We start from the raw sequence: 144,179 nt of genomic DNA on the forward strand, positions 1-144,179 counted from the left end.
AAACTGTTATGATAAAAGAGTAAAGAAATAATGAAAAGCAATTTCATTGGAAATTTAAATAAATATCTAAACTTAGCAAATCCCAATTTTCATTCTGTATTTTCTTGGTTTGAAGATATATTCAACATGGGAAGTGCTTTCTAAATGCAACCAGAGCCCTAGTTGGTTTGGCTCAGTGGATAGAGCGCTGGCCTGTAGATTAGACTGAAGGGTCCCGGGTTCAATTCCGGTCAAGGGTACATGCCCATGTTGCGGGCTTGATCCCCAGTAGGGAATGTTCAGGAGGCAGCTGATCAAGAATTCTCTCTCATCATTGATGTTTTTATCTATCTCTCCCTCTTCCTTTCTTTCTGAAATCAATAAAAATATACAATAAATAAATAAATAAGTGCAACTAGACCTGCTCATTACTTGTGATGCATGAATTTGAAACATACCCATCTTATTAACAGTGATTGCAGAATTCAAATACATCACTACTATATCCTAGCTCATTGTTTCTTCTGGTTTTTCTTGCACTTGCATCATCAAAACACAGGACTTGAAGAAATTTTTTAAAGCCTTTAGATTTATAATTTTGTTGAAGAGAAGACAGCCATCTTCTTTGCTCCCTAATTGAAAAATATTTGTATTTTTAGTTTTATAAATAATCAATCCAAATAAAAATAATTTCTGATTTTTTATAAGGGATAGGTATTTTTTTTAAATGTATTTTTATTGATTTTCTTTAGAGAGAGGAATGGACAGGGAAAGAGTGATAGAAACATCAATGATTCTCCCTAATCATTGACTGGCTGCCTCCTGCATGTCCCACACTAGGAATTAAACCTGCAACCTGGGCATGTACCTTGACCAGGAATTGAACTGTGACCTCCTGGTTCACAGGTCGACCCTCAATTGCTGAGCCACACCTGCCAGGCCCAAACACATTTTGATTTCTAGATTATCTATTTACTTCCTATCATCTCTGTATAGACCATTAGCATTTGTCTACTTAAGAATCAGATCAAGTAAAACTATAAACATCATAAAGGATTAAAGAATACTATAATATGTGTGTTAGCAAAATGAGATTGTTCAGATTCTTTGGCAAAATATTGTGTAATGAAATTATTCTCTTTGGATGACTGGCTGGATGAGAATACCATATTTTCTTTTCATAATTATATTTATTGTTAACTCATTGATTTAAAAAATTTTAAAGTATTTTTGTTTTTAATATATTTTTTATGTTAGAGTATTAAATTTGACAGCAAAATAGTAGTCAAGTTTTCAGTCTAATTTAAATTGGCTAATTGAAATAAGCGAATATTCTAGAAAAATTAATTGTACTGGACAAAAAGCAGTTCCTAAAGTGTTAACTAAAATTTTTATTGTTAGTTCATCTCATGATAAAATTGCATAATATGTAATGAACCTAAAGCAGTCATATTATAGTGCAAAAAATTAAAATTTAAAAGCTATCGAGACTACTTTATAAAAATTTCAAAAGCCTCCTAATATTTAAATAAAAAAAGGGGGGATAGTAGAAGAATAACATGAAAGGTAAAATATCCTGTAAGTAAATTACATCTAGAAAATTTGTACTTTAGAAAATTAATTGTAATGCTAACAGCAAGACACCCATGAAAAACACACATGGTGTGAAAACAAGCCAGAGGAAAATCACATGGCCAAAAAATGAAAAAGGATCCCAAGTCAAATTTATAGAAAATATTCCTTTATTAACTTTTGGTCGAGAACATGTTTGTATATTTTCAGAAAACAACTCCAAGACCATGTGGATTCCTGCAACAGAGAGGAATTGACAGGACTACTCCAGCCATGAAGACAGAAGAGAAGCAGTCCAGAGATGGAAGACGCTGACATCGCCTTGCCATACTAGCAGTCAGCAGCTGTGCATCCCTGCAGGTTGTCTAGGACCAAACCAGAAAGGGTCGGACCTGCAATACCACCATTTGTCCACCATCTAGAACTGTAATATCATTGCTGACATGTACACATAAGGAACTGTTTGACATTTAAATTGGGTCTCAAAAGAACTGTTGGCCCAGAAAAAAACTCACTACAGACTGATTCATTTGCCTTTCAGCATAACCATTATTGCTTGTCTCATTTTCGGTTCTTATAAGTGTATTTCTAGTAGTACATGATCTCACTCATCTAGGGGAAATGATGAACAACATAGACTGATGAACAAGAACAGACCCAGAGACAAGGAGGCATGGATCAGACTGTTGGGCCTCAGAGGGAGGGTAGGAGAGTGTGGGGATAAAGGGGAGAGATGTACCAAAGGACTTGTGTGCATGCATATGAGCCTAACCAGTGGTTAAGGACAACAGGGGGGTGGGAGCATGCGTGGGGAGGGATGTGGGATGGGAATGGGGGGATGAGGACAAATATGTGATACCTTAACCAATAAAGCAATTTAAACAATATATTTTTTTAAATTGATTTCAGAGAGGCCAGGAGAGGGAGAGAGAGAGAGAGATAGAAACATCGATGAGAGAAACATCAACATGGATCAGCTGCTTTCCGCATACCCCCACTGGGGATTGATCCCCGCAATTCCGGCATATGCCCTGACCATGAATTGAACCAGTGACCTCCTGTTCCATAGGTCGACACTTAACCACTGAGCAGCCACACTGCCAGGCAACTCATTAATTCTAGAGTTTGAGAAATTCATCTAGGAGATGGTCAATTAAAGATTCATAGTTTAAGATTTTGCTATCATTATTAGGATCTAGAGTGCTGTTCTCTGTCTCTGCATCCATCTTCTGAATTCTGAATTCTTAGCTATAGTTAGTGAAAGCTCAATGCCCTATGTTCATAGCAGCATATTTTATAATAGCTAAGATCTGGAAATAGCCCAAGTGCCCATCAGTAGATCAGTGAATAAAAAAGCTGTGTTACATTATTCCATGAAATACTATGCAGCAGTAAAAGAGAAGAATCTCTTACCCTTTCAGACAGAATGGAGGGGCCTGGAGAGTATCATGCTAAGCAAAATAAACCAGTCAGTGAAAAACAAGTACCACATAATCTCACTCATGTGAAATCTAATGAACAAAATAGATCCAGAGACATAGAGGCATGGAACAGATTGTGGAATCTCAGAGGGAAAGTGGAGTGGGTGCGTGGGAAGAGATCAACCAAAGAACCTGTATGCATATATGCATAACCCATGGACAAGACAATAGGATGGTGGAGGCCTGGGGTGGGGGACAAGGGCTGGCTATAAAGGGTCAATGGGAGAAAAAAGGGGACATATATAATACTATCCTATCTAATAAAAGAGTAATATGCAAATTAACTATCACTCCGCTACACCCACAAACCATGCCCACCAGCCAATCAGTGTGAGTATGCAAATTAACCCCAGCCAAGATGGCTGCCATCACAGAGAGCAGGAGGGAGACTTGGGTTTCTCCAGCAATAGAGGAAGCCAAGCTTTCCACACACCCTGGCGGGCCCAGGCCTCCACTCAAGAATACAAAGTTTCAATTATAGAAGATAAATCCCAGGAAAAATGGCAGCAGCCACAGAGCTGGGGAGAGCAGGCTAGGGTTGCCCCCAGCGACCAAGGAAGCCAAGCTTTCAACCTTCCCTGGCCGACCCAGGCCTCCGCTTAATGCTACAAAGTTTCAATTATAGAAGGTAAACAAATCCAAACAGAAATGGCGGCAGCCACATGCGGGGGCCTGAAGCGGCGGGGGCCAAACATGGCGGGGATCTCCCTTTTCCGCGTCCCGCACAGAAAGAGAGATGAACGAACCGGTTCTAAGTGGAGGCGGCCAGGGATTGAGAAATAATAGAAATAAAGAAAACAAGACGCAAAAATAGATTCATGAAGCTGGGGCTGGGTGGGACGCCATCTTTCCTCTCTGATGGAGAGGCTGCATGACGACGACGACGACCCTGAGCCACTCAGCAGGTTTATTTTATATCCCCCAAATCCAGGAAGTAACACCAAAACTTAGGATCAAAGGAGCTTATTTGCATTCTTAACTAGGCCCCAGCATTACTGGATTTACATATCTAGACCCGCCCCTGCTGACACCTGGGCTGCTATGAAGTCAGAACTGATTAACATGTCCAGCCTCATTGGGGAAGCATGTTCCCAGGGCGTGACTCGGCCTAAGCCCTGAGTTTGGCTGACGATAATTAAGGAAATGCTCAGGTGCCTCCCAGGCAGCCCTCTACAGCCACAGAGTGAGCAGAAGGCTTGGCTTTGCTCCAGGCTACAAAGTTTCAGTTGTAGAAGATAAATATACCCCAGATACCAGGACCTCTGCTTGGGTTGCCGGGGGGCATGGCTGGCCTGCAAACCACCACAGGCCCCTCGCCCAGGCTGCCCCATGCCCCAAGGGAACCCCCACCCTGATCTGGGACACCCTTCAGTACAAACAAGCTGGCCCCCACCCATGCACCAGGCCTCTATCCTATCTAATAAAAGAGTAATATGCATATTGACCATCACTTCAACACATAAGATCAAGATAGCTGCCCCCATGTGGACACAAGATGGCCACCACAAGATGGCCAGCAGGGGAGGGCATTTGGGAGGGACCAGGCCTGCAAGGGAAGGCAGTTGGGGGCAATCAATCCTGCAGGGGAGGGCAGTTAGGGGTGACCAGGTAGGCAGAGGAGGGAAGTTGGGGGCAAACAGGCTGGCAGGGGAGCAGTTAGACATAAATCAGGCTGGCAGGGCAGTGGTTAGGGGGTGATCAGGTTGGCAGGCAAAAGTGGTTAGGGGTAATCAGGAAGGCAGGCAGGCGAGCAGTTGGGAGCCAGCAGTCCTGATTGTGAGAAGGCAGTGGGACATCCCTGGAGGGGACCCAGATTGGAGAGGGTGCAGGCTGGGCTGAGGGACACCCCCCCATGCACGAATTTCGTGCACCGGGTCTCTAGTCTGTAATAATAAAAGCATAATATGGTAATGAGACTGAACAGCCAAACAGCAGAATGACCATCTGGATAATCTTCTGGACCAGTGGTGAGCAAACTCATTAGTCAACAGAGCCAAATATCAACAGTACAACAATTGAAATTTCTTTTGAGAGCCAAATTTTTTAAACTTATACTTCTTCTAATGCCACTTCTTCAAAACAGACTCACCCAGGCCGTGGTATTTTGTGGAAGAGCCACACACAAGGGGCCAAAGAGCTGCATGTGGCTCGCGAGCCACAGTTTGCCGACCACGGTTCTGGATGAAGCCCGGGCTGCGAGAGCCTAGGCAGTCACCATGGCTACCAGGGCAGAGCCCCTTGCACGAATTTTGTGCATCGGGCCTCTAGTCAATAATAAAGATTTAATGAAAATATATAAGAAATAAATGGTTAATACAAAGATCTTGAAAGATGGTACTGTACTATGAGCACTGCAAAAAGAAAACAGAAAAATAATGCAGTAGTGATGATTTCACTATTTTATCATCTTTGATAACTCCATCATTCTTCCATTTTCTTATTCTTTTAGTTTTTTTAAAGCATAGTTTGGAATAACTTTGGTGAGTAATGATGAAATAATGCCAATGATAAAGAAGTAGCAGAATGTTTCCAGATATAGGAAAAATATCACTAAAGTTTCATGATGAATCCTAGACTTACCAGAAAGAATCCAATGGACCCATATGGTAATTGCAAGTAGAACAAGCTGAATTCTATTTTTTAAATAAATTTTCTCTTTGTTCTTAGAAGACATTTAAGAAAAAAATAACTCTGAAATATCAGTTCTTACAAGAAGACCAAAACGCTTTCTCTGTGGTCAACAGATCCGAGGCTTTGTTCCAAATATTATTTGGTGCTGGTCAGACACTCATTGCCCTGAGTGCTTAATGCTTAAGGTATGGCCTGCAGGGGAGGAGGCAAGTGAGGCAGGGTGCTGGATAAGGCCAGTTTGAATCCACTCTCAGTTTCCCCATTCCACTTACCAAGGAATTTTCCCAGTTTCTTACTATCCTGCCTCCAAAGAACAACTTCTCACTTTGTTTAAGGGGAAATGTTTGCGGTCTAGGAATCAACCAGGGCCTTAGAGGGCAGGATGCCCTAGAGGAGGGTTTCCATTTCTCTTCAGGACCAGAGGAGTGTGAGTGGCAACGGAAGTTCCCGCCTTCCTTGCAGCCCCAGGGGAGGGGGAAAAGGCGCTCCCCTGGGCAGCGCACTCGCAGTTCCGGCTCCATCCGGTGAGGGCCCCACCCACGCGCCTCCGGTTGGTTAGTTTCCGTCGCTCCGCCCCTCCGGCTCCGTCCCTGCCCCTTCCTCAACGCTCCTTCTAGTCCCGCCCACTCCGCAGAGGATCCCGACCCCGTCCAGGATCTCCCCTCGAGGCTTCCGGCCTGTGGCCCCGCCCCTAGGATCAAGTCCCGCCCCTTTCCTCACGCACGCCCCGCCCCCTCCCCTTGACGTGGCAGAGGCGGCACCAGCCATGTTGGCCCTGCAGAGTTCTGCGCGGCGGCCGGGGGCGGGGCGGCGCGGGTCCTGATCGCACTGCCACGGCTGCTTCTGCCCGGCGCAGAGGACTGATTTTCGTCAGGCGGAGGCTGCGGCCGGCGCGGATCTCGTAGAGAGGACACTGTGGTGAGGAGTCACTCGAGGGCTGCCTCCGGGGACTGGCTCTCTGTGGGAAGCGGGGGAGGGGCGGCGGGGAGGGCGCCTCGCGGGCGGGCGGGCCGGGGTCTCTCGGGTGGTGCCCGCTCTGCCCTCTCAGTGCCTGGGGAAGGGCGAGGCACGCCAGTCCGGCGGGGCAGCCTTGAACCCTGAACCTGTCACCCTCTCCCCCACCACCTTCTGCTTCGTTCTTTCCGGGTTTGGGGGCCCGGCTCCCTCACCCAGCTCCCCTGGATCAGGTGTCGGGAGTCGAGTGAGAAAAGGCTCCTGGCCCCGCACCCCAGCCCCGCCTCCCCAGCTACCTGCCTTCCCCACCGCAGGCCATCACCGCTTCTGGGCACTTGGACTTCTTGGTTCATTTCTTGCCAGGTCTGAAGTGCCCTAGACTTTGAACCGAGGTGACTTCGTCACCCGTAGTTTGGCCTTGTGAGTTAAAGGGGGAAAAGGAGAAAAGTCAGATCAAACTGATGCCTTAGGGCTTGATTACAAATAGAGTTCACTTTCCAGAATGGACCTGTCTTACTGCCCTAGTGTTTTCCCTTTTTGATGGGAAAGGAAAAGTCATAGGAAACTTACATGTAACCACTGGAGTGTGTTTGTCGAATTAATGTATCCAGGTGAGCTTCCTCGACCTACACCCTCAAAGACAAATTAACTTGGTTAAAAAAAGTTTTATATTTAAATATCGATATAAATATAAATAAATGTTAAGTTTCCTCCTTGTCCTTCCAACTATTTTTAATTGACTGAAAATTTAAAGTTGGAAAGGGCCTTGTAGTTGTAGCCCAAATCGCTTATCTTATTGATGAAAAATTGAGGATCCAAGAGGTTAAGCTATTTGTCCAATTTAAAGCTAGTCATCGGAAGTAGCTGAGAATACTTCATTGAGGATCTTACAACTGAAAAGTAGGAGGCACATTAAATTTTCAGTTAAATACATCTGATATTGGGAGGAATTCAATTTTGCTTGCAAGTTAGGATGTTTGTCACTTAGTTATCTATAAAATGGTTAATATGGGAATATTGAAAAACTATCATACGTGAAGCCTTAAAAAGTACTGTGGATACATGTTTGATATGCTAGGTTAAAGTCATATACTACTTTGTTTCTTTGCTTTAGTTATACCATGAGAAATTATTTAACTAAAGTAATTCCCACTGATTATACATTGTGCTGAAAAATGAGACATTTGTTTAGAATGGTCTTTTGTGTTTTGAACCATTTAATAAACGTATAGTGACTAATATGTTAAGTCTGCATGCTAATATAGTGTCTGAGTCATATTCATTTGGTTTTATGCTTTTATGCAAACATTAGGGGAGAGAGTGCTTATCAAATCATGCCATTTTATAAATGGTAAGCCTCAGAGCCTTTCTCTACTAGGCTCCCTGATTGAATTAATGTCCTAATGGCAGTGGTTCTCAGGACCCTTTATTCTTAAACACTAGAGGTCCAGTGCACGAAATTCGTGCACTGGGTGTGTGTGTGTGTGTGTGTGTGTGTGGGTGGGGGGGTGTCCCTCAGCCCAGCCTGCACCCTTTCCAATCTGGGACCCCTCAAGGGATGTCCGACTGCCCGTTTAGGCCTGATCCAGGTTTGATTGGATCTAAACGGGCAGTTGGACATCCCTCTCACAATCCAGGACTGCTGGCTCCCATCTGCTCGCCTGCCTGCCTTCCTGATTGTCCCTAACCATTTCTGCCTGCCAGCCTGATCACCCCCTAACCACTCCCCTTCCAGCCTGATTGATGCCTAACTGCTCCCCTGCTGGCCTGATTTCCCCTAACTGCCCTCCCCTGCAGGCCTGGTCCCCCCTAACTGCTCTCCCTTGCAGGCCTGGTCCCCCCTAACTGCCCTCCTCTGCAGGCCTGGTCCCCCCCAACTGCTCTCCCCTGCAGGCCTGGGTCCCCCCACAACTGCCCTTCCCTGCAGGCCCAGTCACCCCCAACTTCCCTCCTCTGCCGGCCTGGTCACCCCTAACTGCCCTCCCCTGCAGGTTTGATCGCCCCCCAGCTGCCATCCTTTGCAGGCCTAGTCCCTCCCAACTGCCTCTCCTGCCGTCCATCTTGTGTCCACATGGGGGAAGGATCTTTGACCACATTGGGGCAGCCATCTTGTGTGTTGGAGTGATGGTCAATCTGCATATTACTCTTTTATTAGGTAGTATAGAGCAGTGGTCAGCAAACTGCAGCTCACGAGCCATATGCATCTCTTTGGCCCCTTGAGTTTGTGGCTCGCGAGCCGCAGTTTGCCGACCACTGCTTTAGGGCAATGATTTGGGTAATACCATAGAGCAGTGGTCGTCAAACCATGGCTCGTGAGCCACAAACTCAAGGGGCCAAAGAGACGCATGTGGCTCGCGAGCCGCAGTTTGCCGACCACTGGGATAGAGGCCTGGTGCATGGGTGGGGGCCAGCTGGTTTGCCCTGAAGGGTGTCCCGGATCAGGGTGGGGGTTCCCTTGGGGCGTGGGGCGTCCTGAGTGAGGGGCCTGTGGTAGTTTGCAGGCCAGCCACACCCCCCGGCGACACAAGCGGAGGCCCTGGTATCTGGGATTTATATATCTTCTACAATTGAAACTTTGTAGCCTTGAGCGGAGCCAAGTCTTCTGCTCGCTCCGTGGCGACAGCCATTTCTGTTGGGATTTATTTATCTTCTATAATTGAAACTTTGTAGCATTGAGTGGAGGCCTAGGCCGGCAAGGTTAGGCGGAAAGCTTGGCTTCCTCCATTGCCGGGGAAACCCAAGCCTCCCTCCTGCTCTCTGTGGCCACAGCCATCTTGGTTGGGTTTATTTGCATATTCGCTCCTGATTGGCTTGTGGGCGTGGCTTGTGCATGTAGTGGAGGTACGGTCAATTTGGATGTTACTCTTTTATTAGATAGGATTGTTGAGAATCCCATACAGAAACAAAAATCCACCTGGCTTAATAAAAGACATATCTACTTCTGTATTGAGTCTATTGTGATATATTGCTTTGGTTGAATTACATGAAGGAAATCTGGCTCATAAGTATATAGCTGGAGAAAGGCGGGTTATTTTCATATTTTTTTTCAGATAATTTTGCATACTTACCAAAACTGAACAGTTTTTAAAAAAATACATATTTTTATTGATTTCAGAGAGGAAGGGAGAGGGAGAGAGAGATAGAAACATCAATGATGACAGAGAATCACTGATTGGCTGCCTCCTGCATGCCCCCCACTGGGGATCAAACCCACAACCTGGGAATGTTCCCTTGACTGGAATCAATCCCTGTACCCTTTAGTCTGCAGGTCCATGCTGTATCCACTGAGCCAAACCAGCTAGGGGGAAAAAAGTGAACAGTTTTAATTAAGACATCAATGGTTAATTGCAGTGTGGAGTCTGAAACCTTAGAAGTAAACGTTTTGTACTCTTTTGCATTAAAGCCCTTGGTCTATCCTGCACTTTGAATGGATCATTTACTCATGCACAATTTTATATCATGACTTCATCATTTTGTTATCACCCTTTGGGGTTCTTGGGTTTCCCAAGATGAAAACAGGAAACTCCAGAGAATTTCCAGATAGATTTAAGGTTATACTCTAGCACAATGGAGGCAGCACAGAGGAAAGAAAGGTCCTCTGAACTGGCTGGGGGATGGCACTGCTTGGCTGCTTTTATAAGCTGGGGATAAAGGGAGCTTGAGTGAAAAATCGGGCTTATGAAGGTTCCAGAGAGTAGAAATTTCTTTGTTGGGTTCCTTGGCAACAGTCTCCCCCAAATGCACTATGAGGGCAAGATTATAGTGTTATTCATTATTGTCACCCCAGAAAGGTCCTATAGCAGCCAAACCTTGATCAACTGCATATGTGGAACAGTGGTTTAGACATTTTCTGGCCATCTGGTATATTTCCATTCCCGGGGCCCATCTCCCTATACTATCTCAACTTGGAGATACTGCTTCATGAAGAATGTATATCTTCCAAATGTTGACATTTTGTTATATTATCCTATACTAGAGACCCGGTGCACGAAATTTGTGCATGGGGCAGGGAGGGGGTGTCGCTCAGCCCAGCTTGCATCCTCTCCAATCCGGGTGGGATGGGGCCTAAACCGGCAGTCGGACATCCTTCTCGCAATCTGGGACCACTGGCTCTTAACTGCTTGCCTACCTGCCTCTCTGATCACCCCTAACCTCTCTACCTGCTTGCCTGGTTGCCTCCTAACTGCCCTTCTGCTGGCCTGGTCGCCCCTAACTGCCCCCCCTTGCTGGCCTGGTTGCCCCCTATGTGCCCCCCTGCCGGCCTGGTTGCCCCCTAACTGCTCCCCTGCCAGCCTGCCTGGTCACCCCTAACCAGTCTACCTGCCTGCCTGATCACTCCTAACTGCCCTCCCCTGCTGGCCTGGTTGCCCCCAACTGCCCTTTCCTGCAGACCTGGTTCCCCCCCAACTACCCTCCCTTGCAGGCCTTGTCCCCCCCCCCAACTGCCCTCCCCTGCAGGCCTGATCGCCCCCAACTGCCCTCCCTTGCAGGCCTGGTCCCCCCCAACTGCTCTCCCATGCTGGCCTGGTTACCCCTAACTGCCCTCTCCTGCTGGCCTGATTGCCCACAACTCCCCTCCCCTGCTGGCCATCTTGTGACAGCCATCTTGTGTCCACATGGGTCGGCCATCTTTGACCGAATGGGGGCAGCCATCTTGTATGTTAGAGTGACAGTCAATTTGCATATTAAGCTTTTGTTATATAGGATAGTATAAAAATATATATTAAAACTTTAATCCTCACTTGAGGAGTTAGGATATTTTTTCCATTGATTTTTAGAGAGAGTGAAAGGGAGGGGGTGGGGGAAAGAGAGAAAGAGAGAGCGAGAGAGAGCGAGCGAGCAAGAGATTGATTGGTTGTCTTCCTATCCCACCCCAACCAGTGCTGGGGCTTGAACTTGCAACCGAGGTACATGGAGGTACCATGTCTGGCTTGACTGGGAATTGAGCCCGAGACCCTTTATTCCACAGGCTGACACTCTAACCAGTGAGCAAAACTGGCCAGGGCTATACAACATATTTTAAAAATCACATTGATATCACCAGAAAAATCTTTATATATTAGGAAACTGTGAAGCTGATGGTAGGGGATACAAGTTTTCCAATATTTTAATATTTGCTCGAAAGCTCATATTTTATCACTGGCAATAAATACTGTCAATTGTTTTCTAGGTGACAGGCTTATTTCATCCGTTTTGAGAAAATGTATGACAAATACCTAAGTACTAATAATGTACCATTCTTGGAAAATTGAGGAAGAAGTCACTTAAAACATTTTTTTGTGTGTGTGTTTTGTGTTTCAGATGAACAACCCTGATTGGTCTGGTATATTTTAGTGGATATTTTAATGCTTTTTGGTGATGCATTTTAGATACACTTAGGTTATAGATTTAATTAAGTAATGAACAGAAAACTACATTTGCTTTACTTTCTGTAGATATAATAGGAGGGATTGCATAGTCCTAGAATTTATGTTTACATCTGTAGCATGGAAACTGTTGCTAAACACTGGATTTCTCTCCCAGAGGAGATTGTTTCTCCTACTGTGGCCTGTGTTAGAAAGGTTGGCACCTTCTAACTCCCCTTTGACTATCTCAGGCCTTTGTTTTACCATTATCTTTCAACAACTGCTTTTTCTTGAGAGTTCATATCATCCTTCTCAAAGCTATCTCCTATATAAAATGTACCTTCAAAATAATTTTTTTCTAAATATATTTAGTTATCTTAGACTTTCTCTTTATTCTTTATCATCCTTTGTAAAACCCATGGTTGCTCTTGTTTAACAGAAGATTCTGTTCTTGTCTGTCAGATTCTGATAGGAGGAAATACTGTTTAATTTAATTTAGTTATTTTTATTTTTATTTTTTTCATTTTTTTAATTAAGGTATATGTGTTAATTTTATTATTAATTGAGGTATAATTGGCATCTTATTTATTTTAAAGTAGAGGAAGCTCTTAGCTGCTTAAGATACTTATATTTGTTAAGCTTCACTTTCTGTAATTGGTATTATCAAAATTTATTTGAAAATGTTTCTAAAATTAAAATTATATAATAGTTTTATAAATATATTTTATTGATTTTTTTACAGTGAGGAAGGGAGAAGGTTAGAGAGTTAGAAACATTGATGAGAGAGAGAAACATCGATCAGCTGCCTCCTGCACACCCCTCACTGGGGATGTGCCTGCAATCAAAGTACATGCCCTTGACTGGAATCAAACCTGGGGCCATCCAGTCCGAAGGCTGATGCTCTATCCACTGAGGCAAACCAGTTAGGGCTATAATATACTTTTATTGAGTTATATTTTTTCTCCCCTCACTTATATTTGAGAATCAGTTCCTCATTGTTCTTAGTAACTTCAATATCCATGTTGGCTCTTTTTCTTTTTTAATATTTTTTTAATTGATTTCTTTCTATCACTAACCACTGTTGCAGTTTGAGAACATGAGATAGAATTGTTGCCTAGTTAGGAAAGCTGACATCTTAGATAAGCAGTTAGAGAGTAACAAGGTGGAGATATAGCTTGATTTTGTCCCCTAATCAGGACAAAATCAAGCCAGTTAGGGCTATATTATACTTTTTGTCCCCTAATCAGGACAATTAAGCCAGTTAGGGCTATAATATACTTTTATTGAATTATATTTTTTCTCCCCTCACTTATATTTGAGAATCAGTTCCTCATTGTTCTTAGCAATTTCAATATCCATGTTGGCTCTTTTTCTTATCTGTGAAGCTCTTTATTTGACCTTCAATTCTGAATGATAGCTTTGCTGGGTAGAGTAATCTTGGTTGTAGGTTCTTGCTATTCATCACTTTGAATATTTCTTGCCACTCCTATCTGGCCTGCATAGTTTCTGTTGAGAAATCAGCTGACAATTGTATGGGTGCTCCCTTGTAGGTAACTAACTGTTTTTCTCTTGCTGCTTTCAAGATTCTCTCTTTGTCTTTTGCTCTTGGCATTTTAATTATGATGTGTCTTGGTGTGGTCCTCTTTGGATTCCTTTTGTTTGGGGTTCTGTGTGCTTCCTGGACTTGTAAGTCTATTTCTTTCACCAGGTGGGGGACGTTTTCTGTCATTATTTCTTCAAATAGGTTTTCAGTATCTTGCTCTCTCTCTTCTTCTGGCACCCCTATAATTCAGATGTTGGTACTCTTGAAGTTGTTCCAGAGGCTCCTTACACTATCTTCATATTTTTGGATTGTTTTTTTCTTTTTGCTTTTCTGGTTGGGTGTGTTTTGCTTCTTTGTATTTCAAATCTTTGACTTGATTCTTGGGATCCTCTAGTCTGCTTTTGGGTCTCTGTATATTATGCTTTATTTCAGTCAGTGCATGGTTAATTTCTAGTTGGTCCTTTTTCATATCCTCGAGGGTCTCACTAATTTATCGGCCTTTTCTAGGAAATTTTTGAAAAACCTTATAACTGTGCTTTTGAACTCTATATCCAGTAGTTTGCTTTCCTCCATTTCTGTCATTTGTGACCTGTTTCTTTGTCTCCACATTTTGGCTGCTTCCCTGTGTTGATAGAGTGGCTTTGTGTGCTAGGTGTCCTATAGGGCCCACTGGCTCAGCTTCCCTAATTACCTGAGGTGGACACTCTTGGTGCACCTCTTTGTGGGCTGTGTGCACAGTCTTGTAGTTAAGCCTTGATAGTTGTTGGTGTCACTGGGAGGAATTGAGCTCCAGGCCAATTGGCTGTGAGGATCAGTTGTGTCTACGCTGGGAGAACTTCTGTGCTGGAGACACCCTTATGAGACAAGACTTGCTTCAGAGGGGCTTTGGTGCTCATTGAGTCTGCCCCCTGAGTGTGTCCCTTATGGATCTGAGGAGTTGTAATCTGGCTGATCCCACTCTGACCCCTGGGTACACTGGCTCTTGGCTCTCCAAGGAGGTGCTAATTTAGCCTCTGCCTGAGGCCACCCAGCAGGAGCTATGGAGAGATCTGCAGATTCCTCTTGTTTGTTTGGGTTTTGGAGGTGCCCAGATGAGGCCCAGCTGTGAAGTAACGTAAGCTGCTCGTGGCCTTGGCCTTCTTTTGGATGTTCTGAGGCCCAGCTGTGAAGCAATGCAAGCTGCTGCAGGGCCTTGGGACTTCTTTTGGATGTTCTGGGTCTTACTGACTCAGCTACAGTTTGTTAGGTAAGTTTAGAATTCAAAAGGACCAGGCCATTCATATGCAAAAGCCTCTGCGCTCAGCTTGGATGGGATGGAGTCTCAGGGCGGAGCAAACTGCATTGGCTTCGTGGGGCAGGATCTCAGGGCGGAGCAAACAGCAGTGGCTTCCAGTCAGCCCTGCCCTAAGAGGCCCCTGGCTCTCTGTGTACTGCGGTAATCACTGCAACCACCTTTGAGAGAAATCCGCCCTGGAGTTTCGCCTGCTGCCAGACAGTCCAGTTTCTCCCCGTATGAGTCTGGGTCCCTAGAGTCTCGTCCGGAACTGGAGTTCAGAGCAGTCGGGAGCTCTTGTCTCCCTCCCAATTGAGAAAGCCAGCCGCGTACTCAGTTGCCAGCCCTCTCTGCACGCACGCCCTCGTACCTCTGCACTTCCGCAGCTCCTGTGAGTCTGTGTGCTTTTCTCTTTCCTTCTAGTTGTAGAATTTTCACTCAGCCAGCCTTCCTGTGGTTCTGGATGATGTACGTTTTGTCTTTTAGTTGTAGTTTTGAAATTGTTGTGTGGGGCAGCAGTTCAGGTGTTTACCAATGCCGCCATCTTGGTTTCTTTCGTAGGAAAGTCTCTGAGAGTATCTTTTAATTCTTTTACAGAAATAAGACTCAAGCTCCACAATGACAACCTATTTGGAATTCATACAACAAAATGAAGAACGAGATGGAGTACGATTTAGTTGGAATGTTTGGCCATCGAGTCGGCTGGAAGCTACAAGAATGGTTGTTCCAGTAGCAGCCCTATTTACACCACTAAAGGAGAGACCTGATTTACCACCTATTCAATATGAACCTGTTTTGTGTAGTAGGACCACTTGCCGTGCAGTTTTGAATCCTTTATGGTAATTAATATATATGGAAAAAACATATATGGCAGTATGATTTAGAAATGTAGTTTCTTTCTCACTCATTTATATGAAATAGTCTTTGTTTATAGTTATTTTTTTTCAAATGATGATAGTCAAATCCAAAGAGCTATAAGATTTTATTTTATTTTTAAATATATTTTTATTTATTTCAGAGAGGAAGAACAGGGAGAGTGAGATAGAAACATCAATGATGGGAGAGAATCATTGATCAGCTGCCTCCTGCATGCCCCACACTTGGGATCGAGCCCACAACCCAGGAATGTGCCCTGACCAGGACTCAAACTGTGACCTCCTGGCTTATAGGTCAATGCTCAACCACTGAGGAACACTGGCTGGGCTCATCTACTTTATACCTTACCCCCTTTCTGACTTAAAATAAAAAAAAGTAGGTATGTATGTATTTTAGAGATGAGGATAGGAAGAGGGGGAGAGAGAGAAAGAGAGAGATGGATTTGTTCTTCCACTTATTTATGCATTCATTGGTTGATTCTTGTATGTGCCCTGATCAGGACTGAACCCCCAACCTTGGTGTATCAGACGATACTCTAACCAACTGAACTACCTGGCCAGGGCCCCTCTTTCTGATTTTTGAATATACCAAACTTATTTCTACCTTGGAACTTGTGTAATAGTTATGTAGTCTGCTTGGATTGCTCTACCCCTAGATTTTCCTGTGACAGGTTCCTTTTCACTTAGGTTATATTTCAGTTGTTTAAGAAGGCCTTCCTTTAAGGTAGTACTCACAAACACATTCTCACATCCTGCTTTGTTTTCATTAATTTTTATTATTACTATCTAAAAGTATCGTCTGTTTAGCCCTAGCCAGTGTGGCACAGTTGGTTGGGTGTTATTCTGTGCACTAAAAGGTTGTCCACTCAATTTTCAATCTGGGCACATGCCTGGGTTGCAGGCTCAATCCCCAGCAGGAGGTGTGGCAGAAGCCTAGATGTTTCTCACATTTATCTTTCTCTTTCTCTTCTCTTTTTCCCTTCCTCTTTCTCTCAAAAATCAATTAAAATATATACTTTTTAAAAAGTGCTCTGACAGCCCTAATTGGTTTGGATCAGTGGATAGAACGTTGGCCTGCAGACTCAAGGTTCGATTCCAATCAAGGGCATGTAATTTGGTTGCGGGCACATCCCCAGTAGGGGGTGTGCAGGAGACAGCTGATTGATGTTTCTCTCATTGATGTTTCTAATTCTCTATCCCTCGCCCTTCCTCTCTGTAAAAAAATCAATAAAATATATTTTAAAAAATTGATCTTCTTTTTTTTAAAAAAAAAGTGCCCTTACAGTGTGGCTTAGTAATTGAGCATTGACCTATGAAGCAGGAGGTGGGGCATATGCCAGGTTTCGGCTCCATCCCCAGTGTGGGGCATGCAGGAGGCAGAAGATCAGTGATTCTCTTTCATCATTGGTGTTTCTGTCTCTCCCTCTTCCTTTCTGTCCTTCCTCTCTAAAAATAAACAAACAAACAAAAAATATCTTCTGTGCTTATGTATCTACTTGTCTATTGTCTGTCTTTTTAGAATATAAACTCAGTGAGACCAGGGACCTTGACTGTCTTGGTCACTATCACTATCACTTAGAAAAATAGCTGGTACATGTTAAGCATTCAATAAATACATTTTTAATTTTTCTACATCTGAGTAGTCATCTTAATTTCATTAATATTTACTATACACTAAAAGTTATAGTATATTTATTTATAAGTAAACTTGTATATGTTAAAAGTATGAATTAGATATTGGTAGCATTTAAAAATAGATGGCTTTTGAAGATCACTGACTATATTTGAATGCATTCATATTTTAGAAAGAAATTAATTTTATTGATATTATGATTCTTGTAAAATAGAACTGAAATATGAGCTGTTGTATCTTTTCTTAAAACAGTCAAGTGGATTATCGAGCAAAACTCTGGGCTTGCAACTTTTGTTATCAAAGAAATCAGGTAAGAAAATCCCCATTACAGATGTTAATGCTGTGATACTGGTCTAAATATGTATACTTAAAAAGAAAGATGAAATTGTCATATGATGAAAATACTGATTTTTTCATTATTAAATGATCAGGAAATATTTATCTTTAGTTTAAAATTTCATTACTCTTTCTGACAAATAATTTGTTAAATATTTTTGTTTCTTTTGTATCTGTAGTTTCCACCTACTTATGCTGGTATATCTGAACTGAATCAGCCTGCTGAACTTTTACCTCAGTTTTCTAGCATTGAATATGTAGTTCTGGTAAGAACATAAGAGTAAATCTTTAATGAAGTTTTAAATATATAATAATTTATACCAAAATAGTTGTTAAATGGAGATGACTTAAAAGGCGGCATTCTTGATTTTCACATTGAATTGATGGAGCATTTCAAAGATAAGACTTCTTAGTCATTTTAAGCAAGGTAATAATTCTCTTTTGTAGTTATTTGATGGGTGGCCAGGATATTGGATGGAATGGTGTACTTTGCTATACTGAGCAAATCATTAAACACTAAAGTATCACTCTTGCTTAGTTTACAAATATTTAGTTAATCTGATGCTGGAGCCTGATGATATATCCCCAAGGCTAGTTAATGAAATTATTCTTGTATTGGTTCTTCCTAGGAAAATTAGTTTTTCTTCCCTCTCTGAATAGCTTTACTTAGTTGTTTCTGTATTTAAGAGTGAAAATGATAATAGCTTTTATGAATATTGTAGAGAAAGCAGAATATGGTTCACTTGAGCCAGTCAGTAATGTGTTCAACCTGGCTAGTGTCCAGTTCTCTCACAATCTAATTCAGGTTTAGGCAATTATTTTATAAATTCACTACATGTTTTTAAGCTTTAGAGTTACTATTTTTTTTATTTTAATAGGAGTAAATACTTGTTATAAGATATTAAACCTCATGCAGTTAAATAAAATTGAGAATGAGAGTAAATGTTTCCTCTATGTAACTGTAAATAATTTTTTTTACAGTGAATAATTTTTCTTTTTTTTTTTTTTATTTATTTATTTATTTTTTATTTTTTCATCTTTTTTTTTTATTGAGGTATTATATGTGTACATATCTTACTATTACCCCCCCACCCCACACCCACACATGCCCTCCCCCCCAGAGTTTTGCATCCATTGTTTATGCTTATATGCATGCATACAAGTCCTTCGTTTGATTTCATAACTCCCCCACCTTTCCCAAACTTTCCCCCTGTAATTTGAAAGTCTGTTTGATGCTTTACTGTCTCTGTATCTATCTTTTTGTTCACCACCTTATAATGTTCTTTACTATCCCTAAATGAGTGAGATCATGTGGTATTTTTCTTTCATTGACTGGCTTATTTCACTTAGCATAATGTTCTCCAATTCCATCCAGGTTGCTGCAAATGATGAGAAACAGTGAATAATTTTTCACTTGATGATATGTCTTGGATGTCTCTCCATGCATATATAACCTGTTTCATTTTTGAAATGGCTTTATTAGGGCTCCATTGTATGAATGTACTGTTGATTATTCTTATATATTGCACTGAAGTGTTAATACTTTTAAAACAACTTTTTTTTTCTGATGGCAATGTGTTTTAACAGCGTGGCCCTCAGATGCCTTTGATATTCCTCTATGTGGTTGATACTTGCATGGAAGATGAAGATTTACAAGCTCTGAAGGAATCTATGCAGATGTCATTAAGTCTTTTGCCACCTACAGCCTTGGTTGGACTTATTACTTTTGGGAGAATGGTGCAGGTTCATGAACTTGGATGTGAGGGCATTTCAAAAAGTTATGTCTTCAGAGGAACAAAAGATCTGTCTGCCAAACAACTGCAGGTAAACAGCAGCCTATCTGTGAGCATCATTCTAGATATGTCTGAAAAAGCTTCTGGATGTAAGTTTCTAGAAATATTTTTATTGTAATTGACTAATATAATTGTATTGTAACAAAGGCTTTACATTTAGTGTTGGCATCAGTTTTCTTTTATTTGCCTTACATTTTTATCATACAGATCAAAGATCTTTCACTTTTAATGGCATCTTTAACATTTAGAGTAAAACCAAGTATTTTACTAGATATTTGAAGGCCTTATAGAAGTGTCATACTGAAGACAAGCAAAAGCAACTGCAGAATATTAGCTTTTGTTTCTTGACATCTATCACTTAGGAACTAAACACTTTTACTATGTTTGGCAAAAGGAGACAATTTAAGGTGTTAGAATTTTTAATATAAGAACTATAGGTATATGTATTTCTTTTATGCTAGGACGACATTTTTATCTTCTGGGCAAAATGAAGCTTTCAAGGCCAGGGAGTTATGTGTAGCATACTAGGATCATCTGGGATATTTTTCAAAAGATTTTTTTTTTTTTTGCCCAGAGATTTTGATAGACCATGAGAAAGTGAGTGAATATGTGCTTGTATTGGGAAGTGGTTGGAAGGGTAGATTGCTCATGTAAGTATTCAAAAACTTTCTAAGAGGTTCTAATACAACCCCCAGTTGAGAATAGTTACCCTAAAAGATAAGCCTGGCCTAAAGCAGACAGACCTGAAATCAGACTTTGGAGGCATCCAGGTAGCCCACAATGAAAAAGGAAAGATTTTGAGGATGACTCTTATTTGGAGCTCAGCAGACTGGGGTAGTGGTGCTATAGTTAATTGAGATAGAAAATCCTGGAGGAATTTAATTTGCAGGTTTGGATGGGGAGGATAGTGAATAGTGAATAAGGTAGTGCATAAAATTTGAGGACATGGAGAAAATTAGAGTATGTGTTCTTTCCTGAGGTTTGTTGTTGAAGGTAAGGAAGGTGATAGTGTGGAGGTTTGAGAGAGAGAGAGAGAGAACTGAGTTAAAGTGGTTTTGTTTAGGAGGGACAAAGGTTTTGTTTAGGAGAGATATTTGAATGTGCTTATACACAGAAGGGAAAGAGACTAAAGCGGGTGAGTGAAAGCAGGGCGAGATGAGGAGAGAGAGGTTTCAGAAGACATGGTAGGGATTCTTTCAGGAGCACAGGAAGTAGAGTACCTTACATGAGACAAGAGAGAAAGTGGGCAAGTTATAACCTTTCTGTGCCTTATTTTTTTCAGTTGTAAAAGAGAAATAAGAACAGTTATTACCTTACGGGGTGGTCATGAGAATGAAATGGATTGTGCCTTTATGTATTTGTTGTTATTTTTAAATTGTTAATTTAAAGTGACTTAATGTTAGTTCTGAGTATAGAGTATATTTTACTTAAGTTATATAATACGTAACACACAATTGCCTTTTTGCAACAGGCTATAAATTCTTATAATTTTTTTTCTCCTCCATTAAAATGTTCTTATCTTTTATCATTAACCATCAAGTTGAAAAGAGTCTGGTCTTAGCCCTAGCCATATAGCTCGGTTGGTAGAGCACCCCATACACCAAGGATGTGGGTTCGATCCCCAGTCAGGGCACACACAAGAATCAACCAATGAATGCATAAATAAGTGGGAACAACAAATCCATGTTTCTCTCTCTCTTCCCCTTTCTCCACCCTTCTTCTCTGTGTCCAGCCCCACTGTTTCTCCTGGGCACACTTACCAACTCCACCATTGTAATGATGGAATGGCACACTGCTTCTTTAAGGTGACATCCTTCAGATACTTGGTGGCTTTTCGAATATGCATGTCCTGATCGCCTGGGCAGTTTCACAAGTGTTCTTAAAGTGAACACGGAGATTTGAGCCTCTTGATTTTTATGATTTCGTGGGGTTTTCTGGGTCTAGTGAATAGCAAACCATTTTCAGAGGTCACCTATGGCCGCTTTGGGCTAAACATTTTGCTTTCTGAGGAAAGAGACTTGTTCTTTATTTTTGGGTTCCCAATACCTAACATAGAACCTTGCACATGGTAAATTGTTGAGACATCTTTTAGGAGTAATGATATGGATATCACAGAAATAATCTCTTTACAGGAAATGCTGGGGCTCTCTAAAGTACCCGTTACTCAAGCAACACGTGGTCCTCAGGTACAGCAGCCACCTCCTTCTAATAGGTAATAATTAAATATGACAAAGAGAATTTGACAATTCATCCAGCTATTTTAAGCATCCCTTACCCTTAACTTGAACATAGACATTCAATGATACTATTAAATATTTTTTGGAATAAAAGTAGATTGCATTATATTCCATATATAATTATAGAATATACTAACTGCATTAGTATATTTTTAAAAGATGATAATCACTTTGATCACTCATTAAGGTTGTATCTCCTAGGTTTCTCCACTATAAAATTATTTGAGATTAAGTTGAATTATTTGAGATTAAGTTGCTGATAAGAGTTGAGACAGAATTCCATCATTACTAGTAAAATGGCTGGTTTCTTATCATTATAATGTAAGGATTTACTATTGTTTTGATATATTCCTGAGTTTCTGTTTTTCAGTTTGGAAAAACGGAATTTTGTGGTTGAGGGCGGGCAAAAAAAACTATAGCCTCAAAAGCTTTTCATTTTGCCTTCTTAGCTTTAGAGGTAGCTTTTCCCCCTAAACTCTCAAATCAGAGGAGGTATTACTAAAATTGAGTTGACATCTCTTCTCATAACTATTTCAATAATCTTAATATTTACTAGATTGGTAAATGAAAGATATAGTCCTGAAGTAATATTTGGCTTGACTGTTTCATTTATAGCAGTTGTACTCAAAAGTGTGGTTCCTGGACCAGTAGTGTCAGCATCAACTGGGAACTTGTTTGAAATGCAGATTCCTGGGCCCACCCCAGATTTTCTGAAACAACTCTGTGTGTGTGTGTGTGTGTGTGTGTGTGTGTGTGTGTGTTTAATTAAATATATTTTATTGATTTTTTTACAGAGAGGAAGGGAGAGGGAGAGAGAAACATCAATCAGCTGCCTCCTGCACACCCCTTACTGGGGATGTGTCCGCAACCAAGGTACATGCCCTTGACTGGAATCGAACCTGGGACCCTTGAGTCCACAGGCCGACGCTCTGTACACTAAGCCAAACCGGTTAGGGCACAACTCTGTGTGTTAAAACAGCAATGTGTGTTAAAACAAGCCCTCCTACCGCTTCTGATGTACATAATAGTTTTGAGAACCATTGGTGTATCCTGTATTCAAATTCTTTTTCTGTGTTTTTAAGAAAATGGATGGCCCTGGATGGTGTGGCTCAGTTGGTTGGAGCATTATCCCATATACCAAAAGGTCTCTGGTTTGATTCCCTAGGGCACATGCCTAGGTTGTGAGTTCAGTCCCCGTTTGGGGCACAGAGACAACCAATAGACGTTTCTCTCTCTCCCTCTTTCTCTCTAAAATAAAAAATAAAAAATGGATAGTTTGTTTCTTAAACACTCACCCACAAATAAATGGCTTTTTAAAAATTTTATTTTGCAGGTTCTTGCAGCCAGTACAGAAAATAGACATGAATCTCACAGATCTTCTGGGGGAATTGCAGCGAGACCCTTGGCCTGTACCACAGGGAAAGAGACCTTTGCGTTCTTCTGGGGTGGCACTTTCCATAGCTGTAGGACTACTTGAGGTAGTGACAATAGCTTCATTTTGCAATGTAAATGTATTTGTGTATGGAATGATATGTACAAGATAATGTTGAGTGAAATAAATGAGGTCATAGTTGAGCGAGTATATGATTTTATTTAAAGTTTGATCTGCACTGTATCCTTTTGTGTATAAAGAGGCTTCTGGAAGGATGGTCACTAAATGTTAACAGTGGTAGGATAAGGGCCATTTTACTTTTAAGTAGAGTTTGAAATTTTTACACTACATCGCTTAGGGAAGAGTTATTTTAAAATGTTTTTTAAAAATTTGAAATGCTATCAAATTTACAGAAAAGTTGCGAAGAATTTCCCCCTTGAATTATTTGAGATTAAGTTGCTGATATGATGTTCCCTATCCGTTGAATACTTTGGTTGTGTTTCCTGTAAACCAGGATATTATCCTATATAAATAACAACAGTACAACTATTAAAATCAGAATATTAACACTGATAAATTACTATCATGTAATTCTCAGACCTCATTCAAGTTTTGCTGATTATTCCAGTAATTGCTTTCATTAAAAGGATTTAGTTCAGAGGCATACATTTAGTAGTTAAGTCTGTTTTGTGTCCTTCAGTCTGGAACAGTTCTTTAGCTTTTCCTTGTCTTTCATGACTTTGACATTTTGGAAGATTCAGACCAGTTATTCTATGAATGTCTCTCAACTTAGGTTTGTTTTGATGTATCCTCACAATTGGATTCAGGTCTTATATATATCACAGAAGTAATGCTTTATTCTTGTTGCATTCTATCAGGTGGCACATGATTTTTATTTGTCCCATCACTGATGATAATCACTTTGATCACTCATTAAGGTTGTATCTCCTAGGTTTCTCCACTATAAAATTATTATTTCCCCTCTCTTTGTAATTAGTCAATATTAGATGGTGAGGAGCTTTGAAACCATGCAAATATTCCCTTACTCATCAGACTTTCAATTTATTCATTTGTTTATTAATGTCACTACGTAGTCATGGTTTCCTATTTTATATAGTGAATTATATTCTGTTACTATCATTATTCTTTTAACTTTCTACTTTGAGATAATTCTAAACATATGGAAAAGTTATGAGAAAGATTCAAAGATTAGTTGAACTTTTATCAAATTCATCAAATGGTAATATTTTATTACATTTGTTTTACCTTTCTCTCTTGATAGTTATATGTCTCTCTCTGTATGTGTCTATTTATATGTCACACACATGTAAATTTTAGAAAGCTATTTGGAAGTCAGTTACAAACATGATGCCCCTTTACTTTTAAATACTTCAGTGTGTATTTCTTAATTACAGAAATAATTTTTTTAACTGCAGTTCAGTTAACAAAATCAGGAAATTAACATTGATATAACATAATTTTTTTAATTTATAAACTCAATTCACATTTCACTAGTTACTCCAATAATACCCTTTATAGCAAAAGAAAATTATGGAACATGCATTACATTCAGTTGATATGTCTCTTTATTGTCCTTTATTCTGTAATAGTTCTTCAGTTTTTCTTGTGTTTCATGACATTGGTATTTTTTAAGAGTATAGACTTATTCTATAGAATAAGTCTAAATTTGGGTTTATCTTATCTTTCCTCATGAGTAGATTTAGGTTATACCCTTTTCCAGGAATGTTACAGAACTGATTTGTGTTCTTAGTACAGCACATCAGGAGGCTCATAATACTGACTTGTTTTACTACTGCTGATGGTAGTTAGCTTTGATCACTTGGTTAAGGTGGTTTCTGCCAGGTTTTATTTTAAAATTAGGAAGGCACTATTATTTAGAAGAAGGTTTTAAAAGGAAGGTATTCAAACAAACATCTTGTTTTTAAATTTCATTTTAAACATTTGATTATTTTATTTATTGAAAAATGTATGATAGCCTGTTTTCTAGAAAGACTATCACAGTTTATTATCAGAAATGTACATTCATATATTTTCCTTTAAACTCTTTTAATGAGTTACTTTTATCTGATAGTGTACTTTTCCCAACACTGGTGCCCGTATCATGATGTTCATTGGTGGTCCAGCCACTCAGGGGCCAGGAATGGTGGTCGGAGATGAATTGAAGACACCTATAAGATCATGGCATGACATTGAAAAAGACAATGCCAAATATGTTAAAAAGGGAACTAAGGTAATTTTGTTTTTTATTCTTTTTGCCTTATTAGAAAAATTTATTTGATAAAAGAGGAAGAGTATGTGTGCGGGGGATGGGGAAAGGCCACCTATGTAATACCTTAATAAAAAGAAACAACTAAAAAAAAGAGGAAGAGTACAAATATTTTATGATAAATCTGATATTGTGAAATTTGATACTGTAATTACTGTTCAGAATTGAGAAATAGTCTCTTTCTTGATAACTTATGTTATAATAATTCTAGTTTTAAATGTTTAAAAATTTAATAGTATGCACCAATAGGTATCTCTTCAAAGATTACTCCTGAGAGAAACTCTGCATGTGTGGCTTTCTTTTTGTTTTGAGAGAGAGAAACATCAGTGTGAAAGCAAGACATTGATAGGCTGCTTCCTGCATGCCTCCTACCAGGTATCCAGCTTGCTACCTGGGCATGTGTCCTGACCAAGAATCGAACCAGCAACCTTTTGGTGCACAGGACAACACCCAGTCAACTGAGCTACATCTATGTGCCTTTTTTAATATTCATGTTAAGGAATGTCTCTTTCTTCAGGAAAAATTTCATGCATTTAAAAATTTTTTATTTCCAAGAGGCTGTACTTTAGATATGTATATTTTTCGTGGCTTGAACAGTCTATCATTTTTGTGTGATTTATTTTCTGTTCATGTAACTTTAGTTTTACTTGAATATGTGCCAGTACATTTTTCACTAATGTTGATTTTTTGACTCCCTTGTAATGGTTTTGCTTGTTAATGTTTTCTTTTTATTATTTACTAGAAGCCCAGTGCATGAAATTTGTGCACTCTGTAGGGTAATCCCTCAGCCCAGCCTGCACCCTCTCACAGTCTGGGAGTCCTCAGAGGATGTCCGACTGCCACAGAGGTGGAAGAGGCTCCTGCCACTGCTGCTGCTCTTGCCAGCTGTGAGCCTGGCTTCTGGCTGAGCTGTGTTCCTCCTGTGGGAGCGCACTGATCACCAGGGGGCAGCTCTTGCGTTGAGCGTCTGCCCCCTGGTGGTCAGTGCATGTCATAGTGACTGGTCGACTGTCTGTCCCCTGGTGGTCAATGCTCGTCATAGCAAGTGGTTGAGTGCCCTTAGCATATCACGTTTTGATTGGTTGAACGGACAACTGGACGACCGGACACATAGCATATTAGGCTTTTATTATATAGGATTTATTTATTTATTTATTTATTCACCTAAGGATATATATTTTTCATTAATTTGTAGAGAGTATGGAACAGGGACAGGAAGGAAGAGAGAGAGAGAGAAACATTGATGTGAAAGAGACACATCAGTTGGTTGTCTCCTGACAGGGGCTAGGGATCAAACCTGCAGGTATGTGTCCTTAATCAGAATCGATCCCTTGACTCTTCTGTGCATGGGCTGACACTCTAACTACTTAGTAACTGGCCAGGGCTAATGTCTTCCCTTTAAAAAAAATTCTCTAGAGTTTATAATTTTAATTTAAGTTGTACTATATTATATCATACTAGAGGCCTGGTGCACAAAATTCATGCACGGGGGGGGGGGTGTCCCTCAGCCCAGCCTGCACCTTCTCCAATCTGGGACCCCTCGAGGATGTCTGACTGCCTGTTTAGGCCTGATCCTAAATGGGCAGTTGGACATCCCTTTCACAATCCAGGACTGCTTGCTCCCAACTGCTTGCCTGCCTGCCTTCCTGATTGCCCCTAACTGCTTCTGCCTGCCAGCCTGATCACCCCCTAACCACTCCCCTGCAGGCCTGGTCACCCCTAACTGCTCTCCCCTACAGGCCTTGTCCCCCCAACTGCTCTCCCCTGAAGCCTGGGTCCCTCCCAACTGCCCTTCCCTGTAGGCCTGGTCACCCCCAACTTCCCTCCTCTGCCAGCTTGGTCACCCCTAACTGCCCTCCCCTGCAGGCTTGATCGCCCCCAACTGCCCTCCTTTGTAGGCCTGGTCCCTTCCAACTGCCCTCCCCTGCTGGCCTGATCGCCCACAACTGCCCTCCCTTGCGGACCTGGTCCCTCCAAACTGCCCTCCCCTGCTGGCCATCTAGTGTCCACATGGGGGCAGCCATCTTGTGTGTTGGAGTGATGGTCAATCTGCATATTACTCTTTTATTAGATAAGATAGAGGCCTGGTGCACGGTGGGGGCCGGCTGGTTTGCCCTGAAGGGTGTCCCGGATCAGGGTGGGGGTTCCCTTGGGGTGTGGGGTGGCCTAGGTGAGGAGCCTGTGGTGGTTTGCAGGTCGGCCACACACCCTGGCGACCCAAGCGGAGGCCCTGGTATCTGGGGTTTATTTATCTTCTATAATTGAAACTGTGTAGCCTGGAGCGGAGCCAAGCCTCCTGCTTGCTCCGTGGCGGCTGCCATTTTTGTTTCGATTTATGTATCTTCTATCATTGAAACTTTGTAGCCTTGAGTGGAGGCCTAGGCCGGCAAGGGCAGGTGGAAAGCTTGGCTTCCTCCATTGCCGGGGAAACCCAAGCCTCCCTCCTGCTCTCTGTGGCTGTAGCCATCTTGGTTGGGTTTATTTGCATATTTACTCCTGATTGGCTGGTGGGCATGGCTGTGGGTGTAGTGGAATGATGGTTAATTTGCATATTACTCTTTTGTTAGATAGGATGTCCTTTTGGTAGTCATTATTTACTATATATATTTTTTATATTTTTAATGTTTTTATTGATTTTAGAATTAGAGGAAGAGAGAGGATAGAGAGATAGAAACATCGAGGAGAGAGAAACCTCATCAATTGGCTGCCTCCTGCACACCCCCCACTGGGGATCAAGCCCAAAACCTGGGCATGTGCCCTGACTTGGAATTGAACCAGTGACCTCTTGGTTCATGGGTAGATGCTCAACCACTGACCCACACTGGTCAGGGTATTTATCATGTAATTTTAAGTGTATTTAATAACAAATAATTTTTGTCACTATAAATGCTTTTCCCCCCTGCCATTTAATTTTTCTTTTGTGCTTGGAATTTTTCTTAGAACTTCAAAAAATGTTTTATGTTTGTTTATCTTACTGCTTTTTTATTGTCTATTTTGATGTTTTTGTTACTTGGGTGTGGATTTAACCAGGAAAAAGAGTTCTGTGCTGTTCTACAGTTTTTATGTATAAAGAGTAAATTGGCTGAAACCGGTTTGGCTCAGTGGATAGAGCATCAGCCTGTGGACTGAAAAGTCCCAGGTTCGATTCCGGTCAAGGGCATGTACCTTGGTTGTGGGCACATCCCCATTAGGGAGTGTGCAGGAGGCAGCTGATTGATGTTTCTCTCTCATCAATGTTTCTAACTCTCTCCCTTCCTCTCTGTAAAAAAAAAAAAAAAAAAAAAAAGAGTGAATTGTTCAGTGTGCCTTTCTTTAAGTTTAGCCTAATTTAGGAGTTTACAATAGTCCTCCCTTATTTGTGGTTTCACATTCTGCAATTTCAGTTACCTATGGACAGCTACAGTCCGAAAATATTAAATGGAAAATTCCAGAATAAAGAATTCATAAATTTTACATTGCTTACTTCTGTTGGGACAGAATAATCTCTGAACATGATTAATCCCTTTTCCCAGTGTATTCCACACGGTCAATGTTACCTGCCCAGTAGTCACTTAGTAACCATTTCTGTCATGGTATCCTAGTTCTTGTGTTCAAATCTGTCACTATGCTAGTACTTGTGTTCAACTTTTACTTAATAATGGCCTCAAAGTGAAAGAGTAGTGATGGCAATTTGAATATGCCGAAGAGAAGCAATAAAATGCTTCCTTTAATTGAAAAGGAATGTTTGTATAGGAAAAAACATAGCACATATAAGGTTCAGCAATATCCAGGGTTTCAGGCATCCACTGGAGGTCTTGGAACATGGATAAGCAGAGACCACTGTATTTAGAAAGAATGGCTTTAAAAAATATATTTTTATTGATAGTAGAGAGAGAGGAAAAGTTAGGCAGGGAGAGAGAGCGTGTGTGTGTGTGTGTGTGAAAGAGAGAAACATCAATGTGAGAGAAAACATTGATCAGTTGCTTCCTGTACATACCCTGACCAGGGATGGAATTCCCAACCTGGGTATATGCCCTGACCAGGGAATTGAACCAGCAACCTTCTGCCCTGACTGGGAATTGAACAGGTGACCTTCTGGAGCATGGGACAACATTCAACCAACTGAATCAACTGAGCCAACTGGGCAGAATGGCTTTTAAAGAAGAATGTGAAAGTAGCATATTTATAGAAGTTATTATATTATTTTATAACACATTAAAACTAAGTTAAAACACATTGCATTAAAATTATTGTGGATTTTTCTTGTAGTATTTCTTAGATTATTTTTATTAATGGGGAAAAGAATTATAGGATGATTAGCTTATATATTAATGTTATGTGATTAAAAAATCTTTTGTAGCATTTTGAAGCATTGGCTAATCGAGCTGCCACGACTGGTCACGTTATTGATATTTATGCATGCGCATTAGATCAGACAGGTCTCCTGGAGATGAAATGCTGTCCCAACCTTACTGGGTATGTATTTAAATTTTTATAATTTTTGTAGTTATCTATACTAATAATAGAGAAATATGCAAATTATCCATTACAGCATCACGTCACTACCGGATCAGCAGGCTGTGTCCCTGCCCTCTGCTCAAGTAGCTGCAAGCCCCCCTGGAGTAGGATATGATACTATAGGAGGGGATAAGAAAGGAGAGGGAGAGGAAGGCAGGCCTGCATGCAGACAGGCCGAGAGGAGAAACAGAAATACCGAAAGGGAACAAGAAAAGTATGCAGGAATGGAAAAAGGAAGGAAACACGGGGCTGCACGCGGGAGGGGGTGGCAACCACGGTGGGGGGGGCGGAGCAGGTGCGCCTGGCGAGGGGCGGGGTGCAGGCAGCGCAAAGTGGGGAGCCCCACCCAGAGGCGAGAGGAGGGTGGTGGCAGCCGTTGGCAGGGAGGCGCCCACAGTCCGAGACGGAGTGGATGTCAGTTCAAGGCCTTCTCGGTGGAGGTGCTCCTGCTTCGCGGCAGCAGCGCCCAGGCTGCATGGGCCTTGGCCACCCTTGCTGGGCCAGGCATCCCAGGCAGGGAATGGGAGCAGGACAGTGGCGGGGAGGCCAGAGAAGGGGGGCGGCAAACACCTGGCCTGGGGCTGAGCCCAGGCCTGGAGGTTAACGTGCCCCTCTCCCCCCAACAGAAGCTTTAAGAAGGGAAGGAAGGAGGGAAGAACTTTATAAAGGAGTCAGTAGAGAGCAAAGTTAAAGAAGGAAAGAGGATGTATGAGTGAACTGTAGGAGCTATAATGAAAATCAAGTATAGTGTACTGGGGACAGATTTTATTTTATTTATTTATTTTTTAAAAATATATTTTGTTGATTTTTTACAGAGAGGAAGGGAGAGGGACAGAGAGCTAGAAACATCGATGAGAGAGAAACATCGACCAGCTGCCTCCTGCACACCCCCTACTGGGGATGTGCCCGCAAACAAGGCACATGCCCTTGACCGGAATCGAACCTGGGACCCTTGAGTCCGCAGGCTGATGCTCTGCCCACTGAGCTAAACCGGTTAGGGCTGTATCCCCCTTTTTATATAAATAGAAAATCTACACATCTTCCTCCCACTTTTCACTTCTGTATTAGAAATTGTTCTATAGCAGTGTATGACTCCATTGTGTGGATGTGCCATATTTTATTCAGCTTGTCTCTTAATAAATGGAAATCTGGATTGTTTCCAATATTCTATTATTACAAAAAGTGCTTCAGTGAATAGCCTTATGTATATACTTTGCTTTTTTATTTTTTCCAGAATATTTGTGGGATAGATTTCTAATAGTGGGATGGCTGGATTAAAGAGAAACTACACATCACATGTAATTTTGTTAGATATTGTCAAGTTCTTCTGCATTGGGTTTGCACACTTTTTATTCCATCAGCAATGTATGAGACTGTCTATTTTTCCATAGCATTTTCAACAGAATATGTTGTCAAACTGTGATTTTTGCTGATTATCGAAGAATCTTGGAATAGTTTTTGACAGTTATTGTTTCTTAAAACTTTAAAAAGTTAAAATAGGTACATGCTTACTGAAAAAAAGGATTAACAATACATACTATCTAATAAAGAGGGAATGTGCTAATTGACCATCACACCCTCACAAAGATGGCAGCACCCACAGCCAATGAGGGAATATGCTAATTGACTGCCACGTCCTCAAGATGGCGTTGTCCACTCCCCTTAGCCCCGCTGGGGCGGCAGGTATGCAGCATGGCCGGGACTGCCCCCAGGCGGGTCAAGCCTCTCCATGTGCCTGCCTCCAGAGTCCCCCAGTCCCCTCAGCCTCCAGCCACCCAGGGCCGGCCCAAGGCGCAGGCAAGCCTTGGATGGCAGCTGCCAAGCTTCCCAGGGCCACCCAAGGCTCAGGTTACCAGGGCTGGCCGAGGCTTGTGCTGCTGGCAGTGGCAGCAGCAGAGGTGTGATGGGGGCATCTCCTTCCCCTGATCGCCAGGTCACCTCCCGCCTCTGAGGGCTCCCGTACTGTGAGAGGGGGCAGGCCAGGCTGAGGGACCCCCTCTCCAGTGCATGAATTTTCACGCACCGGGCCTTTAGTTAGTACATAAAATGAAAATGGTTCCTCAATGTCCTACTCTCATTCATCGGGTATAACACAAACTTTTATATGACACACAGAGGGACAATTTTGCATATATAGACATACACATATATATCTATTTATTATTAATAATGAGAATGCAGACTGTAAATAGTCAGGTATCTTCACCAATATGGAGAATAGGGTGGGTTGGGTGGGAGGACCACGTTTGTTTCTGTGTACTCTTTTGCATGTTTTGAATGTTATTATGTGTGGATGTGTTACCTCTTTAAAAAAGACTTTTTAAAAATTACCTAGGACAAATGCAGTTACCCCCAGGGTTTAGATTATTTGCGCAGTGAGTACATTATCAAATGTTTGTTTTAAAAATTAATGGTAATGTAGCACATTTTAGGAAGTATTTTAAAATTTGTTAGTAGTACTAAGATGTAATTTATATTTTTGGTTTTAACACATATTTAGACACTTGTGTCACCTACATTGTTTTTTGTTTTTTCTTTCCATGCAGAGGATACATGGTAATGGGCGATTCTTTTAATACTTCCTTATTCAAGCAAACTTTTCAAAGAGTCTTCACCAAAGATATGCATGGGCAGTTTAAAATGGGTTTTGGTGGTACATTAGAAATAAAGGTAAGAAGCAAAACTTGACACGTGTGGTATGTTATCAAGATAAATTTGTAGGCTTGATCATAATTTTACCATTAATCACATACAACATATGCTTTAAAAATAGTGGTTATATTATATTGAAACTCAGTGTTAGATGTTTTGTTCATTAGAAAGATGTGTCATTATGAAATTTACAATGAAAGTTTACTTGAGCATTTCTGCATAATTGCTAGAAAAGAAGATATTATATAGGTAAAATTTGCTTTAACTTTATTTTATTTTTTATGTAGGGTTTAACATTTTTAGTGCATTTGATCTTTTTTAGGGCTGAATTTGCTTATGCTAGTGCTAGATTTTTTAAAATTGCAGTAATTTTTATCTAATTTAAGAGAAACCTGTTCTGATGTACTTGAATAATCAGCAATTGTTTTATAGTTGTTAGGTTGTTGATATTATTTTTTATCATTCATTTCAAATTTTAATTTTAAAAACCCAAAGGTTTAGTGCTAGTATCAAGTGCATTGAAAGCACATTGATACTGAATTTTCATTAAATATTTCTTGCTATTTTATTGAATGCTTGCTAAATGTCCAGTATTAAGCTAAGAAATTGTAGAGATCATAAGGGATATCTAAAGCACAGGTCTTCTTATAAACAGATTTAGTTTTGATAGAAAGAAAAGTTTAATATGGAATAAATTTTAATAATAGTAGATTATGAAAGTGATATAAAGGTTTAGGAATGAAAGGTAAATGCATCTGGGATACAGTTTATCCTAGAAAATAAACAATTTTATGTGACTTACACTGGATTTTGAAAATGGCAGAATTTAAGTTGGTTGAAGAGAATGCATTTTAGTCAGGACCCCAGTGTGAGGAGAGACACAGAGGTGAGAATCAGCACAGTGTATATGGGGAAACTGCTCAGTGAGAGTGGATGGTTTGTATTGGAATGTAAGGGAAGTAGTTTAATTCTGTGTGTTGATTGCAGTTTGCAGATGCATGTGTAGGCTGAAGCAGCTATTGAAGGTTAAGGAAAAATAGAAGCTGGTGTCTAAGGTTTTGAGTTAGGACATATTTTGGGTATGGTATGATATTTAATTGAGGGTGAGTTATCAAATGGAGACCTCCTCTGTGCAACTGAAATAGAGGATTAATGTTAGGTCAAGGCTAGATTTTATTTATTTATTTATTTATTTATTATTATTTTTAAAAAATATATTTTATTGATTTTTTACAGAGAGGAAGAGAGAGGGATAGAGAGTTAGAAACATCGATGAGAGAGAAACATTGATCAGCTGCCTCCTGCACACCCCCTACTGGGGATGTGCTCGCAACCAAGGTACATGCCCTTGACCGGAATTGAACCTGGGACCTTTCAGTCCGCAGGCCGACGCTCTATCCACTGAGCCAAACCGGTTTCGGCAAGGCTAGATTTTAAATTTGGAAGTTAACATAGAAGTGCTCACTGATTAATTATTTTAACATTAGTATATTTTCATTGAACTTTAAATGTGGAAAAAAATATTTATTCCTATATACTTATATTTGAATGTTTGAGCTTATCTTTGAGCACACCAAAGTGTACTATGTTTTTATTTGCAGACCTCAAGGGAAATAAAAGTTTCAGGAGCTATTGGACCCTGTGTGTCTCTCAATTCTAAAGGACCCTGTGTGTCTGAAAATGTAAGTCGCCTTTATTCTAAAAATAAAGTACAGTTTAATTCTCAGGACAGAACCAACAGAGACCTGGGTGGCAGCTTATTGCATTGCTTTAAAAATATTGTGTGGACTCAGTTTTTTAGTAGAATGTGGTCAGCTTCTATCGGCATACCTCTGTTTGTAATTGCTATGTCTGAATACTCCTTTTCCTACCCAGTCCTAAATTAAAACTTCTGTACTGTCACCAGTCTTCTGTTTATTACGCCTAAGTTATTCCTTATCCTAGTGTGCCTAAAAAAACAGCAACTATGATTTAGAAATTTGGAGACTTCTGAAAATCAAAATTAATTCTAAATCTTTTTGACATTTTTTAAAATTTAATAAATCTTTGTTGTTCAGATTATTACAATTATTTCTCCTTTTTCCCCCCATAGCTCCCCTCCACCCGGTTCCCACCCCACCCTCTGCCCTTACCTCCCCCGCACTGTCCTCATCCATAGGTGTACCATTTTTGTCCAGTCTCTTCCCTTTCCCCTGAGAATTATCAGTCCACTCCCTTTCTACGCCCCTGATTCTATTATATTCACCAGTTTATTCTGTTCATCAGATTTTTAATTCATTTGATTTTTAGATTCACTTGTTGATAGATATGTATTTGTTGTTCATAATTTTTATCTTTACTTTTTTCTTTTTCTTCCTCTTCTTAAAGAATACTTTCAGCATTTCATATAATACTGGTTTGGTGGTGATAAACTCCTTTAGCTTTTTCTTATCTGTGAAGCTCTTTATCTGACCTTCAATTCTGAATGATAACTGCTGGGTAGAGTAATCTTGGTTGTAGGTTCTTGCTATTCATCACTTTGAATATTTCTTGCCATTCCCGTCTGGTCTGCATAGTTTCTGTTGAGAAATCAGCTGACAATCGTTTGGGTGCTCCCTTGTAGGTAACTAACTGTTTTTCTCTTGCTGTTTTTAATATTCTCTCTTTGTCTTTTGTTCTTGGCATTTTCATTATGATGTGTCTTGGTGTGGTCCTCTTTGGATTCCTTATGATTGGGGTTCTTTGCACTTCCTGAACTTGTAAATCTATTTCTTTCACCAGGTGGGGAAAGTTTTCTGTCATTATTTCTTCAATTAGGTTTTCAGTATCTTGCTCTCTCTCTTCTTTGTACCCCCATAATTCTGATGATGGTACGCTTGAAGTTATCCCAGAGGCTTCTTACACTAACTTCAAATTTTTGGATTCTTTTTTCTTTTTGCTTTTCGGGTTGAGTGTTTTTTGCTTCTTTGTATTTCAAATCTTTGACTTGATTCTTGCGGTCCGCTAGTCTGCTGTTCGGTCTCTGTATAATATTTTTTATTTCAGTCAGTGTATGTTTAATTTCTAGTTGGTCCTTTTTTATATCCTCTAGGGTCTCGCTAAATTTATCGGCCTTTTCTAGAAAATTCTTGAAAAACCTTATAACCGTGGTTTTGAACTCTATATCCAGTCGTTTGTTTTCCTCCATTTCTTTCGTTTGTGATCTGTTTTTATGTCTCTGCATTTTCGCTGCTTCCCTGAGTTGGTAGGGTAGCCTTGTGTGCTAGATGTCCTACATGGCCCAGTCGGTCGGTCTCCCCAGTTACCTGAGGTGGACTCTCTTGGTACACTCCTTTGTGGACTGTGTGTACAGCCTTGTTGTAGTTAAGTCTTGATTGTTGTTGGTATCACTGGGAGGAATTGAGCTCCAGGCCAATTGGCTGTGAGGATCAGCTGTGTCTACGCCAGGAGAACTTCTCTGCTGGAGACAGCCTTATGGGACCAGACTTGCAAAATTGCAAAAGCCTCTGTGCTTAGCTTGGATGGGGCGGAGTTTCAGTGCTGAGCAGGCAGTCTTGGCTTCCCGTCAGCCCTGCCTATGAGGCCCCTGGGTCTCAATGTCCCTCAGTAATCGCTGCAAGCACCTCTTTGAGAAAGCTGCCCTCGACTTTTGCCCGCTGCCAGATAGTCCAGTTTCTCCCCCAATGAATCTGGATTTCCAGTTCCTTGCCTGGAACTGGAGTTCAGTGCAGTCGGGAGCTTCTGGTTCCCTCCAGCTAGAGAGAGCCAGCGGCACACTCAGCAGTCAGTCCTCTGCGTGCACTCACTTTCGCGCCTCCAGACCTCTGCCTTTCGCGGCTCCCCTGAGTTTCCGCCTGACAGTCCAGATTCCCTCCATAAGAGCCTGGGTCCCTAGGGGTTCGCCCAGAACTGTGGTTCAGTGCAGTTGGAACTGGGGTTCAGTGCAGTCAGGAGCTTCTGACTCCCTCCCGCTAGGGAAAGCCAGCGGCAACCTCAGCAGTCATTCCTCTCTGTGTGCACTCACGCATGTGCGCCTCTAGACCCCTGCCCGCTGTGGCTCCTACAAATCTCCAAGTCTCCGTGTGCCTTTCTCTCTACCTGACAGTCCAGACTCCCCCGTATGAGTCTGGATCCACAGGGTTTCCCCTGGATCTGGGGTTCAGTGCAGTTGGAACTGGGATTCAGTGCAGTCAGGAGCTTCCTTCTCCCTCCCGCCAGAGAAAGCCAGCCAGGCACTCAGCCGCCCTTCCTCTCTGCGTGCGTGTCTCCTTACCTCAGCCCTTTGCAACTCCTCTGATTCTCCGTGAGCTTTTCTCTTTCCTTCTAGTTGTAGAATTTCCACTCAGCCAGCTTTCCTGTGGTTCTGGATGATGTCCATTCTATCTTTTAGTTGTAGTTTTGAAATTGTTGTGCGAAGCAGCAGTTTAGGTGCTTATCTATGCCGTCATCTTGGTTTCTCCGAATTTTTTGTTAGTAGAATCTACAACAAAGTAAACAAATTAGACAGACTTACATTTCAATTCCATACTTATTATTCCATTTAGTAGATGTATAATGCACTTAAAAATGGTAGAATTATGTACTGTTACTGTAGAGAGGATGATGGAATAAATAACACAAAGTGGGTAAACATCTTTAAAATGACTGAGTTGAAAATTAATTTTAAGTAGTTTACATGATGAAGATTTATTTCTTAAATTTTTTCTTGGAAATAAGCCTGCTTAGCAGTTCTGATCCAGAGAACTTGTATTCTTTTCTTTCTTTCTTTTTTTTTTTTGAGAACCTGTATTCTTATGTGCATATATTATGTGTTAAATCAATATTTCTTTACACATATCAAATAGTTCGGTAGAAGGATGTTAGTTGTAATTACTTCATTCACTGGTATATACTTTTTAAAAGTCTACAATATGGAGAACTTATATCAACACTTTTGTATTTACTTAGCAAAAATGTGAATTCTTTTATAATATTATTGTGTAAAAGTTGCTTAATTTTATTTGATGTATGTTTTATATGATTTAAAATTTTTAAGTTTTTTTTTTTAAATATATTTTTATTGATTTTTCACAGAGAGGAAGAGAGAGGGATAGAGAGTTAGAAACATCGATGAGAGAGAAACATCGATCAGCCGCCTCCTGCACACCCCCCACTGGGGATGTGCCCGCAACCAAGGCACATGCCCCTGACCGGAATCGAACCTGGGACCCTTCAGTCCGCAGGCTGACGCTCTATCCACTGAGCCAAACCGATTTCGGCAAAATTTTTAAGTTTTTAATATTCAATGAATTTGTTAGAAACCTGAAATGGATTTTTTCTTACTGGAGGTTTTATTCCCCCTCTTTTCACCTTGGTATATATTATAGTAATAAATTATGTTGTCTAGTTTTCAAACGTATTATATTTTATTTCTACAGGAGATAGGAACAGGTGGCACTTGTCAATGGAAGATATGCGGACTTAGTCCCACTACAACCTTAGCCATATATTTTGAGGTTGTCAATCAGGTATGACTCTTTATATTGGAATATTGAAACGTATATTTAAACAAATACTTAATTTAGGCCATGATTTTTTCGTATTTTTTCTTCCAATAGTAAATATAACCCAAAGCTTATTCTATTTTGGAGTTTTTCTTATTTTCTATTTTTCAAAGCTAAACTTGTGAGAGGACATACTGTAACAGAAAGAGATGTTAGGGAAACTGGCAAATGCCCAACCTTGGGCACCCCAATTTAGCTTCCGTTTTTGTTTTTAAATATAAAATTGAAGCGTAAGTAAAATCTTAAATTTTGTTCTAGTTATGCGTTTTTGTAATTTGATATCTAGCTCCTAATTGTGACAAGGTACATATATGTAATGACATATGAGTCCGACAAGAAGGTTCCCCCCTTATATATTTTTTAAAATATGGAATTCTTAACAAATTTGTGTGTCATTATTGCACTGGGGCCATGCTAATCTTCTGTGTATTATTCCATTTTAGTATGTGTGCTGCTGAAGCGAGCACAAGGAAGTTTAGTATGTGAAAACACAGAAAAAAATTACTAGGTAAAGATGCCAATCAATATTTGGCCCGGCTGGTGTTGCTCAGTGGTTGAGCATCAACTATGAACCAGGAGGTCACAGTTTGATTCTTGGTCAGGGCACATGCCCAGGTTGCGGGCTTTATTCCTCGTAGGGGGTGTACAGGAGGCAGCCAATCAATGATTCTCTTTCATCGTTGAGGTTTCTATCTCTCCCTCTTCCTTCCTCTCTAAAAATCAAGAAAGTAAAAATTTTAAAAAGATTCCAATAATTGGAAAGATTTTTTTTGCTGCAGGATGAAGTTATATTAAATCATATATATACATTAAATCATTTAATGTATAAATTACTGATTTATATACCAGTAGTTATTAGGCATAAAATGAACCACAGACTTTTAACAGTCAGCCTTTCTAAGATAGGTACAAGATTTTTTTTTCTAACAGTTAAAATTTGGGAAAAATATAATGGCTGTTATTGACCAAAACAAACAAACAAAATCAAAGCAAGAATATCTATTGTCAAAGGGCATGAAGTTTTCCTTTTAACTACTTGCTATTTCTTTCTGAGGATCATTACTATAATCATTACTTTCTTCTCATTAATAGTTTTCTATTGGTCATCTGTTCATCATGTGATTATCTTCCTAAAAGTTCTGTTTTCATTTTACACTCACAGGGGAGTATGACTTAGTTCAGCCTTTTCCTTATCCATTAATTTCTTTACACTTCTCCCTTAATTTCTTCTTTCATATCCTTCTGAATTATGTATTACATGAAATTGATATCCTAGTTGGACTCACTCCTATCCTTCATCATTTTCCCCCTTTGCCAAATCCAGTTCTCTTTTATGGGACATATTACAACTGTTTTGTATGTACTGTAAAAAATCCTTCTAATCGATATTAGAATTTATTTTATTAGTGCTAGGATATGCAGTCAATGACTACATGACAACAACATAATAGATTTTGCCTATTTTCACTCTTACTTTTAAACAGCATAATGCTCCAATTCCTCAAGGAGGGCGTGGTGCAATTCAGTTTGTGACTCAGTATCAGCATTCAAGTGGGCAGAGACGCATTCGAGTGACCACCATTGCAAGAAAGTAAGTTGTATTTGTTAGAGATTTAATTTACATATCAATACTATTCTGAATTGTGCTCCCAAACTGGGTTCCTATTTTGAGTGATATCCATGACTAGAAAATGAACATTTATGATTAATAGCACTTTATTTCTTTCTAGCTGAACTTATTTGCTAAAATACTCATTGTTAAGAATTGTAAAGCAATTAAAAAATCTATTCCTAAGACATATTCTATAAAATATTCTTCTATTTATCTTACTCTCCTGAGGGTAGGAGAAAAGCTAACATTATCCTATTATTAATAATAATAATAATAATAATATATATGATGTATTATACCTATATAATAACCATATAATAATCAATAGGATTACTTTTCAATTGATAATAAAGTTCTTAGCTACTTTTATCATATTTATTTTCAAGTGTTAGTCATTTAATTCACTTATGAAACCTTTATTTAGCATCTGCTTTATAGACTGGGTACTTTTGGGAGAGGGTGTAGAATGCAAATGATGTGAACGTATTTTGTCTGCTATACGATGATGGGGAATAGACTAGTCCTCAAAATATTTATGGTGAAGAGCCAGTTTTAAAAAATTTTTTCCTTCAATCCTTTGTAGACTAATACTTTTATTAAACATAAGAAAATGAATTACTAGGAAAATGAAATCATAAAAAATAATTCAAAATACAAGTCGCTATTTTTTGTCAGATTCATAAGACATAAAATTATTTTGTTAAATTGCTCAGAAGTTTATAAACATATACTCTCATTTTCAATTTTTAGCTCATGATGAGCTAGCACTGGGTTCAAATACCACACTTTGACTAGCACTGGTCGAGACCACAAAGCAAAGTCTCCTAATAGTTAATATTATAGGGTAGTGTTTTGTGTAGCAAAGTTATATCCTATATTTGTTGAGATAGTTAACAGTTTCCAAAAGACAGTAATTAGGCATAGACTGACATAACACAGTTGGCAATTATTTGGAAAATATTTAAAAAATTATTTGTCTATTTGAAGAAAATTAAAGCCCTGGCCAGGTAGCTCAGTTGGTTAGAGTGTTTTCTTGATATACTAAGATTGCAGGTTTGATGAACAACAGATCTGTGTTTCTCTCTCTTTCTCCCTTCCTCTCTTTCTCAAATCAATGAATTAAATAAAGAGAAAAATATTAAAAATAGAGGAAGAAGAATTTTGAACATCTTACTGCCTGAATTACCTTGGGATCTCTTTTTACATATTTGAGTCATGTAAAAGTGATTCAGCTTTTCAAGAAGTCTATCAGTATTGCCAGTCTTGCTCAAAGTTAAGTACATTAGAACTGGGTTCAGCTGAAGTATTACAAAATGATGTCAGTGAAATATTAAAACAAACAAACAAATAAATAAAAACTGTTACTGGGTCTGCCCAGGTTTAGATTGGATTTATAGAGCATGTTAATTTAATAAATTACTATTGTATACATGATATTAAATTAATCCCTTAGACTAAAATTTTCACTTTTAAATGGTTTTAGTCAGTGTATTCACATGGAGAAAAAAAATACATAGTAATTTTAATTAGGTAATTTTTACCAGTGATAATTGAATTAAAAATCAATGATGTTAAATAACATGCTACTAAACTATGAATGGGTAAAGAATGAGATCAAGCAAGAAATCAAAAGATACCTTGAAACAAATGAAAATGAGGACATAAAAAACCAAAATCTATGGGACACAGGGAAAGCATTCTTAAGAGGGGAATTTATGGCATTGCAGTCCTATCTCAAGAAACAAGAAAAATCTCAAATAAACAATCTAACTTTAACCTAAATGTAAGATGTGAAACTATAAAAGTTTTAGAAGAAACTATAGCAGTAAAATCTCAGCCATCTCTTATAGCAGTATGTTTACTCATACATCTACTAGGACAAAGGAAAACTAAGGAGAAAATAAACAGATAGGACTATCGATACATATAAAATGCCAGCGACCAGAATGACCAGTGGCTATAACACCCACTGTGGCCAGTGAACCAGTCAATCGGGGGGGGCTGGGTGGCCTGCCAACCCCCCTGTAGCTCCTCTTCCTGTCCGGCCCTGCTCCTGATCACCCCTCCACCCCAATAGTGGCGGGGACAGCTGGCCAACCTCCTGCAGCTCCTCTCCCTGGCCAATCCCGCCCCCGATTGGCCCCCACCACCCCATTGGTCTGCAGCCTCTCCCCCAGGCTGGCCCCGCCCTTAATCACACCCTTTACCCCAATATGGGGCGGGGTCAGCAGCCAACTTCCTGCAGCCCCTCCTCTCACCTGGCCCCACCCCATATCAGTCCCCCCACCTTAATCAGGGGCAGGGCCACCAGCCAACTGCCTGCAGCCCCTCCCCCAGCCAGCTCCACCCCCTGGTTGCCCCCCCCCACACCAATTGGGGGTGGGGATGGCCTGCCAACCTCCCACGGCCCCTCCCCTAGCTGCTGACCCCCGATTGCCCCAACCCTACCCCATTTGGGGGCGGGGCAGGCCGGCCCACTGCCCACAGCCCCTCCCCACAGCCGTCCCCAACCCCAGTCACCCCCCCCCCCCCAATCAGGGGTAGAGCCCACCGGCCAATCACCTGCGGCCCCACCCCCCCAACCAGCCAGGCCCTGATTAGCCAATGAGTGCGGACTGGCTGGCCAACCTCCTGCCGTCTCCTCATCCCGACAGGCTGGACCCCACCTGTGCATGAATTCGTGCACTGGGCCTCTAGTATTAAAATAAAAAGCTTTGCACTGCAAAAGATGCCATGAACAAAATAACGAGAGCCCACTGTATTGGAGAACATATTTGCCAATGATACATCTGATGAGGGTTTACTCTCCAAAATATATAGGGAACTCATACAACTTAACAAAAGGAAGACAAACAATCCAATTTAAAAATGGGCAAAGGACCTAAGTAGACACTTCACCAAAGTGGACATACAGAAAGCTAAGAGACATGAAAAAATGCTCAAAGTCACTGATCATCCAAGAGATGCAAATCAAAATGACAATGAGATATCACCTCACACCTGTCAGAATGACTATTGTCAACAAACAACAAGTGTTGAAGAGGTTGTGGAGAAAAGGGAACCCCAGTACATTGCTGGTGGGAATATAGGCTGATGCAGCCATTATGGTAAACAGTATGGAGTTTCCTCAAAAAATTAAAAATGGAGCCTGCATTTGACTAAGTGATCTCACTTCTAGTAGTATAGCCTAGGAAACCCGAAACATTCATCAGAAAGGATATATGTACCCCTATGTTCATAGCAGTGCAAGTTATAATAGCTACGATTAAAATCAGCCTAAGTGCCCATCAACAGATGAGTGGATAAAAAACTATGGTATATTTACACAGTGGAATACTAGGTGGCAATAAAAAAGAAAGAACTCTTACCATTTGCAACAGAATGGATGGACCTGGTGAGTATTATGCTAAGCGAAATAAGCCAGTCAGTAAGAGAAGTATCTCATGATCTCACTCATGTGGAATCTAATGAACCAAATAAACGTATGAACAAAAATAGACCCAGAGACATAGAAGCATGAACAGGCTGTCAAACTCAGAGGGAAAGCAGGGGAGGGTGGATGGGAAGAGATCAACCAATGAACTTGTATGCATATATGTGTAACTTGTGGACACAGACAGTGGGGTGATGATGGCCTGGCTGGGATGAATGGGAGTGGGCTGGAAGAGGTTAATGGGAGAAAAAGGAGGACCTATATAATAGTTTCAACAATAAAGATTAAAAAATATATAATAATAAAGTCATGCTTGTATATAAAAAAACAAGAACAATCTAACTCTACACTTAAAGGAACTAGAAAGAGAACATACAAAGCCCAAAGTGAGTAGAATAAAGGAAATAATAAAGATCAGAGTAGAAATAAATAAAGTCTAAAAAGCAATGAAACAATCAATGAAACCAAGAGCTGCTTCTTTGAAAAAATAAATAAGATTGACAAACCTTTAACTAGACTTAACAAGAAAAAAAGAGAGAGGCTCAAATAAATAAAATCAGGAATGAAAGAGAAGTAACAACTGACACTAAAGAAACTCAAAGGACTGTAAGAAAATATTATGAACAACTATATGCCAACAAAATTGGACAACCTGTGTGAAATGGGTAAATTCCTAGAAACATATAGTCTTCCAAAACTGAATCTGGAAGAATCAGATAACCTGAATAGACGGAGCATAACTAGTGAAATTGAAGCAGTAATAAAATCCAACAAACAAAAATCCTGGACCTGATGGCTTCAAAGGTAAATTTTACCAAATATTCAAAGAACTAACCCATCCTTCTCAAACTATTCCAGAAAATTCAAGAGGAGGAAACACTTCCAAGGTCTTTTTATGAAGCCAACATGATGCTAATTCCAAAATCAGATATAGACATTACAAAGAAAGAAAATTATTGGCCAATATCCCTGATGAACATAGATGCTAAAGTCCTCAAAAAAAAAAAAATTAGTAAACCAGATCCAGCAATATATTAAAAAGATCATACACCATGCTCAAGTGGGATTTATTCCAGGTATGCAAGGTTGGTACAATATCCACAAATCAATAAACTTGATATACCACATAAACAGAATGAAGGTTAAAAACCACATGATCATATCAATAGATGCAGAAAAATTATTTTATAAGATCTAACACCCATTCATGATATAAACTCTCAGCGAAGTAGGAAAAGAGGGAACATACCTCAACATAATAAAGGCTATCCACAAACCAACAGCCAACATCATACTCAGTGGGTAGAAACTACAAGCGTTTGTCTTAAGATCCAGAACAAGACAGGGATGTCTACTTTCACCAATCTTATTCAACACTAGAGGACCAGTGCACGAGATTCGTGCACTGAGGGGGCGGGGGGCAGTCCCTCAGCCCGGCCTGTACTCTCTTGCAGTCTCTGGGGCTCTTGCAGTCCAGGGCCCCTTGCTCCTGTGTTGAGCATCTGCCCCCTGTTGGTCAGTGCATATCATAGTGACCAGTCGTTCCGCTGTTTGGTCAATTTGCATATTACACTTTTATTATATAGGATAGTACTGGAAGTCCTAGCCACAGCCGTTAGACAAGAAATAAAAGGCATCCAAATTGAAAAGGTAGAAAACTCATTATTTGGAAATGACATGATACTGTATAAAGAAAGTCCTAAAGATTCCACTGAAAAACTACTAAAACTGCTAAATGAACTCAGTAAAGTAGCAGGATGCAAAATAATTATCCAGAAATCGGTTGCATTTATATACACCAAAGGGAAACTAACAAAACAAAACAAAACAAAACACCTATTTACAAGTGCATTAAAAAAAAAAAATCCCTAGGAATAAATTTAACCAAGGATGTAAAAGACCTGTCCTTGGAAATTAAGACACAGAACAAAGAAATTGAATAATATAGAAATAGTTAAAACATATAACATGTTTATGGATAGGAAGAATTAACATCATTAAAATGCCCATACTACCCAAAGCAATCTATAGATTCAATGCAATTCATATCAAGATATCAATGGCATATTTCACAGAACTAGAACAAATATTCCAAAAATTTGGACCCAGAATAGCCACAGCAATCTTGAGAAAAAAGAACAAAGTTGGAGGAATCATGCTACCTAATATCAAACTATATTACAAGGCTATAGTTATCAAAACAGCATGATACTGGCATTAAAACAGACGTATAAATCAGTGGAACAGAATAGAGAGCCCAGAAATAAACCCATGCCTTTATGGTCAATTAATGTTTGACAAAGTAGGAAAGAACATATAATGGAGTAACTATAGTCTCAATAAATGGTGTTTGGAAAATTGGACATAAACATGCAAAAACATGAAACTAGACCATCTTCTCACACCATACACAAGAATAACCTCAAAATGGATTAAAGACTTAAATGTTAGACTCAAAACCATAAAAATCCTAGAAAAAAAATTGGCAGTGAAATCTTGGACATTTCTTGTAGCGATATATATATATTTTTGATGTATTGCTACCAGCAATGGAAACAAAGGGAAAAAAGTAAACAAATTCGACTGGATCAAACTAAAAAGTTTGCACAGGAAAGGAAATCATCAACAAAATGAAAAAACACCCCACTGATTGTGAGAACATATTCACCAATGATACATCTGATGAGTGTCCATAGCCAAAATTTATAACAAACTAATAGAACTCAGCGCCAAAAAAACACACCTATAATTAAATACCAAATGGGCAAAGGACCTGAATAGTTACTTTTCCAAAGAGCACGTACAGGCTGATAGGCAAATGAAAAGATGCTCAATGTCACTAGTCATCAGAGAAATGCAAATTAAAGTACAATGAGATATCACCTCACAACTGTCAGAATGGCTGTCATCAATAAATCAATAAACAACTGTTCATGAGGATATGAGACTCCTTGTGCACTGTTGGTAGGAATGCAGATTGGTGCAGCTATTGTAGAAAGCAGTAAGGAGTTACCTCAAAAAATTAAAAATGAAACTAACTGCCATATGATCCAGCAATTCCACTTCTGGGAATATATCTGAAGACTTCTGAAACATGGATTCAAAAGAATATATGCACTACTATATTTATTGCAGTGTTATTTACAATTGCCAAGATTTAGAAGCAGCCCAAGTTCCCATCAGTAGATGAGTAGTGGTACATCTACACAATGGAATACTACGTGGCTGTAAAAAAGAAGGAAATCTTCCCTTTTGCAACAGCATGGATGGACCTGGATAGTATTATGCTAAGTGAAATAAGCCAGTCAGAGAAAGACAAATACCATGTGATTTCTTTTATATATGAAATCTAATGAACAAAATAAATTGACAAAGAAAATAGAAAGAGACTCATAGATACAGAGAACAGACTGTGGCTGTCAGAGGGGAGGGGGTTTGGGTGCTGGATGAAAAAGGTGAAAGGATCAAACAAACAAACAAACAAACACACCACTTTTTAGCCTGGCCGGTGTGGCTAAGTTTGTTGGAGCGTCCTCCCATATACCAAAAAGTGGTGGGTTTGATTCCCGGTCTGGGGACATCTAGATAATATTGGAATTTTAAAATATTGGAGTAATTTTATGTACCTTTTAAATTAACCTTTTGCACTTGGATGTCGAGATTAAAATTACTCTTTGAATGTATCAATAATTTGAAATAGAAAAAAATCCAAATAAATAAGTTTGTATGAAAAGAAACTCCAGTTTTTTATTCTACTGCCACACTTTGTAAAACCTGGGGTATTTAAAAAATTAAATCCCGAGTAGAATAAAGGAATCGAGAAAAAAGCGAGTGCAAAGAGTTAAAATATGTGTGATAGCCCAACTACAATATTGTGAATATAATAATTTAGAAGCATTTCTGTGCTTTCTTCTTGTCTTTAGCTGGGCAGATGCTCAAACTCAAATCCAGAACATTGCTGCATCTTTTGACCAGGAGGCTGCTGCCATTCTAATGGCCAGGCTGGCAATATATAGAGCAGAAACAGAGGAAGGGCCAGATGTGCTTAGATGGCTAGACAGACAGCTCATTCGACTGGTATGTAGTGAACATTGTGCTTTTCTAAGTCTGTGTATGCCTTTATCTGTAGTAAATATTTGTTGCTGATAATCTTTTTTTTTTAAAGCTCACATATTTATTTATTTATGTTTTATGCTTTATGTTTAATAAGTCCTCTTTTTTTCCCCCATAGCTCCCCTCCACCCAGTTCCCACCCCACCCTCTGCCCAAACCGCCACCCCCCCCCACTGTCCTCATCCATGGATGTACCATTTCTGTCCAGTCTATTCCCATACCCCCACACCCCCAACACCCACTTCCCCCATAAGAATTGTCAGTCCACTCCCTTTCTATGCCCCTGATTCTATTATATTCACCAGTTTATTCTGTTCATCAGATTTTTTATTCACTTGATTTTTAGGATCACTTGTTGATAGATATGTATTTGTTGTTCATAATTTTTATCTTTACCTTTTTCTTCTTCTTCCTCTTCTTAAAGAATACCCTTCAGCATTTCATATAATACTGGTTTGGCGGTGATGAACTCCTTTAGCTTTTTCTTGTCTGTGAATCTCTTTATCTGACCTTCAATTCTGAATGATAGCTTTGCTGGTTAGAGTAATCTTGGTTGTAGGTTCTTGCTGTTCATCACATTGAATATTTCTTGCCACTCCCTTATAGCCTGCATAATTTCTGTTGAGAAATCAGCTGACAATCGTATGGGTGCTCCCTTGTAGGTAACTAACTGTTTTTCTCTTGCTGCTTTTAATATTCTCTCTTTGTCTTTTGCTCTTGGCATTTTAATTATGATGTGTTTTGATGTGGTCCTCTTTGGATTCCTTTTGTTTGGCGTTCTGTGCACTTCCTGGACTTGTAAGTCTCTTTCTTTCACCAGGTGGGGGAAGTTTTCTGTCATTATTTCTTCAAATAGGTTTTCAGCATCTTGCTCTCTCTCTTCTTCTGGCACCCCCATAATTCAGATGTTGGTACGCTTGAAGTTGTCCCAGAGGCTCCTTACACTATCTTCATATTTTTGGATTCTTTTTTCTTTTCTGGTTGGGTGTTTTTTTGCTTCTTAGTATTTCAAATCTTTGACTTGATTTTTGGGATCCTCTAGTCTGCTGTTGGATCTCTGTATATTATTCTTTATTTCAGTCAGTGTATGCTTAATTACTAGTTGGTCCTTTTTCATATCCTTAAGGGTCTCACTAAATTTATCGACTGTTTCTAGAAGATTCTTGAGTAGCCTTATAAACGTGGTTTTGAACTCTGTATCCAGTAGTTTGTTTTCCTCCATTTGTGTCATTTATGACCTGTTTCTTTGTCTCTGCATTTTGGCTGCTTCCCTGTGTTGATAGAGTGGCTTTGTGTGCTAGGTGTCCTATAGGGCCCAGTGGCTCAGCCTCCCTAATTACCTGAGGTGGACACTCTTGGTGCACCCCTTTGTGGGCTGTGTGCACAGTCTTGTTGTAGTTAAGCCTTGATTGTTGTTGGTATCACTGGGAGGAATTGAGCTCCAGGCCAATTGGCTGTGAGGATCAGTTGTGTCTACGTTGGGAGAACTTCTGTGCTGGACATACCCTTATGAGGCAAGACTTGCTTCAGTGGGGCTTTGGTGCTCACTGAGTCTGCCCCTGGGTGTATTCCTTATAGATCTGAGAAGTTGTAATCTGGATGGTCCCACTCTAACCACTGTCGGTACACTGACTCTTGGCTCTCCAAGGAGGTGCTAATTTAGCCTCTGCCTGAGGCCACCCAGCAGGAGCTATGGAGAGATCTGCAGATTCCTCTTCGTTGTTTGGGGTTTGGAGGTGCCCAGATGAGGCCCAGCTGTGAAGCAATGTAGGCTGCTGTGGAGCTTTGGGGCTTTTTTTGAAGTTTTGGGGCTCTCTGACCCAGCTGCAGTTTGTTAGATTGCAAAAGGCCAGGCCATTCATATGCAAAATCCTCTGTGCACAGCTGGGGTGGGGTTGTAAATTGGGTGGGGCGGGGTCTCAGGGAATCAACAGGGCAGAGAAAACAGCAATGGCTGACCTTCAGCCCTGCCCTAAGTGGCCCCCGGGTCTCAGTGTCCCTTGGTAATCACTGCAAGCACCTCTGAGAGAAAGCCACCTTTGTGTTCCGGCCCGATGCCAGACAGTCCAGGTTCCCCCCCCCCCCCCCCCCCCCCCGTATGCGTCTGGGTCCCCAGAGTCTCACCCAGAACTGGAGTTCAGAGCCATCGGGAGCTTGTGTCTCCCTCCCGATTGAAAAAGACAATCTCGTCCTCAGTTGCCAGCCCTTTTTGCGCACATGCCTCTGTACTCTGTACTTTACTTCCACACCTCCTCTGAGTCTCAGTGTGCTTTTATCTTCCCTTCTAGCTGTAGAATTTCCACTCAGCCAGCCTTCCTGTGGTTCTGGATGATGTCCATTTTGTCTTTTAGTTGTAGTTTTGAAGTGGTTGTGCAAGGCAGCAAGTTCAGATGTTTACCTATGCCACCATCTTGATTTCTCTCCCTAATGTTTTATTTTAATAGAATCCTACGTACAATAGAAAATATGTATATTTAATATAATTTGATTTGTTGTTCTGAATAATGCCTGACATATTGGCTTTTTCACATCTTTTCAAGGTATTAGATATTCTAGGTCAGCACTATCCAAGAGAACTTTCTGCAGTGGTGAAAATACCTATAGTTTGCATTGTTTATATGGAACTATTACCCACATGTTGCTATAGAGCTCTTCCAATACAGAGGTGGGCAAAAGTGGGTTTATAGTTGTGAGTATGCGAAACAATATATCCTTGTGTTACTTATTAATTACTGTGTTATTTATTTTTATTACAACTATAAACCTATTTTTGCCCACCCCTGTATGGCTAGTGCAACTGAGGAACTGAATTTTTTAAAAATTTTAATTACTTTAAGTTACCACATGTAGCTAGTGACTATCATATTGGACAGTAAAGATTATTATCTTAATCTATAAGTTTCACCAGTGAAGTATAATTAGGAAACATTGGAGTCTGCCATACTCTTATTTCCAGATAGCAAGATTTGTTTTCTAAGGATTGGCTTTACAACTATAGCATTTCTATCCTTTGGATAACAGTGGGTCTGAAGTGATTTTCCTGGAAGCCAAAAATGTGATCAAATCAATTATGCCTTTTTATATGCCCTATAAGGCATAGATAAACACATGAATGATATAGTACTTCTGAAATTCAAATACATTCCTTTGGTTGTAATAAGTCTTTTAGTAAGTCTATAAGCAATATTCCAAATTTAGCCTATATCAAATGTCTGCCTCCTAAAGGATAATAGCTTTTTAAAATAGAATATATATAGGCTACAGTTTTAATTCTAGGCCAGGAATTATGTTACTAACATGTTTTATTTGATTTAGTGTCAGAAATTTGGAGAGTATCACAAAGATGATCCAAGTTCCTTCAGATTTTCAGAAACTTTCTCCCTTTATCCACAGGTGAGTAAATAAAAGGTCTGTGTTTTTTGTGTTGATAATAGTGTTGGGTCTCACTTTCCTTATTGACTTTTATTACTCAACTTACAAAGCCTATTGTATTGGGTTATTCTTTTGGTTAGGTAAGTTTTGGGATAGCTAAGAAATGTGCTGTGACTAGTCAGTGAAAAAAAGTATATAGTATTTTTATGTTTCCCTTGGAAATAGTCATTTATTTGTGGTGAATAGAAATCTACACAAGAACCCTATTATGGAATAGAATTAGAGGTAGATATAAGGAGTCTAATTACAGAGGTACCAAAAGAACTTCACCTGAAGTGGTTCAACCAATCAACTAGTCTTACAGCATGGTATTAGCACCCAAGAACAGTTTTATGGAGATATACCAGATAAATAGAAAAGAAGCTAATTTGATTTATCTTACAGAAGCTTTTCATTTGGGCAGTGGAATCTATCCCTCTATCTATTGTGTTGATAGATATTTTTAAAAGTCTAGGTTATTTATATGAGTAACATAACATTTCTTCAACTAAGTACTATGTGCACGGAACTTTAGGAAAATAAAGATGACTGATTTGGGTCCCATTTTTTTTATACTTCTAAAATAATTATTTTTCATTGACATGACAATCAACGTTGATACTAACATTTTAATAATTAAAGTAGGAGTATAACAGTTTGCAGCCAGGAAGGGCATAGGATCCCTTGAAAAAAGTAAAATTAAGGATCTGGGCACGTGAGTCTGCCAGACCTCTGAGCTGAGAGGGTCAGAGGGAACCCGCACAGCACCAAGCCGCGTCCCTGGGGACAGGCACAGTGTCTGACTGTGGAAAGAAGGGCCACAGGACTGCTGGTGGCACAGGATTCTAGAACTGGGTCCTTAGTCACAAAAGGCTGAACCCAGAGGGTGAAGCCTAAAGGGCTGGCCAGACAGCACAGCACTGGCAGGAGAGGAGCATGCAGAGACCCAGTCTTTCCCCTCTCTGTGGCCTGAGCCTTTCTTCACTGAACCTAGTTCATAGGACCTTTCGGATACAGACACTTACCCATGGCTGAGGTGAGGGAGAAGGTGCGGACTCTTGGAGTCTGGGGAGAGTGGAGGGTCCCAGGAGAAGTGGCAGCGAGTCTGGCGCTGAGTCATACCTGAGCCCAGGATCTGGGCAGCCATTTTGTCCTAAAGAGATAGCCCCTCCCTCCAGTTTCCAGGCAACCAATACAGCCACACCCAGATCCTACCCTGAATGGCACAAAGGATTAAAAAAAAATCTAAATTGTCCCTGAGTGTCCAAAAGGACTGGCCTAAAGACAGTACAGAAGAGTGGGATCTTAAGCCAGCCACTTAAGGAACGACACTTTTTCATTTTTATTATTATTTTACCTCTTTTTTTTCTTCTTTTTCCTTTCTTTCCCTGTTTTTATTTGTTGCTTTATTTTCTATTTCTTTTTGCATTATTTTTCCATCACTCTATTTTATTTTATTTTTATTTGCTATGTTTTATTTTTTATACCATTTTTGAAATCAAATTTTTTTGTAAATTTATTATTATTACCGGAGACCCAGTGCACGAAATTCATGCACCGGAGGAGTGTGTGTCCCGCAGCCCAGCCTGCACTCTCTCCAATCTGGGACCCCTTGAGGGATGTCTGACTGCCCGTTTAGGCCTGATCGGGCCTAACTGCCTTCCCCTGTAGGCCTGCTCCCACCCCAAACTGCCCTCCCCTGCAGGCCTGGTTCCCCCCAGCTGCCCTCCTCTGCAGGCCTGGTCCCCTCCAACTGCTCTCCCCTGCAGGCCTGGATCCCCCCCAACTGCCCTTTCCTGCAGGCCCAGTCGCCCCCAACTTCCCTCCTCTGCCGGTTTGGTCACCGCTAACTGCCCTCCCCTGCTGGTCATCTTGTGGCGGCATCTTGTGTCCACATGGGGGCAGCCATTTTTGACCATATTGGGGTAGCCATCTTTTGTGTTGGAGTGACGCTCAATTTGCATATTACTCTTTTATTAGATAGGATTATTACTAGAGGCCTGTTGCATGAAGATTTGTGCAATAGGTGTTCCTTCCCTTGGCTAACGGCACTGGTTTTCCTCCGGCACCCGGGACCCGGGCCACAGCAGTGCCAAGCCTGCAGCCTTCAGGCTTGTCTCTGGCCCTGGGAGGAGCCTTTAGTCTTCGCTCCATGCCTGCATATGCAAATCAACCACCATCTTTGGTGGGTTAATTTGCATACTCACTCCTGATTGGTTGGTGGGCGTAGCGGAGGTACGGTCAATTTACATGTTTGTCTATTATTAGGTAAGATTATTTTCTTCTCATTCTCTTTCTCCTTATCCACCCATCTCCTTTCTACTTCCTCTACACTGAACTGAGGACCTCCCCATATTCATCCAATTCTATTTTTTTAAATATCATTTTATTGATTTCAGAGAGGAAGGGAGAAGCAAAGACAGGTAGAAACATCAATGATGAGAGAGAATCATTGATCGGCTGCCTCCTGTACGTCCCCCACTGGGGATCAAGCCCGCAACCCATGCATGTGCCCTTGATCGGAATCGAACCTGGGTCCCTTCAGTCCACAGGAAGATGCTCTATCCACTGAGCCAAACTGGCTAGGGCTATTCATCCAATTCTTAACTTTATTTTCTGTATATAAGCTCAGCCTCTACAGATTCTGCCCCCACCCTCTTTGCTGGGTGTTTGGTGTTTGTATTTTCTTTGGTTTATCTATTGGTTCTGTGGTGTTTTCCATATATATATATGACCCCACTATAAGTAACCACCTGAGAAAAGAGAATTAGGGGAGAGAAAAGAGAGCACAAATGATATCAAAGAGAGAGAAAAAGATAAGAGAGAAAAGAAAAAGAATATATATATATATATATATATGTGTGTATGTATGTATATATGTATATGTATATATGTGTATGTATATATTTCCATATATATACATATATACATATATATATATGTGTGTGTATATATATATATATATATATATATATTCTTTTTCTTTTCTCTCTTATCTTTTTCTCTCTCTTTGATATCATTTGTGCTCTCTTTTCTCTCCCCTAATTCTCTTTTCTCAGGTGGTTACTTATAGTGGGGTCATAGGTGTCATAAGTATATTTGTGCTTTGTTCCCTTTCTGTTGTGTCTTGTCGAGGTGAATTTTATCCTGTCTGGCCAGGAGCTAGAGAGCGAGCCACATTAACCAGACACCTGGAGAGGGAACTCCATCCACAAACGGGTCAATAACACCACAGACGCAACTACAGAGGCAGGAAGAAGGCAGCAGTGAGGGAGAGAGCGTGAGTGAGTGAGGGAGCAAAAGAGGAGTGTGTGGTCATGTAGGGTGTGTGTGTGTGTGTATGTGAGTAAGGCACAATTAGATCCCACAGGACCTTTAGGGGCAGGGTAACCAGGCTCACCTAACTAGGCAGCCTCTGCTACCATTGCAAACAGTACTGGGAGGCCAGCACTTCCTCAGAGGCCCGCCTTTTTGAAGGGAAGAGCTGCTGTAACTGGGAGCCCAGCCTCACCTCCACCCAGGGTGCCCTCAGAGAACACCTGGGATGCTACAGCCACCCCTGCCAGGGACCTGCTACCTCAGCTGTGGTCCCACAGTCAACGAGTCTCCAGCCACACTGGGCGCAGGCTCCTGTGAATTCTGAAGCAGGGTTCACTCTGACCAGCCTGCTTTAGCCCAGGCTGCAACCACACAAGCAGCAGACAGGTGAGCAGCCTGCTCCCGCAAGCAGCCCGCCCCAGGCCTAAGAGCAGCCACCTTACATGGCCTGTCCCTGTCCAAGGAGCAGCAGCTGTGTAAGTGGTCCCCCGTCCGAGGAGCAGCAACGCCCCATCCGAGGAGCAGCAGCCACAAGACCAGGCACAAAAAATAAAAATGGCTACAAACAATTACCTTTAAATAATAACTTTAGACATAAATGGACTAAATGCTCCAATCAAAAGACATCAAGTGGCTGAATGGTTAAAAAAAAAAAAATGACCCATATATATGCTGTCTACAAGAGACCGACCTCAGAACAAGGAACTCACACAGACTGAAAGTGAAGGGATGGAAAAATATCTTTCAGGCAAATAAAAATGAAAAAGAAGCTGGGGTAGCAATACTTATATCTGACAAAATAGACCTCCAAGTGAAGGCCATAACAAGAGATATAGGAGGCCATTTCATAATATTAAAGGATTGATACAACAACAGGATATAACCCTGATGAACTTATATGCATCCAATGCAGGAGCACCTAAATACATTTAAAAAATCATGGAAGATATCAAGGGAGAGATCGACAAAAATACAATCATAGTAGGGGACTTTAATACACCACTGACATCACTGGATGAATCCTCTAGACAAAAAAAATCATAAAAGAAACAGCAATCCTAAATGACTCACTAGATCAGATGGACTTAATTGGCAACTTCAGATCATTTCACCCCAAAGCCATGGAATATACGTTCTTAAGTGCACACGGGACATTTTTAAAAATAGACCACATATTGGGTCAAAAGCAAAGTCTCCTCAAATTCAGGAAGATTGAAATCACATCAATCATTCTCTCATACCACAATAGCCTAATATTAGAAATAAACTACAATAAAAACAGCCCAAAAAATTCAAATACTTGCAAGTTGAATAGCATGCTATTAAACAGTGATTGGGTTACCAAAGAGATCAAAGAAGAAATTAAAAACATCCTGGAAACTAATGACAATGAAAACATAATCCAAAATCTATGGGACACAATGAAAGCAGTCCTGAGTGGGAAGTTTATAGTGCTACAGGGCTACCTCAAAAAACAAGAAAAAATGGTAATAAAATATCTAACTTCACAACTCAAAAATTAGAAGGAGAGCAACAAGAAAAGTCCAGTATGAGCAGAAGGAAGGAGATAATAAAGATCACAGCAGAAATAAATGCCATAGAGACAAAAAAAAAATACAAAAGATCAATGAAACCAAGAGCTGGTTCTTTGAAATGATAAACAAGATTGATGAACCTCTAGCCAGGCTCACCAAGAAGCAAACAGCGAGGACCCAAATAAACAAAATCAGAAATGAAAGGTGAAATAACAACAGACTCCACAGAAATAGAAAGGATTGTTAAAAAATACTACGAACAACTCTATTCTAACAAACTGGACAATCTGGAGGAAATGGACATATTCCTAGAAAAATACAACGTTCCAAAACTCAATCAGGATGATTCTAAAAATCTCAATAGGCCTTTAACTTTGGAAGAAATTGAAGCAGTCATCAAAAAGCTTCAGCAAACAAAAGCCCGGGGCCAGACGGCTTCATAGGGGAGTTTTATCAATCATTCAAGGAAGAACTAAAACGTATCCTCTTCAGACTATTTAAAAAAATTCAAGAGGAAGGAACCCTTCCAAGCTCATTCTATGAAGCCAGCATCACCCTAATACCAAAACCAGATAAAGACAACACAATGAAAGAGAATTACAGGCCAATATCCCTCATTAACATAGATGCCAAAATCCTCAACAAAATTCTAGTAAATCGGATCCAGCAATACATCAGAAAGATCATACACCATGACCAAGTAGGATTTATCCCAGGGATACAAGGATGTTACAATATCTGCAAATCAATAAACGTGATACATCACATAAATACATTGAGAGATAAAAATCACAGTCATATGAATTGGTGCAGAAAAAGCATTTGACAAAATCCAACACCCTTTCTTGATAAAAACTCAGCAAGGTGGGAGTAGAAGGACCATGCTTCAACATAATAAGCCATATATGACAAACCCAGAGCCAACATCATACTCAATGGGCAAAAACTAAAACCATGTCCCCTAAGAACAGGAAGAAGAAAGGGATGCCTACTCTCACCACTCTTGTTCAACATAGAACTGGCAGTACTAGCCATTGCGATCAGAAAAGAAGAAGAAATAAAAGGCATCCAAATCAGAAAACAAGAAATAAAACTGTCCTTATTCACAGATGACATGATACTGTACAAAGAAAACCCTAAAGACTCCTTCAAAAATTATTAGATTTAATAAATGAATTTGGCAATGTAGCAGGAACAATGCCAAGAAATCTATGGCATTTCTATACACGAATAATGAACTTACAGAAAGAGAGACTAAAAAAGCAATCCCATTTACCATCGCACCAAAAAATTAAGATACCTAGGAATAAACTTAACTAAGGAGGTAAAAGTCCTATACATGGAAAAGTATAGGACACTGAAGAAAAAAAAAATAGAGGAATATATAAACAGATGGAAGAACATACCATGTTTATGGATTGGTAGAATCAACATAATTAAAATGTGCATACTACCCAATGCAATCTGTAGATTCAATGCACTCCCCATTAAAATACCAATGGCGTATTTCACAGACCTAGAAAGAACTTTCCAAAAATTCATCTGGAATAATAAAAGACCCCGAATTACTGCAGCAATCCTGAGAAAGAAGAACAAAGTAGGTGGGATCTCAATACCAGATATAAAGCTCTATTACAAAGCCACTGTTCTCAGAACAGCCTGGTACTGGCACAAGAACAGAAATATAGACCAATGGAATAGAATAGAGAACCCAGAAATCGACCAATGCCACTATGCTCAATTAATATTTGACAAAGGAGGCTTGAACATACATTGGAGTCAATTCAGTCTCTTCAATAAATGGTGTTGGGAAAATTGGACAGATACATGCAAAAAAAAAAAAAAAAAAAGAAACTAGACCACCAACTTATGCCATACACAAAAATAAACTCAAAATGGATAAAGGACTGCCCTCACTGGTTTGGCTCAGTGGATAGAGCGTCAGTCTTCGGACTGAAAGGTCCCAGGTTTGATTCCGGTCAAGGGCATGTACCGTGGTTGCGGGCACATCCTCAGTAGGAGGTGTGCAGGAGGTAGCTGATCAATGTTTCTCTCTCATTGATGTTTCTAACTCTCTATCCCCCTCCCTTCCTCTCTGTAAAAAGTCAATAAAATATATATTTTTAAAAATGGATAAAGGACTTAAACATAAGACGGGAAACCATAAAAATACTAGAGGAATCCACAGGCAGCAAAATCCCAGACATATGCCGAAACATTTTCTTCACTGATACTTCTAGGGCAGTGGTCGGCAAACTCATTATTCAACAGAGCCAAATATCAACAGTACAACAATTGAAATTTCTTTTGATATCCAAATTATTTAAACTTAAACTTCTTCTAATGCCACTTCTTCAAAATAGACTCTCCTAGGCCATTGTATTTTGTGGAAGAGCCACACTCAAGGGGCCAAAGAGCCGCATGTGGATTGCTAGCTGCAGTTTGCCGACCATGGTCCTAGGGCAATGGAAACTAAAGAGAAAATAAACAAATGGGACTAGATCAAAATAAAAAGCTTTTGCACACCAAAAGAAACCATCAATAAAACAACAAGAAAGCCCACTGCATGGGAGAACATATTTACCAATGTTATCACCAATAAGGGCTTAATCTCCAACATTTACAGGGAACTCATACAACTTAACAAAAGGAAGATAACAACCCAATCAAAAAATGGCAATGGACCTAAATATATACTTTTCGAAAGAAGATAAAAGGAAGGCCAAGAGGCATATGAAAACATGCTCAGTCACTAATCATCCGAGAGATGCAAATAAAAATGACAATGAGATACCATCTCACACTTGTCAGAATGGCTATCATCAACAAATCAACAAAAGATATGTGCTGGTGAGGATGCAGAGAAAATTGAACCCTTGTGCACTGCTGGTGGGAATGCAGACTGGTGCAGCCACTGTGGAAGACAGTATGGAGTTTCCTCAAAAAACTAAAAACGGAACTCCCATTTGACCCAGTGATCCCACTTCTAGGAATATATTTTAAGAAACCAGAAACACCCATTAGAAAGGATATATGCAACCCTATGTTCATAGCAGCACTATTCACCATTGCTAAGATTTGGAAACAGCCTAAGTGCTTATCAGCAGATGAGTGGATTAGAAAACTGTGGTACATCTACACAATGGAATACTACGCTGCAGTAATAAAAAAGGAGTTCTTACTATTTGCAACAGCATGGAATGAAAATGAAAAGCATTATGCTAAATGAAATAAGCCAGTCAGAGAAAGATAAATATCACATGATCTCACTCATTTATGGAATATAATGAACAATATAAACTGATGAAGAAAAATAGATCCAGACACAGAGAAACATCGATCAGACCATCAAACCTCAGAGGGAAGGTAGGGGTGGGTGGGAGTAAGGGGGGGAAGATCAACCAAAGGACTTGTATGCATGCATATAAATAAGCCTAACCAATGGACACAGACAACAGCGGGGTGAGGGCATGAATGGGGGCGATGTGGGGATAATGGGGGAATAAGGACACATATGTAACACCTTGATCAATAAAGAAATTTTTAAAAAACAAAGTAGGAGTATAAAAAGAGCCCTAATCTATAAGGAATGCTCACATCCCTGAAGAAGGGACAGGTCAGTAAGGGCCCAAATTTTCCCGTCTTTAAGTGGAAAGGAATAACATCACACCTTCAAAAGAGGCTTTTCCCAGACAAAGTTAGTAAGACCTCTGTAAGCCTATTGATCTGAAGCTGTTCCTGGAAGAAAAAAAAACACGCTTGTCCAGGTGAGATATTCAGCAGCAGTCAGAGTTGGACTCTATGTCACCAGAGTTCCACTGGGAGGCGATGGGTGCCACTGATGTTGAAATACACTGTTGAGGACCAATCTTGATGCCATTTGCCTCTCATTTTGGACATCAAATAAACCCTGCTGGATCTTCCTATATGTTTCTTTGGCTGTGTTAATGAAGGCCTCTTCAACATTGCAGGCTGTTTTGGCTGAAGTTTCCATGAATATATGTTTATGCTCTCGAGCAAAGGTCTCCTCTTCTTCTTGCTTCCCATCCCTGTGGGACTCTCAGTCACTCTTATTCCCAACATGATAACCATGTTGGAATTAGAGTGCTGCCGGGCATCCTCTAACCATGAGGTCAGTAGGTTGAAGGTTTCACGTCTTGTAATGTCGTACACCAGCAATGCTCCAGCTACTCCCCTGTAGTAGGAATGGGTGATAGAATGGAAGGATTCTTGCCCAGCCGTATTCCAGATTTGCAGTTTGATTTGTTTTCCATCAATGTTGACCATACGGCCCCCAAACTCCACACCTATGGTGAGGTTGTGGACAGGCTGGAACTGCTTGTCTGTAAACTGCAAGAGGAGACATGACTTCCCCACACCTAAAAGAGGCAGACACACATTCTAGCCTTCATGTGGCCTGGGAGCAGTCGTGGATCTCATTTTTAAGGAGCTCTCAATCTGAAGGGTGAGATCGCAGAACTGAAAACGAGAAATGGTATGAGAGATATATAGAATTTAAAGGAAACTGGAAAGAATCTTTCCAAATGGGCGGTTAGTTACATATTTATGTTTTTTTTTAATTTATTATTTTTTAAATAAATCTTTATTGTTCAGATTATTACAATTGTTTCTCCTTTTTCCCCCCATATCTCCCCACCACCTGGTTCCCACCCCCCCTCCCCTTATCTCCCCGCCCCCCCCCCGTTGTCCTTATCCATAGGTGTATGATTTTTGTCCAGTCTCTTCCCGTACCCCCCCACACAGACACCCCTTTCCCCCTGAGAATTATCAATCCACTCCTATTCTATGCCCCTGATTCTATTATGTTCACCAGTTTATTCTGTTCCTCAGATTTTTAATTCACTTGATTTTTAGGATCACTTGTTGATAGATATGTATTTGTTGCTCATAATTTTTATCTTTACTTTTTTCTTCTTCTTCCTCTTTTTAAAGAATACCTTTCAGCATTTCATATAATACTGGTTTGGTGGTGATGAACTCCTTTAGCTTTTTCTTATCTGTGAAGCTCTTTATCTGCCCTTCAATTCTGAATGATAACTTTTCTGGGTAGAGTAGTCTTGGTTGTAGGTTCTTGCTATTCATCACTTTGAATATTTCTTGCCATTCCTATCTGGCCTGCATAGTTTCTGTTGAGAAATCAGCTGACAGTCGTATGGGTGCTCCCTTGTAGGTAACTAACTGTTTTTCTCTTGCTGCTTGTAAGATTCTCTCTTTGTCTTTTGCCCTTGGCATTTTAATTATGATGTGTCTTGGTGTGGTCCTCTTTCGATTCCTCTTGTTTGGGGTTCTTGGATTCTTCTTTCTTTCCGCCTCTCTGGTTGGGTGTTTTTTTTCTTCCTCATATTCCAGATCTTTGGTTTGACTCTTTGGGTACGGTGGTCTACAGTTGAGTGTCTGTATATTCTTTATTTCAGACTGTGTATGCATAATTTCTGACTGGTCCTTTTCCATTTTTTTGGTATTCTCATTAAGGTCCTTGAAGGTCTCTTCAAGTTTCTCAGCGGTTTTTAGAAGATTCTTGAGTAACCTTATAAATGTGGTTCTGAACACTGTGTCGTCCATTAGTTTGCTTTCCTCCATCTCTCCTACTCGTGACCTACTTCGGTGTATCCGCATTTTGGCTGCCTCCCTGTGTTGATAGAGTGGCTTTGTGTGGTCAGTGACCTATAGGGGCCGGTAGCTCAGCTTCTCCAATCACTCTAGGTGGTCGCTCTTGGTACACCCCTTTGTGGGCTGAGTGGAAAGTCTTGGTGTAGTTAAAAGCCTTGATTGCTGTTGGTACACTGGGAGGAATTGACCTCCAGGCCAATTGGCTGTGAGGACCTGCTGTGTCTATAACGGAAGAATTGCTGTGCTGGAGACACAGTAGGGCTTTGGTGCTCACTGAGTCTGCCTCTTGAATGTGTCCCTTATGAGAGTGGTTGAAGTTATGTTTTTTGTGTTTTTTTTAAATCCTCACCCGAGTATATTTTTCCATTGATTTTCAGAGAGAGTGGAAGAGAGAGGGAAAGACAGAGAGAAGTAAAGATGTGAAACACATTGATTGGTTGCCTCCTGCAGGTGCCCTGACCAGGGTGTAGGCCGGGGAGGAACCTGCAACTAAGGTATGTGCCCCTGACTGGAATGGAACCCAGGACTCTTTGGTGTGCAGGCTGATGCTCTATCCACTGAACCAAACCTGCTAGGGCAGTTAGTTACATATTTATAGAAGAGGTGGCTTTTTTGCTCAGCCTGGAACGATGATTAATAGTAATAAGTAGAAATTCAAAATTTTGCTTATGAAAACTTTGTTTAAAGCCTCAACTTTTCAGAGCTCCTCTTACATTTTTTGAAAAATTTTTATTGATCTGTAACATAGAAACTCCATGTTTACAGAGAGAGACTTCTCTAAATTTCTGGTGAAGTTTTAAAGAACTGGGAAAAGGCAGAGTCCTCTTGTCTTAAGGCAGGCAAAAACCCTTGCTTGTGTTGGGAATTCTCAGGCCTCATCTCCATAGCAGACACTAATGGAAAAGGAAATGAGAGTATTAGCTTAAGCATTTGACTAAATTCACCCTTTCTTTTATCTCCCTACTTTACATCTTCTCTTTAGGCTTTTAGATTCTGAGAAATCTGGGCATCCCATCTTTTCCCCTCTTGTGGGAAACATAGACCAGAAGACCCAGAAAGACTTTCTGCTTTGGATTTTCAAAGCTGATGATCTAAAAGGTGACATAGACTAAATTTAATGGAGGTCTTTTTATCATTTACTCATTCCTATGAATAAACAGGAGTGGGTGAAATGGTAAGGGATGAGAGAACGGCTCAGTACATTAGGAAAAGGAATGAGAATTTCAGTGAGTGGCCTGTGTTGGGAGAAAGAAATGTGGAGTGAGTTTTTTTCAGGAGCAACATGTAGACACTTGAGGGCCGAAGGAAGGTAAGAGAAGTAACTGAAAGATAAATGGGTGGGAGTACTTTGGAACCGATCCTATTGATTGTATCAAAGACCCTTTGATTGTGTCAGAGGACAGTGGAGCTGTCCTTCATTCAGGTTTAACTCTCCCCCTTTCTGATATCTTTCATATGAAGAGTGAGTGGAAGGGGAAAGAATAAATGAAACGCTGTAGGGAATGTTACCTAGAGATAAGGAAGACCTTCAATATTAAGAAACAAGTGGGTGTATGTAAGTCTTTTTAAAAACCAGTGCAGACTCTTCCAGTGCAATTTGTGGGAGTTTCACAAAAAGCAGAAAATTTGTTAAGCTATTTTTATGTTCTCTTAGAGTATTGTGATGGTGTTAATAAATAATAATAGTAAAAAGCCCAGAGATGTGGTCAGAGAAATGAGGGATAAAAACAAAGAACGCTGATGTGCATCACCTGGCATCAGCCTCTGAAAAACTTAAATCTGAGCTAGAGGTTTTTGTCTCTAATTTTGTTTTTCTTTTGCGTCACCTCTTTTACTTTAATCTTTTAAATGTTGAATTACATTTTCAAGTAACTGATAAATATGAATAAGATTCTTAGGAATATAATTCTCAATGCTGTTATAATTTGTTTTATTGTGGTTTTAGTAGTTTAATCAAATGCTTTTTGTAACAGTAAATTCCTATTGCAATATTAAAATCATTAAAAAACTGTCTCACATGTTTTATCTTGTAGTTTATGTTTCACTTAAGAAGGTCTCCTTTCTTGCAAGTTTTTAACAATAGCCCTGATGAGAGTTCATACTATCGTCACCATTTTATGCGTCAAGACCTGACCCAGTCTCTAATCATGATTCAACCTATTCTGTATGCATATTCTTTTAGTGGACCACCAGAGGTAAGAGGGGCATAAAAATTCGTTTTGTTTTGGTGATGTGTGCCATTAGAAAGTAAAAACAACAAACGTTTTCTTGAAACACAGTACTAAACATAAGAATTTAATTCAAGAATAATTTTCAAGTTATTAATTTATTTAAAATATTAATATTGAAAAAATAAAAAAATATTTATGAATGCTTACCATGTGCTAGAGTCCATGCTAGGTCATATTAGGAAATCATTAAACAAATAATGAGACAGTGAGATAGAAGAGACTTTTAAGATCATTTTGTCCAGTCATTTAGTTGATCAAATTCTTTAGGGCTTATGATTTTTATATTTTTAACAATGTCTAGCAGTGATAATGATTCTAGAGTCTAGTTTATTCCAGAGTGTAGTGTCTTAACAAAACCTCTTGCTTTAATATCTCATTTTCCTCTAGTCTTTTTTGAATATAAGCTACAGTTGATTATATAGACATGTACTTAGAAAAGGGATAAAGCCATCCATTTAGTTTCCTTAACAAACTGTCCCACTTATTTTAACTTATCAAGTAAACAGTTTTTTCATCTTGTAGTTAAAATTGTCTGTTTTATCACGTAAACGTATGTTATGACCATATTTGAAAATAATACTTTAGGAAAGGTCAGTATAAAGAGGATACTTAAAATACTGATTGATTAATGATCCCTCATGAGGCCTTTATTTACTATTTTGTAAAAAAAAAAGTGGATAAAATGTTTTATTTTTTTACTATAATTGTTTTAGTATTTATCTCATAGTTCCTACTTTTTTTATGAAAATATGTTTTTAATGTTTACCTAACTATGTATTTGCTCTTGTAGTTCTTTGAATCAAGAGAGAAAGTTTAGAAATAACTTAAAAATTTCAGAGTAATATATGTAAATTGTAGACATTGGAAAAAGTAGAATAGTGTTTAGAAGAAAATCGGAACCCTATCATCTCTAGTACCTGCTTCTGTCAAGTTCCAGCCTTTCCATTTAGTCCATCAGTTCTATTAGCTTCATTTTCTTAGGCTTTGCTTTTGAGTTTTTCTCTTTTCTATCCTGCATTATCATATTTTCTCTCCATCTGGATTATTATTAACATAAACCTTAAAAGCACTCATAGTTGTTGACCAATGTCACTCCAATAAATTTAATTTAAAAATATGTTTTTATTGATTTCAGAGAGGAAGGGAGAGGGAGAGAGAGATGGAAACATCAATGATGAGAGAGAATCATTGATTAGCTGCCTCCTATACGCCCCTTTCCCCTCTACCCCCTTGAGGGTCAAGCCAGCAACCAGGTGGGAATGGAAGTATGACCTCCTGGTTCATAGGTTGAGGTTCAACTACTGACCCATGCCGGTCAGGCATAAATTTAATTTTTAAAAAAAGGCATTCATGTTAAAACAAACAAAAACCCCCGACTTGTTATTTTTTTCTAATTGACACCCCATCTCCTTGGTTCTGGTCACAGCCAAATTCACAATTTACTTGTTGTCTATATTTTCTCACCTCATATTCTCTTCTCTTCCTGTATTAGTCAGACTCTTATCCCTAACATCATACTGAAACAACTCACAACATTACCCTACATCTTGCCAGAATTCTCCTAGTGAGGACTCCTTGCAAACCTTTTGCTCTAGGCTTCTCTGACACCTATAGTTACCTGCCAGGTTTCCTCCTACTTATGCCTGTTCCTTCTCAGGTTCCTTATGTTGTTGGCTTCTCCCTTTCAGACCTCTAAGTTCTGCTCCAGGACTCTGGCTTCTTCTCTGTCTTCCCTCTCTCTGTGATGCAGTCTAATCTCATAGGTTTAATTAGCATCTTCATGCATGTGATATCTAAATTTATGTCATTAGTACAGGCCACTCCCTTTCATTTCATAACCCCTACTTATAGTCTCCTCCAAATTTTCTCTATCCCAAGCTTTTCCCCTCTTACTCAGTGGTGCCATCATCAAGCTTGAGTCATCCTCGATTTCTTGTTCTTTTTTTAAAATTTTTTTATTGATTAAGGTATCACATATTTGTCCTCATCCCCCCATTCCCATCCCACACCCCTCCCCTGTTGTCCTTAACCACTGGTTAGGCTCATATGCATGCACACAAGTCCTTTGGTTGATCTCTCCCCAATATCCCCACCCTCCCCTACCTTCCCTCTGAGGCCCGACAGTCTGATCCATTCCTCCTTGTTTCTGGGTCTGTTCTTGTTCATCAGTCTATGTTGTTCATCATTTCCCCTAGATGAGTGAGATCATGTGCTACTAGAAATACACTAATAAGAACTGAAAGTGAGACAAGCAGTAATGGTTATGCTGAAAGGCAAATGAATCAGTCTGTAGTGAGTTTCTTTCTGGGCCAACAGTTCTTTTGAGACCCAATTTCAATGTCAAACAGTTCCTTATGTGCACATGTCAGCAATGATATTTCAGTTCTGGATGGTGGACAAATGGTGGTAATGCAGGTTCGACCCTCTCTGGTTTGGTCCTGGGCAACCTGCAGTGATGCACAGCTGCTGACTGCTAGTATGGCAAGGCCACGTCAGCGTCTTCCATCTCTGGACTGCTTCTTTCCTGTCTTCATGGCTGGAGTAGTTCTGTCGATTCCTCTCTGTTGCCGGTTGATTTCTTCTTTACTCATATTTCAATTGTTAACCTCAGCTTAGAGATTTCTGAGAAAATAAAGTTAAAATATGCCATGAGAATTCATAATAGCAAAAGGTTTTAAATAATATGATACAAATTTAAAACTTAAAAAATTTAAATTGATCCTGGAAAGATCTTGTGTGTTTTTAATTTATTTTTCCTTCTTCCTCCTTTCTCATTTTGTTCACCTTAGCCGGTTCTTCTTGATAGCAGCAGCATTCTTGCAGATCGTATTCTTCTGATGGACACATTCTTCCAGATTTTGATTTATCATGGTGAGGTAAGATTCCATGACATTTAAAGCTGTGTACATAGGTGCAGTAGTCTTTTTCCTTTCACTATATAGCTAGTGTTTTCCACTATGATAAACTTTTATTTCCATTTCTATAAAATATGTATAAAATGTGGTTCTTCCTACTTCATTTGCAGTTGACTCACCTGTGATAATTTTATCTTTTTGTCCACACATGATTAGACAAATCTATATTAATAATAGCTTAAGTGGTCATCATGCCCTCACACATCACACCCTAAAGTCATCACAAGATGGCCATCACAAGTTGGCTGCATGCGCAGGGAAGGCGGGGCCTGACAGAGGAGGCGGGTTGTGGCAGGAGAGGGCAGTTGGGGGCAATCAGGCTTGCAGGGGAGGGCAGTTGGGGGCAATCAGGCCAGCAGGGGAGGGCAGTTGTGAGCAATCAGGCCGGCAGGAGAGGGCAGTTGTGGGCGATCTGGCTGGCAGGGGAGGGCAGTTGGGGGTGACAAAGCTGGCAGGAGAAGGCAGTTGGGGACTATCAGGCCAGCAGGGGAGAGCAGTTGGGGGCAATCAGGCTGGCTGGGGAGGGCAGTTGTGGGCGATCTGGCTGGCAGGAGAGGGCAGTTGGAGACGATCAGGGCAGCAGGGGAGGGCAGTTGTGGGTGATCAGGCCATCAGGGGAGTGGTTAGTGGGCAATCAGGCTGGCAGGCAGAAGTGGTTAGGGGCAATCAGGCAGGCAGGCAGGCAGGCGAGTGGTTAGGAGCCAGCGGTCCCGGATTGTGAGAGGAATGTCCGACTGCCAGTTTAGGATGACATCCCCTGAAGGATCCCATATTGGAGAGGGTGCAGGCCGGGCTGAGGGACAACACCCCCACCCCCACCCCCCGTGCACGAATTTCATACACTGCGCCTCTAGTAGATTTATAAGAAGCATAATGTTGTGAAAGTAAAAGCACTGATATTTACATAGGCAGATCATACTTTTAGGTTTTACCAAAAGACATTAAGAGGGGAAGGAAGAATCAGCCTTTGTCAGTGGGCAGACTTTCCTTTTCATTATTTCATGTAATCATTTAAAATGTTCTTTTTTAAAACATAGTTTTAATTCTTATTTTTTTAAATATATTTTTATTGATTTCAGAGAGGAAGGGAGAGGGAGAGAGAGATAGAAACATCAATAATGAGAGAGAATCATTGATTGGCCCTTGACTGGAATTGAACCTAGGACCTTTCAGTCTGCAGGCTGATGCTGTATCCATTGAGTCAAACCAGCTAGGGCATAAAATGTTCTTTTTTTTTTTTTTAAATCCTCACCCAAGGACATGCTTAGAGAGAGGAAGGGGGAGAGAGAGAGGGAGGGAAAGAAAAGCATTGATTGATTGCCTTCTGTATGTGTTCTGATTAGGTATCAAACCCAAAACCCAGGTATGTATCCTGACTAGAAATCGAACCAGCAACCTTTTGGTGCACTGGATGACCCTCAACTAACTGAGCCACTCTGGCTAGGTGTAATCATTTAAAATGTATTCCAGATGAAGTAGTTACTAGTAAGGGTTTTTGTATTTAAAGTGAAAGTGAGTTTATTAGTGAAGCAGTGAGACAGACAACTCCATAGATGAAGCAGCACCCTTTTAACTGAAGTGTTTAAACAATAATCCACATGATCTTGAAAACTCATTGAAAGCCTAAGTGAATTAAAATTTATAACTTCACTTAATTGGAATGGTAAATGATTGAAAAGAGCAGAATATTTGAGTAGCCATTAAGGTACTGAGCAGAACTCTTAATTCATTCTTGCATTTATTCATCCAGCCAATATTTAAGTGCCTCCTCTGTATAAAAGAGCACTGTACCTGGGTGCTTTGAAAATAGACATTCTTTAGTCACAGACCCACACCCAAGCTTATAGTCTAATATTCTAATAATGTGTGCATTATCAGTCAGAATTTTTTAAAAATTGTAAATGATTTTTTATTTGCACTATAATAGCAAAGGCATTGCTTAAAATATCTTTTTAAATGATATTATTTGGGACTTTTAAAAGATTTAGGATTATTTTTAATTGATACCAGTTATTAACGCCCTTTATTATTATTATTTTTATGAGTTAACAAATAAATAGTTTATTCACCTTTTCTCCTACCTGTGGATGTTTTAGTGAATTCTGTTAACAACCCGTTTTCCATGTTTTTAATAACCTCACAGTTTTTTTTTGTTTTTTTTTTAATATACTTTTATTGATTTTAAAGAGGAAGGGAGAGGGAGAGAGAGATAGAAGCATCAATGATGAAGAGAATCCTTGATTGGCTGCCTCCTGCAAGCCCCTTACTGTGGATCGAGTCTGCAACTCAACCATGTGCCCTTGACCGGAATTGAACCAGGACCCTTCAGTCTGCAGGCCAATGCTCTATCCACTGAGCCAAACTGGCAAGGGCACAAACAGTTCTTAGTGCCTGCCTCCTGTCACTGGTTGGTCTAACAATTCACTGAGCAACATTATTATTTATTAATGTTCTTTACTTTTTAAGAATAATTCCTGTAATGTGATAGAACTAGGTTTTTGCATATTTCTTTGTGTTTTTTTAATAATATTCATATCTTCAAATCACTTGTTAATGTGCTTAAGGAAAAAATCATAAATGTAGATGATATAAAACTATAGAGTATGTTGACTGATTCAGTTAACTTAGAAACCAAGCCAGGTTTAAATTTTTGGATGATTTAATTTGGAGCCATTTACCTTAATGAAAGAATTGATTGAAATGCTCTTTTACAGGTATATTATCTTGATAATAGTATTGCTATTATTATTAAAGTTTTTATGTTTACTTGTCTTGCCAGAATGTAACTCCATTGGTAAAGACTTCATAATAATAGGTCATTTAGAAGTCTCTGGGAAATCTTCTGTAATAAAAACTTCCCTCATTTATCATAAGCTTAGGTAGATAGCTTTTAGTAACATTAATTTGATAAGTGTATTGTTTTAAAGGAGAAGAAATATCCTGATTATGTATCTATTTATTCAAGAACACTGAAATTCATATTCTTAGCTTTAAAAATAGAGATAAATGGAATAATCTATAATTTTCTTATTATCTGAAGATTATTTCTGTTGAAAAAAATGTCTTTAAAATTTTTTAGATACACAAGAAATTAAAAATAATATTTTTGTTAATTGTTTTAAAATAAGACCATAGCCCAATGGCGCAAGTCAGGATACCAGGACATGCCAGAATATGAAAATTTCCGCCACCTTCTGCAAGCCCCAGTAGATGATGCCCAGGAGATTCTTCACTCCAGGTTTCCAATGCCGAGATACATCGATACTGAACATGGGGGCAGCCAGGTAAGCACTGTTAATCTGTGTGTTTGTTTGTTGCTGCTTTTGCAATGAATTGTTCCTATTTGCCTTCTGACGTTAATTTGAATAGACTGGTCTACCAGGCAAATAGGAAGGAGAAGGTATCTAGAGTATGTATACTTACCTTTTGCCATAGTGTTGAGAGTAGAGCTATACGATTATTGACTAGTGGACTAATGCTGGCAGTTTCTCCCATTTCTGCCTCCAGCCCAGCTCCAATAACAGAGCCAGGTTAGTGTTATGGTGGTATGCCAGCTCCAGTTGAGCAAGAAGACATGGAGAGTGTGGGAAATAACTTAGTGTACTTTTCTTAAAGCTGTTATTTACTGATTAAGTCTGTGAATATGAAGTTTATGGTCACATAGTTTTCCTGTTTTCCTCATTCTATCATTCTAGTTTTCTAGAAAATGTCATGCAAAGGAAAGCATTATGGTATTAAAATAGGTTTTGTGGTTTTTTACAGTTACATGAGGATTAAATAAGATAACATGTACATATACGCATGGCCCTTTTGATCCTTTCAGAAGTCTAGGCTAGGACCCCTTAACTTACGTTATTAAAATACATTTTACTGTACTTATTTCAGTTATAATAAATTAGTTATAAATTGTTTTAATTAAAGTCTGTTTCATTTGCTTGTTAAAGGCAGTGATCATACTTTTTATTTTTGCTGCATTCCTATGCCTATTATTACAAAGTAGGTAGTAAATATCAATAACTGTTCTTCAGAAATAACAGTAATTATTATTAGCATTTTACTATATTCAGAAATATTAGCATTTTATATAGTAGCTACTGTATATTGAGAATTTGCAAAGCTAATAGTTAGAACTTTACACACCATTTCTCATTTGATCCTCCTAATAGTCCTTTTGTTATCTCTCTTATACAGATAATAAAATTGGGACTTGGGTTACTTGTGGCCCAGACAACATAGTAAATGTAGGAGTTGGGATTTGAATCTAGATGTTCTAACTGTAGAGCCAGTTGTCTTGTGTTAAACTGTTTACTTATAGATTAGAAAAAAAGATTTTGTATGGTACTAAGTTTCAAAAAATGTGACAGCCTGTGATTTTCCAATATAAAATAATCATTTATGACTGGTTCTCTCATTGATGTTTCACCGTGGCAGTGCTGTTTTCCTCTTTTATTCTGGCTTTTTCATGATGATAAGGCACAGTGGATAGATGGGTAAAATGTTGGGTAGTTTGTCTCATAGACTAACCTACAGTTTAAAAAGTTTGAGAGTTATTGTTTAAAGTAACAATATGTAGGTTTTCACAATTTTTATTTTTAGTTATTAATATTTCTTTTTATGATTTTTATTTTTATCATATTTTGGAATGTCAAACCTCTGATGATGTTTCAGACCAAGTGCTTAATAAATTTCATACTGACCTTGTCATAATTGTTGCACACATAATTTTTATATGCTGAGTTTTAGACTCAACAATTTATTATTTACTGTTGTTATGAATGTATGATTTGGAAAGAAGAGAGTATATTTATTATTTATTTGTAATGTATAGTGGCCTACATATTTCAAAATATAGTTCATTTTTTAAAAAGTTATATTTTAATAAAATTGATTTTAGATGGCATGATATATTTGTTCAACTTAATATTGACTAAACCTGTTTTTGATGGATAATGTTATGTCTTCTTTGCTTTCAAGGCCCGTTTTCTGCTTTCAAAAGTCAACCCTTCACAGACTCATAATAATATGTATGCCTGGGGACAGGTAAGTGTAAATAACAAATCTTGGAAGTTATTTCTTTCTGTATTTATAGTTTGTTATTTTCGTGAGAACTACATTTTCCCTATATTTGATAACAATTTCTGTTGGAAAAGCAATGAAAAAATAAGAGTAGGAAATAGAATTAGTATTTGGTGACACCATAGAAAATAAGAAAGTGACCATATCAAATAGATAGAACCCTTTCATATTCCAAATTTAGCACCACACCCTTGAGAAAAAAAGTGTATAACATAAGATAGAAGTGATTATTTATTTTAATTTTTTAATATATTTTTATTGATTTCAGAGAGGAAGGGAGAGGGAGTGAGAAAAGAAACATCATTGATGAGAGAGAATCATTGATTGGCTGCCTCCTGCATGCCCCACACTGGGGATGAGTCCTCAACCCAGGTATGTGCCCCCCAACCAGGAACCGAACCGTGATGTCCTGGTTTATAGGTTGATGTTCAAACACTGAGCCACACCATCTGGGCAGAAGTGATGATTTAAACTTACTGTTAGGCCATGACCCACAAAAGGCTACAACAGTAAGCCAGGAGAGGTCAGGGATTATAGCTGAGCAGGAGAGCCTGGAGGCCTGGAAATCATTATCAATATGTTTTAATTTGGTAAAAGTTTAACCTCTTGGTACATATATCAACATTTATCAAGTGTACAATAGGCAGGACTCGATATTTGTACTTGAGGGTACACAGCAGACATTGCTGCCTTTGAAGAGCCTATAATCTACTGAGGCCTGGTGCACAAAATTCATGCACTGGGGGAGAGGGGTTGTACCTCAGCCGGCCTGTGCCCTTTCACAGTCTGGGAGCCCCATGATTGATTGCCCTGCAGAGGGGGGCCCTGCCCATCTGCTACAGCGCCACCGGCCAGGTATCCTAGGCCTTCCTCTGCGGTTCTATCAATCGCAGGGCTCCATGATGGATCTCCCCAAAGAGGTAGGCCCTGCCCATCCTGCCAGGGCTCCACGATGGATCTCCCCCTAGAGGGATGCCCCGCCCACCTGACACAGCGCTGCCACCGCCTGCAGCAGAAGGGTGTGTGATCAGAAAAGGGGACATTTCCTTTTAGAATGGTTATTATTTCAGTAGGTGGAAATTACCTAAGGAAGGGAATTCTAGGTAGAGGGTAGTAAGGGCTAAGGTACAGAGTACATTTAGGCACAAATAGTAGAACATAAAAACTAGAAATGCATCGTACATCCAAATTTTGGAGGACCTTGAATGCCAGGCTGAGGACAGAGGAGATGAGTCTTCGTTAAGCAATAAAATGCTATTAGAGGTTTTTAGACAGAGGGGAAGTTTGAGTCTTAGAAAATATAGTCGCATGATGAGATTTATTGGGAGCAGCCTGTAGCTTGAAACTATATGTACTGCCCTATCTGGTTTTTCTCAGTGGTTAGAGCATCAGCCCGAGGACTTCATGAAGAATCTCCGGTTTGATTTTGGTCTAGGGCATGTACCTTGGTCGCAGGCTCAATCCCTAACCTGGGTGGGGGTGCATGCGGGAGGCAACCAATCGATGTGTCTTTCTCACATTGATATTTCTCTCTCTGTCTTCCCTCCTCCTTCCACTGTCTCTAAAAATCAATGGGGAAAAAATGTTTGGGTGAGGATTAACAAAACAAACAAAAAAGAAACTGTATCTACTGAAGGAATCCAAGTGAGAGAGAATGAAGGCAAGATGGTGAAAAGGAACTGATTTGGGACATAACTCCAAAGTAGACACCATGAGACTCGGTTAGAAGTTGCAGGAATGTAAAAGTTTTTCCAGGGCAGGACAGCTATACACAAAATCTGAATTCTGATTGGATCCTGGATTAGAGGAGAAATATGAGGGAAGGAACATAATTGGGGTGATTTGTGAAATTTGAGTATGGAATATATATCAGATACCAGTATGTGGTCAGATTTCTTGAGTGTGATAATGGTGTTGTGGTTATGTAGGAGATTGTCCTTGGTCTTAGGGGATACATCCTTAGGGGTTTGGGGGTAAAATGCCATGACGTCTTCAACTTGTAGAAATGATTCAAGAAGGAAATGAAAAGGAAATTTATATAGAAACATAAAGCAGATGTGGCAAAATATTAATCAGTGAATTTATAGAGTATGTGGCTGTTCATTGTACTTTTTAAAAAACTTTTCTGTAGGTTTGAATTTTTAGAAAATAAATAGCTGAAGGAAAACAAAGTAATTTGGGGTTATGGCCTAGGTAACTAGGAGAACATGTGTCAGTGAGTGGGAGACCAGAAAGAACTTTTGATTTTAGACACATTGAGTTTGAGGTACCATTTAGATTAAGCCTGCTGTTGGAAATTTTGGTTTGGTGATCAGGGCAAGGATGTGAAAGTTGATTGTGGAAACCTGATACTTAAAGTCATTACAGTGGATGCTGGTCCAAGGAGAGAGTAAAGAGGCAAACGAGGCGTGAGATAAAACCTTGAAGTATGAGTGGTAGGAAAATTTTATAAGTAATCAAAAAGGTGAACAGAAAATGAAAAGAATATCATGTTATAATAGGTGAGGGAGGACTTTATAAAAGGAAGAAGACGAGGTAACAAACACTGAGATGCTGCAGACATTTAAAGGAGGATAAAGACTGAAAAAGGGCAAATAGATTTGGTGACTAGAAGGTCATTTGTTGCCTTTGATAAGCAGGTTTAATATAGTGATTGAGTAGAAGTTTGTAAGGAATTATTGGGTATAAGTAAAAATGATTTTTTTTTTCTAAAAATACCCTGAGTTTAGTAGGATAAAAGGATGATTATTAGAATTAGGGCACAGAAGTTATTTGTAGACCAAGTTTAAGGAGCTAATATGGGGACACACAAAAGAACAGCTTATAGATGTTTAAGATCCTCAAAAGGAGACAGTGTGATCACCAGCACTACATACATGGAAGTGTAGTATTGGTATTTCTCCATAAGCAAAGGGTGAGAAGGCTGAAGATAGAGTTTGAGGAGGGAAAGCTCATCTTGGATAATTGCGTTTCTTTTCAATAATAGAAAATTACTTGCTAAGAGCGAGAAATGCTGGGGTTAAAGCTAGAAAATAAAAAAGATTAAAAATAAGTACAAGAAGTATAAGAAGTATAAGAGATCAACAGAGTGTGAATAAGAGGCTTTTACAGAAGTGGTGAGGCCCTTTTTAGTTACTAACAGTTTATAGAGCATGCTTCCATAATGCTTGTTAACTATGCTTTGTAGTTCAGCTATTGCATGAGAGATGAAAGACTTTGGGGGTAATTTGGAACGGAAGATAAGAAAGATGGGCACATTAAAGAATAATTTAGAGCAAAGGTAAACAACTGACTGTTATGTTTTGGTTACTATGCTGAGCTTTTTATGCGCTACTATTTAATTATTAAAACACTTCTGTGAGGTGGGTACTATTAACCCTATACTTTAGAAAAGGAAATTAAAGCTTTCCAAGATCACGTAGCTAAATTGTGGCAGTGTCCAGATTTGAACGTAGGCCAGTCTGACTCTAGAATCTGAATTTTTAATCACTAAGCTAAATTGATGACTGCAGTTTTAAAAATATGGATTCTAATACCTTAGTTTTCTTTCTGCCAGAAAACAAGTACCCAGTATCTATGGGTGGCCTGAAGAGGGCACCACTGCAACACTGCTTCTGTGACAAGATGCTGCAGCTTTGCTGTAGTGCTTCTTATACTAAATCACATAAAGCTTGGCCTTTCTGCCTAATCTTGGTTGTATTTTAAAGAGAAAAAGGGTGCATTTGAAAGATTGAGATCAACCAGCTTCACATTTTTGATAAAATTTAGTTGAACATTTATATTTATAATTTCAAATAAGATGTTCTAAAATATAATTTAGAAAATCCATACTTATATTTTGTCTTGACTAGGAAAAATAGATCAGAGTTTGAGTGAATTGAGATGGGGGAAAATATGTATAAAAAATTCTATATGATAAAAGGCTAATATGCAAATTGACCGGACACGCAAATGACTGGTCACTATGATGCACACTGACCACTGGGGACAGATGCTCAATGCAGGAGCTGCCCCCTGGTGGTCAGTGTGCTCCCACAGGGGGAGTGCCACTCAGCCGGAAGCCACGCTCATGGCTGGCAAGTGCAGTGGCAGTGGTAGGAGCCTCTTTTGCCTCCGCGGCAGCGCTAAGGATGTCCAACTGCTGGCTAAAAATTAATATAGGAAATCTTCTTCTTGCTGTAATAAAAATTCATTATTGATGTCTTGGGTTGCCAGGGTCATTCTGTCCATATTGTTTTCATTCAAATAGAAATTAGGAATTTTCCCTAACTCTTGTGAATAACTTACTAGTAGAATCTACAAAGTAAATTAAAATGACTTGGACACTTGTAAGCATAGTTTATTTAAAAATGTTTGCTTCCTTATAGCTGGCATTTCTGTTAAAATACATACAATTTTAGTAAACAGGCAGCAATAAGGAGACTTATTCTTTAAACGAGATAAAAGCACCAGTTCATTAAAAAAAATTAACACTATTTTAACTTGGATATGGAGCTATTTTTAACACCAGTAGAATTTAATATGGAGCTCTTGTAACACCAGATATGATGCTCACTACTTGGAGTTGATTCAGACCTCACAAGTTAAAGGACATGGTCCATACCAGACTGCCTGCACTTTAGATGCTAGCTGCAAGTAGGATCCCAGGCTACCCACACTTTCGACCAACTAGCTAAGTGTGTGTTTCCATGACTCCCTTTAGGTTCAATAATTTGATAGAACAACTCATGGAACCTAGGAAAGTACCTTACTTATGATTATAGCTTTATTATAAAGATTACATTCTAGGACCAGCTAAATGAAGAGACAGAGTAGGCCTAGAAGGGTCCCAGATACAGAGGTCTGTCACTTCTCCATGGAATTTGTGTGCGACATCCTCCCAGCACATTGATGTGTTTGTCAGACAGGAAACTCCACTGAGCTTTGGTATCCAGAGGTTTTTTTTGAGTGCCTCCTTTCCATAGGTGTTATTGATTGAATCACTGGTGCCTCATTGAACCCAATCTTCAATTCCCTGCAACCCATGGTTTTCCCTTTCCTTCCTATCCTTCCCCATCCCTGGAGGTCTGCCTGTCTTAAAGCCCCAACACTCCAATCACGTGGTTGATCTTTCTGATGACTGGCCTCCATCCTGAGTCTTCTCATCTCATAGTATAAACTCAGGTGTGATCTGAGGGGTTCATGAAGAACAAAGACACCGCTGTTAGGAAATTCCAAAGATACAGAATCCCCTCTCAGGAACCTAGGGACAAAGGCCAGTCACATTCTTTATTTCACAGCAGGAAAGGAGACATTATTGTGCTTAAAATGATTTGTTTGTTTTAAACATTTGCTTATACACTGCTTATAAATTTGATGGTATCACACTGTTTAAATAGCAAATATCTTTTTTCCTAGGAGTCTGGAGCACCTATTCTCACAGATGATGTTAGTTTACAAGTGTTCATGGATCATTTGAAGAAACTTGCTGTGTCAAGTGCTGCTTGAAGTGCTAAACATGTTAAAGACATTTAAGAAGATGAAATAATATTTCAGTTTTCTTTTTCTTTCTTTTCAATTAATCTGTGGAAATCAACAGATATCTCTACACTCTTGTTTTAGTATGGTTTGAGGCAACATATGCTAAAATATTCACATTTATAGCTTAAGCTGGAATATAAGAGCAATACGAACAAACTTACTTTGCTTGCCACAGTATTATAACTGGTTTTGGAAAATTAAGGTCTTTATAACTTAATTATGTTAAAGAGTAAGAATAGAGTTTGTCTTGTACAAAAGAGACACAACTCATTTGTATATTGTAGACCAAGTGGCACTGAATATGTATACTGACTTTTGACAACTTGTTTCTTAATTTTAGCTAGAAAGTAAACAAAATCATCAACAGTAATAAATGTGGACATTTTTGCCTGTTCATTGAATACTTTTCTGTGATTTTCATCACTTATGTATACAGTATTTCTGTACTTAATCTGTTAAGGCAAATTATTTTTATGATGATTTGTTTAGAAATTATTTGACTATATATAGTAATTTTCATGAAGATAATATAATGTCTTTGGTCATCTGGAAAAATAGTTTAGAGATGAAAAATTTTTTTTGGTAACAATCCCCAATCTAATAATAAATATGAAGTTCCCACACATACCCAACTTATGTGATTAAACATGATTTTTTTAAAGGGAGATAGAAAATAAACCATTTTGTGAGAGTACATTTTAGAAAGCCTTTACACTAAGGAATGACTTGTAATTATTAAAACAAATTTGGTTTTCTCTGCATGGCTGTTTTTCCCCTTTGTTTTTCTGAGGTAAATTTTACACTACTAGTAAATCCCTCAGTACTTTAACACTATTTTGGAAGTTTACACATTACTTTTTGTTTCTCCTTCCATTTTGTGAAATTTATTAAGTTGTAATTCTTATTGAAACAGTATTATATAATATTTTATTGAATTATCTCATGTGATGCTCAGTTCTATTTTGATTTATTCATTAGTATCATTCACCTTTACCTTTTAAAGTTTACTTGTAGCAAATGTTTACATTGCTAAAGTCAGATATATTTAACAATGAACTTACATCAAGTACTGCAAAAATGAGGTGGTGCTGTGATACATGCTTAAGACAGTTGTGATGATTGTGCTTGCATGCACACAATTATATGATGGTAAAAGAGACAGACACTTTAAAATGTTTATATGTTTTACTTAATTAAATTAAATAAGTTAATCTGTTCCATTTTATTTGAATTGAATTGTGCTAGGTATAAATACCAATAAAATATACTTTTTCTCTGTTTTCCTGCTTATTTTGAAATCTAGTAAAGCCTGAGTTGCTTAATGTAATTGTAGAGCATTTAAAGTCTATTAGTAGATGAAAGTCATTCATTTTTTAAAATGATAGCTTTATCAAGATGTAATTCACACACTATACAACTTACCCATTTAAAGTGTACAGTTCAATAGGTTTGAGAATATTCAGACTTGTGTTACCATCACCACAATCACTTTTAGAGCATTGTTATCCCTCCCCAAATAGTTATTCATTTTTGCTATAAGGGATTGTGTTTTGAAGTTAACATGTTTTGAATTGAGGAAAGACTCTGTGATGATAATAGATATTTAATTTGCCTGGCCCCTTACCTATGTCTTTTAAGAATATAGTCCCTAAATTATCCTCTACTTCTCAATTAAAGTGATGGGATAAGGATGAACAAATATATCATTTTATCCTTTTAGGCTACCATTTGAAAGAGATCACCCTGGATCATTTTTGTGTATATGTTTTAGCTATTACTAAATTGCTAGCTATTTAAATAGACTGTTGATGGAACAAATGAAGCAAAGAAATATTTTTCAAGAAAGAAATGTCTTTGAAATTAATCTCTAAAGCTTCATCATATTACATTTAGAAATTGGTTCTTTAGTTGATAAGCATAAACTTCTTTCAATATAATTTGTTAAGAATACACTATCTACAGGTGTATGATAATTAGATGTGACTTCACTTAAGCATGGCAGGTAAATGCTGTTCCATCTTCCTGCACACAGAAAGGCGGGGCTATGTATCTGAGCATTTTATAATAACCCTATGATCTTTATTTTTCTCTTTCCTTTTATAACCCTGTGGTCTTTTCAACAGAGATTCCTGACTTGGTGTAGTGGGCCTGTAATATTTTTTAAGTAGAGAAGGAGGAACTGAGTATTGATGGAGGCTTCATGATCTGTAAGGAACTGTGCGCAGTGCTTTGATGTACGTTCCCACTTAACAATTGTAACATGTAGATACAAAGGATGTTAGTACCCCACTGTTATGGTTAAGGGAATTGCAATGATAGGATCAGGCCAATAGGGATTCTTTATTTCAATCCAAGGTAAACAAAATAATGATTACCCGCCCTGGCTGGTTTGGCTCAGTGGATAGAGCGTCGGCCTGCGAACCGAAGGGTCCCAGGTTCGATTCCGGTCAAGGGCATGTACCTGTACCTTGGTTGCGGGCTCGATTCCCAGTAGGGGGCGTGCAGGAGGCAACCAGTCAACGATTCTCTTTCATCATGGATGTTTCTATCTCTCTCTCCCTCTCCCTTCCTCTCTGAAATCAATAAAAAAAATATATATATATAAAAAATAATGATTACCCTTGACAGTTGGAATGCCCAGTCCGTTGGGAGAATCCTATCTAATAAAAGAGAAACATGCAAATTAACCATCACTCCACTTCTCCCACAAGCCACGCCCACCATCCAATCAGGAGCAAGTATGCAAATTAACCTAACCAAGATGGCTGCAGCAGGAGATGAGAGAGCAGGAGGGAGGCTTGGGTTTCCCTGGTGATGGAGGAAGCCAAGCTTTCCTGCACACCCTGGCCGGCCCAGGCCTCCGCTTAAGGCTACAAAGTTTCAATTATAGAAAATATATAAATCCCAACAGAAATAGCAGCAGTCACAGAGCTGGAGAGAGCAGGAGGCTAGGGTTGCCTTCGGTGATGGAGAAAGCCAAGCTTCTGTAGCCCTGGCCTGCTTTGATCTCCGCTTAAGGCTACAAAGTTTCAATTATAGAAGATAAATAAATTCCAACAGAAATGGCTGCCAGCCATGGAGCGAGCAGAAGGCTTGGCTCTGCTCCAGGCTACAAAGTTTTAATTGTATAAGATAAATAAACCCCAGATACCAGGGCCTCCGCTTGGGTCACCGGGGGGCGTGGCCGGCCTGCAAACCACCACAGGTCCCTCGCCCAGGCCGCCCCACACCCCAAGGGAACCCCCACCCTGATCTGGGAAAACCAGCTGGCCCCCACCCATGGACCAGGCCTCTATCCTATCTAATAAAAGAGTAATATGCAGATTGACTATCACTCCAACACACAAGATGGCTGCCCCCATGTGGTGAAAGATCCTGCCCCCATGTGGACACAAGATGGCCAACAGGGGAGGGCAGTTGGGAGGGAACAGGCCTGCAAGGGAGGGCAGTTGTGGGCAGTTTAGGGGTGACCAGGCCGGCAGAGGAGGGAAGTTGGGGGCAAACAGGCTGGCAGGGGAGTGGTTAGGGGATGATCAGGCTGGCAGGCAGAAGCAGTTAGGGGCAATCAGGAAGGCAGGCAGGCGAGCAGTTGGGAGCCAGCAGTCCTGTATTGAGAGAGGGATGTCCGACTGCCCATTTAGACCCACCGGGATCGGGTCTAAACAGGCAGTCAGACATCCCTCGAGGGGTCCCAGATTGTAGAGGGTGCAGGCTGGGCTGAGGGACACCCTCCCTCCCCCGTGCACGAATTTTGTGCACCGGGCCTCTAATCTATAATAATAAAAGCATAATATGCTAATTAGACCAGAGAGCTGAACGACCTTCTGGACGTCCTTCTGGATGACCTTCTGGACGAAGCTGGGGCTGCGAGGGCTGAGGGAAGCCACCGCAGCTACAAGGGTTGAGCCCCTTGCATGAATTTCGTGCATCAGCCTCTAGTTACATATAGTGAGACATGAAAATAAGCTCAAGCTTGGCAAGGCTCTAAATAGATGACACTTGCTCATAATAGACAATGCCACCCATATTGGCAGCATGTGGTTGTACAGCTTGTGCAGTAGACAGGTAACCATTGTCACACACATTAGTAATTTTATTCTGACAAATTCCTGACAGGTGTTAGTGAAGTATCTTGTTCTAACAATAGCAGCATATTGTGTCAATTTTCCAACAAATGGAAGTAAGTGTCTTAAGGGAGAGTATCTTTCCAATTTTTGCCAAGGCACCAACTGCATGGGCTGGCAATGGCAGCCCTTAGCTGGTTAACTATCCCATGCCTCTTAGCCTGTCTGCATTGGACTGATCCCCTTGTCAGAAGTAGGTAGAAGTCAGGAAAGTTGACCTGAGGACTTGGTGGCTAAACCAATTTTACAGAAAACAATTTTTACAAACCTCAACTTCATGCAATTTCATGATCAGCTTGAGAGCTTTCTTAGCATGTAGAAATGGCAAATGTAAATGGTGCTCCTTTGTTAGAGAATCTCTGGCCTTAAGTTTTAGAACGTTGATTTTATCAGCTAACCCTCTTCTCAGCAATTCACAGCTGAGAAGGACCTTTCAGGGCTCATAGCTCTTCCCCTTTTTATCAAACTGGTCACTTATACACAGGAATGGGTTTACCTGCTGCGATTGTACCTCTAAACCCTGGGCAGAATGATGATCTAGGCCTTGATGCCTCTCCAGACTGAAGCAAAGGGCTTTTGTCCTCGAAATGTGGGACTGAGAGACTGTGGCAGAGGACAGAGCTGAGCCACACTAAAGGTGGTGCTATACAGGAAAGATTCGGCTGTTGACTGGACAGTTCTCATCCTTGGTGTCCAAATCTTCCATGATCCCTTGAGATACTTCTGTATCCTTTATATATACATACAATAAAAAAATAAACTTTATTTTTGATAACAGTTTCAGATTTACAGAAAATTACAAAGGTAGTACAAGTTTTCATATACCTTGCACCTAGTTTCCCTTACTATGAATGCCTTCCATTAATATCATACATTTTTATAATTAATGAACCAATATTGATACATTGTTATTAACTAAAGTCTATACTTTATTCAGATTTTCTTAGTTTGTACATGATGGCCTTTTTCTGTTCCAGGATCCCATCTAGGCTACCGTATTTCATTTACTTGTTACGTCTCTTTAGCTTCTTGGCTGTTATAGTTTTAGACTTGTCTTGGTTTTTATGATCTGGGCAGTTTTGAGAAGTACTTGTCAAGTGTTTGGAGAATGTCCCTCTATTGAAAATTTTCTGATGTTTTTCTTGTGATTAGATTGGAGTTACGGCTTTTTGGGAGGATGACTGTACATACTGTAAACAGACATCACTATTGAAGTTGGCCTTGATTACCCAGCTGAGGTAATGCTAGCTGGGTCTCTCCACTGTAAAGTTACTCCTGTTCACTCCCCTGTCCTTACATAGCCCACACTTAAGGAGCAGGGGCGTATGTGCCACCTTCCTGAGGGTGGAGCATCTACACAAATTATTTGGAATCCTGTATGAGAACTTTGTCTCTGCTCCCTACAACATATATGTTTATATGTTTGTTTTTTTGTTTACTTATCTACTAGAGGCCCAGTGCACAAAATTCATGCCCTGTGGCGGGGGAGTGTCCCTCAGCCCAGCCTGCACCCTCTCTAATCTGGGACATCCCTCTCACAATCTGGGGCTGCTGGCTCCCAACTGCTTGCCTGCCTGCCAGTCTGATCACCCCCTAACCACTTCCCTGCCAGCCTGATCAACGCCTAACTTCTCCCCTGCTGGCCCAATTGCCCTCCCCTGCCAGCCTGGTCGCCCCAAACTGCCCTCCCCTTCAGTCCCAGATGCCCCCAACTGCCCTCCCCTGCAGGCCTGGTTCCCCACAACTGCCCTTCCCTGCTGGCCTGGTTGCTCTCAACTGCCTTCCATTGCCATCCTAGTCACCCCCAACTGCCCTCCCCTGCAGGCCCAGTCACCCCTAACTGGCCTTCCCTGCAGGCCCAGTCACCCCTAACTGCTCTCCCCTGCTGGCCTGATCACCCACAACTACCCTCCCTGCCGGCCATCTTGTGGTGGCCATCTTTGACCACATGGGGCAGCCATCTTGTGCGAGGGCATGAGGATCAATTTGCATATTACTTCTTTATTATATAGGATAATCCTCACTGAAGAATATGTTTTTACTGATTTTTTAACAGAGAGAGAAACATCGATGTGAGAGAGAAACATCCATCTGTTGCCATACATACTGGACCAGGGTTAGAACCTGAAACCTGGGAATGTTCCCTGACTGGGAATTGAACCTGAAACCTTTTGCTGTACAGGATGATGCTCCAACCCACTGAGCAACCCAGCCAGAGCTACCACATCTATTTTTAATCTATATGAATTTAAAACAGTAGCTTTAAACAACAACAAAAAGTCTTTAGAATCATCCAGTTCATGAGATGGAAATGCAAATACCTACTGAGGCCAGGTGGATAGCAGGGGGATGAGTGATGCAATTTGGACATAGTATGTGGTAGATTGCAAAGCACATGCCAGCTCTAAAGGTGCACAAGTCTCAGCTCCTCAAAATGGTTGCCACATAGAAATGTGGGTGACCCTTGTCATATCGTCCTTTAGAAAAATAGAAACTGGTAAATTGGACTTTTATATTAAACTAGAGGCCCAGTGCACGAAATTCGTGCACGGGGTGGGGGGAGTGTCCCTCAGCCCGGCCAGCACCCTCTCCAATCTGGGACCCCTCGAATGATGTCCTACTGCCGGTTTACAGGGATCGGACCTAAACCTGCAGTCGGACATCCCTCTCGCAATCCGGGACTGCTGGCTCCTAATTGCTCACCTGCCTGCCTGCCTGCCTGATTGCTCCTAACCACTCTGTCTGCCGGCCTGCTCACCCTCAACTGTCCCCCGCCACTGGTCTTCTCGCCCCCAAATGCCCCCTGCCAGCCTAATCACCCCCAACTGCTCCCCATGCCAGTATGCTCACACCCAACTGCCTCCCCTGCTGGCCTGCTTGCCCCCAACTGCCCCCCCCCTGCCAGCCTGATCACCCCCACCTTCCCTCCCCACTGGCCTGCTCGCCCCCAACTGACCCCCTGCTGGCTTGCTCACTCTAAACTGTCCCCCCACTGTCCTGATCACCCCCAAATGACTCCCACTGACGACCTGCTCACCCCAAACTGCCCCCCCCACCGGCCTGATCACCCCCAATGCCCCCCTCCCACCGGCCTGATCACCCACAACTGCTGTCCCATCCTGGCCTGATCACCCACAACTGCCCTCCCCTCTTGGCCTCTAACTGCCTCTATCTCAGCCCTGCCACCACGGCTTTGTCCAAAAGAATGTCTGGAAGGTCTCCTGGAAGGTCTCCCAGTCTAATTAGTATATTACCCTTTTTATTAGTATAGATAGAGGCCTGGTGCACCAGTGGGGGCCAGCTGGTTTGCCCTGAAGGGTGTCCTGGATCAGGGTTGGGTTCCCTTGGGGTGTGGGGTGGCCTGGGCGAGGGGCCTGTGGTGGTTTGCAGGCCAGCCATGCCCCCATTGGGTGAGGGTCCCCTCTGGGGGGCATGGCCAGCCTGGGTGAGGGGCTGAGGGCTGTTTTCAAGCTGGCCACAGCCCCTTCAGGGTGTGGGGTCCCACTAGGGTGCCTGGCCAGCCTGGGTGAGGGGCTGAGGGCTGTTTGAAGGCTGGTCACAACCCTTCAGGGTGGGGGTCCCCACTGGGTTGCCTGGCCAGCCTAGGTGAGGGGCTGATGGCTGTTTGCAGGCTGGCCACACCCCCTTCAGGGTGGGGGTCCCCACTGGGTTGCCTGGCCAGCCTTGGTGAGGGGCTGATGGCTGTTTGCAGGCTGGCCAAGCCCCCCAGCAGGGACCCTCACCCCATGGGGGTGTGGCCAGCCTGGGTAAGGGACTTTTTTCTTTTCTTTTTTTTTTTCAGCGCCTCCTTGAGCAGAGGCCAGGGCCGGCTGAAAGCAGGTATCTGGGATTTATTTATCTTCTATAATTGAAACTTTGTAGCCTTGAGTAGAGGCCAGGGCCAGCCAGGGCAGGCGGGAAGCTTGGCTTCTTCCTCCTGCTCGCTCCAGCTCCGTGGCCGCCACCATCTTTGTTGGGTTAATTTGCATACTCGCTCCTGATTGGCTGGTGGGTGTAGCAGAGTGAAGGTTAATTTGCATGTTTCTCTTTTATTAGTATAGATCTCCTGAATTTGAAATGTTGGCAATCCAAATTTCTACACTTTGTGCTCACCCACTTTGTGATTTCTTGGGTAGATTAATACCTGCACTTATTATAAATAAGGAAATGGTCTTAGAAAGGTAAACAAGAGTGAGATCATATGATATTTATCTTTCTCTGACTAGCTTATTTCACTTAGCATAATACTCTCCAGTTCCATTCATGCTGTGGCAAATGGTAAAAGTTCCTTCTTTTTTATAGCGGCATAGTATTCCATTGTGAACTTGTACCACAGTTTTTTAATCCACTCATCTGCTGATGGGCATTTAGGTTGTTTCCAAATCTTAGCTATTGTACTAGTAAATTGTGCTGCTATGAACACAGGAGTGCATATATCCTTTCTGACTGGTGTTTCTGATGTCTTAGGACATATTCCTAGAAGTGAGATTACTGGGTCAAATGGGAGTTCCATTTTTAACTTTTTGAGGAAACTCCATACTGTCTTCCACAGTGGCTGTACCAGTCTGCATTTCCACCAGCAGTGCATGAGGGTTCCTTTTTCTCCACATCCTCACCAGCACTTGTCATTTGTTGATTTTTTTTCTTTATTGATTAAGGTATTACATATGTGTCCTTATTGCCCCATTGCCCCCCTTATAACCCCACTCATGCCCTCACCTCCATGGTGTCTGTGTCCATTGGTTAGGCTTATATGCATGCATACAAGTCCTTTGGTTGATCTCTCTCCCTTACCCCAACCCTCTCCTACCTTCCCTCTGATGTTTGACAGTCTGATAGATGCTTCTCTGTCTCTGGATCTGTTTTTGTTCATCAGTTTATGTTGTTCATTATATTCCATAAATGAGTGAGATCATGTGATATTTATCTTTCTCTGACTGGTTAGCATAATGCTCTTCAGTTCCATCCATGCTGTTGCAAATGGTAAGAATTTCTTCTTTTTTACCGCAGTGTAGTATTCCATTGTGTATATGTACCACAGTTTTCTAATCCACTCATCAGCTGAAGGGCACTTAGGCTGTTTCCAAATCTTAGCTATGGTAAATTGTGCTGCTATGAACATAAAGTACATATATCCTTTCTGACTGGTGTTTCTAGTTTCTTTGGATATATTCCTAGAGGTGGGATTACTGGGTCAAATGGGAGTTCCATTTTTAGTTTTTTGAGGAAACTCCATACTGTTCTCCACAGTGGCTGCACCAGTCTACATTCCCACCAGCAGTGCACGAGGGTTCCTTTTTCTCCGCATCCTCTCCAGCACTGGTCATTTGTTGATTTGTTTATGATAGCCATTCTGACAGGTGTGAGATGGTACCACATTGTCATTTTGATTTGCATCTCTCAAATGATTAGTGACTTTGAGCATGCTTTCATATGTCTCTGGGCCTTCTGTATGTCCTCTTTTGAAAAGTTTCTATTTAGGTCCTTTGCCCATTTTTTGATAGGTTTGGGGCTCCCTGACCCAGCTGCAGCTTGTTTGACAGAGTTTTAGCCTGAGAAAGGACAGGCCATTCATAAGCAAAAGCCGCTGCACACTGCTTGGGTGGGGTTATAAGCTGGGTGGGATGGGGTCTCAGGGAATCTCTTGGGTGGAGCAAACAGAAATGGGTGCCAGTCAGCCCTGCACTGGGGAGGTCCCAGCATCGGAACAATGACTGCTGGGAGCACCTCCATCTGGAAGAAAGCTGCCCCTGAGTTCCTGCCCTGATGCCAGACAGTCAGTTTCTCCTCATATGTGTCTGGGTCCCCCAGAGTGTTGTCCGGCACTGGAGCTCAGAGGAAGTGGGAGATTGTAAATTCAGTTCATGGTGTCGGCCTTTTAAGAGGAGCAGCTAGGCCTCCAGCAGCCTGTGTGTCACTGAGCCCCAATCTGCACTGGTTTTTACAGCCCATAGTGCTTACTGCCTGGAGGGACTTCTTTTCCCAGCTCTGGGATCCTGGGCTGGGGATCTGGTGTAGGGCTGGGACTCCTTGCTCCTCCAGGCAGCCTCTGCAGAGGCAATCTCTCTCCCCATTATAAAAGCAGCCCACGTGAGTGCTAGACCAGCCCGTTCCATGCCTCTGTACCTCCTACCAGTCTCAGTGTGTTTACTTTTTTACTTCTAGTTGTGGTGCTTCCACTCAGCCAGCTTTCCCACGGTTCTGGATGATGGTTGTTCTGTATTTTAGTTGTAATTTTGACGTGGTTGTGGGAGGCAGTGAGTACAGGCATTTGCCTATGCCACCATCTTGGTTCTCCTCCAGGGACCACACTTTGAAAATCACTGAGAAGATTCCAGGGGGACTATGAGTGCAGTGTTTAAGAACACAGGCTTTGAAGTTTGAAAGATCTGGGTTTGAATCCCTTCTCTTCCACTTACTAAATCTTTGACTTCAGGCAAGGTTCTTGTTTGTTTGTTTTTGTTTTGTTCATCTGTTTTCTCATTTCTAAAGTGGAAATAATATAGTGTTTTGTTTCTGTGAGTATTAAATAAACAAAAATGTGTGTAAAAGCTTGTAGAACACTGCCTGGCAGGTTGCAAACATGCAAAAAAAATTGACTTTTAATCATAAAAGTCAATGAGTGTATGAAACAAATGGGATTGTGAGTCTTATAAAGTGGGGTTGGCTCCTCAAGGACAGAAACTAATGTTTATCCTCATTTCCTCACACTGAGCGCTGGAAAGGGTACACAGCACTCAATTTCTACTTGGCAAACGAAACAAAAGTTGGTGGATCCTAGTAATTTTGCTAAAACATTTTTGTTGTTGTTGCTAATCTTCAGCCAAGGATATTTTTTCCCATTGATTTCTCAGAGAAAGTGGAAGGGAAGGAGGAAAGGTGGGAGAGAGAGAGAAAGAAACATTGATGTGAGAGAGACACATGGATTGGTTCCCTATTACATGGGCCCCTTGTGGGGAGACATCCATTGTCAACACTATCATGAAAGTGCAACAAGGAACTCGGAAGGCGGATGAACCTTGAGCTTTAGCAAGGGCTAAAAGCTATGCACCGATTATTCTGTTGAGATGGTGGCTCGAAGCAATTTCCTGACCTAATTGCCTCAAAGTAAATCTTTACTAATATTTACTGACCTTTTGAGATAGTCTGTCTGCTACCAGTTTGCTGTGCCTAACTGAGGGCAAGATGTGTATTTAAAATTGAATAAAAGCTAATGGGTCTGGGGTTTCAGGGAGCTTCTCCACTAGAGGAAAGTTTCTGCCTGGCTCCCCCATGATTTCTATATTCATATTTCTTGTCTAGTGTTTTAATTTGTGTATTGGCCCCTTATTTAGGTCTTGAACCCTCGCTGTGCTGGATGCAGCAGCCTCTTCCCAGACTGGGGATTGAACCTGCATCCCAGGTATGCATCCTTGATGGGGAATTGAATCTGGGACCATTTGGTTCATGGGCTAACACTCTTAACCACTGATGCACACTGACCAGGTCCTGAAATATTTTTCAGAGACATAGAATATTTATGTGGGTGATGTTCGCCCCCTCCCCCCAAAAGGTGAATTTGTTGGTGAAAATATGTTGGATTCATGCTGTAATCATTGTTGTCCATACTTTATATAACAGTCTTATTTTTTAAATTAATTAACTTTTTTTTTCATCCTCATCTGAGCATATTTTTCCATTGATTTTTAGAAAGAGTGGAAGGGAGATGGGAGGGGAAGAGAGAGAGAAACATTGATATGAGAGAGACACGTCCATTGGTTGCCTTCTGCACCTGGCACCACCAGGGGTGGGGAAGCTGCAACCGAGTTATGTGCCCTTGATGTGGAATTGAACCTACAACCCCTTGGTCCATGGGCCAATGCTCTAAGCACTGGCCCAAAAGGGCCAGGGCTATCACAGGAATTTTAAATGTTGCTCCTGGGAGTTTAGTTAAAGGAAATACCTAAAGTATAGAACCCAGTATACTGGGATCTATAGAACCCAGTATCACCTGTGCTATGGTGGCTGTGTATTTGATGACCCTGAATGCAATTCTTGCAGATATCTTTGCTCAGCATGCTGAATGCCTGGTTGATATCCTTTCTTTCTTTTCTTTTTAAATAATTATTGAATTTGAGAGAGAGAGAGAGAGAGAGAGAGAGAGAGAGAGAGAGAGAGAGAGAGAGAGAGAGAGAGAGAGAGAGAGAGAGAGAGAGAGAGAGAGAAGAGAGAGAGAGAGAGAGAGAGAGAGAGAGAGAGAGAGAGAAACATTGATTTGGTGTTCCACTTGTTTATGCATTTATTGGTTGTTTATTGCATGTGTCCTGACTGGAGGTTGAACCTCATAACCTTGGCCTATTAGGATGATGTTCTAACCAACTGAACTTCCTGGCGAGGGCAATGCCTGGTTGATTTTCTTTCTGCCTGAGAGCCCACCTCTTGCTGTCGGTCCTCTGAAATTTTCACTCCCTCCCCATTACTCCATGTCACATTCACTCATTTTATATCTGTTGTAGAATCTATCACATTCTTTTTTCTCCCATTTTTTAAATTAAGGTATTATACGTGTACATATCTTACCATTGCCCCCTCCCCCAACTCCCATACATGCCCTCACCCCCCAGTATTTTGTGTCCATTGGTTATGCTTATATGCATGCATACAAGTCCTTCAGTTGATCTCTTATCTCCCCACCTCTCCCTAACCTTCCCACTGTAATTTGACAGTCTGTTTGATGCTTTACTGCCTCTGTATCTATCTTTTTGTTCATCAGTTTATAATGTTCTTTATTATCCATAAATGAGTGAGATCATGTGGTATTTTTCTTTCATTGACTGGCTTATTTCACTTAGCATGATGTTCTCCAGTTCCATCCAGGTTGCTACAAATGGTAAGAATTCCTTCTTTTTTATGGCAGCATAGTATTCCATTGTGTAGATATACCATAGTTTTCTGATCCAGTCATCTGCTGACGGGCACGTAGGCTGTTTCCAAATCTTAGCTATTGTAAATTGTGCTGCTATGAACATAGGGGTGCATATATCCTTTCTGATTGGTGTTTCCAGTTTCTTAGGATATATTTCTAGGAGTGGTATTACTGGGTCAAATGAGAGTTCCATATCACACTCTTAGCTTTATTTGTTTACCTTTTACTGTTTCCTCGGCTAGACTGTAAACTCTACGGTCAAGAATCTGATCTTGGCTACTGTGCTCCCAACACAGTACTTGATGTAGAGGGACTTAATACTTACTGGCTCAATGAAGGAATGTATGAGGTGGGGAACAGCCTCCTGTGCTCCCCCAAATCAGGTGTGCAGACTTGAGTGGATACTGTTTCTTTGTTAGGACACGGCTCTCAAATGCTATTCTGACTGAATGCTGTTCTTGCTAAATGTAAAAATGTAGCACAGAATTTTGCAGACCAGCTGTAAACAGGATGAGCTTGACAGGAACTCAACCCATAAATGCAGCCAGCTGCAGCGTAATTGACTGAATAGTACAGAGAAGCAATGGCTCAGCCTCCTTCCTGAGAGACAGCATTTGGATATGAATGCCCTGTCTCCTTTACTTGCTTCAAGAAAGAGAAAACTGCTTTGGGAGAGACAGCCACATCTTGTTTTTGAATAGAGAAGCCCAAGCTAGAGCACCCCAACTTGCAAACCCCTTGAGTTTGGTAAGAAGTTTATGGTCCAATATCATTATTGGTGCACGAAAAGCCTGTCATTTTATTGTACCTTTTTTCTGGCTTTTTTTTTTTTTTTTGGTGGGGGGTGGTTAATCCTAATCTGAGGATATTCCCCCCCCATTGATTTGTAGAGAGAGTGAATGGGGGGGGGAGGGAGGAGAGAGAGAGAGAGAGAGAGAGAGAGAGAGAGACAGAGACAGAGAGAGACAGAGAGAGAGAAAGATTACTGTGAGAGAGACACATGCATTGATTGCTTTCAGCATGCTGCCACTCAGGAACAAAACTGCAACCCAAGTACGCACTCTTTACCTGAAATCTAACTGGAAACACTTAGGTGTGTGGACTTACACTCTATCACTGAGCCACACTGGCTGAGACCATTTTATTGTATTTTTGTCCTTCATCTCCTATCACCCTTCCCTTCCCCCCCATAGGACCCTCTCTGGCATGTATATAATTTCATCAAGTACTGCCAGATTATCTGCAATGGCTGTGCTAGTTTACATTCTTGCCAGCTGTTATCCCCACATTCTTGCTGGCACTTGATATTTTCTGACCTTATCATTTTTTTTTCTAATCTGATGCAACAGATGGAGTGATATTACTGTTCTTATTTGCAATTCTGTGACTACTAAGGCAATTGAGTATCTATATTAATAAAAGCCTAGGTGGTCCTCATGCGACACCCTCACGTTTATCACAAGATGGCTGCCAAAAGTTGGCCGCCACAAGATGGCTGGCACAAGATGGCCGGCAGGGGAGGGCAGTTGGGGATGATTAGGCTGGCAGGGGAGGGCAGTTGGGGATGATTAGGCTGGCAGGGGAGGGCAGTTGGGGGTGATTAGGCTGGCAGGGGAGGGCAGTTGGGGTGATTGGGCCAGCAGGGTAAGGCAGTTGGGGGCCATCAGGCTGGAAGGGGAGCAGTTAGGTATCAATCAGTCCGGCAGGGGAGTGGTTAGGGGGCAATCAGGCTGGCAGGCAGAAGTGGTTAGGGGAAATCAGGCAGGCAGGCAGGCTAGTGGTTAGGATCCAGCAGTCCCGGATTGTGAGAGGGGTGTCCAACTGCTGGTTTAAGCCCCTTCCATAGGGATTGGGCCTAAACTGGCAGTTGGACTTCGCCCGAGGTGTCCCAGATTGGAGAGAGTGCAGGCTGGGCTTAGGGACACCTTCCCCCATGCACAAATTTCATGCACCAGGTCTCTAGTTCTATTGTATGTTTATTATTGGGTTTCTCTTTTTGTGACTGGTATTTATATGTTCTTTTCCTCTTGTTTTAGATTTTCTTATGGCCCCCTATGTTTTTTTTGCCCTAATTTACTGAGTTTGTTTTTTGGTGTACTTTACATATTAATCTCGTTGAATTTTAAATGGTTCAATACTTTTTCCTTAGTTTTTTATTTTATTTTATTTTATTTTACTTTATTTTATTTTATTTTATTTTACTATAAAGTTTTTTCTTTGAAATTCTTTATGGAACAGAATCCTTAATTTTGTTATAGTTAGATCCATATATATCTATCTATATAAAAGCCTAAGCAACCGTCACAACCGAATGGATGACCGAACAGGCTGTGTGATGTGACCAGGCCGGCAGGGTGGTTAGTGAGGGGCAACCAAACGACCAAGCAGCGGGCTGCATGGGGTTAACAGGCCGGCAAGGGGGGCAGTTGAAGGCAACCAGGCCGGCAAGGGGGGAGTTCGTTGGGGGTGATCAGGCCGGCAGGGGGGGGAAGTCAGGGGTGATCAGGTGGGTAGGCAGATGAGCTGTTAGGAGCCAACGATCCAGAATTGTTAGAGGGATGTCTGACTGCCAGTTTAGGCCCGATCGAGGGGTCCCAGATTGGAGAGGGTGCAGCCTGGGTTGAGGGGACCCTTTCCCCGCTCCCCCGTGCATGAATTTCATGCACAGGGCCTCTAATATCCTACCTAATAAAAGGGAAGTATGCAAATAACCATCACTCCGCTACGCCCACGATTGGGCCGGCGGGAGGCTGGGGGCAGGAGGAGCAGGGGGCAGGGACTCGTGAGTCCCCGCCCCCCGTTCCTCCCGCTGGCCCCAACGGCCGGCGCTGCGGGAGGACCAATGGGGCCGGGGGAAGGCGCAGGTGGCGGAACTCGGGGTGGCCGATTGCGTGGCTGCCGGCACCAGTTTTCCACCAGCACCAGTTTTCCTCTGGCCACCCGCCGATCGGAGCGCCTCCTGCCAGCACGATCGGCCACCCTGAGTTCCTCCAGCACCGGCTGTTGCTCCCGGCTCCTCCCACCGGCCCCAATGGGAGGCATTCCAATCAGCGGGTGGCCAGAGGAAAACTGGTGCTGGCAGAAAACTGGTGCCGGCAGCCAGGTGAAGGAAGGCCTATTGCATGAAACTTCGTGCAACGGGCTTCTAGTTACCTAATAATAGACAAACATGTAAATTGACCGTACCCTCCACTACACCCACAGCCAATCAGAGTATGCAACTTAACCCAACAAAGATGGTGGTTAATTTGCATATACAGGCGCCGAGCGACTAGGGGCGGGCATGCTTGCATCATTTCCATGGCAATGACGCAGGCATTTCGCCCCACCCCCGGTCTCTCAGGGCCTGTGGGCAGCGTGGGAAGGCGGGAGCTGGAGGGCTGGAATGGAAAGAGGCGGCTCCAGGGCCAGAGTGAAAAGAAGCAGCTCTGGGGCTGGGCCGGAGTGGCAAGGCGGTGCCGGCAGCTAGGGAAAGGAAGGACCATTTTAGCATGAATCTTCATGCATCGGGCTTCTAATATATATATATATATCCCCAACCCTTACAGGTCTTGTTTAGGAAGTATTTCTTTGTTATTAGCTAACAAATATGTTGCTGCAGTTTGTGTATTAGTTTTTGAAATCTGCAGTGGTTTTTGTTTCTATTTTCATTTTTATTACTGTAATATATTTGTAGATCTTGCTATCTAGAAGTGTGGTCTTTTTAAAACATATTTAAGCTAGTGCTTTCTAATGCTGGTTTTACTCTAGAATTTAACTAGGTAGGTGTTTTCTAAAAATGTATTTTTATTTATTTCAGAGAGGAAGGAGAGGGAGAGAGAGAGAATCATCAATGATGAAAGAGAATCATTAATTGGCTGCCTCCTGCATGCCCCCGACTGAGGGTTGAGCCAGCAACCTGGGCATGTGCCCTGACTGGGAATGGAACCAGGACCTCTAGTTCACAGGTTGACATTCAACTACTGAACCACACCAGTGGGGCTAACTAGGTAGCTTTTAAAAATAATTTGCCCCATGTAGTCGGCAAACTCATTAGTCAACAGAGCCAAATATCATCAGTACAATGACTGAAATTTCTTTTGAGAGCCAAATTTTTTAAACTTATACTATATATGTAGGTACATTGTTATTAACTTAATTAGGGTACTCCTAAGCTGGCCTTTGCTAAAAACTCAAGGGGCCAAAGAGCCGCATGTGGCTCGAGAGCCGCAGGTTGCTGACCACTGCTCCTCTTGTGCCCTAGCTGGTTTGGCTCAGCGGATAAAGTGCTGGCCCATGGACTGAAGGGCCCAGGTTTGATAGTCAAGGACATGTATCTCAGTTGCAGGATCAATCCCTGGCCCTGGTTAGGGTGCATGGGGCAAATGATTTTAAAAAGCTACCTGGTGTCTCTCTCACATTGATGTTTCTGCCATCCCGGTACTTTCTATTCATCTTCTTAACTTTTTCCCCCCTATACTCTTCTCCAACTGTTGTTGCTATGTCTCAATGGCTCCCTTTCCATCCTCTCCCCTCCTGCAGTAGATTCCTGTTTAACTGTAAGAATGTTTTTTAAAATTATTTGGGAGAAATAATTAGCCTCCTCTTCTACATTTCTGATTACATATTTATAGTAGAACTTTTTGGTTTTTGTTAAAATGTCTTTTCTATCTACCAACCTTTGAGGAAATAAATTATTTGTGTTTTTTATGTGTGTAAGGTATTTTGAGCTTTTCTGAGGTGTATACTTCTCTACACAGTATCCTCTCCTTCACAGAGTAGCTTTCCATATGGAAGCCTATTAAAATAAAGAACAATAGAGGTCACCAGATGAGCTCTTCCTATGTCTCTCCTCCACCAGGTCCCTCTCCCTCCATGCTTTTCTTTTCTTTTTTTTCCCCTGTATTTTTTTATTGTTTAAAGTATTACATATAGTAGTACATATATGTTCTTTTTTCCCCCTCATTGACCTTCCCCCAGCCTCCCCTATCCCCTGTAGCATGCCCTCATCCCCCGCCCCCAGTATCTTGTGCCCATTGGTTGTGCTTATATGCATGCATACAAGTCCTTTGGTTTATCTCTTCCCCCCTCCCCAACACTCCCCAGCCTTCCCGCTGTAATTTGACCATCTGTTCGATGCTTTACTGCCTTGGTATCTATCTTTTTGTTCATCAGGTTATAATGTTCTTTATTTTTCATAAATGAGTGAGATCATGTGGTATTTTTCTTTCATTGCCTGGCTTATTTCACATAACATAATACTCTCCAGATCCATCCATGCTGCTGCAAATGGTAAGAACTCCTTCTTTTTTACAGCAGCATAGTATTCTATTGTGTAGATGTACCATAGTTTTCTAATCCACTCATCTGCTGATGGGCATTTAGGCTGTTTCCAAATCTTAGCTATTGTAAATTGTGCTGCTATGAACATAGGGGTGCATATATCCTTTCTGATTGGTGTTTCTACTTTCTTGGGATATATTCCTAGAAGTGGGATTACTGGGTCAAATGGGAGTTCCATTTTTAGTTTTTTGAGGAAACTCCATACTGTTCTCCACAGAGTCTGCATTTCCACCAGCAGTGCACGAGGGTTCCTTTTTCTCCGCATCCTCACCAACACTTGATGTTTGTTGATTTGTTGATGATTGCCATTCTGACAGGTGTGAGATGGTACTGCATTGTTGTGATTTGCATCCCTCAGATAATTAGTGACTTTGAGCATGTTTTCATGTCTCTTGGCTGTCCTTCTGTCTTCTTTCGAAAAGATTCTATTTAGGTTCATTGCCCATTTTTTTACTGGACCATTTATCTTCCTTTTATTAAGTTGTATGAGTTCCCTGTAAATGTTGGAGATTAAACCTTTATCAGTGATAACATTTGCAAATATGTTCTCCCATGCAGTGGGCTTTCTTGTTGTTTTGTTGATGGTTTCTTTTGCTGTGAAAAAGCTTTTTATTTTGATGTAGTCCCATTTGTTTATTTTTTCTTTAGTTTGCATTGCCCTAGGAGTGGTATAGGTGAAGAAATTGCTTTGGCATATGTCTGAGATTTCTCTGCCTATGGATTCCTCTAGTATTTTTTATGGTTTCCCATCTTATGTTTAAGTCCTTTATGCATTTTGAGTTTATAGTGTAAGTTGGTGGTCTGGTTTCATTTTTTTGCATGTATCTGTCCAATTATCCCAACACCATTTATTGAAGAGACTGTCTTGACTCCATTGTATGTTCATGCCTCCTTTGTCAAATATTAATTGAGCATAGTGGTTTGGATGGATATCTGGGTTCTCTATTCTATTCCATTGGTCAATATGTCTGTTCTTGTGCCATTACCAGGCTGTTTTGAGAACAGTGGCTTTGTAATACAGCTTGAAATTTGGTATTGAGATCCCACCTACTATGTTCTTGCTCAAGATTTCTGTGGCAATTCAGGGTCTTTTTTTTTTATTCCAGATGAATTTTTGGAGAGTTCTTTCTAGGTCTGTGAAATATGCCATTGGTATTTTAATGTGGAGTACATTGAATCTATAGATTGCTTTGGGTAGTATGGACATTTTAATGATGTTGATTCTACCAATCCATGAACATGGTATGTTCTTCCATCTGTTTGTGTCTTACTCTATCTCTTTTTTTCAGTGTCCTGTAGTTTTCCGCATATAGGTCTTTCACCTCCTTAGTTAAGTTTATTCCTAGGTATCTTAATTGTTTTGGTGCAGTGGTAAATGGGATTCTTTTTTAGTCTCTCTTTCTGTAAATTCACTATTGGTGTATAGAAATGCCATAGATTTCTTGGCGTTAATTTTGTATCCTGCTTACATTGCTGAATTCATTTATTAAGTCTATTAGTTTTTTGATGAAGTCTTTCGGTTTTTTATGTACAATATCATGTCATCTGCAAATAAAGACAGCTTTACTTCTTCTTTTCCAATTTGGATGCCTTTTATTTCTTCTTCTTGTCTAATTGCAATGGCTAATACTTCCAGTACTATGTCAAACAGAAGTGGTGAAAGTGGGCATCCCTGTCTTGTTCCTGTTCTTAGGGGAAATGGTTTCAGTTTTTGCCCATTGAGTATGATGTTGGCTGTGGGTTTATCATATATGGCTTTTATTATGTTGAGGTATGATTCTTCTATTCCCACCTTGTTGACAGTTTTTTTTTTTATTAAGAAAGGGTGTTGAATTTTGTCAAATGCTTTTTCTGCATCTATTGATATGACTATGTGATTTTTATCTCTCAATTTGTTTATGTTATGTATCACGTTTATTGATTTGCGTAGTCTATTGAGTAGTCATCATGAGGGTGAAGCACTATAATTGCACCCAGCTGAACCTTTCCACACACTGGTCCCCAGGAAAGGTGGAGATGCGAACTGAAGGCTGGCAACACATGGGAACTGGGACTAGGATTCTGTTTGCTGTCCGGCAGGGGCTAGCTCTGGAAGCTCAGGTAAATCATGGTGCTTCTGTGCGACCAAGTCATTTTTTTATGGAGCAGGACATGTCAAACTACTCCATTTGGGAAGCAAATCAGCAAAACTTCTCTTGGGGGACCTTAGAAAAGACACAGGCAATTGGTGGTGGTGGTGGTAGGGTAATGTGGCAGAATGAGAAGAGTCAGAATTTGGGCAACCACCAGTGTGGTTGTGACCTTGGGCAGATTGCTTATTTCTTCAGCCTTGGTTCCCTCATCAGCAAAATGGAGACAAGAAAAAAGCAACCTCCTTCACAAGGTGGTTGTGAGCATTCTAAGTATACAATCAGCTCATTTATTCTAGATGATATTCTGAGCAGCATAAACCTAGAGGTGTAGGAGATAGTTTCCATCTTTGAGGAGTTTATAGTGGGAAATAAAATTCTATATCTCTAAAATGGTGTTATTCATATCTACTCATAGGGGTGTTGTGGCAATTAAATTAAAGACTGGCATATATTAAATATTTAAGTAGCCTTTTCATTGATCTTTAATTTTTTTGCTATTGAGTTTAGGATTATGGAATTATAGGATTGGAAGAGATCACTGGTCTCAGGCAAAAACTGCATTTATTTTATTTTTTAAATACGTATATTTTTATTGATTTTAGAGAGGAAGGGAGAGGGAGAGAGAGATAGAAACATCAATGATGAGAGAGAATCATTGATTGGCTGCCTCCTGCACGCCTGCAACCCTGGCATGTGCCCTTGATTGGAATTGAACCCAGGACCCTTCAGTCCACAGGCCAACACTCTATCTACTCAGTTAAACTGACCAGGGCTTGGCTTTTCTTAATTACAGGAACAATTTGTCTCTTTATGCTGTTTTCTACTTAGTATTATAATTATTTATATATCAGGCTATCTCTCTAACTAGATTCTAAGCACCTCATAGGCAAGATCAACATAATCACAGAGTTAACTCAAATTCATGTGGCCATTCATGCTGCCAATTATTATTATTTTTTGTTAATCCTCACCAGAGAATATTTTTCCATTGATCTTTTAGAGAGAGTAGAAGAGAGAGAGAAAGACAGAGAGAAACATCGATATGAAAGAAATACATCGATTGGTTGCCTCCTGCATGCACCTCGACCAAGGACTGGGCTGGGAGAAGCCTGCAACCAAGGTACATGCCCTTGACTAGAATCGAGCCTGGGACCCATTGGTCTGCAGGCCGAAGGTCTATCCACTGAGTCAAACCGACTAGGGCATGCTGCCAATTATTAAACACACAATAAGATGTAGCCAATAAGTATACCTGTTAATATTCATGGTCATGCAACTACTGTTGAATACCTAGGGTCATGAGAAAGAGTTTAAGGCTCAAACTCTTTTGGAGAAGTCTCCAAGGACCCCTGTATGCAAAAGCAATTGAAGTGGATGAGGTTTATCTTGGAGTACATTACCAATACACCTCAATTGATTTCAACTTTATTATGTGCAAAGAAAGATGGTATTTTTATCCAACTCTACTGGAAGAGGGTTTGGAGGACATATTGTTTTGGTACACATTCCATATTCCCAATAAATCGTGCTCTAAGGACCACGACAGAGGCAGAACCTCCACTCTCATCTGGCCATGCAGCTGATTCCGGAGCATTCGGGATCTTGACTGTTATTCTGCTTAATATCTGTGAACCAGATGGGAGTTGAATTCTCCGCTTTGAGCTTTGTTCTCACTTTCTGCTCACAGTGACAGTATCAGAGGAATATGTGGCAGTCAGTTAAAATTAATTTATCCACAGTAAAAAGATATTTGCTTGGGAGAAAGCCACAGGCCAATTTCCTGCCAGTTTAATCTTAACCATTATTGAAACAACTGAGAAATTTTCTCACCAGCCTTGAAAATGTCTTCTTTTTCTTTATGAAGTCAATTTTAGTTTTAAAAATGCCTGCCATGTCTGCATATTTCCATTTTTGCTGCTACTACTTATTTCAAACCTTTTTATCTTTTCTATGGACTCTGGTAGAAAATGCCTGATACCAGGCATCCCTTCATTTTTAGTTAATGTGCTGTATTTAACCATAGCTTGCACCCAAACACAACCCCAAGGAAAATCTTTAGTGGTGGCCCACAGGATCAAATCCAAATGTCTTAGCATGATTTTCAAAGTCTTAAGCAATTTAGGACATGTGAACCTTTCTGACTTTTCTTCCCGGGATGCCTTCGTGATCCAGTGTCACAGTTGCCTTTGAAATCTCACCAATTCACTAATATATCAGGTGCAGTCATGCTTCTGTGGCTTCATTCAACCTGTTTCCTCCATCCAGATTATTTTTCTCTTCCTTGCATTCCTGGGATAAATCCTACTTAGTCATGGTGTATGATCTTTCTGATGTACTGCTGGATCCGATTTGCTAGAATTTTGCTGAGGATTTTGGCATCTATGTTCATGAGGGATATTGGTCTGTAATTCTCTTTCATTGTGTTGTCTTTATCTGGATTTGGTATTAGGGTGATGCTGGTATTAGGGTGTTCCTTCCTCTTGAATTTTTTGGAATAGTCTGAGGAGGATAGGTTTTAGTTCTTCCTTGAAAGTTTGGTAAAACTCTCCTGTGAAGCCGTCTGGTCCCGGGCCTTTGTTTGCTGAAGGTTTTTGATGACTGCTTCAATTTCTTCCATAGTTATAGGCCTATTGAGATGTTTAGATTCTTCCTGATTGAAGAATTGGAAGGTTGTATTTTTCTAGGAATATGTCCATTTTCCTCCAGGTTGTCCAGTTTGTTGGAATAGAATTGTTCATAGTATTTTTTTTAACAATCCTTTGTATTTCTGTGGAGTCTATTGTTATTTTTCCTCTTTCATATCTGATTTTGTTTATTTGGGTCCTCTCTATTTGCTTCTTCGTGAGCCTGGCTAGAGGTTCATCAATCTTGTTTATCCTTTCAAAGAACCATCTCTTGATATTCTTGATCTTTTTTTTTTTCTCTATGTCATTTATCTCTGCTCTGACCTTTATTATTTTCTTCCTTCTGCTCACTCTGGGCTTTTCTTGTTGCTCTCTTTATAATTTTTTAAGTTATAGAGTTAGTTGATTTACTACCATTTTTTCTTTTCTTTTCTCTTGTTTTTTGATGTAGGCCTGTATAGCTGTAAATTCCCTCTCTGGACTGCTTTCATTGTGTCCAATTCATTTTGGATTGTTGTGTTTTTATTGTCATTAATTTGCAGGATGTTTTCAATTCATTCTTTGATCTCGTTGGTAACCCAATCATTGTATAATAGCATGCTATTCAGCTTACAAGTGTTTGATTTTTTTTATTGTAGTTTATTTCTAATATTATGCCATTGTGATTTGAGAAGATGCTTGATATGATTTCAATCTTCTTGAATTTGGAGAGACTTTGCTTGTGACCCAATGTGTGGTCTATCTTTGAAAATGACCCATGTTAACTTGAGAAGAAAGTATATTCCATGGCTTTGGGGTGAAATGTTTTGAGGATGTCAATTAAGTCCATCTGATCTAGTGAGTCATTTAGGATTGATGTTTCTTTGCTGATGTTTTATTTAGAGGATTTATCCAGTGATGTCAGCAGTGTATTAAAGTCCCCTACTATGATTGTATTGTTGTTGATCTCTCCTTTGATATGTTTCAGTAGCATTTTTATGTATTTTGGTGCTCCTGCATTGGGTGCATATATGTTTATCAGGGTTATATCCTCTTATTGTATTGATCCCTTTAGTATTATGAATTGGCCTTCCTTATCTCTTGTAATGGCTTTCACTTTGAGGTCTATTTTTTTTCAGATGCAAATAATGCTACCCCAGCTTTTTTTTTTCTTTTTTTTCATTTCCATTTACCTGAAAGATATTTTTCCATCCCTTCACTTTCAGTCTGTGTGAGTCCCTTGTTCTGAGGTGGGTCTCTTGTAGACAGCATATATATGGGTCATGCTTTTTTAACCATTCAGCCACTTGATATCTTTTGATTGGAGCATTTTGTCTGTTTATGTTTAACATTATCTTTCATAGGTACTTGTTTGTAACCATTTTTATTTTTTGTGCCTGTGTTCCTTCTTCCCTTTTTTTTTTTTTTTTTTTTTTTAATTTATTTATTTATTTATTTTTTTTATTTATTTATTTTTTTAATTTCTTTATTGATTAAGGTGTCACATATTTGTCCTCATCCCCCCATTCCCATCCCACCCCTCTCCCCACGCATGCCCCAATCCCCTGTTGAACTTAACCATTGGATAGGCTTATATGCATGCATACAGGTCCTTTGGTTGAACTCTCCCCCTCCCCCCACCCTCCCCCTACCCTCCCTATCCTCCCTCTGAGGCCCGATAGTCCGATCGATGCCTCCTTGCTTCTGGTTCTGTTCTTGTTCCTCAGTCTATGTTGTTCATCATTTCCCCTAGATGAGCGAGATCATATGTCACTAGATATATACTAATAAGAACTGAATGTGAGACGAGCAATAATAGTTATGCTGACAGGCAAATGAATCAATCTGTAGCGAGCTTCCCCCTGGACCAACAGTTCTTTTGAGACCCAATTTCTATGTCCAGTAGTTCCTTATGTGTACATGTCAGCACTGACCCCTCAGCTCTGGATGGTGGACAAATGGTGGTAATGGAGGTCCGACTCCCTCTGGTTTGGTCTCGGCCGAACCCAGGGGCACGGCGTCACCCGGACTAAGGGGCACGTGGCCTCACCCATACCCAAGGGGCACGTGGTCTCACCCGGGCCTGGGACCCAGCCTCACCCGGATGGATCCAGGGGCGCACGGCCTCACCCGGACCCAGGATCTGGCTTCACCCGTACCCAGGGACGCTTGGCCTCTCCCAGACCCAGGGCCACTTGGGCTCACCCGGGCCTAGGTGTACGAGGCCTCACCCGGATCCAGGGACACATGGTCTCACCCGGACCCAGGGACGCTTGGCCTCTCCCAGACCCAGGGCCACTTGGGCTCACCCAGGCCTAGGTGCACGAGGCCTCACCCGGATCCAGGGACACATGGTCTCACCCGGACCCAGGGACGCTTGGCCTCTTCCAGACCCAGGGCCACTTGGGCTCACCCGGGCCTAGGTGCACGCGGCCTCACCCGGATCCAGGGACACATGGTCTCACCCAGACCCAGGGATGCTTGGCCTCTCCCAGACCCAGGGCCACTTGGGCTCACCCGGGCCTAGGTGCACGAGGCCTCACCCGGATCCAGGGACACATGGTCTCACCCGGACCCAGGGATGCTTGGCCTCTCCCAGACCCAGGGCCACTTGGGCTCACCCGGGCCTAGGTGCACGAGGCCTCATCCGGATCCAGGGACACTTGGTCGCACCCGGACCCAGGGACGCTTGGCCTCTCCCAGACCCAGGGCCACTTGGGCTCACCCGGGCCTAGGTGCACGCGGCCTCACCCGGATCGAGGGACACATGGTCTCACCCGGACCCAGGGATGCTTGGCCTCTCCCAGACCCAGGGCCACTTGGGCTCACCCGGGCCTAGGTGCACGAGGCCTCACCCGGATCCAGGGACACATGGTCTCACCCGGACCCAGGGACGCTTGGCCTCTTCCAGACCCAGGGCCACTTGGGCTCACCCGGGCCTAGGTGTACGAGGCCTCACCCGGATCCAGGGACACATGGTCTCACCCGGACCCAGGGATGCTTGGCCTCTCCCAGACCCAGGGCCACTTGGGCTCACCCGGGCCTAGGTGCACGAGGCCTCATCCGGATCCAGGGACACTTGGTCGCACCCGGACCCAGGGACGCTTGGCCTCTCCCAGACCCAGGGCCACTTGGGCTCACCCGGGCCTAGGTGCACGCGGCCTCACCCGGATCGAGGGACACATGGTCTCACCCGGACCCAGGGATGCTTGGCCTCTCCCAGACCCAGGGCCACTTGGGCTCACCCGGGCCTAGGTGCACGAGGCCTCACCCGGATCCAGGGACACATGGTCTCACCCGGACCGAGGGACGCTTGGCCTCTCCCAGACCCAGGGCCACTTGGGCTCACCCGGGCCTAGGTGCACGAGGCCTCACCCGGATCCTGGGACACATGCACCCGGACCCAGGGACGCTTGGCCTCTCCCAGACCCAGGGCCACTTGGGCTCACCCGGGCCTAGGTGCACGAGGCCTCACCCGGATCCTGGGACACATGCACCCGGACCCAGGGACGCTTGGCCTCTCCCAGACCCAGGGCCACTTGGGCTCACCCGGGCCTAGGTGCACGAGGCCTCACCCGGATCCAGGGACACATGGTCTCACCCGGATCCAGGGACGCTTGGCCTCTCCCAGACCCAGGGCCACTTGGGCTCACCCGGGCCTAGGTGCACGAGGCCTCACCCGGATCCAGGGACACATGGTCTCACCCGGACCGAGGGACGCTTGGCCTCTCCCAGACCCAGGGCCACTTGGGCTCACCCGGGCCTAGGTGCACGAGGCCTCACCCGGATCCTGGGACACATGGTCTCACCCGGACCCAGGGACGCTTGGCCTCTCCCAGACCCAGGGCCACTTGGGCTCACCCGGGCCTAGGTGCACGCGGCCTCACCCGGATCCAGGGACACAAGGTCTCACCCGGATCCAGGGACGCTTGGCCTCTCCCAGACCCAGGGCCACTTGGGCTCACCCGGGCCTAGGTGCACGAGGCCTCACCCGGATCCTGGGACACAAGGTCTCACCCGGACCCAGGGACGCTTGGCCTCTCCCAGACCCAGGGCCACTTGGGCTCACCCGGGCCTAGGTGCACGAGGCCCCACCCGGATCTAGGGACACATGGTCTCGCCCAGACCTAGGGGTGCGTGGCCTCTCTCAGACCCAGGGGCACGTGGCCTCACCTGGACCTAGGTGCACGAAGCCACCCGGACCCAGGGGCGCGTTACCTCTCTCAGACCCCTGGTTGCGTGGTCTCATCCGGATCCAGGGGCTCACGGCCTCACCCGTACTCGGGACCCAGCCTTACCCGGATCCAGGGGCCCACGGCCTCACCCGGACCCAGGGTTCAGATTTGCCCGGACCCAGGGGCACATGGCCTCACCCGAACCCGGAATCCAGCTTCACCTGGACCCAGGGGCGTGTGGCCTCACCCAAACCCAGGGGCGTGAGGCCTCACCTAGACCCAGAGGCGTGTGACCACATCTGAGCCCAGAGGCTCGCAGGCTCGCCTGGATTCGGGTCTCAGCGGGGTTTCGTCTTCTTGATCCCAATTCCTGTTGGTCAATTCCCTCTCAGCAATTCCTTCGGTCATTTTCTCAGAGCTCCAGGGCGGCTGCCGCAGAACTCGTTGGGCGGCGGGCTCGGCAAGGCTCCGGTGTGCCCGGTGCCCAGCGGTGGGCTGGTCCGGTGTCGCTGCGTCGGCCCTTGGGTCTGCAACGGTGGCCAGTCGCTGAGCGTGCGCACCTGGCCACTTCGGGGCATTGAGATTCTTGAAGGACTCGGAGGTCAGCAAGCACGGAGTCTCCCACCCCACGTCTCCCAGGGGCTCGTCTGTTCGTGCTCGGCATCGAGTGGAGCCGTCCCCTCAGCCGGAGACCGCCGGGGGAACTGCGCCGAGCACGTTCCAGGCCACCATTGTGTCGCCTGAGCCATAGTTCTTAAAGTGTGGACTTTGGGTCACCGGCATCAGCATCATCCTGCGTACCCCTCTCTTTTATTCTAGTTGTAGAGCATCTGCTCAGCCAGCCCCCCGGTCTTTCTGGCTGGTGTCTGCTCTGCTCTCCCGTCGTAGTCTCAATATTGTTGTGGTAGGCAACGATCAGGCTGCCGCCCTATGTCTCCATCTTGGTCCTCCTTTGTACAGTTAAGTCTTGATTGTTGTTGGTGTTACTGGGAGGAATTGTCCTCCAGGCCAATTGGCCGTGAGGACCCTCTTTGTCCATATAGGAAGAGTTGCTGTGCAGGAGACATGTTTGTGGGCCGGGTCTTGATGCAGCAATGCCTTGGCGCTCGCTGAGTCTGCCTCTAGAATGCCTCCCTTATGCAAGTGATTGAAATCTGGTGTCATCTCCCACCAACCACTAGATGCCCTCGTTTCTGGGTCTCCAATGCAGTGTGGGTCAGCCACTACCTGAGGCACTCAGCAGGAAAAAGCTTCTGCTCAGCTTGGCTGGGGCGGAGCTACAGGGTGGAGCCTACAACCTTGGCTTCCTGTCAGCCCCGCCCTATGAGGCTCCTGTGTCTGTGTCCCTCTGTATTCCTTGCAAACACCTCTGAGAGAAATGCGCCCTGGAATTTCGCCCACTGCCTAACAGTCCAGTCCATCCCCTAATGAATCTGGACTCCCAGATTCTCGCCTGGAACTGGGTTTCAGTGCAGTTGGAACTGGGTCTCAGCGCAGTCTGGCGTCCCTGTCTCCTTCCCAGCAGGGCCACCCAGTGGCGCAGGCAAAAGTCCGTCCTCTGCGCACCTTCTAGTGCGCGCGACTGGGGCCGCCGCTTCTCTGTGCCTCCGCCACCACAGCCCAAATTCATTCCCCCAGCGTGCGCCTGGCTTCCCAGGGTTTCGCCCGGAACTGGGGTTCAGTGCAGTCGGAACTGGGGTTCAGCACGGTCCTGAGCTCATGTCTCCTTCCCGCTAGGGCAGTTCAGTGGCGCAGGCAACAGTCCGTCCTTTGTGCCCCTTCCCGTGCGCGCCTCTGGAGCTCTGCCTTCCCCCGCTCCTCTGTGCCTGCGCCCCACAGCCCAGATTCATTCCCCCAGCCTGCGCCTGGCTTCCCAGGGTTTCGCCCGGAACTGGCGCTCAGTGCAGTCGGAGCCGGCGCTTAGCGCATTCCGGAGCCTTTATCTCCTTCCTGCCAGTGAACGCCGACCAGGCCGTCAGCCGCCCCCTCCTCTCCGGCTCCATCCTCCCTGCAGGCGCGCGCGCTCGTGTCTCCGCCAGTTTCTCCATACCTCAGGCTTTTACGGCTCCCCCGATTGTCCCCGTGGCCTTCTCCTTCCCCCCAGCTGTGGGCATTTCAGTCCGCCAGCTCTCCTGTGGTTCTGGACGATGTCCGTTCTGACCTCTAGTTGTGCCTTTGAAATTGTTGTGCCCGGCTGCAGGTTAGGTGTTTCACCTATGCCGCCATCTTGGTTTCTCTGTTTCTTCTTTTTACACCAGTCCCTTTAGCATTTCTTGCATTGCTGGCTTGGTAGTGATAAAGTCCCTTAGCCTTTTTTTTTTTTAATCTGTGAAGCTCCTTATTTCCCCTTCAATTTTGAATAATAGCCTTGCTGAATAGAGTATTCTTGGACGCAGTCCCTTGCTTTGCATCACTTTGTAAATTTCCTTCCATTATTTTCTGGCCTGATGTGTTTCTGTTGAGAAATCATTTGATAATCTAATTGGAGATCCCTTGTACATAACTTTCTGTCTCTCTCTTGCAGTCTTTAAGATTCTCTCTTTGTCCTGAACATTTGCCATCATAATTATGACCTGTCTTTGTGTGGGTCTTGCTGGGTTCATCTTGTTTGGGACTCTCTGTGCTTGTGTGGCTTTTTTTCTTCCCCACATCAGGGAAGTGTTCTGATATTATTTCTTCAAATAAGTTTTCTAAAACGTGTTCCTTTTCCTGCTGTTCTGGCACCCCTATTATTTGTGTGTTGCTTTGTTTCATGTCCCACAGCTCCCTTAGGTTGTCCTCCTGTCTTTTAATTTTTTCTCCAATTGCTGTTCAGTTTGGGTGTGTTTTGCTTCCCTGTCTTCTAATTCGCTAATTCGGTCCTCTGCTTCTCCTAGTCTACTGTTGAAACTTTCCAGGGTGTTTTTTATTGCAGCTATATCACTCTTCATTTCTTCTTGATTCTTACATAAGTTGTTGATTTTTCATCCATCCAGTTTATTAACTGTGTGACCCTTATTCTGAAGCTTTTTCTGACAAACTGCGTGCCTCTGTTTCTTTTCTAGTGCTTCCTCCTTTTCTTTCCTTTGGGGGTTTCTTTACCCATTTTTGTTCTCACCAACGGATCTAGGTGTTGAGTTGTGCAGGGGCTGCTCCTTGGGTGGCAGTGGCTCCTCAGGCAGCAGCCTGCTCCTTGGACGGTCACCGCAGCAGCTGCTCCTCAGTTGGCAGTGGCTCCTTGTGTGGGCTTTGTTCCCAGCAGTGGTGGTTCCTCTGGCTGGTAGGGGGAGACTGCTCATGCAGCTGCTGTTCCTTGGACAGTGGTGGGCTGCTCACAATGCTGCTGCTCCTCTGATGGGGGTGGGCTGTGTGCGGCTGCTGCTTCTCAGATGGGTGCAGCCTGCATTGGGCTGCTGCTCTTCGGTTGTAGGTGGGCTGCTCATGTGGCTGCTGCTCCTCAGGCAGGGGTGGGGGCGGGCTTCCCCTTGGACTGGGGAAGCTTCTGCTTCTTGGATGGGGGTGGGCTGCATGCTTGGCTGCTGCTCCTTGGATGGAGGCAGGCCCTGTGAATCTGCCTCTCCTCGGCCTGGGGCAGGCTGCTCATGGGGCTGCTGCTCCTCAGATGGGAGCGGGCTGCCTGTGTGTCTGCTGCTAGCATGGTCACAGTGCCCTGGGTTAAAGTGTTGGGCCAGTCAGAGGGGAGCACACTTTGGAACTCACAGTATCCTGCACCCACAGTAGCTGAAGTTTCAGTGACCATGGGACCGCAGCCAAGGCATCAGGTCCCCAGCAGTGGTGGCTGTGGAGTCCCAGGTGTTATCCAAGGGCACCCTGGGTGAAGGTGAGGCTGAGCTCCCAGTCACAGTAGCTCTCCCCTTCAAAGGTGAGGCCTCCGAGGAAGAGCCGGCCGCTCTGGGACTGCCCACAATGGTAGCAGAGGCTGCCTAGTTAGGCGAGCCCCATTAGCTTGCCCCGAAAGGTCCTGTGGGATCTAACTGTGCCTCAGTCACACACACACACACCACACATGACCACACATTCTTTCTTTGCTCCCTCACTCACTCATAGTGTCTCCCTCACTGCCACCTTCTTCCTGTCTCTGTAGTTGGGTCTGGAGTATTATTGACCCATTTGTGCATGAAGTCTCCTCTCTGGGTGTCTGTCTGTGTGGCTTGCTCTCTAGCACATTGGCCAAACAGGACAAAATTCACCTCAACATGACAATACATAGAGGGAACATAACACAAATGTACTCATGACACTGATAACCCCAATATAAATGACCACCAGAGAAAAGAGAATTAGGGGAGAGAAAAGAGAGCACAAATATTGAAGAGAGAAAAAATGGTATGAGAGAAAAGAAAAAGGAAGAAAAAGGGGGAAATACATATATATATATACACACACACGTGTGTGTGTGTAAATATATATATATACACACACATATTTATTTTTATTTTTATTTTTTGCATCCAAAGTTATTTATTTATTTTATTTTTTTTCCAATTTTTTAATTAAGGTATTATATGTGTACATGTCTTACCATTGCCACCCCCCACCCCACTCCCATATATGCCCTCACCCCCCAGAGTTTTGCATCCGTTGGTTATGCTTATATGCATACATACAAGTCCTTTGATTGATCTCTTATCTCCCCCACCTCTCCCTAACTTTCCCACTGTAATTTGACAGTCTGTTTGATGCTTTACTGTCTCTGTATCTGTCTTTTTGTTCAAGTTTATAATGTTCTTTATTATCTATAAATGAGTGAGATCATGTGGTATTTTTCTTTCATTGACTGGCTTATTTCACTTAACATAATGTTCTCCAATTCCATCCAGGTTGCTGCAAATGATGAGAATTCCTTCTTTTTTATGGCAGCATAGTATTCCATTGTGTAGATGTACCACAGTTTTCTGACCCAGTCATCTGCTGATGGGCACGTAGGCTGTTTCCAAATCTTAGCTATGGTGAATTGTGCTGCTATGAACATAGGGGTGCATATATCCTTTCTGATTGGTGTTTCTAGTTTCTTCGGATATATTCCCAGGAGTGGGATTACTGGGTCAAAGGGGAGGTCCATTTTCAGTTTTTTGAGGAAAATCCATACTGTTCTCCACAGTGGCTGCACCAGTCTGCATTCCCACCAGCAGTGCACGAGGGTTCCTTTTTCTCCGCATCCTTGCCAACACTTGTCGTTTGTTGATTTGTTGATGATAGCCATTCTGACAGGTGTGAGATGGTACCGCATTGTTGTTTTGATTTGCATCTCTCAGATAATTAGTGACGTTGAGCATGTTTTCATGTGTCTCTTGGCCTTCCTTCTGTCTTCTTTTGAAAAGATTTTATTTAGGTCTGTTGCCCATTTTTTTATTGGATCATTTATCTTCCTTTTATTAAGTTGTATAAGCTGCCTGTAGATGTTGGAGATCAAACCTTTATCAGTGATGCCATTTGCAAATATGTTCTCCCATGCAGTGGGCTTTCTTGTTGTTTTGTTGATGGTTTCTTTTGCTGTGAAAAAGCTTTTTATTTTGATGTAGTCCCATTTGTTAATTTTCTCTTTAGCTTCCATTGCCCTAGGGGCAGTGTCAGTGAAGAATTTCTTTTGGCATATGTCTGAGATTTTGCTGCCTGTGGATTGCTCTAGTATTTTTATGGTTTCCCGTCTTATGTTTAAGTACTGTATCCATTTTGAGTTTATTTTTGTGTATGGCGTAAGTTGGTGATCAAGCTTCATTTTTTTGCATGTATCTGTCCAGTTTTCACAACACCATTTATTGAAGAGACTGTCTTGACTCCATTGAATGTTCATGCCTCCTTTGTCAAATATTAATTGAGCATAGTGGTTTGGGTCGATATCTGGGTTCTCTATTCTGTTCCATCGATCAATATGTCTGTTCTTGTGCCAGTACCAGGCTGTTTTGAGAACAGTGGCTTTGTAATATAGCTTGATATCTGGTATTGAGATCCCTCCTACTTTATTCTTCTTTCTCAGGATTGCTGTGGCTATTCGGGGTCTTTTTTTTATTCCAGATGAATTTTTGGAGAGTTCTTTCTAGGTCTGTGAAATATGCCATTGGTATTTTAATGGGGAGTGCATTGAATCTATAGATTGCTTTGGGTAGTATGGACATTTTAATGATGTTGATTCTACCAATCTATGAACATGGTATGTTCTTCTATCTGTTTACGTCTTCATCTATCTCTTTTTTCAGTGTCCTGTAGTTTTCCGCATATAGGTCTTTTACCCCCTTAGTTAAGTTTATTCCTAGGTATCTTAATTTTTTTGGTGCGATGGTAAATGGGATTGCCTTTTTAGTCTCTCTGTCTGTAAGTTCACTATTGTTGTATAGAAAGGCCATAGATTTCTTGGCGTTAATTTTGTATCCTGCTACATTGCCGAATTCATTTATTAAGTCTATTAGTTTTTTGACGGAGTCTTTCGGATTTTTTATGTACAATATCATGTCGTCTGTAAATAAAGACAGCTTTACTTGTTCTTTTCCAATTTGGATGCCTTTTACTTCTTCTTCTTGTCTAATTGCAATGGCTAATACTTCCAGTACTATGTCAAACAGGAGTGGTGAGAGTGGGCATCCCTGTCTTGTTCCTGTTCTTAGGGGAAATGTTTTTAGTTTTTGTCCATTGAGTATGATGTTTGCTGTGGGTTTATCATATATAGCTTTTATTATGTTGAGGTATGAGCCTTCTATTCCAACCTTGTTGATTGTTTTTATCAAGAAAGGGTGTTGGATTTTGTCAAATGCTTTTTCTGCATCAATTGATATGACTATGTGATTTTTATCTCTCAATTTGTTTATGTGATGTATCACGTTTATTGAATTGCGGATATTGTACCATCCTTGCATTCCTGGGATAAATCCTACTTGGTCATGGTGTATGATCTTTCTGATGTACTGCTGGAGCCGATTTGCTAGAATTTTGTTGAGGATTTTGGCATCTATGTTCATGAGGGATATTGGTCTGTAATTCTCTTTCATTGTGTTGTCTTTATCTGGTTTTGGTATTAGGGTGATGCTGGCTTCATAGAAGGAGCTTGGAAGTGTTCCTTCTTCTTGAATTTTTTGGCATAGTCTGAGGAGGATAGGTTTTAGTTCTTCCTTGAATGTTTGGCGAAACTCTCCTATGAAGCCATCAGGCCCCGGGCTTTTGTTTGCTGGAAGCTTTTTGATGACTGCTTCAATTTCGTCCATAGTTACTGGCCTATTGAGCTCTTTAGATTCTTCTTGATTCATTTTTGGAAGGTTATATTTTTCTAGGAATATGTCCATTTCCTCCAGGTTGTCCAGTTTGTTGGAATAGAGATGTTCGTAGTATTTTGTAACAATCCTTTGTATCTCAGCGGGGTCTGTTGTTATTTCACCTCTTTCATTTCTGATTTTGTTTATTTGGGTCCTCTCTCTTTGCTTCTTGGTGAGCCTGGCTAGAGGTCCATCAATCTTGTTTATCCTTTCAAAGAACCAGCTCTTAGTTTTGTTGATCTTTTGTATTGTTTCTTTGGTCTCTATGTCATTTATCTCCGCTCTGATCTTTGTTGTTTCCTTCTTTCTGGTTACACTGGGCTTTTCTTGCTGCTCTTTTTCTAACTCTTTGAGTTGTAGGGTTAAGTAATTTATTACCATTGTTTCTTGTTTTTTGCAATAGGCTTGTAGAGCTATGAACTTCCCTCTCAAGACTGCTTTCGCTGTGTCCCATAGATTTTGGATTGTTGTGTTTTCATTGTCATTTGTTGCCATGATGTTTTTTATTTCTTCCTTGATCTCTCTGGTGACCCAGTCATGGTTTAATAGCATGCTGTTTAGTCTCCATGTGTTTGATTTCTTTGGATTGAATATATTGTAGTTGATTTCCAGTTTTATGCCACTGTGATCTGAGAAGACGCTTGATATAATTTCTATCTTCTTGAATTTGAAGAGACTTTGCCTGTGACCCAGCATATGGTCTATCTTTGAAAATGACCCTTGTGCACTTGAGAAGAATGTATGTTCTGTGGCTTTGGGGTGAAATGTTCTGAAGATGTCAATTAATTCCATCTGGTCTAGTGATTCATTTAGGATTGCTGTTTCTTTGCTGATTTTTTTGTTTAGAGGATTTGTCCAATGGTGATAGTGGGGTATTAAAATCTCCTACTATTATTGTATTGCTATTAATCTCTCCCTTGAAATCCTCCAGGAGTTTTTTTATGTATTTGGGTGCTCCTATATTGGGAGCGTATATGTTTATCAGAATTATTTCTTCTTGTTGGATTTCTCCCTTTAGTATTATGAAGTGGCCTTCTTTATCTCTTGTTATGGCATTTACTTTGAGGTCTATTTTGTCAGATATAAGTATTGCTACCCCAGCTTTTTTTTTATTTCCATTTGCCTGAAAGATATTTTTCCATCCCTTCACTTTCAATCTGTGTGAGTCTCTTGTTCTGAGGTGGGTCTCTTGTAGATAGCATATATATGGGTCATGCTTTTTTATCCATTCAGCCACTCGATATCTTTTGATTGGAGCATTTAGTCCGTTTACATTTAAAGTTACTACTGAAAGGTTTTTGTTTGTAGTCATATCTATTTTTGTGTCTGTATTCCTTCTTACCTGTTTATTTCTTCTTTTTACAGTATTCCCTTTAGCAATTCTTGCATTGCTGGTTTGGTGGTGATAAACTCCTTGAGCCTTTTTTTATCTGCAAAGCTCCTGATTTCTCCTTCAATTTTGATTGATAGTCTTGCTGGATATAGTATTCTTGGATTCAGTCCTTTGCTTTGCAACACTTTGTATACCTCCTTCCATTCTCTTCTAGCTTGTTGTGTTTCTGTTGAGTAATCATTTGACAATCTGATGGGTGTTCCTTTGTAGGTAACTCTCTGTCTCTCTCTTGCCGCCTGTAAGATTCTCTCTTTATCTTTTATATTTGCCATTGAAATCATGACATGTCTTGGTGTGGGTCTTTTGGGGTTGATCCTGCTTGGGACTCTCTGTACTTGTGTAACTTTTATCTTTCCCATATCTGGGAAGTTTTCTGTCATTATTTCTTCAAATAGATTTTCTAATCCCTGCTGCTCTTCTTGTCCTTCTGGCAGCCCTATTATACGCATGTTACTTCGTTTCATGTTGTCCTGAAGCTCCCTTAGGCTTTCCTCCTGCTTTTTAATTTTTTTTCTCCAATTGCTGTTCAGATTGAGCTTGTTTCTGTACCTGATCTTCTAACTCACTAATTCGGTCCTCTGCTTCTTGTAGTCTACTGTTGAAACTTTCCATGGTGTTTTTGATTGTAGCTATATCACTTTTCATTTCTTCCTGATTCTTGCATAAGTTGTTGATTTTCTCATCCATCTGATGTATAAATTCCACGACCATTACTCTAAACTCCTTTTCGGTCATGTTGCAAGCTTCAGTTTCACTGATTTCCTTTCTTGGCGACTCCACATTTTCTTTCCTCTGTGAGTTATTTCGTTTCCCCATTCTGGCTATCACCAGAAAGCTCAAGCTTCCGTTTGCGTGGACCTGGGCCGTGTGCTGTGGAGACTTACCAGAGAACAAACAGGTAAACCACAACATACAAACACCAAATTCCCAGTAAAGAGGGTGGGGGCAGAATCTTATATACAGAAAGTAAGGTTAAGAATTGGATGAATATGGGGAGGACCTCAGTTCAGTATAGAGGAAGTAGAAAGAGAATGAGTGGATAAGAAGAAAGAGAAAGAGAAGAAAATAACATATTTTTAAAAAAATTGATTAAAACAATAGGACAAAAACATAAAATAAATTAGAATGATGGAAAAATAATGTGAAAAGAAATAGAAAATAAAGAAACAAACAAAAAAAGGAAAAAAAAAAAGATAACAAAATAATAATAAAATAAAAATGAAAAAGTGAAGTGTTGTTCCTTTGGCTGGTTTAATATCTCACTTTCTGTACTATCTGTGGCTTCTTGGTTTCCTGTTGCTGGGACTGAAGGCCTCTCTTCAGGCCAGTCCATGGGAATTCTCAGGGGCTATTCAGATTTTTTAATTTGTTTCCTCTGTACCACTCATGGTGTAGTCTGGGTGTGGCTGTATTGGTTGCCTGGAGACTGCAGGGAGGAGCTATCTATTCAGGAGAAAATGGCTTCCTAGGTCCTGCACATCAGGTATGACTCAGCACCAGACTTGCAGCTACCTCTCCTGGACACTCTCCTCTCCCCAGCCTTTCCCCAGACTCCACAAATTTTCACCTTCTCCTGCACCTCAGCCACAGGTGAGTGTCCATATCTGAAAGGTCCTATGAACTGGGTTCAGCAAAAAAAAAAGCAAAGACCACAAAGAGGGGAAAGAGCTGCGCCTCTGCAGGCTCCTCTCCTCTTAGCACCGCGCAGTCTGGGAAGCTGTCCTGAATGCCCACTCTGGGCTCAGTCTGTCATGACTGTTGACCCAGATCTAGAATCCCCTGCCACCAGCCACCTCCAGGTGTCTTCACAGTGGGGGTGGCAGTGGGGAGGGAGGGTACCTGACGGAGAGGTGGGGTGGGGCTGGGCCAGGGGACCGAGGGCATGGGGCCTCAGCAGCTGCGGGGGGCCCCTTGAGAACCTGGAAGGACCCTGGGTGAGGCAGCTGGGCCCAAGGGAGGCAGGGAGAGGGTGCAGGTGAAGGGAAAACCTGGGAGTTGAGTTTGAGTCAGGCGCCCTAAGGAAAAGGACCCACTGCTGGTAGTTTTAAGTTACTCAGTTTCTAAAAGCTTTTTTCTTTTAATTGAGAAAGGTGTCTCTACTTGGGTAGTGTTAATCATACATTTGCAGACACTGGTGCTTTGTAGTGAGATTTACACATTAACATTGCTTACTTATTATCTTTAAAATTAAAAGCATTCTTTCTCATGTACTTGTTTAAGGGCCTTTTCTCAAGTGACTAAAAGATGAAACAGAGGGTCAGAGAACTGGGACACAGGCTTTATTGGAGGAGAAGACCCTGCCCCCTCCCTTCCAGAGGAGAAAAGAGGGCGTGCCGGGGTGAAAGTGCCTTTTGAGGGGAGGAAAGGAGAAGATGGGGCTTAGGGCATTCTGCCCCCACCCTCTTTACTGGGACAAGGCACTTGATTAGGCACCTAGGGACTTAGGAATCAGGGGTTTAGGGTATTTGGCAGGTGCTGATTGGTGGTTCAATGTACAGTCCATATAAGGTGTTCAGGAATGTTCGGGCTGCAGGTGGAGTTTATGTCATACTCCGTCCATCAGTTGGGGGAAGGGAGGATCTATCATTCCAGGCTTTTGATATTTTTTAAAAAAATTGAGAGTCCGGGCAAGGTCAGGGGGTGAAGGTCCATCTTCCATAACTGCTTCCAGCTGAGAAGGGGCATCGTTAGGGGCATCTACCCGGGGTCTTAAGGATTCTGGTGTTAGGTTCTGAATTCAATGCCAGATAGATCTCTCCCACCTTCTGGTTGGCGAACGCCTGCATTCTGTTCTGCAAGAAACTAGTGAAACAACGCATGAGACATGGGCCAAAGAGCACAATTAAGAGTATAGATACCAGTGGGCCTAATAGTGGTAGGAGCCATGGAGTAAGTGAGCCAAAAACAGGTAGTGTTTTCCGTGATGGACGAGGGGTGCAGCTCCAAGAGACTGGTTGGTGAAGTCTTGAGAGCCATTCTGTTGAGTCACTTGGGAGATAAAATCTGGTCCTGAGGCTGCCACAGCATCACTTGTCTAGTTTTGCTGCTTTTCTGGGCCTGAAATACAACTGAGACCTATATGTTATTTTTAGGGGGAAAAGAGTAGGGGTCTCAGTTGCCTCACTAGTGATATGAAAGGGGAGAATAGGTTTCCCTGGGGGTGAGGCTCTTGTTTTTCCAGTTTTGACCCTTGCTGGGCATCCACATGTTTCTTGTAGGTCCTGAGACAGGGTTTCAAAGTATGGGTAGAGCAGTGGTTAAGCTCCCTATGACAGTTCCAAGCCCTGCTTTGATGCTGAGGTTAGGAGGAGAGGGATTATCTTGATTCCTCTTTTGTATCAGATATGACAGGTAAAGTGATTATTGGGGCTGCATCTACCTTGGGTGAGAGACAGATGAGAGTACAGTTCCTGTCCAGCTGATGGGGAGACATATGTATGTGTTTTCCCCACAGGGGAAGAAAAATCCCTATCATGGAGACAAACTGAAAGGTGTAAGGAGAAGAGGTGGGCTAAAGGGTATGAGATTCCTTTTTCTAGTTCTGCACTCCAAGCTGAGAGAGTAGTCACCATGGTGCTACCAATAAGAGGTGACAGATGAGTGATTGAGATTGTATTGCAGTGAAAGTGGGAGGGAAAAGGAAGGAAGGAAAGGAGTAGTAAAAGCCAGGGACCTGGATGGTTGGATAAGAGGTTAGTGAATATTCTGGTTTAGCTTAAGAAGTATCCAGCAACCTTGTCCTGCCAGACTTGGAGACTAAAGCCTCACTTTCTTGATCAGAGTACCTTCTTTCTTTCATTTCTCTGTTCCTTCTCATCACATGCACAAACCTTCACAAGAACAATTTCAAATTAGCCTTCAAACCTTCCTTCTATGTCCTTCAAAAAATGTATAACCATGCCTCAGACCTTCTATTAAATATTTCTAAAAGGCAGGGAGGGGGAAAGAGGGAGGGAACAGGCTCCGAAGCCCATTCCCAGGCTAGCCAGGCCTCTAGCCGTTTGAGTCCCAAACTGCCACATTCTTCCTACAGATAATGATCATAAAGGAGATAAGACATTTATAGTTCAAGGAATGGCTTGGCCTTTTGGGGTAAGAGAGTGAAACTGAGGTAGGTGACTGTGGTTTGGGGCAACTGGGTTTTATGAGGGGATGCATGGTAGCCCTGGCCGGGCACCGAGGTAAAATGAGAAGAGTGAATGGGGGAATTTAGTAAGATGCAGTGTAGACATGAGGTGGCTAATGCTGTGAGACTGATCTGTCAACCCCCATAATAGAGCAAATTAGGAGGGCAGAATAAGTGGCCCTAGGGTCAATTAAAAAGGAGATCGGCTTACCTGCCACCACAGTCATTCCCCGAGGCTCTGTCCTGGTGATGTAAGTCTATGGGGCCCTGTCAGGGCCTGGGCAGCTTCTTCAGTGGCCAGTCCCAGGAGGTCTTGGAGCTCCAAACCGGTTCTAGAGGGTGGCCATGCTGGACTGGCTGAGGCCAGACCCGGAGGAGCCAGACTACAGTCTGATTTCTAGTGGCCTTCCCTTCCGCACCTTGGGCAGGGCCCAGGTGGGGGTCTCGGGTTTGAGTAGGACTTGGCTCAGTGTCCTTCCTTGCTGCATTTGAAGCATGGGCCCGGAGTAGGCTTAGCCCTTGACTTACCCGCGGTTGGAGGACTGGCACTTTGTTTGGGGTTTGAAAGCGGTGGCTAGGAGCTGGAAGGCTCCCTACTGGGCCTCCGCCTTGGCCTGATCTCGCCTTTGATTTTGGATTTGGGTCTCCTTGTCTCTATTACTAAAGACCTTAAAGGTTAGGTTAATGAGGTCTTTTGAGGGGTTTGTGGACCTGTATCTATTTTTAAAGTTGCAGCATATGTTGGGGAGTAAAGGTGGTCAGGTCAGTGGAAAAAGAAACCTGAGATGCCTCTCAACCTGTGAGGCTGGACATACTCAGACTATGCCCTCAGTTCCTGATGCCTCCCTCAGGGGTAGAGTGGACCCAGGAATAGAAGAGGCTGTTGAGGAAGGCAGTCTTTGGACCTGAGAATGAGTGTTAGGTGGGAAAGGCTGTTTTGGAGCTCAGGTTCTCAGGATTTGGGCTCTCAGGAAGATCAGAAAGTGAGAAGGGAATGGCTACCTGGATGATGTCCTCCGCCCCTGTGACCTCACGCAAGGGGAACTGGCCGGCCACCTGAGAATTCCGTTGCTGGTGGTCATGGGGGCGAAGATTAAGCGGAGAGCACAGGGGAAGGCGGGGGGTTAGAATTCTCTGAGGAAGAAATGCCCCATCCTGCCTCCCATAATGAGGGCAGGACCAGGAGGGGCTTTACAGGGAGACTGAGGACTCAGGAAGTGAACACCCTGAGGGAGAGGAGGGGCGTGTAAATGCCTCTGCCGCAGCAGCAGCAGCAGCCGCCACCGCCGCTGCTGGTCAGTGGGCGGGACCAGTGTGTGTGAAGGAAAAAAAAAGTTAAAAGGACTCCCAGAGTCCACCAAAGACTGTGAGGGGAGAGTCATCCTGCCTTCCAGAGTTGACCTGGGAAAAAGAGTGCTTAGTCAGAGAGGGACAGGTTTAGGGTTGTAAGGAGGTGGCGGGAGTGAGACACGTGGAGAGAAATGATCCGCTGGGTTGAAAGAGTCAGAAGACAGAGAAAGGGGTTTGAGAGGGCAAAGAGGACTTCCAGAGGAGGATCTGATGGGTGTAACATGAGGAGTAAAGCAAGGGGGAGAGCAGGGGTGGAGGGGAGGGGAAGCCTGTTCGTAGGAGTCTCTGAGGCTTCCTTGTCCGGTGGTAAAAATTATCTAGATCTCGGAGGATATTGGAATTGTGTAGGAGAGGTGTGTAAGAGAGGTCCCCATGACCAGAGGGAAAGGGCCACCAAGAAGTTGGGGAAGGAATAAGTAGCGTCCTTCTTTTCCCTCAGCCAACCTGTAGAAAGAAAGAGACGAGAGAAGGTTCCAAGGTCGTCACCCTGAGACCTTTCCCGTGGAGTAGAGCAGAGTTTTCCCGGCCAGGTACCTGGGCTTTCGTAGAACGTAGAACATAGAACGTAGAACGTGTAGTCTGGTAGATGGAAAAACTCTGAGGCCCTTCCAGGTCAAGGGAACCGGGGTGGGGGGGGGCAGTCGGGGTCAGGAAGGTCCCTGAAGCCTACCAGTTAGAAGGATGCGATGAGATTCCCATGTGTCCTGGTATGGCAGGGTTTGAGAAGTGTTCTGAGCAGGCCAATCGACTCAGAACCATGCCACCGAGCAGAGCCAGAGCAGGAGTCAGAAGCTCGGGGCTAGGTTCTGAGGATCGTCCATGCTCACCCAGGTTTGGCACCAATATGAAAGATGAAACAGAGGGCTGGAGAATCAGGACACAGGTTTTATTGGAGGAGAAGACCCTGCCAGCTCCCTTCCAGAGGAGAAAAGAGGGTGTGCTGGGGTGAAAGTGCCTTTTGAGGGGAGGAAAGGAGGAGACGGGGCTTAGGGCACTCAGCACACGCTGATTGGTGGTTTCATACAAGGCACTTGATTAGGCACCTAGGGACTTAGGAATCAGGGGCTTAGGGTATTTGGCAGGTGCTTATTGGTGGTTCAATGTACAGTCCATATAAGGTGTTCAGGAATGTTCGGGCTGCAGGTGGAATTTACGTCATACTCTGTCCATCAGTTGGGGGAAGGGAGGATCTATCAGTGACAAGTAGACAGAAGCAGGGTGGCTCACCTTTGTCTGCAGTGGGGGGTAAACGGGGGGGGGGGGGGGGGGGGGGCGGTGGATGCTGATGAGGAAGGAATGCCTATGCAGATTTGTGAGGGCTGTGGTCATGGGACGTTGCTTCTGTCTCTCTCCCAAGGGTGAGGGTAAAAATACACATTTTATTTTCTCAAAAAGTTTAAGCCGATTTCAAACTTGTTTTTAAAAAAGCCTCTTTGAAAACAATCTCTGGGTTTTAGGGATGCACCTGCTGCTCATGCAGTAATCCTTTGCAGACAAGTCCTAGGCAATTAACTACGATTTGATTTACTTATAAAGAAGCACTTTGAAATTTCTGTTACCTTTTCTTTTATCTGTTTAACATAACCTTTTTCATTCACAAGAGAAATGGTGCAGGTCACGTTTCAGCAATAAAGGCACCGTGAGGACTCTTGGAGCAAAACCCCTTCCAGGTGCATTCTACACACTAGTATTTCCATGTAGATCTTTTGATTGAGAAGTTCAAAGCATGGGGTCAAATTTATTATCTTCCTCCCCTCCTGCAGGCAGGTGGTATCTATTTTACAGGTACATAAACTCAAGGCCCTAGAGAGAAAAGGAGTTCAGCCCCAGGTTAGTGGACTCCTTACTTGATTTTGTACCCATCATGGACTTAATCCAGGACCCAGCAAGGTCCCCACCATCTAGCAAGCTTCTGCATACCCTTTTGATCACATGTACATGAGTCAGAGATGGAGATGGTTATATCAGAGTGAAGAAATATGGTCTGTTAGGAATATTGTCAGAGGTAGCTAAAATAGTCTGAATCATGCCAGAAAAGTATTCTTATACACAGGCAAAACAAAACAAAACTGAGTGGTTCTAAGTGAAAATCTCTATTTGAAATCTTTCCTCTCCTAACAAATTAAAATTTCTAGTGCCCAAGGAAAATTCCCATAAAGAAACTTGATACTGTTCATTTGTGTGGAAAATGAGGCCTCTCATCTGATGGCCACAGCTCTCTGGAGGTGTGGGCAATTGGAAGGAGATTTAGGCTATTTACCAAGTACTTGCCTGTGTTCTTAACTTGGGATCTCTGCCCCACTAGATGGTGCTCTGGGTGCTGCTTTTTGGAGATCTCAGTCAGATGTTTTCTCCTTATAGCATTTCACTGACAAAGGTGCAAATGTACTATAGCTATTTCTGTTGTAATTGCGATTCAGAGAGAATTGCAATCAGTGATTTAATTTTGTTTTATTCAGCCAGATTATTTGGATAGAAGGAAACAACAGCTTAATGTAAAGTGAAGGAAATTACTGGTAATTTTAAAAATAACTTCTACTGAAAAGCTCTCTGGTTCTCCTTGTGGTCAGGAACCCAGACCAGAATGTGGATTTATTGGTCCTTATCAGGCAGGTAAATGTTTTGTGTGTTATTTTCTTGAATGCTCATTTATATCTTCCTAATCTCTTAGGAGTGTGCCAACCTCCTGTAGCCCCTCCCCCAGGCCGGCCAACCTCCCAGGGTTCCTTCCTGTCCCTCCCCTCCCCACCCCATGAGGGGTGAGGAGAGGTTCCAGGAGGTGTCAATTGTCCATTTCCTTAAGCATCCCATCAAGAAATGGACAGTACAGGGACCTTTCAACCCATTTTCACTGAAAGACTAACACCCCTTTTCCCACTCCTCTGTAACAGGACCTCACTGGACCTTACAGCTACATAGTACTCATGAAATCTGGCTGTTTCTCTCCAAGTCCAGAGTGAAACATCTCAATTCAGCAGATACCTGTGTGTCTTCTCTGGGCAAAGCAAGCCTGGGGATAGGAGATACAAATAGAAATCAAATACAGCTTCTGCCTTTCAATAGTTCTAAATCCAAAGGGTCAGAGTGTACCTAGCAAGACGTTAGGTAGTGTGATTCATGCTATACTAATACTAGAGGCCCGGTGCATGAAATTTGTGCATGGGGGGAGGTGTCCCTCACCCCAGCCTGTACCCTCTCCAATCTGGGACCCCTTGAGGGATGCCTGACTGCCATCTCACAATCCAGGACTGCTGGCTCCCAACTGCTCGCCTGCCTGCCTGCCTGATTGCCCCTAACGCTTTCTGCCTGCCAGCATGATCACCCCCTAACCACTCCCCTTCCAGGCTGATCGATGCCTAACTGCTCCTCTGCTGGCCCGATTGTCCCTAACTGCCCTCCCCTGCAGGCCTGGTCCTCCCTGCCAACTGCCCTCTGTGTAGGCCTGGTCCCCAAACTGCCTTCCCTTGCAGGCCTTGTCCCCCCGAACTGCCCTTCCCTTAGGCCTGGTCCTCCCAACTGCCCTCCCCTGCTGGCCTGGTTCCCCCCAACTGCCCTTCCCTGTAGGCCTGGGTCCCCCACAACTGTCCTCCCCTGCAGGCCTTGTCCCTCCCAACTGCCCTCCCCTGCTGGCCATCCTGTGGTGGCCATCTTGGGTCCACATGGGGGCGGCCATCTTTGACTACCTGGGGACGGCCATCTTGTGTGTTGGAGTGACAGTCAATTTGCATACTACTCTTTTATTAGATAAAATATGAGCAAAGTGACTTATTCACACAATGTATTTTCCAGACTCTTAAGATCTTTAGAATTATACCCCTACTGACTAATGTTTATGCCCATTGTTTTTGTTGTTTTATTCTTTAGGATTTGCATAGAAGGCCTTATAGAATAAGTGGGAAAGATCCGTAATGTAGGTCAGAGTCCAGGAGCCTACACTAGAAGTTGCTGTGCTGGTTATGGAAGTTTGGCACTCAAATCCATTCCTCCTGCTTCCTGTGTGCCTTCTTGTACCAGAGAAACTGGAGAGCTGAAAACATTCCCTGCACTGCCTTCCAGCTAGAGTTCTGGATGTAAAATTAAGGTTAGGCAAATAGATGACTTGCCTGAGATTTTGAAGGCAGGTGTGAGGCAGAGGCCATTTCCCTGCTATTTGGGACTGTCTTCTGTTGGCAAAGAAGGTCTGGAGATGCCAGTGTCCAGTCTCCAGAATTGCGGGACTTACAGCCTGGGACAGCCAGACACAGCAATGCTATGTTGACTCACCGGCTCTGTACTATCAAGAGGCAGTTGAGGAAGGTGGTGAATAACATACTCTGTGCTCCCTCTCCAGACAGCTTCCAGATCCCAGCTTCTTGGGGTCACAGTTACAGGTGGTATTCTTGAACTCCACAGTCCCTATTGGCTTTCCTAATTGTGCAAAAACAGTACACTGTTCGGTTGTTCAGTTACTAATATTATACAAGTCATTCCTGGAGGTCCAGCCTAGATCCTGTACTTCTAGCCCTTTTGACAGTTCACTTAATTTCCTGTATAATTTCTTTCTGCTTAAAATACCTGGAGTGGTTTCAGTTTTCTGCTCTCCCTGCCTCTGATTAATATGTTTGCTATATAGCCTCTAAGAGTCATCTGCACCTAATCTCTTCAGTTTCCTTAGATGAGAAATGAAACCATGAGGTTAGATCCAGAGGCTGGCAGTGATTTGAATGTCTTCAGTGGGGATGTGCCTTCTCCAATGGCCTCAGACACCAGGTTTGAGTTTGGCACTGAAGGCATTTGAGTTTGTTATCTATAGACTGGATTATCTCTCAAGTCTCTTGCTCTACAAATATATAATGTAAAACATTTCTTTGTTTAAAGCATTTATAGAGATTGTTGAATATCTGCTTCATGACCAATTATTTACTAGTAATAATCAGTAGGCCACTGACTCTTTGGTCAGCACACCAACCCCAGTGATTAAACAGACTTTTCCTCTGTGATAAAGGTTTTTTTTAATTTTAAATTTAATAAATCTTTATTGTTCAGATTATTACAATAGTTTCTCTTTTCCACTCCCCCATAGCTCCCCTCCATCCGGTTCCCACCCCACCCTCTGCCCTTAACTCCCCCCCACACTGTCCTCATCCATAGGTGTACGATTTTTGTCCAGTCTCTTCCTGCACCCCCCACACCCCTTTCCCCCTGAGAATTATCAGTCCACTCACTTTCTATGCCCCTGATTCTATTATATTCACCAATTTATTCTGTTCATCAGTTTTTTTATTCACTTGATTTTTAGGTTCACTTGTTGATAGATATGTATTTGTTGTTCATAATTTTTATCTTTACCTTTTTTTTTCTTCCTCTTTTTAAAGAATACCTTTCAGTATTTCATATAATACTGGTTTGGTGGTGATGAACTCCTTTAGCTTTTTCTTGTCTGTGAAGCTCTTTATCTGACTTTCCATTCTGAATGATAGCTTTGCTGGGTAGAGTAATCTTGGTTGTAGGTTCTTGCTATTTATCACTTTGAATATTTCTTGCCACTCCCATCTGGCCTGCATAGTTTCTGTTGAGAAATCAGCTGACAATCATATGGGTGCTCTCTTGTGGGTAATTAACTGTTTTTCTCTTGCTGCTTTTAATATTCTCTGTCTTTTGCTCTTGGAATTTTAATTATGATGTGTGTTGGTGTGGTCCTCTTTGGATTCCTTTTGTTTGGGGTTCTGTGCGCTTCCGGGACTTGTAAGTCTATTTCTTTCACCGGGTGGGGGAAATTTTCGGTCATTATTTCTTCAAATAGGTTTTCAGTATCTTGCTCTCTCTCTTCTTCTGGCACCCGCATAATTTGGATGTCAGTACACTTGAAGTTGTCCCAGAGGCTTCTTACACTATCTTCAACTTTTTGGATTTTTTTCTTTTTTCTTTTCCGGTTGAGTGTTTTTTGCTTCTTTGTATTTCAAATCTTTGACTTTATTCTTGCATTCCTCTAATCTGCTGTTGGGTCTCTGTATAATATTTTTTTATTTCAGTCAGTGTATGTTTAATTTCTAGTTGGTCCTTTTTCATATCCTCGAGGGTCTCACTAAATATATCATCCTTTTCTAGGAAATTCTTGAAAAACCTTATAACTGTGGTTTTGAATTCTATATCCAGTCATTTGCTTTCCTCCATTTCTTTATTTATGATCTGTTACTTTGTCTCTACATTTTCACTGCTTCCCTGAGTTGGTATGGTAGCTTTGTGTGCTAGGTTTCCTATATGGCCCAGTGGGTCAGCCTTCCCTGTCACCTGAGGTGGACACTCTTGGTGAACCCCTTTGTGGTCAGTGTGTACAGCCTTGTTGTACTTAAATCTTGATGTTGGTGTCACTGGGAGGAATTGACCTCCAGGCCAATTGGCTATGTGTATCAGCTGTGTCTATGCAGGGAGACCTATGCTGGAGATAGCCTTATAGGACCAGACTTGCAAAATTGCAAAAGCCTCTGTGCTCAGCTTGAATGGGGCGGTGACTCAGGGCTGAGCAGACAGTCTTGGCTTCCTGTCAGGCCTGCCCTTGTGTGCGCACCTCCAGACCTCTGCCTTCCGTGGTTCCCCTGAGTTTCCACCTGACAGTCCAGATTCTCCCAGGCTCGCCCAGAACTGGGGTTCAGTGCAGTCAGAAGCTTCCAACTCCCTTCTGCCAGGGAGAGCTAGTGGCAACCTCCGCAGTCAGTCTTCTCTGTGCACACTCGTGCCTCCAGACCTCTGCCCACAGTGGCTTCCCAGAGTCTCCGAGTCTCCATGTGCCTTTCTCTCTACCTGACAGTCCAGACTCCCCCTGTATGAGCCTGGGTCTATGGGGTTTCACCCAGAACTGGGGTTCAGTGCAATCGGAACTGCAGTTCAGTGCAGTCGAGAGCTTCTTTCCCTCTCCTGCCAGAGAAAGCCAGCTAGGCACTCAGCCGCCCTTCCTGTCTGCGTGCTTGTCTCTGTACCTCAGTCCTTTGCTGCTCCTCTGATTCTCAGTGAGCTTTTCTCTTTCCTTCTAGTTGTAGAATTTCCACTCAGCCAGCTTTCCTGTGGTTCTGGATGATGGCTGTTCTGTCTTTAGTTGTAGTTTTGAAATTGTAGTGTGAGGCAGCAGTTTAGGTGTTTACCTATGCCGCCATCTTGGTTTCTCCGAGAAAGGGTTTACATCTGTTTTAGATAAAGACTAGGAGCATTGTCTGGGTGGAAATGGGGCTACCAATGTATGCACTTGTGTGATGAGAGGGTGTTCTCAGTATTTTGTAGTCATGTGTAGTACAGATTAAGGAAGGCACACTTGTGAAAAGTTCTAGAGTTTTCTTTTTTTTTTTTTTTTTTTTTTTTAATTTCTTTATTGATTAAGGTGTCACATATTTGTCCTCATCCCCCCATTCCCATCCCACCCCTCTCCCCACGCATGCCCCAATCCCCTGTTGAACTTAACCGTTGGATAGGCTTATATGCATGCATACAGGTCCTTTGGTTGAACTCTCCCCTTCCCCCCACCCTCCCCCTACCCTCCCCTATCCTCCCTCTGAGGCCCGATAGTCCGATCGATGCCTCCTTGCTTCTGGTTCTGTTCTTGTTCCTCAGTCTATGTTGTTCCTCATTTCCTCTAGATGAACGAGATCAAATGTCACTAGATATATACTAATAAGAACTGAATGTGAGACGAGCAATAATATTTATGCTGACAGGCAAATGAATCAATCTGTAGCGAGCTTCCCCCTGGACCAACAGTTCTTTTGAGACCCAATTTCGATGTCCAGTAGTTCCTTATGTGTACATGTCAGCACTGACCCCTCAGCTCTGGATGGTGGACAAATGGTGGTAATGGAGGTCTGACTCCCTCTGGTTTGGTCTCGGCCGATCCCAGGGGCACGGCGTCACCTGGACTAAGGGGCACGTGGCCTCACCCATACCCAAGGGGCGCGTGGTCTCACCCGGGCCTGGGACCCAGCCTCACCCGGATGGATCCAGGGGCGCACGGCCTCACCCGGACCCAGGATCTGGCTTCACCCGTACCCAAGGACGCTTGGCCTCTCCCAGAGCCAGGGGCACGTGGCCTCACCCGGGCTTAGTTGCACAAGGCCTCACCTGGATCCAGGGACACATGGTCTCTCCCGGACCCAGGGACGCTTGGCCTCTCCCAGACCCAGGGCCACTTGGGCTCACCCGGGCCTAGGGGCACGAGGCCTCACCCGGATCCAGGGACACATGGTCTCACCCGGACCCAGGGACGCTTGGCCTCTCCCAGACCCAGGGCCACTTGGGCTCACCCGGGCCTAGGTGCACGAGGCCTCACCCGGATCCAGGGACACATGGTCTCACCCGGACCCAGGGACGCTTGGCCTCTCCCAGACCCAGGGCCACTTGGGCTCACCCGGGCCTAGGTGCACGAGGCCTCACCCGGATCCAGGGACGCATGGTCTCACCCAGACCCAGGAACGTTTGGCCACTCCCAGACCCAGGGCCACTTGGGCTCACCCGGGCCTAGGTGCACGAGGCCTCACCCGGATCCAGGGACGCATGGTCTCACCCGGACCCAGGGACGCTTGGCCTCTCCCAGACCCAGGGCCACTTGGGCTCACCCGGGCCTAGGTGCACGAGGCCTCACCCGGATCCAGGGACACATGGTCTCACCCGGACCCAGGGACGCTTGGCCTCTCCCAGACCCAGGGCCACTTGGGCTCACCCGGGCCTAGGTGCACGAGGCCTCACCCGGATCCAGGGACACATGGTCTCACCCAGACCCAGGAACGTTTGGCCACTCCCAGACCCAGGGCCACTTGGGCTCACCCGGGCCTAGGGGCACGAGGCCTCACCCGGATCCAGGGACACATGGTCTCACCCGGACCCAGGAACGTTTGGCCTCTCCCAGACCCAGGGCCACTTGGGCTCACCCGGGCCTAGGTGCACGAGGCCTCACCCAGATCCAGGGACACATGGTCTCACCCGGACCCAGGGACGCTTGGCCTCTCCCAGACCCAGGGCCACTTGGGCTCACCCGGGCCTAGGTGCACGAGGCCTCACCCGGATCCAGGGACACATGGTCTCACCCAGACCCAGGAACGTTTGGCCACTCCCAGACCCAGGGCCACTTGGGCTCACCCGGGCCTAGGTGCACGAGGCCTCACCCAGATCCAGGGACGCATGGTCTCACCCGGACCCAGGGACGCTTGGCCTCTCCCAGACCCAGGGCCACTTGGGCTCACCCGGGCCTATGTGCACGCAGCCTCACCCGGATCCAGGGACACATGGTCTCGCCTGGACCCAGGGGTGTGTGGGCTCTCCCAGACCCAGGGGCGCTTGGCCTCGCCCGGGCATGGGATCCAGCGTCATCCGGGTCCAGGGGCACTTGGCCTCACCCGGACCCGGAGTCCGGCCTCACCTGGACCCAGGGGCATGTGGCCTCACCTAGATCCAGGGACGTGAGGCCTCACTTATACCCAGAGGCGTGTGACCACACCCGAGTCCAGAGGAGCGCAACCCCGCCCGCACCCGGGTCTCAGCGGGGCCCCGTCTTCCCGATCCCAATTCCTGCCGGTCAATCCCCCCTCAGCAATTCCCCTGGCCATCCTTCCAGAGCTCCAGTATGGCTGCTGCAGAACTCGTCGGGCGGCGGCTCGGCGAAGCTCCGGTGCACCCGGTGCATGGCGGTGGGCCAGACTGGCGTCGCTGCGTCGGCCCTTGGGTCTGCATCGGTGGCCGGTCGCCGAGCATGCGCACCTGGCCGCTTCCGGGGCGTTGAGATTCTTGACGGACTCAGAGGTCAGCAAGCGCGGAGTCTCCCACCCCATGTCTCATAGGGGCTCGTCTGTCCGTGCTTGGCTGCCAGTGGAGCCGTCCCCTCAGCCGGAGACCGCCGGGGGAACTGCGCCGAGCACGTTCCAGGCCGCTGTTGTATCGCCTGAGCCATAGTTCTTTTGTGTCGCCTGAGCTGTAGTTCTTAAAGTGTGGTCTTTGGGTCGCCGGCATCAGCATCATCCCACATACCCCTCTTTTATTCTAGTTGTAGAGCATCTACTCAGCCAGCCCTATGGTGGTCTTGGATGGTGTCTGCTCTGCTCTCTTGTCGTAGTCTCAAAGTTGTTGTGGTAGGCAACAATCAGGCTTCCGCCCTATGCCTCCATCTTGGTCCTCCTTTGTATAGTTAAGTCTTGATTGTTGTTGTTGTCATTGGGGGGGCTCTCTTTGTCTATAAAGGAAGAGTTGCTGTGCAGGAGACACGTTTATGGGCCGGGTCTTGGTGCAGCAAAGCTTTGGCGCTCACTGAATATTCCCGTTGAATGTGTCCCTTATGCACGTGGTTGAAATCTGGTGTCATCTCCCACAGACCACTAGATGCCCTCGTTTCTGGGTCTCCAATGGGGTGTAGATCAGCTACTGCCTTAGGCACTCAGCAAGGATTACAGCAAAAACTGTAGTTTCTTCCTCCTGTCTGAGTGGCCCTGGAGCAGTCCGACTAGAACAGCAGATCATCTGGTCCGCTGCCAGAGGGCAGGCCACCCACATGCATAAGCCGTTGCTTGGGGCGCAGGTGTGCCTGCAAGACTTGCGGGGCAGGTCTTCAAAACATGCGGGGCGGGTCCTAGGGCGGGGCGGGGTCTCAGGGCGCCAACAGGCCATGGTGCGGCAAGCCTCGATGGCTGTGAGTCTGGTCCTTCTGCCTTCCATGTATCTAAGTCCCCTCGTTCCGCACTCCAGCGCAGCAAACACTGATTGCTGGGCGCACCTCTGCAAGAGTCCCGCCTTTCCCCGCAGGCATCTGGGTCTCCCGGGGTTCGCCAGAAGATGGGTTTCAGGGTGATGGAGAGCTAATCTCCCTTCGGTTTGGAACAAAAGCCCCTTTCCCCCGCCACCAGCCAGACCCACGCACCTCCACACCTCATCCCCTCCGATTTCGCTGGGTGCGAGGCAACAGAACAGCCTTTAACCTCCGCCGCCATCTTTTTCAAACTTCTCAATTTGTACTTCTTAATCCCTTCATTTCAGTCAATTCTACTGAAGTCTAGCGCCGCCGGGAGGTGCACGGAAAGGGCGCCCGGGCCTCCGTCCGGTGCGCGGTTCGCGCGTCCCGCGGAACCAGGCGCGCGAGGGCTGCGCGGCTGGGACGGGCGCTGGGCGGCCGCCGAGCTCCAGGCACCGCCATCACCGTGTTCCGGACGTCGCCGCCGCGGCGTCCCCCCAATTTATACTTTTTAATCCCTTGAATTCAGTCAACTCTACTGAAGTCTAGCGCCGCCGGGAGGTGCACGGAGAGGGCGCCCGGGCCTCCGTCCGGTGTGTGGGGCGCGCTGCCCGCGGGACCAGGCGCGCGGGGGCTGCGCGGCGGGGACGGGTGCTGGGAGGCCGCCGGGCTCCAGGCACCGCCATCGCCGCGTTCCGGACGTCGCCGCCGCGGCGTCCCCCCAATTTATACTTCTTAATCCCTTGAATTCAGTCAACTCTACTGAAGTCTAGCGCCGCCGGGAGGTGCACGGAGAGGGCGCCAGGCGCGCGGGGGCTGCGCGGCGGGGACGGGTGCTGGGAGGCCGCCGGGCTCCGGGCGCCGCCGCTGCGGCGGCGTCCCCAGCATCCCGGGCTGGGCTGCCTGCGGGGGCGGCGGAGTTGCGAAAGTGAGTGAGTTTCCCAGGGTTTCGCCCGGAATGGGGTTCAGTGCAATCGGAGCCGGCGCTCAGCGCACTCCGGAGCCTTTATCTCCTTCCTGCCAGTGAACTCCGGCCAGGTCATCAGCCGCCCCCTCCTCTCCGGCTCCATCTTCCCCGCAGGCGCGTGTGCTCGTGTCTCCGCCCGTTTCTCCATACCTCAGGCTTTTACGGCTTCCCCGACTGTCCCCGTGGCCTTCTCCTTCCCCCCAGCTGTGGGCATTTCAGTCCACCAACTTTCCTGTGGTTCTGGACGATGTCCGTTCTGACCTCTAGTTGTATTTTTGAAATTGTTGTGCCCGGCTGCAGGTTAGGTGTTTAACCTATGCCGCCATCTTGGTTTCTTCTAGAGTTTTCTAACAGCCTTAAAAAGTAATTAAGTATATCTTGTCCATATACTAAAAGCTCTTTGCCTTTTTAAAAATTCATTTAAAAATTTTATTTAAAAATTTAAATGAAGGATTGGAAGGTTTAATATACCAGTGTCTCTTATCTGTGCTCTTCAGTACAGTATATGCATTCTCAGGGAAAACCTTGTAAAAGGAAGATAAAGCATTGGGAGCACTGCATGGGGACTCTAACATGTGCCTCGTACTGCTTTAAGATTTTGGGACATAGGCATTATCACCATTTCACAGGTGAAGAAACATATCCAGACTGGTTCACTTGCCCAAAATGGCCAAAGTAGGAGGAAGTGTCACAGGATTTACACTCAGGATTTTCATCTCCATATTCGTCTGACCACTCCACATTTTGAACATGATGCTGTAATTAATATAGCCATACATAGAGTTCCCTAATGCACTTTCCTTCTCACCTCTCATCCTTTAATCATGTAGTTCCTCTGCCTGTAATGGTCTTGATTTTATTTACAAGACTAAGTCATTGTTCAAGGCTTTATTCAAGTATCACTTGACCCCAGCCAAGCAAGTCAATACTTCCTCTCCCCTGCTTAACTTTATGCCTACATTTCTCACATCATGATCATATTACCTAAGGATAATGCCAACTGGTGTAACAGATGAAATCCAGAATCACAGTAACAGTGCAATGGAAGCTTATCTCTCCCTCAGGTAACGCCTATTTCTCACTCATGTAATGGTATTTAGCTGGTGGTCTTTGATTCAGTGATGCAGGAACCCAAACTCTTTGTATATTAGGGCTCTGCCATCCCCTAAGACTTTAGTTTCCAGGCAGTGGTCAGGAAAAGAGAGAGTAGGTATGTGGAGGATTGCATGATATGTTTCTTACAGGTGAGGAATGAAAGTAAGCATTATTTATTCCCACATCCCATTGGGCAGACCTCAGTCACATGCCACACTGACCTGCAGGGAGGCTGGGAAATGTCAACTATCTAAATGCCCAGGCAGCTGGGGGAAACTAGTATGGTGAAGACATATTAGTCTCTATCATCCTCTTACAGAAGAGAGACAGCATCTCAGTCACATTTGTATCTTCTGGTGCCTTACACACCATAGATACCCAGGAAAAGTCTGATGAACTTCACAGATTGTAAAGGGGTGAGGTTGCTAGTGCATGTGTCTAAAATTGAAAGTTACCACACTTCATTATGGTTGCTTAAGGAATGAACTATTATTCTATGACTAGATTATAGCCTGTTCACTTTTGAATTCCAGCACAAGTGCTAGAACTTGGCAAGAGCTTAATAGATGTTTGTTAAATGAATGAGTCTTCAGAAAATAAAAAGGACAGAGTTAGTTTACATGAACTTGGGAAATACTAATTGAGGTGACTTTTAAATTAGATCTTGAGTAACTAGTAGAATTTTGCCAAGTAGAGAAAGCAAAAAAAAAAAAAATGTTATAGGCAGCAATGATAATGGTGTTCTGTTGTTGTTGTTTTGCTTGTTACTTGAGTAGAAATTTAGAAAACAATCAAATGCTGATAAGTTCGGCTATTTTTTTCATTCAGTGTTCAAACATTACAACTTCACTTCAAGTTGTAAGGGTTAAGGAGAAAAACTATATAACCTTACAATCTACATAATATCTGTGGACTAAAAGAATGACACTAAAATCCTTGGCACTAAAATGTTATTTTCTGGAAATTTTTGAGAATTATCAATACAAAGGTGGTATTGTGATCATTCATCTTCTATGTTGTGATCATTCATTCTTTTGCACCATGTCAAAAAGCTAGGGAGACTGGGTAAGCCAAAGTTTCCTTGCTCATCATAACTCCTTATCATAGTTTCGCAGAATTGGCTCTGCATCAGAATCATCTGTTATACTGGTTAGGCTGCTTTTGGTGGCAAATAATAGGATATTTGGCCAAAATTGCTTTAAAAATTTAAGTTTACTTTTCTCATACAACAAGATGTTTGAAAGTAAGTAGATACAGGGTTTGTCCAGTAGCTCAATGATAGCAGGGTCTAGGTTGCTTACTATGAGCTAATTTTGACTTTTTTTGTCATGGGTAAGTGATAGCTGCTAGAGTTCCAAGAAACACAGTCCCCATCCATATCTCCCCTCCCCCTTCCATCTCCCCCACACACAAACACAAGGGCCTTTGAAGACAAAAAAAAAAAAAAAAGAAGTTTTCCCTTGCCTCTTTTTATTAGGAAGGAAAATCTTACACAGTGGCCTCAATAGCCTCGTGCACAAATTTCATTGGCAAGAAATGAATCATGCTTAGCCCTAAGCCAACAGCTGGCAAAAAGGAATGGCATTACAAAGACTGATATTGACAAATCATGACTTATCTCTAGGAGTGGGGAAGGGACCCACTGGCATACCTGAGCAGTGGCATTTAGAAAGTAAATCTTGTCAGCCACACTTGGGGAGATTCAGTCTCTGGAGATTCTGAGTTTAGTAGGTCAAGAAATAATATTTTAGGCTGAAACCGGTTTGGCTCAGTGGATAGAGCGTCGGCCTGTGGACTCAAGGGTCCCAGGTTCGATTCCGGTCAAGGGCATGTACCTTGGTTGCGGGCACATCCCCAGTAGGGGGTGTGCAAGAGGCAGCTGATCAACGTTTCTTTCTCATAGATGTTTCTAACTCTCTATCCCTCTCTCTTCCTCTCTGTAAAAAATCAATAAAATATATTTAAAAAAAAAAGAAATAATATTTTAAATTTACAATTAAATACATTGGCCCTTCATAGGAAGAGAGATCAGAAAGGAGAGAAGCTAGTATTAAGTCCTTTTTTACCTAGGCCTAACATTCTTTTATTGATGATTCAACCAAATTACCATATAAATTAAGCAGATAGATTAGCAGTTTTCCTTTGATACTTGGTCTTACGTGGTTGGCACACCTAACACTTTTAAATAAGGTAGTTCTCATTTGGGGAAAATGTTCTTAGTCATTTCAGTAATTTCATTGTCCAGGAAATTGTAAGCCTTACTCTTTGCTTGATCTGAATTCCTCACTGCTGGGTAGGGTTTAATTTGGAAAATGACCATTAGATTAGAATTGACTAACAGTACAGAAACTAAAAGGTTTATGTATATTCTGCATAGAAATACTGCATGAGACTGAGAACCTACATGTTCAATACATGAATGGACGAACACCAAAGATAGGAGATTTCCATTATTATAATAATTATAGAGCATATAATCATTATTATAATCATTAATGAACCCTTGTTGGGAATCTCCTTCCACTGCATGAATCCAGCACATAAAGCACCTCCAGAGGAGCGGGAAAATGGCTGCCAATGGGACTGCAGGCTGCTAGATAGTGTGAGAGTGAGAGAACAAAAGGAGAATGCATGGATGTGCGGGGAGTGTCAGTATTTGTGAGCGAGGGACAGCTATACTCCAAGGGACTGTTGGGGACTGGCGGATCGCCTCCCCCCCACCCTGACTGTGTAGCCTCTACTGTGGCTGAAATCTCTCCTTGAGCGGCCAGCTCTGCTCCAGAGGCTGCGCCATTGCGAAGTGGAGACAGCTGTGATCGTAGACTGACTCTGATTGGAACTCCGGCCTTACCTTCAACTGGGGAGATCTCAGATACCTCCTGGGACCTTACAACCACAACGCTCAGAGACCAGTTACCTCAGCTAGGAATCCACAAACACTGGAACTCCAACCTCCCTGACCATGGGCGCCTGGGAGGTATGCTAAGGGGGAGACAAAAAGTGCAAATTCGTGGATGGGCCCAGCGCCTTCCCACAGAGCAGAAGGAACAGCTGAATCAAAGAGCACTCACCCAGTACTGTAAAATTAAACACAGATGGCATTGGCTAAAGAAAGTCAGCGCAGGAGCGAAAGAGCTACATAACCAGAAACCCTGAGAGGAGCAATCATGGGGAGACAAAGAAACAGCCCGCATATGAAACAAAAGGAGGAATATCCAGAAAAGGAAGTACACAAAATGGAGGCAAACAGTATGACAGAAAAAGAATTCAGAGCAATGGTCATAAGGTTGCTGAAAAGGATGGAAGACGAAGTCAACAATATGTGTAAGAACCAAGAGAAAATGAAGAAGAACCAAGAAGAAATGAAAAATGATATTGCTGCAATAAAGAACTCAATAGAAAGCATCAAGAGTAGCCTAGAACTATGGTCGGCAAACTGTGGCTTGTGAGCCACATGCGGCTCTTTGGCCCCTTGAGTGTGGCTCTTCCACAAAATACCATGGCCTGGGCAACTCTATTTTGAAGAAGTGGTGTTAGAAGAAGTTTAAAAAATTTGGCTCTCAAAAGAAATTTCAATCGTTGTACTGTTGATATTTGGCTCTGTTGACTAATGAGTTTGCCGACCACTGCCCTAGAAGTGGAGGACAGCATCAGTAAGCTAGAAGACAAGGTAGGAAAAAATACACAAGCAGAGCAGCATCTAAAAAAAAAAACCTTAGAAAAAAAATGGCGGCAGAATATACAGACCCATCCCGAGCCTTGTCCCGGAGCAGAAAGAAGGAACAGCTGAGGGTCGCACGGGGAGTATTTGTTGGCGAGTTAAAGGACAGCTAAACTCCAGGAGAAGGTGGGGGACTGCTGGACAAGGTTCCCCTAACAGGGCAGCCCCCACTGTGGCTGGGTTCCCTCTCAGAGCGACCGGTTTGGACGCGGAAACTGCGCCATCTTGAAGGGAAAGTGGATCTTATCAGAAGCTTGAAAAGTTGCAACTGAGGCAACCACCGAACAGCTGCAAGCCCCAGAACACTGATACCTAATTGGCACAAAGACGCAGTTTCAGAAGAGGTCTACACTCCACCACAGAAAGGTCAGATTTCGCCTGGGATAAGGTGAGGTCTCTCGTCCCGCTGGGAGAGAGAAACATGTGCACTTAGGGAGCTGGAGGACCAAGGGAAGTCTATGCCTAGAAAAGTCCGTGGCTGTTTGGGTTGGCGTGATCTGTGAATGTGAAAAGGGGTCCTCAGAGCTGCTAACTCAAGGGACCTCTAAAAAGCAACCCATTTTGTTCTGAAGCAAAAGAAAAGCCTAAGGATCTTAAAAGTGTGCCAGCTGCTTAGACCCAAGGGGGAAAAGGGGATACACAGACTTGCCTGCAGCCCCATTGTTCACACACTTGGGCTTTTTCCTCTTCAAATCCTTGCTTCTGATTACTAAGCCCAATATATAGGATCACCCAGTTGGGGACACCCTGGGAGACTGCAGGGGAAAGTTGTTTTTCTGGAGCATGGGGATCAGAGTGGGAAGTGACTTTCAGAGAGCCGGCTCTGAGGCAGCCCACTCCCACAAACCGGTATTGAGTGCCACAGGGAAAGAAGGCTAGAGAGGCCATATAGACCCAGAAGTCAATCCAGAAACACTGCCACCCAGGGGCTGAATCACAAATTGACTCTTGTGTAATAAAAAATAAAGGAATATGAGAAATTAAGACACCGCCTGCTTAAAAATCAGGACTGGCTTACAATACTGAGGAGCAGTGGAATGCAGGTATCTGCAACACTGACCTGACTGGGAAACAGGCATGCCAAACAGAACAATAGAGGAAGTGAATGACCTTCACTATTGCACATTTTATTTTTTTTCACTTTTTATTTTTAAAATTTTTTATTGTTTTTTATTTTTATTTTCTTCATCTTTTACTTAAGAAACTAATTTTTCTTCTTTCCTCACTTGATTTTTTACATTTTAAATGTTCATGTTTTTATTTTCAATCAGTATTATTACTACTACTATTTTACTTTTTTTTAATGTGTCATTTTATTTTCACTTTATTTTACTTTGGGATTAGTACTCTCCATTCTAATTTCATCTTTCCTTTTGCATTGTTTTACTCTATCTCAACTCTAACTTTATGTCATCACTCTATTCCTAACCTTTTCCCTTTAGATGACTTGTTTCTCTTACCCTTTTCCTGCTTTAGATTTTCCCTACTCTTTCTGTTTACCCCCTGTTCAAATTCCAATCCCCTGCTCTAAGTCCATACACACCTCTCTCTTCTCTGTCTTAACTATCCAAAAAATTGTTTTTCTCTCTGTCCTTATGCTGTTGTTTGCTTGAATGTTGACTATATCGATTCTTTATGCTTTTTTGTGAGATTGTTCTGTTTATTCTTTTTGTTTGTTTGTTTGCTTTGTTTTTGTTTGTTTTTTGCTTCTGTGTTCCCTCACCTCACTTGATATTAGTTCTTGTTTGTAGTTTGTATTAATCTTCAGGTACTTGTTGCTGGCATTTGCTGGGATTAGTGGTTGTTCTATTGGAGTTTTCTCCTCATATATATAGTTTGTTCCCCTTTTCCTTCTTAGTCTCTTTATTTTCTCTCTTACCTTTTTTCCCTTTTCCCAATTTCATTCTGACACTCCTTTTTTTTCTCTTTCCTCTTCTTCTTTCTCTCCATTCCCTAATTTGCCTTTCTCTGGTGGTCACTTTTATGGGGGATTGCCAATAGTATGAATACATTTCTGTTCAGTGCCTTGTGTTTTGTACCTGGTTGTGTCATATTTTGTGCCTTTATATCAACGCAGGAGAGAGAGAACTACATAACCAGACATCCAGAGAAGAGAGACCATGGGGAGACAAAGAAATAGCCCGCATATAAAAGAAAAGCAGGCATCATCAGAAAAGGAAGTAAATGAAATAGAGGCTAACAACATGTCAGAGAAAGAACTCAGAGAAATGGTCACAAGGTGGCTGAAAAGAATGGAAGACAAATTCGACAATATGAGTGAGAACCAAGAAGAAATGAAGAAGAACCAAGAAGAAATGAAAAATGACATCACTACTATAAAGAACTCAATAGAAAGCATCAAGAGTAGACTAGAAAAAGCAGAGGACCACATCAGTAAGCTAGAAGAGAAGGTAGTAAAAAATACACAATTAGAGCAGCTTCTAGAAAAAGAAATTAAAAAGCAGGAGGAGAGCCTAAGGGAACTTAGGGACAACACACACACACACACAAACCAACATCTGCATAATAGGGGTGCCAGAAGGAGAGGAAACTGAGCAAGGAATAGAAAACCTGTTTGAAGAAATAATGACAAAAAATTTCACTGATATATGAGAAGAAAAACCCATATAGGGAAGAAAAAACCCACACAAATCCAAGAAGCTCACAGAGTCCCAAGCAAAATTAACCCCAAAAGACCAATGCCAAGGCACATTATAATTAAATTGGCAAACACCAATGACAAAGTAAGAATCATAAAAGTGGCCAGAGAGAGAGACAGAAAGTTACATACAAAGGAACCCCCATCAGACTAGCACCTGATTTCTCAACAGAAACTCATCAGGCCAGAAAGTAATGGAATGAAATATACAAAGTCATGCAAAGGAAGGGTCTGAATACAAGAATACTGTACCCAGCAAGGCTATCAATCAAAATTGAGGATGAAATCAGGAGCTTCACAGACAAAAAAGGACTAAGGGAATTTATCACCACTAAACCAGCAATGCAAGAAATGTTAAAGGGTCTGTGTAAAAAACAATATAGGAAGTGAAGAAGGAACACAGGGGTTAAGAATAAGAATGGTGACAAATAAGTACCTATCAATAATAACTTTAAATGTAAATGGGTTAAATGCCCCAATCAAAAGACACAGGGTAACAGATTGGATAAGAAAACAAAACCCATATATCTGCTGTCTACAGGAAACCCACCTCAAAAAAATGGTTTCAGTTTTTGCCCATTGAGTATGATGTTGGCTCTGGGTTTATCATATATGGCTTTTATTATGTTGAGGTATGATTCTTCTATTCCCACCTTGTTGAGAGTTTTTATCAAGAAAGGGTGTTGGATTTTGTCAGATGCTTTTTCTGCATCAATTGATATGACTTTGTGGTTTTTATCTCTCAATTTGTTTATGTGATGAATCATGTTTATTGATTTGCGGATATTGTACCATTCTTGCATTCCTGGGATAAATCCTACTTGGTCGTGGTGTATGATCTTTCTGATGTACTGCTGGATCCGATTTGCTAGAATTTTGTTGAGGATTTTGGCATCCATGTTCATGAGGGATATTGGCCTGTGATTCTCTTTCATTTTGTTGTCTTTATCTGGTTTTGGTATTAGAGTGATGCTTGCTTCATAGAAGGAGCTTGGAAGTGTTCCTTCTTCTTGAATTTTTTGGAATAGTGTGAGGAGGATAGGTTTTAGTTCTTCCTTAAATTTTTTGATAAAACTCCCCTGTGAAGCCATCTGGCCCCAGGCTTTTGTTTGCCAGAAGCTTTTTGATGACTGTTTCAAGTTCTTCCATAGTTATTGGCCTATTGAGCTGTTTAGATTCTTCCTGATTGAAGAATTGGAAGGTTGTATTTTTCTAGGAATATGTCCATTTTCCTCCAGGTTGTCCAGTTTGTTGGAATAGAATTGTTCATAGTATTTTTTTTAACAATCCTTTGTATTTCTGTGGGGTCTGTTGTTATTTCAACTCTTTCATTTCTGATTTTGTTTATTTGGGTCCTCTCTCTTTGCTTCTTTTTTTAAAAAAATATATTTTATTGATTTTTTTACAGAGAGGAAGAGAGAGGGATAGAGAGTTAGAAACATCGATGATAGAGAAACATCAATCAGCTGCCTCCTGCACACCCCCCACTGGGGATATGCCCACAACCAGGGCACATGCCCTTGACCGGAATCGAACCTGGGACCTTTCAGTCCGCAGGCCGATGCTCTATCCACTGAGCCAAACCAGTTTCGGCTCTCTTTGCTTCTTGGTGAGCCTGGCTAGAGGTTCATCAATCTTGTTTATCCTTTCAAAGAACCAGCTCTTGGTTTTGTTAATCTTTTGTATTGTTTCTTTGGTATCTATGTCATTTATCTCCGCTCTGATCTTTATTATTTCCTACCTTCTGCTTACACTGGGCTTTTCTTGTTGCTCTCTTTCTAACTCTTTGAGTTGTAGGGTTAGGTAATTTATTACCATTGTTTCTTGTGTTTTTGCAGTAGGCTTGTAGAGCTATGAACTTCCCTCTCAAGACTGCAGGGGACCAGGCCTGCAGGGGATGGCAGTTAGAGGTGACCAGGTGTTCAGGGAAGGGCAGTTAGGGGTGACCAGGCCTTCAGGGGAAGGCAGTTAGGGGCAAAAAGGCTGGCAGGGGAGCAGTTATTCATCAATCAGGCTGGGAGGGGAGTGGTTAGGGTGTGATCAGGTTGGCAGGCAGAAGTGGTTAGGGGAAATCAGGAAGGCTGGCAGGTGAGCAGTTGGGAGCCAGTAATCCTGGATTGGGAGAGGAATGTCCAACTGCCTGTTTAGGTGGGATCGGGCCTAAACAGGCAGTTGGACATCCTCCGAGGGGTCCCAGATTGGAGAGGGTGCAGGCTGGGCTGAGGGACACCCTCCCCCCATGCCCAAATTTTGTGCACCGGGCCTCTAGTACCTTAATAATAAAAAAATGAAATAAAGAACAACAAAAAACAAAGAAAACAAAAACACCAAGTGGTCAAAATGGAGCTGACCCCCTCTGCAGTTCAAGTTTTGAACTTATATGTTTCTTCACCAGTTGGCCTGAATAAACATAACACCATTGCTTAAAAAAATAAATAAATAAAAAATTTAAAAAAACTTAAAAAATCAGGAGGAGAGCTTAAGAGAACTTTGGGACAACATGAAACAAAACATTTGCATAATAGGGGTGCACGAAGGAGAGGAAACTGATGATGGAATAGAAAACCTGTTTGAAAAAATAATGACAAAAACTTCCTGATATTGGGAAGAAAAAACTCACACAGGTCCAAGAATCTCAGAGTCCCAAACAAGATGTACCCCAAAAGATCGACACCAAGACACATTATAATTAAATTGGCAAACACCAATGACAAAGTAAGAATCTTAAAGGCTTCAAGAGAGAGACAGAAAGTTACCTACAAAGGATCCCCCATTGCCGAGAACCAATTCCAGCATGTAATATTTACAAGAGTTTTACCAAAAGGTTGGTGAAGCTTGGGGAACTTAACAGGGTTGAGTCACATGTAGTTTACCTGTTGGAAATGGCTAAAAAGCATCTCTCCCAAACCTGAATGATATTGTTAGCTTCCAGGCAGCTCAGGGCATTTTATTGCCTCCTGTTGGCCAAACTCCTGAACAGCTGTAGGCTATTCCAGAAACTGACAATCTCTGTAAACCCTTTGATACTATACCCTTTGAACTGTTTTTTCCATCTTGCCTTGGGGCAAATTGTGTTTAATTAAAGCATGGGGTCCTGAGACAAGGAGAGTCTTCTAACTCCTTTAGCTGGAAGCTCCTCTGACCCTCAATGCCTTTTAAAAATATCTTTCACCAGAATGCTGAACCCTTTGTAAGGCTGGGGAAAAAGAACCCTGGCATTTGACACCCAAACCAGGGGCTCCAACAATTGGCTACCGGACCTGGGGCTACTTGAACCCTGTAAGTACCAATATCAATGGCAAGTTTCTGGAGAAAGAAGTATTCACCTGAGCAGATGGAAAGTTCACTGTGCGTAGAGCTCATGTCAGCTTCGGTACCCCGGGGATCTACAAGTGCGTGAGTGATACTTTGTGTTTCAGTCAGATTATAATGGGGAAAAATTTGGCAAATAGGCAAAATTATAAAGAAATCGGAATATCAAGAGGTACTTTTTAAAATCAGGCTGAAAAAAGAGTACTGTGGTCATCTTTAATATGGTTTCTTGTTCAAATCATAAAAAATCTGGTTTGTTTTGAGGATCAAAAATCTGTAATTTCTAAAAAGCCATCAGATCCTCTGTCCCTGGAGAGGAGAGACTGGGCCACTAGAGAGATTAAGGCCATCAGCTCTCTCCCCAGGAGATTACTCAATGTTTTGTTAAAAAATTACCAAAGAACATCTTATGATATGCAAATTTTGGCCAAGATAACCTTGGGTGCTAGTAATTACTTCGGAAAGCGAAAAAGAAAACAATTTAAGATCTGTCTTTATCTTTTGCGCAGGAAAAGAAATTTGGCCAGATCTGTTACCCACTCTTTCCCCCAGAGAAAGCAGGATGTGGGGGAAGGGAGACGCGTGGCAATCCAATATGGAAGCCCACTCTCCCGGTATGCTAGTTTAAGGTCTCTTTTCTCTCCATGAAAAAGTTTTAAAGCTACTCCCGTTGTTAATGGAGGAAGAAGGTTGCTTGCCCTTCCCCCAGCATACAGGTAGGCCAGTTCCTGCCAGCAGCCATCTTTAAAGAATGTGTTAATTTGCATTTAAATGGCTACATGTTTGCTAGCCGCCCTTCCCTGAAAAAGTCAAGCTGCTAGGCCAAAAAACCTGTTTCGCTAGCCTAAAAGTTTTTCCTGTGGAGGCAAACTCTTAAATAAAAAGTGGCTCCTTTGAAATCAGCTTCCCGCCAATAACCATTCTTTAAGGACAATTTTGCATTTGAATACCTGCAAGTTTACTACTCAATTTCCCCAGGCAGAGAAAAAAACATGGTCGGTTTAAGTCAATTAATTAAGCCCTTGCAGAACCTATTTTGCCATCCAGAAATGTGGGTTATGGCAGCTTAAAATTTTGGAAGTTTGCTTCTTCATAAGAAAAACCTAGAGGACAGAATTGAATCTATTTGATTATGTCTTGTGTTTTAGAAATTTATTCTTAAGAATATAAAAGTGTTATTAATCTAGGAACTGCTAAATATTTGACTTGCCAGCTCTAAAAGTTCAAGGTTCAAATTGAATTGGGAGAAATTATATAGTTGTGGTTCATTAAATGCCTAAAATATAAATGCTGTTGAAAAAATGTTGTGTTTTCTTCTGAAAATAATTAGGAATACAAAATGTGTTGTTTATTGGTCTAATTAAATAAGAAGGATTAATTCTGTGATTCCAAACTGAAAAATTTTAATATAAAGACCAGTTTAAATTTGATATCTTAAGTTAATTATTAAAAGTATTATAATCTTTAAATCATATATAGATATATGTTTGATCATTTTTCCCAGTTAAAATTTCAAGGCTTTAGCTGAAGGACAATAATTTGAGACATTTTCATGGGCCCTGAAATGTTTTCAAAAAGTTATTCTCTCTTCTTAAAGGAAATATTTTTAACTTAACCAATCTAATATACTTGAAATTCCATGGGAAGCTTTATCAAATAAAAATTAATCAATATATTTTACTTATATACATATATATTAAACGTTATAAAGGTTTTGGCTTCTAAGGAGGGCAAAATATTTCTTAAACTCTAACAGCAGAATTTTAAAATAACAAAAGCTCCAAGCTGCCTGCATTTTCACCATGATGGCCACATGGCTTGCCAATCCCCCTGGGGGCCTCCATCTTGAAACAGCATCTCTATAAGCAATTTGATTAAGTCTTCTAAGAAAGTTACTGAAGGCCTCCCATGATCCCTCTGTATATGCAAATTAGCCTAAGGGGACACTCTTTAAATATAAAATTATAGCTTAATAAAAAGGAGAAATTTGAAAAATTTGAAATCTTTTTCACTAATATTTACAGGGTAAACTAAGATTGTTATTAAAATATTAAATCTGATCCATACTAGTAGTCACCATAACCTAAGAGAAGTTGTTTCATGTGACATGGCCTGGCAATACCTACCAGGATTAAGCAGCAGCCCTATAGGTTGCTTGTATAAGGGAAGACAAAGATTCTTAGGGGAAACCTTCTGTAGCCTGAAAATTATTTTGGAAGGAAATAAAGATGTTTTCTTCAAACATCTGAAGAACTGTAATTAAAAGTATGTATATTTGCCTCTGAAACTAAAGTAAATAATTTGTATTTTTGCCTCCCTGACAAAGTTAATGTAAAGTTACTTAAAGACTAATTATAGGGACCTAGCTAATGTCATTTATTGTCCTAGGTCAAGTAAAGTTAAAAAAAAAACAACCTTATTTCAGATTAATTTAAATTGGCTAGTTGAAATAAGTGACTATTCATGAAAACTTAAATGTACTGAATAAAAACTGTTCCTGAAGTATTAACTAAAATTTTTTATTGATCGTTCATCTCACAATAAAATGGCCAAATATGCTATGAATTGAAAGCGGTAATATTTCTGTGCAAAAATTAAAAGTAATCAAGACTGCATTGTAAAATACTTAAAAGCCTCCTAATATTTAAATCAAAAAAGGGGCAATAGTGGAAAAATATGATATGTGGAGAAATATCCTGTAAGTAAATTAAATCAAAAAATTTTTTTACTTTGAAAATTAATTTTCACTTGTTATGCTAACAGCAAGACACCCTTGAAAAATCAAATGGTGTCAAAATAAAGCCAGAAGAAAATTGTTTGGGCAGAAATAAAAAGTATCCCAAGTCAAATTTATACAAAAGATTCCTTTAATAACATTTGGCCGAGAATATGTTTGTATATTTCCAGAAAAGCCAATATGGATTCCTGCAACAACGGATCCTAGAGAGGAATTGACAGGACTGCTCCAGCCACAGACATAGCAGTAGCCCCCACGGACTCCTTCTTAATCATCTACGCACAGCCCTTTCTCCTGAATGTTGAACCCTTTGTAAGGCTGGGGAAAAAAGAACCCCAGCAATTGACACTCGAACCAAGGGCTCCAACATCCCATCAGAGAATCGACTGATTTCTCAACAGAAACACATCAGGCCAGAAGGGAATTGAATGAAATATACAAAGTCATGCAAAGCAAGGGTCTGAATACAAGAATACTGTACCCAGCAAGGCTATCAGTCAAAATTGAGGATGAAATCAGGAGCTTCACAGACAAAAAGGACCAAGGGAGTTTATTACCACCAAACCAGATATGCAAGAAATGCTAAAGGGTCTGCTATAAAAAGAGGAAATAGGAAGGGAAGAAGGAATACAGGCATAAAGAAGAAAAATGGCAACAAAAAAGTACCTATCAGTAATAACTTTAAATGTAAATGGATTAAATGCCACAATCAAAACACATAGGATAGCTGAGTGGATAAGAAAACATGACCCATATATCTTCTCTCTACAAGAGACCCACTTCAGAACAAAGGACTCACACAGACTAATAGTGAAAGGATGGAAAACAATTATTTCAGGTGAATAGAAATGAAAAAAAA

The 144,179-nt window shown here is 42.3% G+C and overlaps 1 protein-coding gene, 2 long non-coding RNA genes, 1 other non-coding gene and 1 pseudogene across 7 annotated transcripts; 2 read left to right on the plus strand and 3 right to left on the minus strand.

The window, feature by feature from the left end:
• Positions 1-6,422: 6,422 nt before the first annotated feature.
• On the plus strand, positions 6,423-78,051 carry SEC23A (SEC23 homolog A, COPII coat complex component). 4 transcript variants are annotated; one of them, XM_054725583.1, is made up of 20 exons: positions 6,423-6,581; positions 15,376-15,617; positions 17,539-17,596; positions 17,802-17,888; positions 19,210-19,446; positions 21,548-21,627; positions 22,986-23,130; positions 25,117-25,275; positions 29,651-29,766; positions 32,355-32,478; positions 34,062-34,142; positions 37,857-37,946; positions 39,467-39,573; positions 46,951-47,104; positions 50,456-50,533; positions 63,069-63,230; positions 66,056-66,142; positions 69,310-69,465; positions 71,156-71,221; positions 76,655-78,051. In XM_054725583.1, exons 2-20 carry the CDS (start codon positions 15,397-15,399, stop codon positions 76,742-76,744), a joined length of 2,298 nt encoding a protein of 765 aa, XP_054581558.1. In that variant the 5' UTR covers positions 6,423-6,581; positions 15,376-15,396; the 3' UTR covers positions 76,745-78,051. The 4 variants fall into 4 exon arrangements, with proteins under 4 accessions (XP_054581558.1, XP_054581565.1, XP_054581561.1 ...); XM_054725586.1 differs by lacking the exon at positions 6,423-6,581 and adding an exon at positions 14,690-14,751; XM_054725590.1 differs by lacking the exon at positions 63,069-63,230.
• On the minus strand, positions 38,344-38,449 carry LOC114229372 (U6 spliceosomal RNA). Its single transcript, XR_003615459.1, has one exon. It is a non-coding gene; the product is annotated as a U6 spliceosomal RNA (small nuclear RNA).
• LOC103304660 (ras-related protein Rab-2B-like) lies at positions 59,181-59,778 on the minus strand (annotated as a pseudogene).
• A 36,888-nt stretch (positions 78,052-114,939) lies between the features above and the next one.
• Positions 114,940-117,355, minus strand: LOC129150629 (uncharacterized). The gene is made up of 2 exons (XR_008557347.1): positions 117,013-117,355; positions 114,940-115,477 (listed from the first exon to the last, which is right to left on the minus strand). It is a non-coding gene; the product is annotated as an uncharacterized LOC129150629 (long non-coding RNA).
• A 569-nt stretch (positions 117,356-117,924) lies between these two features.
• On the plus strand, positions 117,925-121,176 carry LOC129150630 (uncharacterized). The gene is made up of 5 exons (XR_008557348.1): positions 117,925-118,096; positions 118,591-118,681; positions 119,915-119,981; positions 120,611-120,764; positions 121,043-121,176. It is a non-coding gene; the product is annotated as an uncharacterized LOC129150630 (long non-coding RNA).
• The last annotated feature ends 23,003 nt before the right edge of the window (positions 121,177-144,179 follow it).

The sequence above is a fragment of the Eptesicus fuscus genome, chromosome 2, assembly GCF_027574615.1.
Source record: "Eptesicus fuscus isolate TK198812 chromosome 2, DD_ASM_mEF_20220401, whole genome shotgun sequence".
Classification (NCBI taxonomy): domain Eukaryota; kingdom Metazoa; phylum Chordata; class Mammalia; order Chiroptera; family Vespertilionidae; genus Eptesicus; species Eptesicus fuscus.

Coding starts and splice junctions, on each gene's coding strand:
- SEC23A (XM_054725583.1), top strand. CDS start 15,397: ATGACAACCTATTTGGAATTCATACAACAAAATGAAGAACGAGATGGA. Junction 15,618..17,538: donor GCAGTTTTGAATCCTTTATG/GTAATTAATATA, acceptor TTCTTAAAACAG/TCAAGTGGATTATCGAGCAA. Junction 66,143..69,309: donor TTTTGATTTATCATGGTGAG/GTAAGATTCCAT, acceptor TTTTAAAATAAG/ACCATAGCCCAATGGCGCAA.